The sequence below is a fragment of the Vipera berus genome, assembly GCF_964194415.1.
Source record: "Vipera berus genome assembly, chromosome: 2".
NCBI classification, from domain to species: domain Eukaryota; kingdom Metazoa; phylum Chordata; class Lepidosauria; order Squamata; family Viperidae; genus Vipera; species Vipera berus.
This window is the reverse complement of record NC_138203.1, coordinates 220679878-220824056: the sequence shown is the minus strand read 5'-3', so window position 1 is coordinate 220824056 and position 144179 is coordinate 220679878. Positions and strand designations below refer to the sequence as shown.

The following is a 144179-nucleotide window of genomic DNA, read 5'->3' as shown; positions in this document are numbered from 1 at the left end:
CCCTCTTTGAAAAAAGTTTGGACACCCCTGTTCTAGCAGTTATAGTCCTAACATACCTGAAACCCATCAGGTTAAGCTATTACATAAGCAATCAAGATAATCTAGGGGTGGACGGAGCTGTAATCAGCACAGGTACACATGCTGTGCAGTATGGAAAGCCTCAAACATTGGATTGTAATTCCTAAAACTCTTTGAGCATGCTTCCAAAGGTTGATGGGGATTGGAATGGAGCAACCTGTAAGACCATATATTGCCCGTCCCTAGCTAATGATATGTCTGCTGTCCAAAGCCAATTGTCTTACTTTCTCAATTAATAACATTCAGATTGTCTTGCTATTATCAATTGATCACATTTGCCTTTTATGCAGGAGTTGATATGCCTTTTATTTCTTTTAACCCCAAAGCATTTGTGTAAAAGTAGGTTGAGCTATGAGATGGCAGCATCACTCATCGAGCGCTGCAATGATTTCAAACTGTGCCTCATTGATTAACCTGCCAGCTGTCTAGCCAGCTTTTTTCCTCTGACCTTGAGCCTCCATCATCCAGTTAACAATACTTCTTATAAGCTTTTAATCCAAATATAGTTTGTTTCTCTTCCTCCTAACGGTTCCAATTTAGAGAAGAGAGTAAATGTGTTCTGTACCAGCCTGCTACCTGCCCTGCAGAAAAGGCAGGGACAACCCCTTTACAAGAAGGCAAGAGGCTGGAACTAAGCCTGCCAAATTTATTAACATAAAACAGAGCAAAACAAGACATGAACCATGAAACAGGAGCTATTCAAGCGGTTGCCTTCAGCAAACCAGCCATCCCATTCCCCTTTTATACAGTTCAGGGCGTGGCTTCTCTCTGCCTCCTTCTGAGGTGCCCCATTGCCTTCCTCTGTTTACTCCTGATTGACTGCCTCCTGCGTCGGGCGTCCTTGAACAGGGCCAGCTGTGGGTCATCTTCATCCACGCTGTCAGGCTCACACAGCTGGGTCTCTGTCGTGACCAGGTGGGAGGGGCCTGGCTGAGGACTCTCATCAGCAAGCTCTCCAACCCCCTCAGCAAGCTCTCCAACCCCCTCAGCAAGCTCTTCAACACCCCCCTCCTCCTCTGAGTCATCCGACCCAACTGCCGAACCCACAGGCTGACCCTGAATCACAACAAAATGACACTTTTAGGTATATTTATTTTATTTATTTATTTATTTATGGGATTTATATCCCGCCCTATCTTCCGAAGGACTCAGGGCGGCTAACAACAAAACATATAATAAGTACAGAAATCAAGATAAAAATAAAATTGAAATCATCTGTGCAATGAATTAAAATTCAAGAAATTAAAAATAAATTAAAAATTCTAAATATAAATTAATTAAAGTGCTTGTCAGTCCAGGTCAGCCTGGTGGAACAGGAGTGTTTTGAGGCCGCGGCGAAAGGATTGGAGGTTTTGGGCCATCCGAAGCTCAGGGGGGAGCTGATTCCATAGGGCTGGCGCTCCCACAGAGAAGGCCCTCCCCCTGGGGGTCGCCAGCCGACATTGCCTAGCTGACGGTACCCTGAGGAGGCCTTCTCTGTGTGAGCGTACTGGACGATGGGAATTTGTTCCCGGCAGCAGCTGGTCCTGCAAGTATCCCGGACCTAAGCCATGTAGGGCTTTAAAGGTAAGTACCAGCACCTTAAATCTCACCCGGAGGGCAACTGGTAGCCAATGCAGCTCACGCAGGAGGGGTGTAATATGGGAGTATCGGGGTGCTCCCATCACAACCCGTGCAGCTGCATTCTGCACCAGCTGAAGCCTCCGGGTGGTCTTCAAGGGCAGCCCCATGTGGAGAGCATTACAGTAATCAATACGGGAGGTGACGAGTGCGTGGGTGACTGTACGTAGGGCATCTCGGTCCAAAAAGGGGCGCAATTGGTATATAAGACGAATCTGTGCAAATGCCCCCCTAGCCACGACTCCAATATGATCTTCAAAACTGAGTCGTGAGTCTAGGAGGACGCCCAGATTGCGTGCTCTATCAATGGGAGGTAACATCTCTCCTCCTATAGTCAGAGATGGAACCTCTTGGACTAAACGAGATGACGGTATGTACAGCCACTCAGTCTTGGCTGGGTTGAGTCAAAGCCTGTTTTCTCCCATCCAAATCTGTACCGCTTCCAGGCAACGGGACATCACATCGAGGGCATCACTGGGTTGGTTCGGGGTGGAGATGAATAGCTGGGTATCATCAGCATATTGATGATATTTCACCCCGAAGCCACGGATGATCTCTCCCAGCGGCTTCATATAGATGTTGAACAGGAGGGGCGAGAGCACCGATCCCTGAGGCACTCCACAACTAAGAGGCCTAGGACTTGACCTCTGCCCTCCTGCCAGCACCGTCTGCGAACGGTCCGAGAGGTAGGAGGAGAACCACCGCAGAACGGTGCCTCCCACTCCCAGCCCCTCAAGACGACGCAGTAAGATACCATGGTCGATGGTATCAAAAGCCGCTGATAGATCTAATAGGACCAGGACAGAGGAATAACCTCTATCTCGGGCCCGCCAGAGCGACCAATGCCGTCTCCGTGCTGTGCCCGGGTCTGAAACCCGATTGGTACGGATCTAGATATTCAGCTTCCTCCAGGTTCAAAGGGAGCTGTTGTGCCACCACGCTCTCAACGACCTTCGCAAGGAAGCGAAGGTTGGAGACAGGACGGAAGTTGTTTAAAACAGCTGGGTCCAGTGCCGGTTTCTTGAGGAGGGGCCTTACCACCGCCTCTTTCAAGGCGGCAGGGAAGTACCCCTCACTCAGTGAGGCATTGATGACTGCTAGGAGCCAGCCTCGTGTAACCTCCCGGGATGCATAGACAAGCCAGGAGGGACACGGGTCCAACAAACATGTGGCGGCACTTAGTTTCCCCATGATCTTGTCCACTTCATCCGGAGTCACAGGATCGAACTCTTCCCAAATGTACTCGGCCAACTTCATCGTTTTCCTCTCGTTAGATACTGCCCAGTCAGAGTCCAGACCAGCCCAAATCTGAGCAATTTTGTCCACCAGATATTTACTAAATTCCTCAGCCCGTCCATGTAGGGGGTCCTCTCCCGTCTCTTGACTTAAAAGGGAGCGGACCACTCTAAATAGGGCGGCCGGGCGGTTATCTGCGGACGCAATGAGGGTGGTGAAGTAGGCGCGCTTTGCCACCCTCATTGCCACAAGATAAGATCTAGAAAAGGATCTTAACTGTGTTCGGTCAGACTCAGACCGACTGGTTCTCCAAATGCTCTCTAGGCCCCTTCTCTGGCGTTTCATCTCCCGCAGGTCCTTGGAGAACCAAGGGGCGAGTCGGGACTTGCGCCGGGTCAGAGGCCGCAAAGGGACAACGCGGTCGAGAGCCTCCGAAGCAGCCTGTTGCCAGGCATTAACTAAGGACTCGACCGGGTTGTGGAAGAGGGAGGTGGGAATCGGTCCAAGCGCCATCTGGAATTTATCTGGGTCCATCAGGCGCCTGGGACGGAACCACCTGGCAGGTTCCGCCTCCTGACAGCGGGGGGTGACGTGACGGAGGCCCAACCGCAGGAGGTAATGGTCTGTCCATGAAAGGGGTTGTGATGTTGGAGTAACCCCACCCAGTCCATTTAGCCATTGCCCAGAGACAAAAATAAGATCAGGCATGTTTCCTCCCTCGTGAGTTGGGTCCTGAGTAATTTGAGTCAGGTCCATGGCCGTCATGGAGGCCATGAACTCTCGGGCCACTTCTGATGCACTGCCCAGGGATGGTAGATTAAAGTCTCCCAGTACCATAAGTTTTGGAAATTCGACCGCCAATCCTGAGATGGCGTCAGGTAGCTTGGGTAGAACCGTTGCTGTGCAGCTTGGAGAGAGGTATACCAGAAGTAGGCCCAACTGACCACCAGGACCCCATCTTAAGAGGAGGGATTCACATCCGTCTATCTGAGGGGCAGTGGCCTCCCGCGGATGGAGGGTCTCTCTGATAACGACCGCCACGCCACCTCCCCTACCCTGAGCTCGAGGTTGATGTAGCACACGGAAACCTGGAGGGGATAAATCAGTCAGAGGGACCCCTCCCTCTGGGCCCAACCAGGTTTCCGTGATGCACGCCAGGTCTGCGTCTTCCTCCTCGATCAAGTCCTGGATGAGGGGAGCTTTATTCACAACAGACCTGGCATTAAAATAGATCAGCCTGAGCTCAGGAGTCAGTCCTCCCTCTTCCCCAGGGCAGCAGGCGAGAGCCAGAGGGTCAGAGCGCGCCACAGCTTGAAGATAGCGGGGGCGCGATCTCAGATTACGATATGGCCCTCTGCTCATCCATCTGCTGCCATTCCCAATTACTGTGGGGATCGGTATCCCTATCCCATCCCCCTGGGTCACATATACATGTTCAACCCTTCCAATGTATTTTTTTTAAAAAAACACGAAACCAAGGATACTGCTGTGACCAGTGTTTCCAACCTGGAGGCCCATCGTTTTGCTACCCGGATCTCCTGCTGCTCTTGGGTTAACTTCCTACAATCCAAGCTGCACCGCAATTTGCAGGCTGGATGGGTGCTAGCAAAAGAGGACTGCATTCAGCCTGTCATGAAAGTACATAAGACAGAATAAAGGTAGAACTCTTAGAAGGATAGGGGAATTTTTGACCTTTGTCTTGTCCGATTGGAATGTTTTTGTTTTCTCAAAATTCTGGTGATGAATTTTTCCCAAGGAAATTTAGTCAAGATGATATGGGAGCCATGACTTATATCTTTCAATAACCACAATAGTCAATAAAAGGTTTACTTTGAAATTGGCATTTCATATGTCAGGTCAGTTACTAAAACAAAGAGTGATGCTACTAGGGATGAACTATATGGTCAGGTTAAGGACTTAAGGACTAGGGTGGGCCTTAAATGTCTCCTCCCAAAAAAACAAATCCCTGTACTGGCTAACTGAAGCTTGCAGTTAGCTGAAAGCTGCACACATTTAGGATAGTATGTAACCAGTTGGCTGGTGCAGCATTTCTTAAATCACTGGTGGATGAATAGAGAAAGCAAAGTAGGTGGCAGTAGCCTGCGGGGGGGGGGGGGGTTAAGGGTGTTGAATGGATGCTTACAGAGAGGAAACACAGCAGCAGTAGGGGAAAGAAGGATGACAATTGGAGGAAGAGAGCAAAAGCTGCAAGGGGAACACAGAGGAGGCAGACTGATTCCTGGAAGCCCTTCAAAGTATGCTGCCCAGAGATTCCTCAAACACGGCACTACTTCTATGAAGAAGTAGAAGATATAATGGTTATCCTACCAGATAAATCTATTTTGAAGATCACTAATTAGGCAATTCAGTTATTGGAGATCTGTATTATGACTGAAAGATCAAAGGTGATGAGTTAGTTCAGCCTCAGTGTTTCCTAGAAGGCCATTTTGCCACCTGCTTGCATGGAAATGTCAGGCCTTATTTTTAATTTATAGAGAGCTAAGTCTCAAAGGTGGAGTGGGGGTGTGCGCGCAGGGATTTCTGTCACAGCTTGTTGAAGGTTTTTGTTCTGCAGAAGCAATTTAAAAATTTCAGATTACAGTGGACGCATTTCTTCCAGATGTGCAAAAGGCATCTTAAAATCCTAACTCAATGGTAAATAGGAAGTAGTATCTGAAAACCAGCATATTCCAAAAGTCTTTCTATCAAACCTGAAGATAACAAGCCATATTGTATTTATGCATCCAATCAAAGTTCTGTTGTAATACTGGATTAAAAAAGGAAAAAAAATAATTTGTTCTGAAATGGGGACAGGATTTTAAACTAACAGAGAACAAGCAATGTGATTATCTTGTTATTTCAGTTTCTGGACAAGTTAGGAGCTGCTTTTTAATTAGACAGCCAACCCTGGGGCAATAAGGAATTAAGAGAAATCCAATCCCAGGATTGCCTGCTGGGTTTCCTCAATTAAGAGATGAAGAAGCTAGACAATGGTTTATAATTAATATTAGACATTAGTAATTGCATGTCAAGAAAAAGTGTATACTGTACTGAATGTACGTTTTATATATGATGAACTTTTTGGAGAAGTGAACTGCAAAAGAAAATTGGGGAAATGGTGACTTTGCAATAGGCCAATATGAAATAAATAAGACAAAAAAGCACAGGAAACATTAACTCCCTTTAAGAAAAGCATTGTCCAATGTGGGACCTTCCAGGTGTTTTGGAGGTGTTAGGTTGGGAAGCTCAGTAATTATAACGGAAGAGCAAGAGAAGAATATAAAGTTATTCTAACCTCTACCAAACTTCCTTCCTCCCACATTAGTGTATTGTATACTTCAGTCGACCACTCTCTTCTTCCCCACTAATTGCAAGGGCAGATGTGCCTGTTTATAAAAGTGTCAAGAATTTAGCTGTAAGGTAAGATTAAGGGTATTTGATAATTTCATGATATAAAGACTGTAATATTCTACATTAAGGGCATTTGGGCAGTGTACTATAATAGGGTAAACCTATGACGCTGCAAAAACAACATTGGTTATTTTGGCTCCTGTACTAGAGTATAAAACATGTCATAGGGTAGGGGTGTCAAACTGCCGGCCTGCGGGCCAGAGTGTCACGGAGAAACCAAGCCCATCCCATTGCCGGCAATGGGAAAAAGTTCTGATACGCCGTGCGATGTCACGTGACGTCGCAGGTTTGACATGTCTCTCATAGGGGAAATGCAGGGTCATACAATCCTATATTGCCCCCCCAATCACCACCTCACTTGTTTTGGACCCATATAGTTGGATTGGACACAGTGATGGAAAGCCCCACCATTATTGATGAAGGATCCTCACATGAATTCCACCCTTACCACCAAAAGAGGGAAAGAATTACAGTATCCCAAGTTATTGAAAACCAATAACTTGTGATATAAAATATGGTAATATTCCATATACTATCATGCAACATCCCATGTGTTCTAGAGATTGCCACTTTAGCAAATTGGAGAGCTCAGTAGTTTCAGTAACCCTAACTGATGCAGTGGGAACACGAGCTCCTTGCTAATCACATCAAAAGGAGAACTAAAGCTAAGAGTAATCCACAATAACGAGAGGTGGAGCTCTGTAGAAATGAAGTAAGCCAACCTTCCTAGAGAAAGAACTCCAAACTTAAACCCAGGAAGAGGTAATAACAAATCAGTTCTGTGTTGTTGCCAAGAAAATTACAAGGGTGCAGCTCTAAACATCTCACTGGCTCTGTGACCAATCAAAATAATAATTGTATGGAAGTGACAATGTACTCAACTGCTAAGAAGTGGTGGTGCTAGTATTGAAAGGTCAACTTACAAGGACACATGCAATTGAGACACTGTATATATTAAGAAAAACTTGAAACTGAATACCAATTTAATACTACCTAAAAAATAATGTGGTGGTTTGGTATGGTTTATTTTAACTTAGAGATACTGCATCCAGTACAGATGCAGTGGAAGAAGATAGAGTTTCTAATTAGCAAATGGAAAGATTTGGTATTATACAACATCAAGAAACTAAGATAACCAATTGTAATCCAAAATTGGAAGAACTGGAAGAACTTCGCGTTGCCAGAAGATTTGGACTGAATAGACACGGGTTTTCAGGACATAAGTTAATAATATTTTGCTAAGAGAATGATTTATTTATTACAACACTTGCTTTAAGCAACATAAACACAGACTCCTCCTGGATAAAACATGGATAAAAATATCAGAATCAAAAAGATTGCAGAACAGGAAAAAGAGAAGATGGAGAAAAGCAATCCAGTTGGACAGACTACTTCCAAATTCAGGTCTAGATAGTGGAACATTCCGTGAATTATTAGTATCAGAAACTAGTCAGAAAATTTAATTTAAAAATACGGAATGGGTATAGTTGAGCTGGAAAAAGTATAGTCAGACTACAGATAGTCCTCAACTTATGATAATTATATATTTGAATTTACAGATGCACTGAAAAAAATGACTTACAGCTGGTCCTCGCATTTATCATTGCAGCATCCCTACGTGCTGAAAATTCAGGTGCTCGTCAGCCAGGATGTATTTACAAAGGTTGCAGGGTCCTGGGGTCATTGATCATCATTTGCAACCTTCCCAGCTGGCTTCTGATAAGCAAGGACACTTGGGGCTGTCACTTTAAAGTCACTTAAAAACTGTGTGATGCAAAAAAAAAGGTCATAAAATTGTGTGCAACTCATTTAACAACCGTCTTGTTAGCAGTGGAAATTCTGGTCCGTTTGTGGTTATAAGTCAAAGACTACATGTGTAGGACTGAGGAAGAAATACATTTAGTACACTCAGAAAAAAAAACCCTAATAATCTATGGGAAATGATAAGGAATGGGATAAGAAAACCCAAATGAAGAGAAGCCCCAGCATTTCAAAGAAAATTGAATTCGCAGGTTAGGCATAAACAGAAAATTAGAATAACCAGATAACTGGCAATCTGGATAGAAAGTTTAGTTAAAAAAAAGGAAAATGGATAGAGACATTTTAAGACAGGCAAATGCTAGTAGGCAATGGGTAGAATGTGATTTATTGCAAGGTATGAATATTTGGCAAAAGAGTGGGCTGCGCACAAAAGGGCTGCTTCACTATCCCCAGTTTCACATGAGCAAATACGAAATATATAGGGTAGGCCGTGCATAGCAGATCATGCTGAAGAAGTCACCCATAATTGCAAGTGAAATTTCAGAAAATCTGCTGTCTGGAACCCAGGTCACTAAACCCTAAAGCTGAAACTCCTGAACAGATATCAGCTATGAAAACCTACACATTTGATCTTGAGGCCTGCTTAACTTGGGGACATGACAATCAGAGCTGTTCACTGGTTTGATCATAGAATTAATAAACAAACAGGGTAGGGGCTAGAATACACCTCTGCCATAACCCTCTCCGTAGGGATATCAAATCAAAAAGTAGCAATCAAGGAGCAGGTAGAGTACAGATTAGAGAACAAATAAAGGTGATGTAATCTACAGTGCTATTTATGCTGTTATCTCACAGAATATTTACATCTATAAAATAAAAGCAAATTTGAAGTACAGGAATGCCACATATAAAGGGGATTGTAAATTGTGCACATTCTTCTAAATCTTGTGCAGTAACAAAACAGCTGACATTTTCTAAAGCTGGCTTGTTTATCTCTTCAAATTTCTTCTCATTCCAGTCAGGCCTGAAATGTTATTTAGATGTTTTGCATATTGTTTACTTGTAACTCTGAAAAGACTAATAAGTCTTTACTTAACTGGATCTTCCTTGTTGTTTTTCTTGTAAAAAGGAGCTATTGCTAAAACCTCATTCTTAGCTATTTGCCTTTTTCATCAATAAATGTAAATAGATGCCAGCAAGGAGATCGGCCAGTTGTAATTCAGTTTGATTACTTCAGAAAATATAAGATCCGTACACAAGGCTGTTCCAGACTTAAAATACTCTTATCAATTTGTTCACATCTGCTAAAGTAACTGGAGACCACTTATCTACAGAGCTGAAATCAAAGTACGCATCATCACAATTATAATTGAGGTCAATATGCAAAGCTTTGTTTCTTTTCCTGAGAATTGATTTACATTGTGATTTAGGGCCAAATAGGATTTGATAATAGGCTTTAGATGAGTGAAATGTATAAACAACATAAGCTGCCCTAAATTTACGGCTTAAGCTGCTGACATTAACAGTAATATCACTGCTGATCTTTACTATAATGGACAAAGGGAATACTTCCTCTTCAGTGTGGGAAAGATTGACTTGAATTTTCTTATCAGCTGATTGTACCGTTTTATCCGACATTTCTGCAGTTTGTTTGCCATTCGAGCTGAGCAAATTTCTGAAAGATCTTGAGAGTTTCATCATTCATTTAGAACATTAACCTTTTATTTCCTCCAGATTACAACACAGTGCTAATAACCTCCAAATTCTGGGTATACTTTGCCTCTGTTTTCACTAACTCATTTTGCAGTAGTGTGTTTAATACCAGGGGATGATAGTGACTTTCTAGATGTGGTTCAAAATCAGGAAGCAGCACTGCCAAAGAACCAGCTTTAGCAGTGAAATCAGCAGATCCAATCTCTCTCCCTCCCTCCCTCTGCTTTTTATTCTAAAAACTTCTGCTTTATTGTGATAATTTTGCAAATTTCTGTTGCCAAAACTTCAGCACTTGAATCTGAGTTCTGACACATCTACTGGGAAAGACATAGTCAAATCTCTGCCAATGGACACATCATTAAAGCTCTGAATTCTCTGATTCTTTACAATCTCAATATGGGAGTTGGTGATATTGGTAATACTGGTAAGATCTTCTCTTATAGAAGATTCATTGTTCAGTGGATCAGCGTTTTTTTTGTTTTTTCTTGCTCAGGAATTTTTAATTGCTACTAGTTGTGTCAAAGGTATTCTTTTCAAGTCAAGTTCCTATTCAAACTGTTGTATATTAGAAACTGACTAGCTTGACTGCTGGTTCTGCTGTGGCACAAAGCGCTAATAATGCCTGCCTAGCCTCATCTGCACTTTTAATTACGTCCACCTGCTCATATCTTGGCAGGATTCCAAATGTCTCAAACTTGCTTCTTATTCTTCTAAAGGCATCTTATATGTCTTTATGCTCCAGTGTTTATTTAAGCAGTTTCCTCTCAAGACCTTTAGAAGCTCAAGCCCCTGATGGGGGATTGTCACTGGCATAGCTTGGTTTAAAGAGGCAGCAGCATCCTAGAGCAGGGGTGTCAAACTGCTGGCCCATGGGCCGGATGCGTCACGGCAAAACCGTGCCCATCCCATTGCCGGCAATGGAAAAAAAGCTGTGATAAGTCGCAACATGTCACCTGACGTTGCAAGTTTGACAACCCTGTCCCAGAGAAATAAATCCAGCAAAATACCTACTCTTTCACCATGACACACTTGAACAGGGAAAACTATGAATGAAGGGTTTTATCTAAAATAATACAGTAGGAATGAAATATTACATACTTTATGGCCCATTCTTCTTGGCAGTCATTCAGCTTCGAAAAGATCAGCAAAATACAGTTCACAGCAAAAGAGCTGACTCAAAGAGAGGGTGATGGGCTTTTCTGATCTCCTCAAATGCCTATTATCTAATTATATACTATTAAAACCCTTGTTCCTATAACCTTTAACTAGGTAAAATGCTACATGATAGGGCAACAATTTTTTGAACCAAGGTTCTTCAAATACACTAATTTACAGAATGTGTCCAAAATCTAGGACCCGTGACTCAAATGGAAATTGAAGTTTGGCAAATTTTATAAAATGTGATATAAAAATATTACAAAATAGGTTATTTCACAATGCAAAATGTTTTATTTACTTAGAAAATGTATATAGCCGCCCAACTCACAGTGACTTCAGGTGCCTTACAAATGCCATAAAACATTTCCTGTGCTGATGTTTGACTGCACTATGCAGTTCAACATGGTTTTAGTTTCAAGGCAGATGTATCATCTCTGAATATCTCCCTGAATTTTTAAGAACTTTTCCAGTGAAGGCAGTACATTTGAAGTTCTGCTATGGTTGAAGGCATTAAGGAATCTGATAAGGAAATATCTCTGAATCAATGACCAAACAGGTCATGGATTGTCTATTGTGTTACTAAAACAGCCCTTTGTGTGTAACCTTTAATTGGAGAAAATGGCACAATATAGGGCTATAATTTTTGAACTAACATACTTCAAGTCAGCTAACTTACAGAATGTGTCCAAGCCCATGAGCCATACCCATGAGCCATATGGAATTGAAATTTGGCAAATTTTATAAAACATTTTATGACATAAGTTATAAAACATGACATAATACAAAATGTCAGCAAACATTTCCTGTGATCAACTCCTGATGTTTGACTGACTGTGCGATACAATTTGGACCCAAGCTATTTTCAAGGCAGATGCATCATCTCTGAGTAGCTCCCTGAATTTTTGATTTTTACTTTTCCAGTGAAGACAGCGCATTTGAAGCTCTGCCATTATTGAATGTGTTGAGAATATATGGTAAGAAAATATCTCTGCAACGATGTCCCAACAGGTCATAGTTTTCTGGTATGCTATTAAATGTAACCTGAGGGCAATCTGACTAGTCTGTAGGAATCCAGTCTTCCTGTTCACACCCTCTTGCCTGATGCTGTCTCCTTCAGGGGTCTTATTTCCGATAAACTGTTCAGGAATAGAAATAACTTTGCAGTCAGTAGATGTTGTGAGGATATATTGCTAGTTATCTTTAAATCTACAAGCTCGTGTTCTTTTAAAGAAAGGGCAGCTACAGAACTAACTTGAGAAGCTGCATAGGGAAAACGTTAAAGCACCAGATCCCTTATGGGAGCCACATTCTTCGTAGCATATAGGAAAACCATAAAAATGATTAGCTCTCAATGTCTTCTTACGAATCTCATTCCAAAGGTTTGTATAAGTATAGGAGTTTTACTACTTACAATTGGGCATCTCCTTGTATTATAAATATTCCTGTGTTTGTTTTTTGTTTATTAGTTAGTTCAATTAAAGAATGTTTATACACTGCCTCCTCTTTTCCTTGTCTTTCCTCTCTTCTGTGTTATGAAAACTATTGACTCCTATTAACGCCAGCTTTGGCCAGATGTAGACAGGCCAAAAATTTTAGACTGTGGCTGACAGGTAAAAGAACATTAGGAAGACAAAAATAACAAAACAATAAGCGTTTTAATAAAAATTGTTTAAAAATGGAAGCGTAAAAAGTAAGAGAAAAAAAATATAGTTCAGTGTTAATTTTATTTTTGGCAATAATTTTACTGAATATTACTATTTAAAAGATAAAAGCTAATACCAACTAAAAAGAGAAAAGAAATAGAAAGCGCAGAAAAGAATATTGAATTAGAAAAGAATATTTGAATTAGCGGCGTTTTAACATCTGCCGTCTGCCGATCTGCCGGCCTCACGATGGCGCCGAGCGCAGCTATACTGTGAATCCTGGATGTCTGCCTTGCTTCTTTTCATCTGCTGCTGGCTGAGCTGATTTCATGCTGTTGCTGGCCGAGGCGACTTTGGGATTGGGGGTTTTTCAAAACAGCTGCTGGGCGCTGCTTTTCGTAGCGCTGAGCCCCCCCCCTCCGGAATAGCGGCTTGTTGATTCAATCGAGCGGCGCTGAGAACTGAGAACTGCCTGCCGAACTGCTGAGCTCTATTATGGCGCTGAGCGCTGCTTCGCTGTGAAACTCGGGACGTCTGCCTGTTTTTTTATCTGCTTGCGGATTGAGGCGACTTTAGGGATTGGGGGATCTTTGAAACGGCTCCTGGACGCTACTTTTCATGACGCTGAGCCCCCCCCCCGAGCTAGCGGCCTGTTGATCTGAATGAGCAGCGCTGACAATCTCTGCTGACCTGTTGAGCTCTGTTATGGCGTCAATCACCTCTACAGCGCCGTGCAGCCCGGGACGCCTCACCTGCCTTCTTTCCTCTGCCTGTTCGCCGTGGATACCCTCTGCTTGTCGGAGGGGCAGCGGCGACGACCCCACCGGATGGAGATCCTTCTTACGACCATCTGCTGACCGACACCGTTCTTTGGTGGCGAGGAGCCTCCTTTTCCTCTCGGATGGTGGTTGCAGATTGTGGGCCTGGTCATCGGCCCCGGCGGACATGTTAGTGAATTCCAGGACCCAACATGACTGCTGGGATCACTTCTTTCTGCCGTTGAAGGATGGCTTGGACTGGTGGATGGACATTGGGGAGAGAATGTTTTGTTCTCCCCCCCCCAGACTGGCGGTGCGGGCTGGCGTTGTGAGGATTGACAGAGGCCTGGCCTGCCTGTTTCTTACTTCTTTTGTTGACAGGCAGGCATTACGGCTAGCTCCATACCTGATGGGAACTAAGATCCCCCTATGGATAATCCAGTGTGGACGGGACCGAACCGTGGTGGGAGGACGGTTCTGGACTGGTCAGCGACCTCCTCTCTGGTGTGGGAGACCAGTTGGGGTGGGCCTGGCTTAGGACTCCCCTTTTCTCTCTCTGTTCCAGCTAGACTCCTCAGCCGGAGTGAGAGGACGGCTGAGGTTGTCCCTTGGAACTCCATCTCGGGTGAGAGCCGAGATGGCTTTGCAGATTGAGAGATATGCCCACTGGACCTGTTCTTTTTCCATCTTCGTACCATCAATGAACAATCCTTTGGCCATATTTTCAACATCGGCCCCAAGAGACTAACTGAGTGCTATATGATCCATCGTTATTCCGAAGCGGACTTGTATGCCCTTAGGGCGGTTCCTGCCTCATGGGCGCGACCTGTCGCCTGTTTTCATACTCCCCTTAATGACGGGCCCAAGCCTTGGGACTCCGAGAGGTGGTTGGGCTTGGATAGGGGCCTCGAGTTAAGACGCGCTAAGAGGCCCCTGATCAGATTTTTAGCCGGTTATTTTAGGAGGTTAGGGAGGGGGAGGGAGGGGGGGATGGGGAGGGAACTTGTAACCGGCACTCAGTCTGGTCCTGTTAGAGGTCCTGGTGGGACGGGGTTGGGGGAGGTGGCTGCTGGCGCTGGGAATGTGGGGGTGGGGTATCGAATCCCCACGGCGATAGGGTATGGCAGCAGGTGTTTGCGAGGAGGGTCATATCAACATCTGGGATCGCGCCCCCCGCTATCTTCGAGCGGTGGCGCGCTCCGACCCTCCGGTTAGCACCCTCTTACCCGGGGATGAGGGTGATCAGGCCCCTGAGCTCAGGCTGGTCTATTTTAACGCTAGATCCGTAGTTAATAAAGCTCCCCTCATCCGTGATCGGATTGAGGAGGAATGTGCGGATCTAGCGTGCATCACGGAAACTTGGCTGGGCTCGGAGGGAGGGGTGCCTCTCACCGAGTTATGCCCGCCGGGTTTCCGGGTGCTGCACCAGCCACGGGCTCAGGGCAGGGGTGGTGGGGTGGCAGTGGTTATTCGGGAGACATTGTGTCCCCGGGAGGCCACCATTGTCCAGATGGCCGGGAGTGAGACCCTCCTCTTGAGGTGTGGTCCTCGGGTTCAGTTGGGCTTGTTGCTTACATACCTGGCGCCCAGCTGTGTGGCAACAGCCCTGCCCGAGCTGCTCGACACCCTCTCAGGGTTGGCGGTGGAGTTCCCCAGGCTCGTAGTCCTGGGTGACTTCAACCTGCCATCACTGGGAGGGTCGTCGGAGTTAGCTCGGGAGTTCATGGCTTCCATGACAGCCATGGGCCTGACCCAGGTTATTGAGGGCCCAACTCATGAGGGGGGTCACACTCTTGACCTGGTGTTTCTGTCTGGACAGTGGTTGGATGATCTGGGAGGGGGTTCTCCGTCCATCACCCCTCTGTCATGGTCAGACCATTACCTCCTGAGGCTAGTTTTCCGTCATGCCATCCCCCGCCGCTGGGCGGCGGAGCCGACCAGGTGGTTCCGCCCCAGGCGCCTAATGGACCCAGATCGGTTCCAGAGGGCGCTTGGGCCTATACCTATCACCCTTACCCACAGCCCAGTCGATGCCCTGGTGGAGGCCTGGGAAACGGCAGCCACCAGGGCACTCGACTGCGTTGTACCCATGCGACCTCTGACCCGACGCAGATCCCGTTGGGCCCCATGGTTCTCTGTGGAGCTCCGGGAGATGAAGCGTCGGAGACGAGGTCTAGAGAGCGGTTGGAGATCCAGCCGATCCGAATCCGACCGATTGCAGTTAAGAACCTTCATAAGGTCTTATCTTGCGGCGATAAGGACGGCGAAGTCTAACTACTTTGCCGCCCTTATCGCGTCCGCAGATAATCGCCCGGCCGCCCTGTTTAGGGTGACTCGCTCCCTCCTCAACCAGGAGGTGAGGGAGGATCCCTTGCAGGGACGAGCCGAGGAGTTTAGTCATCATCTGACGGACAAAATCGCTCGGATCCGGACCGGCTTGGACTCTGACTGGGCAGAGTCTGATGTGGAGGAATCAGGCGGTCTTGAGCACGTTATCTGGACTGAGTTCGACCCTGTTTCCCCTGATGATGTGGACAGGATCATGGGGAGACTGAGCTCCACCACCTGTTTGTTGGATCCGTGCCCCTCCTGGCTAGCTTATGCGGCTCGGGAGGGAACACGAGGCTGGTTCCATGCAGTAATAACTGCTTCTTTGAAGGAGGGTGTCTTCCCTGCCGCCTTGAAGGAGGCGGTGGTGAGACCCCTCCTCAAGAAGCCTGCTTTGGACCCGGCTGTTTTAAACAACTATCGTCCAGTCTCCAACCTTCGCTTCCTGGCGAAGGTTGTTGAGAGTGTGGTGGCGCATCAGCTCCCTCTGTTCCTGGAGGAAACTGATTATCTGGACCCGTACCAATCGGGCTTCAGGCCCGGACACAGCACGGAGACGGCATTGGTCGCGCTGGTGAATGATCTCTGGAGGGCTAGGGACAGGGGTTGCTCCTCTGTCCTGGTCCTATTAGATCTCTCAGCGGCCTTCGATACCATCGACCATGGTATCCTGCTGCGGCGTCTCAGGGGGTTGGGAGTGGGAGGCACCGTCCTACGGTGGTTCTCCTCCTACCTCCAGGGCCGCTCGCAGTCGGTGTTGACAGGAGGGCAGAGATCCGCCCCGAGGTCTCTCATTTGTGGAGTCCCTCAGGGGTCGGTTCTCTCGCCCCTCCTGTTCAACATCTACATGAAGCCGCTGGGCGAGATCATTCGTGGTTTTGGGGTGGGGTATCACCAGTACGCTGATGATACCCAACTTTTTCTTTCCACCCCGAACCAACCCAGTGATGCCCTCTCCGTGATGTCCCGGTGCCTGGAGGCGGTTCGGGTCTGGATGGGGAGAAACAGGCTTCGTCTCAATCCCGCCAAGACTGAGTGGCTGTGCATATCGGCGTCTCGGGTTAACCAAGTTATTCCACCTTTAACGATGGGGGGTGAGGTGTTACCCCCCGTTGATAGGGCTCGCAACTTGGGCGTCCTCCTGGATTCACGGCTCAATTTTGAAGATCACATAGGAGCCGTGACCAGGGGGGCTTTTGCACAGGTTCGCCTGGTGCGCCAGTTGCGTCCCTATCTGGACCGAGACGCCCTACGCACAGTCACTCATGCGCTTGTGACCTCCCGTTTGGACTACTGTAACGCTCTCTACATGGGGCTGCCCTTGAAGACCACTCGGAGGCTTCAACTGGTGCAGAATGCGGCCGCGCGAGTTGTAATGGGGGTTTCCCGATACTCCCATGTAACACCTCTACTCCGCGAGCTGCATTGGCTTCCGGTTGCCCTCCGGGTGAAATTCAAGGTGCTGGTTATCACCTATAAAGCCCTACATGGCCTGGGTCCGGGTTATTTGAGGGAATACCTGCTGCCGGCATCAAACGCCCTTCGCCCAGTGCGCTCTCACAGGGAGGGTCTGCTCAGGGTTCCGCCGGTGAGAGATTGCCGGCGGGTGACACCCAGGGATAGGGCCTTCTCAGTGGGAGCGCCTGCCCTCTGGAACCAGCTGCCGGTAGAGTTGAGGACTGCTCCCGACCTCCGATCATTCCGCCGGGGCCTGAAGACCTGGCTCTTTGAGCTCTCGGGCCCAGGCTGAGGAGAAAATTTTAACTGGGGTTTTAATGTACAGGGTGAATTTAATGCTTTTTAATTGGTTTTAACTTTTGTATGTTTTGATTTTTAATTCCCTGTAAACCGCCCTGAGTCCTCAGGGAAAGGGCGGTATACAAATGCAAATATTAAATTAAATTAAATTAATATTGTAAAAAAAAGAATATATAAAGAAATAACTTTCTCCTTCATTATAAGTATAAACAATTTTAGTATCAGATAACCTTTTCTTAAAATATAACACAAAGTATTTTTCCACATCTCACTTCTCATTTATAATCAAAACTTTTAAAGCCTCATCGTTCAGTTCTGGTCAGCAAAAGTCTGTTAGCGTTACCAGAGAGCTATATATATATATTTTTAACCTTGATCAAATAAACCAACCTTATATTCCTTCCTTTACTTTTAACCATCTTGATTTTTAATCCCTTCAAATAATGTCCTCCTTTAATTCTTTTCCTTATAGAAAAGTTATCCAAGTCAATCTTCCAGTTTGTTTTTGTATATTTTAATAATTATTATATATTATTATATTCCATATAGCTCTTCTATCCTGTCCTTTTTAAATACATATCAAAATTAATTTCATTCAGACAATGAGGATCTGCTTATTTTTTTAAAACAAAATTCTATTCCTGTGTCATCTTCAGTTCTAGTATTCAATGGACTTTATAAGATTCCTAGAAAGATGAGCTTAAAGAATAAAACACGTTGCATGAATCAGTGTATGGATCTGGCGAAAGCAAGACTGCCCTAAAGGGCAGACTGGTCTGAAGAGGTATAGCAAATGATCTGATATAAACTAAGCTTGGTTAGATTTCCTTTTGTTTTATCTCTGTTTTGTTTAATACATTTTGCTTTTTCTGCATTTTTATAGTGCAAAGGAATATTGGGATGCATTTATATGTGATGAAATATTGTGATGGGCTTATATGTATATAAGTAGCTTTCAGAATAAGCTATAATCAGGAAAGGATGAAAGGCTTGGACAGCAGGGACATAAAGCAATATCAAGCAAAAAAAACCAGAAAGATATATAATCAAGAAATATAACAATAATAAAAAGAAAAATAGATGCTTTCAAGAAATCACAGAAAATGTACAGGTAAGGTAAGAATATTAGTAGCCACAGAATGAATCTGATACTAAGATTAATAGAAGATAGATTATTGAAACCCTTTACAAACTGGATTATAGAATGGCAAGTATTTGTAGAAAAATTACATAAAGAGTGATTACAGTAGAAAATAAAGAACAAACAATATATCACCTATCAAATAGAAAGGGACCAGGAACAAATAAATTATCCACTGAACTCTTGATCAGTCACTGAAGTCATGGTCCAAATAAAAACTGACTGTTTCACTGGAAAATAACACAAAGAAGCATATACTTTTGGCATCTGGTGTGAATGCATGGTGGACTAGAAAGAAATTATTACACTAGAAGGCTAAAAAGAGAAAGACAATGGAGAAGATGGAGGGCTGGGATTAAAGAACTAGAATGTTCTCAGGAAGCTATAATTTTATAGTAAAAATGGCAAGTATTTGTTCATCCAATTGCCGGGACTTAAATTCAGTGCTATTTTGCTTCATAGCCTAATCACAGAGGTACTCAACATATATCCAGAACATAGAACGGGGGTTGTATACCGTAAAAGAAAATGTGTTTCAGAGGAAGTGTTACTAATAAATAGTAAAAACATCATGTACACTTGAAGAAAATCAGAAGAGATGTGGCACCTTTTAGAGAAGCTTAAAAGTCAGATAACAATCCCATGGCCGTGTATCTTTCAGGAAACAAAACGAAAGAAAATCTGGCCCATGTCATAACCATGTATGCTGTTTATAGACTTTAAATTTCCTCTGAGGTTATATCGTTTCTCAGAAAACAACAGTTGCATGATGAGCTGCTTGTGTATTTCTAAGAAATCTTTCAATTTTACAGATAATTCTGTGTTTTGTGCCTTCACCACTTGGTAGTGGGAATACCTATTAGGTTATCACATTTTTTGCCATTCTTGACCAATGCAATATTTACTGATAGTTGTAAGATTTAGAAATGAAGAGCAGTAACGCCTGGCTTTCCTACACTTTTTCTTACAATATTTACTGTGTTCACAGACGATTTTCCCTATATTCACAGAATCATACAATCGTGGAACTGGAAGGGACTTTGGAGATCTTTTAGTCCATCCCTCTGGCCAAGACAGGAGTCTTTATTCCATCCCAGATAAATGGTTGTCCAATCTTTTCTTGAAAACCTGTAATGGGCACCCACCACTCCTGGAATACAAACTGTTCTATGAGTTAATTGCTCTGTCAGGAAATGCTTCCTTAGTTCCATGCTGGATCTTTCTTTTTTGAGCTTCCATGTCCTTCAGATGCTTTGGAGAATATGTCAACCTCCTCATCTCTGATTGCCCTTCAGGTATTGGAAGACGACTATCATGTCGCCCCTGGTTCCTTTCACCATTCATCGTATGGTTTAGTTCCAGACCTCTAATCATCTTTGTTGCTCTTCTCTGCATTCTTTCTAGGGCTACAGCATCATATTTTGTACATTATACATTATTCCCCATAAGAAATTGGAGAAAACCTCTTTCTGGAGGCCTTGCAGAGGTGTGGTTTATAATTGTGAGATTTATAAAACCTTCCTCTTCCTCAATTTCTCATGCTCGTGTTAATCAAAATGTCAGATTATAAACATGAAATGTAATTTCATTTAGGATTGAATTGGTGCACATCAAGGTTCAATCTGACTCAAATCAAAGAAAAAGGAAAGGGGGGATTGTCTAAAATTATATAGTTATCTTTAATTGGCCAAAACCAGCAATAAAGTTAGCCAGAAATCCAAAAAGGATCAATAATTCCACTTGGAAGCAAGACTGATTCAGCAAACAAATCTATGGGCAACAGCTTTGGAAAGCCACCTAATATAACTAAGTTGCCTGTTTGCAACGTCTTAAAATTGAATATTTTCCCAGGCTCCTGCATCTATCCACCATTTTCAAGAAAAGCCGTTGCTGTTTTAAGCAGCTGCATGCTCCATATGTTTTTGGAGATTGGATCCAAAGCACTGCACAGAAGTCAGATCTTGTCTATCTAGTTCACCAGTGATGAAAGAGTAACAGCTGTTCTCAAAGTTATCTGGCACTAGCCATCTTAGAAATACAGGAAAAGTGAAACATGTCATCTGACAGTGAATTGTGGCACTTTCGTAAATATTGGGTAATTGTGGAGTCTGAATAATCTTAAGAGTAGATAAGGATTTTTTGGTTTTGGTTTTTTTTTTTAAAAAAGCCTTTTGCTTTTTTAAAAGTTATTCTCAAGTAAAGTATTCTCAAGTCATGCTTTACTTCTGGTGGCTACAGAGAGACGTCTATGATGTTTTTTGCCATCATTTCCAAAATGTTTGTCACTGCCTTCTTCTGATAGGCTTTTTTTCGGTTTTCAAACCTACCCCCTCTAGCCCTGGTGATTCAAGTAGTAACCAGATCCAACCATGTTTATTTTTTAAGAGCAGCCAAGGTTGGGCTAAGTGCTGCCATCTAGTGACTACTGCTAACTTATAGTTGCTCTAGATTTATTTAAATTGAATATTAAAATAAGTAACACATGGACAAAAATGATGCCTTCAGATTAAGTTTGCTTCACATTCTTTGAAGGGGAGAAGAGAGAAGAAATCTGTCATCCTAGAACTGAAAGTAAAATATCACAAAGGAAGATTTATTAAAGAGCGAGGTCCATTTAAGAAAAAAAAATGGGTAAAGCACCATTTTATTAATATCTGCAAAATGTTAGCATTTCACAAATGGTCTGAAGTGCTTTTAACATCAATTTAATATAATTGCAAATCAAAGAGAGGCACCTATGTAATTAATAGAAATTTACTTCATTTGCAGATTAATCCTTATAATTCTAGAATAAGGACATAACACAAAGCAGTGTTTTTTGGTTTAACAGCCACAAATTTTCTTCCTCCATCTCCGGTCTCCTGGCTTGTGCAGCAGACTTAGTTTGGAGAATGTAAGGAACAAAACAATTCATCTGCAATTATTTATCATCCTACAAGTACAACTAGGAGAAGACTTCATCTCCCTCTTGAGCTCTCTGACAAACATGGAGGCCATCAAAGGATTTCTCTTTCCTGCAATGAGTGTTAGAAATGAGAAGTAACATAAACAAGCACCTGCTGTTTGTTAGCATCTCAAAAACAGTAGCACAAATGAAAGCTCAAAGAAAGGGATGGATCTGTTCTCACCTTCTTCCTAGAGGGCCAGGGACACTTGCACATGTGGAAAATTGTCAGGAGTATCCCTTTTCAAAGAAAATGTTTGGACAATGAAATGATTTGAATAAAGATAATTGCTATGTAAGGCAGGTTTCACAGGACAAGGTTATTATGAGATATTGTGTGACAATCCACCCTTCTTGGTGCATATATCGCCATACTGAAATATCTAAATTCTCTAAAAAAAAATACCCACAAAAATTGCTTGGGTGACTTCATTTTTTGTTATCCCATCTACCCTAATCTACAGGGTGTTAAGAAATAATGTATATGATATGAAAAAAACAACCGTGGTAACATACATATTCATATATATGTCAAGTTTGCAAATTCCCTCTTTGAATTTAGAAGCACTCAGGGAATGTGCCTATGTTTTAAAAGTTTTTACATGTGGACAGCACGTGAAAAAGTGCTATATCACCCAGTTCACAGAATAGGCAAACTAATACCCTATCTCAGGGAAGCTGCAGTTGTGACCATTTATTTTCTGGTAGTTTCCCAAGATTTCTCATGGAAATTCATCAATAAAAGGAATATAAATAAAATGGGTAAAGTAGGCCCAATTGGTTTAATATGCTTTTAAAAACAACATCTGAAGAAGGGGGAGGGAGGACAATACTTCTGCCTCTGTCCTCTCTGAAGATGCCACCATGTCAACCCCAGATCACTTGAAGCTCTCTACCACTGGAAAAGAATATAAAAAGGGCACCCTTTACCTGTACCGCCTGCCTATCTTGGTTCTTTTAGTAAAAATCATAATGCACCTGGGAATCATTTCCTTCTGAACTGTGTAAAATTTCAACTAAAATCTTTGTGCAAAGTTGTGGATGCTGAGACAATAATATTTTGGTTTATTAATCTTTTGATACTTAAAAGTGAGCAGTTGAAAAAAATCTGTGATAATAATAAATTATGGCCTATATATAAACAAGGAAATGGAACATCTAAATCGTAAAATGTAGCAACTGCATTCATATCTGTTTTGCTACAAAGATCCTACAAGGCAGCCAATGAAAGTTTCCTGCATTAAAAAAAAAAGTGTGCCCGCACCATGTATGACTAATTTACACTGTTTTTAACCTACACTGATCTGAATGTAAGAAAACTGTGTGCATGGAAACAAGCTTGTAATAATCCCTTAAGCCTGAAATTGTAAATATTTCCCAAAGACTAAAAAGCAATGCTTCCTTATACAGATGGACAGTGTATAAAATAAGAGCATTAACCCGATAAGAACATTAAATAAAATTGAAATGCACAATGAAAATCAAACAAATATATGAAAAACTTACATTTTCATAACTTTCTGATTGCTTCTTGTAATGACCTGATCTTTTTACTCCTTTGCTTTATGCATGGTTTAATCTATTTCTTGAATGGATTCAGCCTAATCCAGTCTAAATTAAGCACATTTATTTCCTTATGAATTCATCTGAGAGTTAAGCAGATGGATGCTTTAATTGCTTTATATGAAAAAAAGAGATTTAGAATTTCTTGTTGTGACTGTGCTTTTGTAAGCACTGAACCCACAATAAATATTTATCCAAAGTTCATTGATAGGTTTGTTGCAGCTCCTTAGGTAAAGTATACTAAAATGTAATATAGAATGATTGGGGAAAAAATTCGTAGAAAAAACAACCCAGTGCATTGAAATAAAAAGTTCTTGTCACACGCTTTTGTGTTTCAGTTATGTGAGAGATTATTTCAGTTCAATTAATAATTTCATTTTATTTCTCTCATCTTTATTGGTTGTTGCAGCCAGCTGACGCAGTTGAGGTGCCTCCTTGTTTTTGTTTCTTACGCCGTTTGTTGAGGAGCCGATTGTTGGATATTTTCAAATCTTTAATTTTTACCTGATCATAGTCTACTCTCATGGTTGCCAACGCGCTAGTCATTTCCTCCTAAAATACACAAGAAGTAATAGTGAAATTTAAAGGGAAAAAAAACCCCCATCTTCTGTTATATCTACAGAAGGAAGGATCTCAGCCAAGGGTAACTAACAACTGTAGAGATGCCCCACAAAAGCTATATACCAGATGTAGTAGACTGTAATGAATAAAAAAAATATATGTAGGATTAAATATCACATATTAGTGACCAAAACCCCAAGAACCAAATTAATCTTATAAGGAACATTCAGCAAAGTAATATATTTTTAATGCTGTCCATGTGTATCTGGAATTTAATGTTTTCCTATGTCAAAGCCAACCTGGCATTGGAAAACTTCTAGAAAACACGAGTGATAGAGTGAAGTGGGTACTGAAAGTCCAAAACATCTGAAAGACCAAGCTGCCTATTCTCGTTGGAACTGAGTGAATCACAGTGGATACCTCACAAGTGATATACATGCTTTTGTTGTAACCCCCAGAACTTTTGGACAAACACCAACAGTACAATTTTCCCATTATTTTCCAAAGAACAGAAGATTTTTTTTAATAAAGTGTGTAAATATTTGGACATATCTAGCACATTTATTTTTTTAAAAAAACCCTCCAAACTTTCTACTTGAAAAAGCATACTAAAGAAAAAATAAAGTAAAAATTCTGGCTTTTAGCTGTTGCGGACCTTTTTGCTAAAGTTTATATAAAAAGTAAACACCCACCCTGCCACTAAACCCTGCTTGTCCTTCTGTGCCTAACTAGTAATTCTCTCAACCGGTTATCTGCCTATGTTTTAGCAACCATTGTGCAAAAGATGATGAGTTGCAGGTATGTTCACGCTACTTGGGGTTATAAACAGTTGGAGAGAACATTATTTTTTCAACGATCCATAAAAAGGAGCATCTCCACCCAACTCTACACATACACAAACATTACCTTCACTTCATCCCAGTGGTCTTTGTCTTCTTGCAGGACTCGGGTAGTGTGAAGAGGGGTTGGTGGCACCACCATGGATTGCTAAGAGAAGCAATCAACAGAGAAGATTTCTTGTGACAGACTGTTGACACACTAACCATTAACTGTTCTTAAAAAAAGAAGCCGTGTTTAAAATGTAGAAACTTGTCTCCTAAGCTATGTGAGAAAGAGTGTAGGCGGCTGCATTTTGGGAGACAGTCGTATTTTTCATAATCGCAAAATTGCATAACTTCCAAAAAGAATATGGCAATTAACTTGCTAAAAACTGGAGGAGAAAATCACATTTCAGCTCCTCCTGCTTCCCCCAGCAAACATTTGTCAAAGGAGGATAAGCTTGCAGCAGCAGGAAAAAGTACAACGTATCCCCTTCTGCTTCTCAGCTTCCAGATAGACCTTTTCCCCAAACTAAATCTCACACCTCATCATAAGGCTCAAAACCATATTCTTCATAATATAATTTGGTTTTGCCCTTCTTATCTCAGTGTGAAATTCTGCAGCTCTTAACATCAAGCTCCCATTCTCCTTTTTTAAAATGTTTTCATTTATAGGCCACATAGCTGAATGAGAACTGGAACTGTCAGGAAGATAAGTTTTAAAAACAAAAGCTCTTATCATAGCTACACTTACATTTTACTTTGTAAATTCTGCTTACAATGAGGTTGACCCAACACTTGAATCAAAGGCTAAGCCTACACTTTTTCTTGGATCAACTGACATCTCTCGTGTCCAAATTAACCAGTTCTGCACTGTGACCTATGTCAGTGTTTCCACATGTGGTTTTTGGCTCAGAGGAATGGCAGAGGCTAGAACAGTTTCTTGACATAGAAACGTAGACATAAAAATTCTACGACTCTCCAGAACTGTTTATATTAGAAATTTAAAATTTAAAACTTGATACTTCACTTTCAACTTTGGGGACTGGAAAGAAAGCAGGACTTTCTCCTCTTAAATAGGTTCAACTCATTTGTCTGCTTAACTTTGAGGCCTTCTTATTGAGGCTGAGATTCCTTTTCAGCCTACATTCCCTTTGGGTTGAGAGAAATGACAGCTCTCTACTTCACCATTTGCTCCATATAGCACTCAAATTGCTCTTCTGGACCTCGTCTCTCGTAAGAGAAAGAGTACACAAGGCATTTAATTTCTTTAGACTGAGTTTCCTTAGCAAGGATATAAATACATGTTTATAGCAGCTATCTGAAGTTCATTGATAGATGTGAGAATCCAGTACAGAAAATGTTGGTGTCTTTTGCCTGGCAGAATGCAGATGGAAAACTTCAGCAGCAGCTTGCTCTTTTCCACTCCCAGAGCCTTTTAGTTAGCTGGCATCTCCATCAGAAACAACTCTGGTGTGGTTTTTCTAAGAGAGCTGTGCTTAAGCCTCCCCCTTCCCTATCCTGAGTTTTCCCAGTCCTCTGCCAAAAACTGAGAACGCCCCCAACGCAGGAGGTCTCTATTCATATCAACACTGTGTAGCACGATGGTGCCTTGGAGGTCTAATAATAAGTCCTACGTTGATGAGGTAATGTAGCTTTTTATAAATGAGAGAAAGAGAATGTGTGCACTGCAATGAAAGCTAAATCTGGCTGAGAGCAGTTGGGTTGGGGGTGTAATGTCCTCGAGTGCCACTCACAGAGAGGTTTTTTTTCCCCTCTACCCTCGCAAGTGTTCCCTCATACTGTGATGGAGAAATTATATTCTTTTTTACAGATAGAGCCTTAGTTCAATTAGCAATGTGCTAAATCTTCTCAGCAGGCTGCCTAGAACCCACATGAAGACACAGGCAGACCATCGTGCAGGACTCACATTAATCCAGGGATGATTCATAAATTGAGAAATGGTCATTCTCTCTGTTGGGTCAGTTTTCAGCAATAAACGAATGAGCTGCTTGGCTAGAAAAGAAATACAAATGGAAACGTAACTTAGGCAATAACAGCTTGTAAAATTATACAAGAAAAATATTGTAGAATATCCATGCACTCTAGTCGCTTTTCCTCTTCTGTCAAATTAGAACAAAGGGCACCAATGAATGAATATGTCATATTCATATTCTTATATTTAAGAACTGCTCATCCTTTCCCATTTATATCCTGCCTTTCACCCAGAAGCACAAGACCACGCATAGCAATTTCCTCTCTAAAGTTAGCAGCCACGATAAAGATATATTGTTGTTAGCTGCGAAGTCGTGTCCGACCCATCGCGACCCTATGGACAACATTCCTCCAGGCCTTCCTGTCCTCTACCATATTCTGGAGTCCATTTAAGCTCACGCCTACTGCTTCAATGACTCCATCCAGCCACCTCATTCTCCGTCGTCCCCTTCTTCTCTTGCCCTCCATCTTTCCCAGCATGAGGCTCTTCTCCAGTGAGTCCTTCCTTCTCATTAGGTGGCCAAAGTATTTGAGTTTTAGCTTCAGGATCTGGCCTTCTAAAGAGCAGTCAGGGTTGATCTCCTCTAGGACTGACCGGTTTGATCGCCTTGCAGTCCAAGGGACTCGCAGGAGTCTTCTCCAGCACCACAGTTCAAAGGCCTCAATTCTTTGGCGCTCAGCCTTTCTTATGGTCCAACTTTCACTGCCATACATTGCAACTGGGAAGACCATAGCCTTGACTATACGCACTTTTGTTGACAGGGTGATGTCTCTGCTTTTTAGTGTGCTGTCTAGATTTGCCATGGCTTTCCTCCCCAGGAGCAAGCGTCTTTTAATTTCTTGGCTACAGTCCCCATTTGCAGTGATCTTGGAGCCCAGGAAAACAAAATCTGTCACTACCTCCATTTCTTCCCCATCTATTTGCCAGGAATTGAGAGGGCCAGTTGCCATGATCTTGGTTTTCTTAATGTTAAGTTTCAACCCAAGTTTTGCACTCTCCTTCTTCACCCGCAACAAGAGGCTCTTTAGTTCTTCTTCACTTTCTGCCATTAGAGTGGTATCATCTGCGTATCTTAGGTTGTTGATATTTCTTCCGGCAATCTTAATTCCAACTTTTGATTCATCTAGCCCTGCCTTTCTCATGATGTGCTCTGCATATAAGTTAAATAGGCAGGGCGACAGTATACAGCCTTGCCGGACTCCTTTCCCAATTTTGAACCAATCAGTGGTTCCGTGTCCAGTTCTCACTGTTGCTTCTTGACCCGCATATAGGTTTCTCAAGAGACAAATAAGATGGTCTGGTACTCCCATCTCTTTAAGAACTTGCCACAGTTTGTTATGATCCACACAATCAAAGGCTTTAGCATAGTCAATGAAGCAGAAGTAGATGTTTTTCTGGAACTCTCTAGCTTTCTCCATGATCCAGCGTATGTTGGCAATTTGATCTCTAGTTCCTCTGCCTCTTCGAAATCCTGCCTGTACTTCTGGTAGTTCTCGATCCACATACTGCTGAAGTCTAGCTTGTAGGATTTTAAGCATGACTTTACTAGCATGAGAAATGAGTGCAATGGTGCGATAGTTTGAACATTCTTTGGCACTGCCTTTCTTTGGAATTGGAATGTAAACTGATCTTTTCCAATCCTGTGGCCACTGTTGAGTTTTCCAAATTTGCTGGCAAATTGAGTGTAGCACTTTTACTGCACTGTCTTTTAAGATTTTGAATAGCTCAGCTGGAATACTGTCACCTCCACTAGCTTTGTTGTTGCTCAGCTTTTCTAAGGCCCACTTCACCTCACATTCTAGGATGTCTGGCTCGAGGTCAGTGACCACATCATTGTGATTATCTGGGACGTTAAGCTCATTCTTGTATAGTTCTTCTGTGTAATTTTGCCACCTCTTCTTAATCTCTTCTGCCTCTGTTAGGTCCCTGCCATTTTGGTCCTTTATCATGCCCATTTTTGCATTAAACGTTCCCTTCATCTCTCCAATTTTCTTGAAAAGATCTCTGGTCCTCCCTATTCTATTGTTTTCTTCTATTTCTTTGCACTGTTCATTTAAGAAGGCATTCTTATCTCTTCTAGCTATTCTCTGGAATTCTGCATTCAATTGGGCATATCTATGTTTTTCTCCCTTGCCTTTCGCTTCCCTCCTTTCCTCAGCTATTTGCAAAGCTTCCTCAGACAGCCATTTTGCTTTCTTGCATTTCTTTTTCTTTGGGATGGTTTTGGTTGCTACCTGTTGTACAATGTCGCGAACCTCTGTCCATAGTTCTTCAGGCACTCTGTCTATCAGATCTAATTCCTTAAATCTATTTGTCACCTCTACTGTATATTCAACAGGGATATGATTTAATTCATACCTGACTGGCCTAGTGCTTTTCCCTACTTTCTTCAGTTTAAGCCTAAACTTTGCAAGGAGAAGCTCATGGTCTGAGCCACAGTCAGCTCCTGGTCTTGTTTTTACCGACTGTATAGAGCTTCTCCATCTTTGGCTGCAGAGCATATAGTCAATCTGATTTCTGTGTTGACCGTCTGGTGATGTCCATGTGTAGAGCCGTCTCTTGGGTTGTTGGAAAAGAGTGTTTGCTATGACCATCGTATTCTCTTGACAAAATTCTATCAGCCTGTGCCCTGCTTCATTTTGTACTCCAAGGCCAAACTTGCCTGTTATTCCGGTTATCTTTTGGCTTCCTACTTTAGCATTCCAATCCCCCATGATGATAAGAACATCATTTTTTGGTGTTAGTTCTATAAGGTGCTGTAGAGCTTCATAGAACTGGTCAATTTCATCCTCTTCAGCACTGGTGGTTGGGGCATAGACTTGGACTACTGTGATATTGAATGGTTTGCCTTGGATTCGAACTGAGATCATTCTGTCATTTTGAGGATTGTATCCCAGTATTGCTTTTCCTACTCTTTTATTGACTATGAAGGCTACTCCATTTCTTCTGAGGGATTCTTGCCCGCAGTAGTATACCTGATGGTCATCTGAATTAAATTCACCCATTCCTGTCCATTTTAGTTCGCTGATACCTAAGATGTCGATGTTCAGTCTTGTCATCTCTTGTTTGACCACGTCCAGCTTTCCTTGATTCATGGATCTTACATTCCAGGTTCCTATGGAGAAAAAATCTTTACAGCATCGGACTTTCCTTTCACCACCAGACACATCCACAGCTGAGCGTCCTTTCGGCTTTGGCCCAGTCGCTTCATTCTTTCTGGCGCTACTAGTACTAGCCCTCTGCTCTTCCCCAGTAGCATATTGGACGCCTTCCGACCTGAGGGGCTCATCTTCCAGCGTCATATCGTTTTGCCTTTTGGTACTGTCCATAGGGTTTTCATGGCAAAGATACTGGAGTGGTTTGCCATTTCCTTCTCCAGTGGATCACGTTTTGTCAGAACTCTCTGCTATGACCTGTCCGTCTTGGGTGGCCCTGCACGGCATAGCTCATAGCTTCATTGAATTACGCAAGCCCCTTCGCCACGACAAGGCAGTTATCCATGAAGGGGAAAGATATATTACTGGTACCAAATGAATCTTCATAGCTTATAATAGTTTCTAAATATTTTTATAACAAATTTGTTTTAATAATTATTAATTACTGTTTTTAGCCTTGTGATATAGCCTCCTTGAGCTATTTGTTTGTGAGAAGGCCATATACATTTGACAAAATAAATTTGACAAACAAATACATTTCTCCTCACTTTTAGATCAATACCCTAACTGCTGCAATATTTTAATTCTACAGGGAGGAGAGAAATTTGAAACGGGGGGGGGGGAACATGATGTGGAATTAGAGCTCTATCAACTGAAATCATCAGATCACCCTCCTCTCTGATTTCTTTAAGCTATGATAGGATATCTATGGCTCTCCAAGTGTTGTGGGACTTCAGTTTCAGACAGCATAACCAATATCCGAAAGGCCAAAGTTTCCTTGCTCCTGAATGAACCATTTTCCATTGGTTGAGGAGACATGTCATCCACTGCTGCCAAGCCTGGAACAGTTAAGAAATTTGGCCCTCAAAAGATGACTAGATTTGTTAGCCCAGATGAGGCAAACGTGGCTCCAAGCAGGAAAAATCATTTCAGGATGATGCATTTTTGAGCAATTTACAAATTGTGAACATGTCTGTATAATATTATTTGTTATATGGAATCTCACATCTGGAAGCAGCAACTGTTGTCAATAGTCTAGTACTAAGCTAGAGGTAAGCAAGCTGTGGTATCCCATATGTTACTGAGCTCTTAATTCTTAGCATCCTAAAAAGTGATGGTTGCTAGTAGTGGTCAGACAGCAATTTCTGGAATGCCATATATTGCCTATTCCTGGTCTAGACAAACATACTGAAGCTAATTACAAAGAAAACCAGACATTAAGAGGCATACTGGTGGAACAATAGAATATTTGATTTTTTTGATTTGATTTTATTATATTTGTATACCGCCCTTCTCCCGAAGGACTCAGGGCGGTGAACAGGGCACATATAAAAAATACAGGATACAAAAATTAAAAAGAATTAAATAGTAGCCCAGCTAAAACAATCAATAACAATATAAAAATCCCCATTAAAACCCCAACATATCCCCCATCAGGCCAGGCCGGCTTGTTCAAATAGATGGGTCTTCAGACCGCATCGGAAGGAGCGAAGGTCAGGTGCCATCCGGAGCTCGACCGGCAGCTGATTCCATAAAGCCGGAGCGCCCACAGAGAAGGCCCTCCCCCTGGGGGCCACCAGCCGACATTCTCTGACCGGAGGCACCCTGAGGAGGTGTTTGTTACCTAGAATACATTTTTGCTTATTTTCTACTGGCCCAGTATATCTACATTTCTCTCTAAAATAAGATTGGAAGAAATGGCATTTAATTCAATTTGTCTATTTTTTGTTTGTTTCTGACCATTATTTTTACAACATTTATGAGTTAGGTATGTGCATTCATGAAATTTGCCAAATTTTATTTGTTTCTTTGTTTCCATCTCTCCTTTATTACTTGTACAAATAACTCTTAAGTGGCAAACACATCCAACCCACATTTGTTTCCTATTTTGCCCACAACAACAAACCTGAGAGGTGAGTTGGGCTGAGAGAGAGCGACTGGCCCAAGGCCACCCAGCTGGCTTTCATGGCTAAGGCAGGATTGGAACTCACAGTCTCTGGCTTTCTAAGTCTGATGCTTTAACCACCAGACAGTCTTATATTTTGAAGGTCTCTATGAACACATATGTCACCCAAATAAAAGTTGCAATTTTTTTAAAACTCATCAGTGATGCAGTTTTAATTGGAGACATACACAACACTCATATTTACCTTCGTCAGATACCTCTGCCCATTCAGGATTTGGAAATCCATACTGCCCCATCCGAATTCTTCTTTTCATTCCAGGGGAAATGGCTTGGCCAGTATTGGAATAGAATGGAGGGAACCCACACAAACTGCAAAAGAAGGACAAATGCAGATGAACTTCTGCTAACTAGAAAATTACTATACATTCCTTTCCCTAGTCCCAGGTAGAGTCACAGATGGGCTGCTGAGTCTTTTGACAGAATGAGTAATGATCCAGTGACTAATTTTTCTGATTTACTAGTGACATTAGGGTGTCGAGGAGCTAATGTATGACATATCTGAATTCTGACTTGTTATTTAAATTTTACACTTACAGAATATACATGATGACACCAAGAGACCACATGTCACAGGATTTGTCATATTTCTCTGGACCAAGCACTTCTGGGGCTGAAGAAGAGAACAAAAGAATTGTGAATGTTAGTTTTTCAGATGTTGGTTATGCACTAGCTAATATTTATTCTTTCCTTATTATTAAATAAGCAGTTGCTATATAATTGAACCTAGGTACTTTAATCTAATCAGCAGTAACAAATACTTTACATAATTTACTTATATAAACTAGTGTACATGAGCATATATGGGGAGTGTCAGAAACAGACATCCCAAATTTTATTTCGAGTGCCACCAGCAATGTGAAACTGATTATCCATAGTAAATCTAGAACCGTGAGCTGTTTTGCTTTGCTTCCATGATCTCAGCTTGTACCATCCTCCCAGTACATAACATACATAACAAAAGGAGGAAGCTTTAGAGTTCACAAGGTTAATACTGTATGGAACAAAGCTGTGACTGAATCTGGATGTTCTGCTTCGGATACCACGGAGGCTCCCTGGTATCCAAAGCAGAATATCCAGATTCAGTCACAGCTTTGTTCCATACAGTATTAACCTTGTGAACTCTAAAGCTTCTTCCTTCCGTTATGTATTCAAGATGGACAGTAATTAATATTTATATGTTGCTTATATGTAAGGGTGTAGGTCTATACATATGTTGTATATGGTAGGTTTTAAATGTGTGTTATGTATGTGTACACTTTGAGAGCAAGCAACTAAATTTCATTTTTAATGTGTGCCGTTGTGCCTACAGGAAAAAAAATGATAAAGGTTATCTAAATCTAAATCAGTATAATTTGTCAGTTGTTACAGGGACCTTTTTTTTTTGCCTACAAATCCCATAAAACACCAATTTGTACACTACATTGCTTGCTAAGGTCCAATAGTGACAATGGAAATTAACTCAGCCTGTTGTGACTGTGCACAGGGGCCTTTTTCCTCTAATCCTAGATTGGTGTCTTTGGATCTGATCTCTGACTGTTTTGGTATACTATATATACTATAGTACAGGGGTCCCTGGCACCGGTCCGCAGCATGCCAGAAACCACTCCACACAAACAAGCAAAGCCCCATTTGCTGGATGCAGGCAGCACACAAAACCACGCCCCCTCTGGTCCATGGAAAAACTTCTCTCCACAGAACCTGCTGCCCAAAAGGTTGGGGACCTCTGCTATAGTATACTTTAATATAATTGCATGCATCCATAGGTTAGAACTCAACTGTCTAGTAGCTGATTTTTTACTTCTAACAGCAAGAGTTGAGTGCATTTGATTTCCAGAATGAAAAAAGCCAAACTTACCTACGTAGTAAGGAGTGTAACAAGGAGTCTGCAATGCGTTCTGTATGGTTGTCTCTTTAGCAAACCCAAAATCTGTGAGCTTAAGCACTGATTCTTTCTCTTTGGATGTATAAAGAAGGTTTTCTGGCTGGAATTGTATATATAAAAAAGAATACAAATAAAGATTAACAGGATATTTTTTGGTACTAATGTCTTCTGAATTTTTAATTCTGTTTAATTTAATTTTGGTTTGTAGCTAGAACCAAGTTTACTTTTAAATATCAGTACATTTTAATATTGAGGCCAATTTTAAAATGATTAGGCCTTCTTTACCCCTTATTTAAATGGACTGACTTTTAAAAGATAACTTGGATTCCTGCACCAGAGTGTGACTTAAATGTTTGATTCAAATTGCTCCTCTCGAGTGTCAAAACAGGCCTATGCAATCAACTGTTTACATGTGTAACTACATGTATAAACACATTCAGTTCTCACCTTGACATCTCTATGAGCTATGTTCATTCCATGAAGATGTTGGATAGCTGTTCCAATGTCTCTCATTATTTCGGAGGCTTCTAGAAATGTTATTTTATAGAAAGGTCACATTAGCATTCTTGCAGTATCTTAGAGATATACAGTGTTTCTAACTACAGTACCAACCAGCTTGATTATGTCAGGGGAAAATAATAAAATTAACCCTAAGGCTTGTGTTTTGCTTTGAGAATGACTATCATTAATTAATTTATTTCTGTTTCTCAGTCCTTTGGTTAAAAGGCAACAATACCATTGACATGAAATTTTCCACATTGCATACCTGCAATACACTGAACATTTTTTAAATGACTAAACAAACACCTGTTGTGTAGGTTTATTTTGAAATAAACAGCAGTATTTGGTGAAGCTTCAATCTATAATGTAAAAGCCTCACTTTTTAAATTTGTATGGTTTTTCATTAAAAACAATGCACATGTCCCCAATGAAATTTATATTTCTGTGAGTTTTCAGGCATTTAGAAATAAAAATAATCAGAAGTTCTACAGAAATTTTGAAAAAGTTAACCAATTTTAATTTGATTAGAATTTCTTTAAAATAGTAAGAATGAAGAGTTTATCTAAATTCTAACTTCCAAAAATGTGTTCATAAAAGCTCCTTGATGTTCTACCTTTTTCTGTGAAAGCTTGGTCTCCTCGCTCCTGGATTCGAGTGAAGAGTTCCCCTCCCTCCATGCTGTGAACAAGATACAGATGATTCAAAGTACAAGTACAGAAGAGCGCTTAATTTCAGTTTTTACGGGTAATACTATTTCTCCATTTCACATCTGCTATGCGTTTCTCGAACCAATCTGACATAGCAGCCCAAAGCTGTTGCTCTAGCCTTACAGCACTCATAAAGATCTCGATCATGTTGCAACCCGTTTAAACATTGCTTAAATGTTTCTAAAGGATTTGCTGTGCTTGTGTGCTTTTGCAGCCTCTGGATCACCTGCTTCTGATTGATCCAGTTTTCCTGCTTACAAAGAAGGTCCCTGGCTATCTGGAAAGTATGTCTTCCACTCTAGTCTTTAAAAGGCATGTCAAATTACTAAGAATATTCTCATGATATCATCCAGGAACTACGTTTAGATGTCAAAGCATTTGGGAAAGTTGCAGAGCAGTTGAGGCTGCTCTACAACTTTCTTCCCTTGAAGCATAAAACAAAGGTGGTTCTTCTCAAACTCTGTACATGAAACTATAACTTGTCTGTACCTGCCCATTTTTAAAATATACTGCCAAAGGGGGTAGTACTGCCAATCGCTGGCCTACTGCCATGTCCTTTATATAATTTCCTATCCAACGTACAACAACGCACAAAGGAAGTCTCTTTGCAGTGGGAGGAGATGGAAGAGTATGGCCAAGAAGGTGGGCAGAAAAAAATAGTTTTCATGGCTTTTCACCTTTACAAATGGCTGGAAGACCTTAGTTTGGACTACTGTAATACTATGTTTATTTATCCACTAGTTACATTCTACAATTAACAACTTATGCCCTCTAGTAATGGCTAACCATAATTCCCAGAATGTATTTTCATGGGCTTATGATTCATAGAAGTGCTAGGAAATAAAGTTCAGTGTCTGGAGTCACACAGTTGTCTGCCCTGTATCTCATAAATATTTTTAAATATGTTATTTGTCGTGCATGCAGACTACTTAAATCCTGCTGTCTTTAATGGGATTTTAAACGTTTAGCAGCAAGACCACTGCTGCAATAAATCACCTACTTGTGACTGGAAGACTCTAAATTGCTGCTCATCCCTGTGCCTCCCTGATATATTTGATAACAAAGAAAACAAATGCACACACAATGAGTTTCAAAGCTTGATGTTTAATATACATGCGAGCTTTTCAGAGAAAGCTGAATCACCAGTATTATTACTTGACCATACTGGAAATGAGCACAATAGACAAAACTGCAGGATGGCTAAAATTAATTTCTCTAGTTTTGATGCTATCAAAATTCTGGAAAAAATAAAACAGCAACAGTACATGAAAGATCGGAGAGTGTTTGAAGACAAATATAAAATTAGCCCAATATAGATTCTACAAAGAAAACTCTTAGGGAGGAAAAGCATAATCTGAGCAGATGCATAGAAAGTTCAGAAAAAGATACATAAGTCTTAGAACTGGGATGAAAGAAACTGGACTTGCCTCTTGACCCTGATCCTTCCCTCCATACCAGTTCTTTTCATAGTTAGGATGAATGAGAATAGCTACAAATTCCTTTGAATATACTCCAGTCTTCTGCAACTTTTCCAATTTCTGGACAGTCAGCCAGGACAGCCAGCCAATAGTATCAACTATATTAATTTGTTCACCATCTCTCATAATATCTGTACAAGCCTTTTCAGAAAATACATAGATTTCTCTCTGTAGCAGGGTGTCAAACATCATACAGAGACCAGGCCCACCCCAGCTCCGGCAATGCAAAAAAAGTCGCAATAGGTCACGACATGTGACGAGTTTGACACCCGTGCTCTACAGCATGCAAGAAGTATCAACTGCAGTATATTTTACATTTAAGTCAACGTCATCTATGTTCAAATAGATGAATGTTAGTTTAACAGAAACATACAGTGGTACCTCCGTACTCGACTGCTTTGAAACTCATAGAATTTGTTACTCTGACACATTTTGACAAAAAAAGTCTTCTATTGCCCTCAATCTTTCCCAGCATTAGGCTCTTCTCCAGTGAGTCCTTCCTTCTCATTAGGTGGCCAAAGTATTTTAGCTTCAGGATCTGGCCTTCTAAAGAGCAGTCAGGGTTGATCTCCTCTAGGACTGACCGGTTCAAATAGATGAATGTTAGTTTAACAGAAACATACAGTGGTACCTCAGTACTCGACTGCTTTGAAACTCATAGAATTTGTTACTCTGACACATTTTGACAAAAAAAGTCTTCTTTCAGTACTCATTGTTTGTTTGATATTTGACACGCAAGCTAGAACTTGTTTGTGTGGGCTGCCTTGTGACTCACTACCCTTTCCAGATGAAACAAAGGGTCCCATATTAGTCACATGGTTTGTTTGGTATTTGTTGTTTTTAGTACTCGTCATGTCTCCCAGAACCAATTAACGATGAGTATTGAGATACCATTGTACTATATTCATATTCACTATGCAAGAATAAGAACACAGAATCTGTTCCTAAGAGCATCTGTTCTAATGTATACAGTATCATCTTGAATAAAACATGTATAATGCTTGTGGCTTTTACAGTTTTGTACAGAAATTTCAAACACCTCTTCTTGTGTCTTCACCCAAGCTAAGGAAAATAACCCCTTTCTCAAAAAGCCATACAGCAATCCATTTTTCCTCTGAGCAACATTAGGTGCTTCAATAAATCCCAGCTATGAAGACAACCCTAATTAGCTAGAAACATATTAGTTAAGGGTAATAAATACATTAATTATACTTTAAATAGATCAGATGGCATCACTATCTATAGAGAAGCTTCCCAGAAGATGCCATTATCCTCATCTCTTGTAGAGAGCGTTGTTGTTGTTGTTGTTGTTGTTGTTGTTGTTAGCTGCGAAGTCGTGTCCGACCCATCGTGACTCTATGGACAACATTCCTCCAGGCCTTCCTGTCCTCTACCATCTTCTGGAGTCCATTTAAGCTCACGCCTACTGCTTCAGTAACTCCAGCCAGCCACCTCATTCTCTGTCGTCCCCTTCTTCTATTGCCCTCAATCTTTCCCAGCATTAGGCTCTTCTCCAGTGAGTCCTTCCTTCTCATTAGGTGGCCAAAGTATTTTAGCTTCAGGATCTGGCCTTCTAAAGAGCAGTCAGGGTTGATCTCCTCTAGGACTGACCGGTTTGATCGCCTTGCAGTCCAAGGGACTCGCAGGAGTCTTCTCCAGCACCACAGTTCAAAGGCCTCAATTCTTTGGCACTCAGCCTTTTTTATGGTCCAGCTTTCACTGCCATACACTGCACCTGGGAAGACCATAGCCTTGACTATACGCACTTTTGTTGACAGGGTGATGTCTCTGCTTTTTAGTGTGCTGTCTAGATTTGCCATTGCTTTCCTCCGCAGGAGCAAGCGTCTTTTAATTTCTTGGCTACACTCCCCATGTGCAGTGATCTTGGAGCCCAGGAAAATAAAATCTGTCACTACCTCCATTTCTTCCCCATCTATTTGCTAGGAATTGAGAGGGCCAGATGCCATGATCTTGGTTTTCTTAATGTTGAGAGCTACTCAAATCATAAAATTGGCTACTGAGGAAAATGGGATGATGAACTACTAGATAAACCCTCAAAGCAATTCTGATACCTTTCCATCTCTTACTATGTAAGCATGGCTGAACTATGGAAAAATAAACAGGGAACTCTTCATATAGAGGTTTCTACTGCCACTCCAACTACAGACTAGCTTTGATTAATGACATCATTACTACATAGCACGGGGGAGGGGAGGGGAATTTCATGCAGTACGTTGTTTGGACTGATTTAGATTATTACTTTCCAATGGCTCAGTAGCCATTCACAGAGACAATGGCAAAAGAAAAAAAATCATACAGCTAGTCATCGACTTACGACCACAACTGAGCCAAGAATTTATGTTGCTAAGTCAGAAATTTGTTAAGTGACTTTTGCCCCATTTTATGACTTTTCTTGCCAGATTTATTAAGTGATTCACTGTAGTTGTTAAATTAGTAACACTGCTTCTCCATTGGTTTTGCTTGTTGGTTCGCAAAAGATGAACACATGACCCTGGGACACTTTTGACCGTCATGAATATGAACCAGTTGTCAAAAATCCAAATGTAAATCACATGACCCTGGGGACGCTGCAACCGTCATAAGTGTGAAAAATGGTCATGAGTCTCTTTTTTCAGTGCTGTTGTAACTTTCAACAGTTACTAAATGAAGCGTCGTAGGTTGAGGACTACCTGTACAGTAGGAACCCAGCTCCTTTCTCAAGAAACTTAAGATTTTTTAAACAAATTACCAAGATGGTTTTGAACACTCTTTCTTGGGGATTATGGACAACTCTCCACTGTTTTCTATACTAAAGAGATTGCATGACTGAGATCTAATCATTGTCTTCAAGATTCCAAATATAAAACAAGGGAGGGTGATGCTTACCACTCCATGATGATTAAAAGGCATCTCTTCCCATGGTGTATATTCTCATAAACTTCCAAGATATGGACAATGTGGGGACAGCCTGAAGCTCGCCAGTGATGATCCACTTCCTGTCGTGCTTTTGGACTGTCATACAAGAGCTGTAAAGAGACAGGGAGGAGGAGTAACAATGAAGCTAACTTATTTACCATCTAAATTTGCTACCCTTAAAACTAATGGGAATGAAAACCTTGGAAACAAGAAGTTTTTAAACCACTGCCCTTAGTACAATGAAATGAAATAATCTTAAACTGTTGGCCTTAATCTGCTGCTCTTCCAAAGCAAACTAAATGTATTGCGAGACCATGATCCTTTTCCAATTTGAAGTATGTATTCAAAGGGTTGAGTTGATGGCGAGTATATATTTAACAGATAATTGGGGAGAAAAATATCACGGATCATGCTCGTAATGTTAAAGAGTGGTGGTAGAAATATAGGATTTATTTTCTTTCTCTTCCCTTTACACAAAAATAACCTTTGTAAACTGTATACATTCTAGCCCCAAAATAGGTTTGTAAGTAATAGAAATGAAGAGTGAAGCCGAAGAAAATTAGTCCTTGGACCCCAAAAGGGGGACTTACCACCTGGATTCTAAGTTCCAATGTCTGCCCCCCCTTCCAATCATGTAACTGCATCCTGGGTGCTTATTAACTGGCCCACATTTATGGCTGTTTGCAGTGATCGCAATTTATGCTGCTGCTTTTTTCCAGAAACTAGTGCTTACTTTCAGTTTCCAGCAAAAAACATCCCATAGTGAGCAATGGATTCATTTAACAACCATGGTGTTTTATTATCTGAACGCTGCATTCACATGACTACTGCAAAGAAAGGTTGCAAAATTGGACAATGGACATGGTCACATGATGATCTGCTTTACGACCGTCACAGAAAATGCAAGCTCAAATATGGTCATAACTTATGTTTGAAGCAACTTACAGCTTGCTTCACCTGTCTGTGTTAAAAAAAGGTTTGCTTCTCTTCCTCTTTATCTTACTCAGTACAGTTCTTGGCAGCTGAGAAGTGCATTGTAAATATATGCTGACTGTATGAGTATGTTTCCTAAATGGAAGAAGTTTCTAAAGTGGGCTATCAGTTCATTCTATAGTAACTACATATAAGTTTGCAGCCTTACTCCTGTTAGAAGTACCAGTCTTATGATAAGAGAGGTAGAACAGAGTCAAAGAAATTCATCTTTGATAAAGCAAACAAGGGAAATGAACCTATTCTTAATAAATATGAAGCAGTTGGTATTTATCTTTCAAAAGAGTAGATGAACATAAAAATGTTCTGGTACAGCTCAAAGATTTAAGTTGCTTAATAATTGTTTTTTGTTACGTAATGCCAACAGATACCACGTTACTGCATGGATAAGTGTTCAGTATTTCTGCTTTTATTGGTTCAAAGAAGAAAAGTGCTTCTTATAGCCTTTCCTAGAAGAAAACACAGACATGATTTCATATAGATTTTTTTTAAGTGCTTTACGAAGCACTTTTACGAGTATCAATCAATTCAGTTCCATTTCCATGGAACTGGAAGATCATATAAGTGCTGTAGAATTCTGGCATTTTAAAGCTTGCATTTTCAAAGCCACTGTGAACATAACTGTGATCTAGAACATCTCAATTCTTATCCTTGGCACATATTATAATTAGATAAGCATCCTTTTACAACCAGATGTACCTACAATAATATTCAGGCAACTCTTACAGGCATAAATATATTTCCATTACTGTTAGGCAGAGAGGTGCGGGGCTCAGTGGCTTCAAAGATGCCACTGAGAAGGTCTATGTTCCAGTGGTTCGTGACCTACCACTGCATGATTGGGTCAGCTCCCATCACCTGCCTCAGCTCCTGCTAACGCAGCAGTTCGAAAGCATGTAAATGCAAGTAGATAAATAGGTAACATTTCAGTGGAAAGGTAACAGTGTTCCATGTTTCACCATATGCTTTGTGCTGCAATGTGACGTCATGGTGGCCACATGACCACAGAAATGTCTTCAGACAATGCTGGCTGAATGGCTTAAAGAAGCAGAGATGAACACTACACCTAAGTTGGCTACGACTAGTGGAGTAAAACTCCTAGCAGAGTAAAATCTTTTACCTTTACTGTTAGGTAGAATATTAAATTAGTATTAAGGCTACACAAAACTCAGTCTAGAATTTCATAATGATGCGAGATATGCGAGATTGGGTGGCAGTGCTAACATTTTCAAAGTTAGTCTAAATAAATTTATCTTGAAATAAAATGCAAATATACACTGTGTTGAATAAATAGGTGGAATATGAGAGGCAGCAGCACAAAGCATTTTTACTCTGAAATATATTTTAAAATATTATTAGTGCTGAGAACTGCAACATCCAGGGAACTGCAATTTCCTAAGGCTAATAATTTTCCACTCCACATGGTACTTTGGAATGTGCAAATAAAGGCCATTTTTATTGAGAATTAGCAGCGGATAATTTTTTTAAGCATAAATTTAAAAATTTTAATAATCTGAGGCATTATATTAAATCTCTTCATTAATTATTGAAAAAAATAACTTATTCAAGAAAGTTCCTTTCTTCTGTACTTTAGAAAAGCTGTAGGACTTGGACAATTTGCAGTGAAGGTTATGGATGCTCATGTGGGGGTGAAAGGAGGGCGGAAGTGTTCTTGATCCTTCTCCACTGATTTCTTTTAATAATTCTCTTCATCTCTGGCTTAGTAGCATCAATTAAATGTTCAGAAAAGAAAGATACTTTGAATTATACTTTAATGACCTGGTAGGAATCAGCAGCAGCATCACCGGAAAAAAGAAAAATTATTCTCTTTTTGCTTTTCCCGCATTGTTTTCTGAAAGGCCTGGACTTCTATGGTAATACAAATCATCAGAGTGCCTTATTGAGATGGATGGCCATGTAACTTGAATAGAATCATAGAATCATTTCCTGGGTCATTTATTTGATACTGTGGAATAATTTTTAAAAAGTCAAAGCTATTCAGCTCATTTTTTAATCCAGTCTTTTCTGATAAAAAAAGTCTATAATAAGAAACGCAAAGAGTGAAAGGGCACAACTGAACTTTAGATTGACATATATCCAAGAAATGCATGTTTACTTTGAACCAATTTAGCTCTATTCAGGACCAGATGGATTGCATTCTAGCCTATGGAAGGAACTAAATGATAATCTGTCAAGTCTCTGTTTTCAAAAAATAAAAGGCATGGGGAGGAAAAGCCATGAAGACACAGTCACATAGATGTCTGAGAAGATTCATAAATAGATCATAAAGAGAGTGATTCATAAATATATTGCAAAAGCGCGGCATTTATTATTTTCATATGTTTCCATAATCAAAAGATTGACTCACAGTCTTTTACACAATCAGTGTGGCTTTATCAAATCAAGTCTAGACACTAATCTCATTTTTGACCGAGTAAGTGATTTACTGGATTGTCAGAATAATGGAGACACAGTGCATCTTGATTTCAACATGATTTGATAAAATACCTTCTAATGATCTGATTGGCACTGCACTTAACAGCTGGCTATAAAATATAGTACTTAGCTGGATTCATAGTTGTAAAGTCATACCCTAAGACTACTATCAGTAGCACGATAACCCTCTAACCTAAAAATGGAATTAACGTTCAGAACAATACTGGTAGGTTAGAACACTGTTTCCCAACATGTAATTTCAAGATGCATGGACTTCAGTCCTCAGAATTCTCCAAACAGCATGACAGTTATAGTTACATACTAGCTACAAGGTTGGGGAAAATTAGAGAAATGGGCTGAAAGTAACTGAATAAAACTTAATGAAAACAAATGCAAGATTATTAGCTTTTAAGAAAAGCAAATCAAATGCACAGACATAGGGTGAGGATATTAGCATTTACTAAAAAGATCTCGGATTGGAAACTAGATCAGTCAATAGTGTGATGTAACTATAAAAAAAGCGAATGGCAATTTAGGCTACATCAATAGACCATAACAATTTTCCAATTATTTTGCTAGAAATAATTGCTCCACTTCTTGCTGCTTTGGTCAGATCCCACTGTTAGTTCTGGGTGATGCTTTAATGAGGATCTAGAAGAGCAGCGAGAAGAGAAATTATGACCTATGAAGAAAGATTGAAGGACCTAAGAATGTTTTATTTTGAGAAAAGATTATTTTTTTTGGGGGGGAGAGGGGGTCAGTAATCTAACTGGAAAACACTGGGAACTGAAAATGCTCTTCAAATATCTAAAATATATCTTGCCGAAGGACATCATGGCCTGTTCTCTACCATTTTGGAGTGTAGCAGAAAGACATACAGAGATGGGGGGGAAAGGGGGGGAGATTATTTTTACTGGGGGCAGGGGGAAGAGAAACTATGTTAACTAAAGGAATCCAAATTAAAACATCCCCCAAAATTATCTGAGTACTCTCTTTTTGACCACTTTGATAATTGGTTCAACTGCTGAACTGCTCTTACTGTTTGGAAAAGATCACATAATGTGCGCTTGAATAACTAATTCACGCTTCCCAACATAATCTTCAAATTAGAATGAAATTACCCTTTCATATTATTTTAAATGTCTTAGAAGTTTATGGTAGCTTTATAATTAATGATAGCTTTATCATTAAAGTCTCTCCCTCCCTCTCGCTCTCTCCCTCCCCCCCTCCCCTCAACAAGAGAAGCATCTACTGCAAGTATTGTGCTATGAAACTTTGCTTCTTACAAGAGACTCTGATTTATACAGTCCTTGCAATGACTGTGCAGTGAAATCTCTTGGATTCAGTAATACAACCTTAGAAATAGAGGAAGAGCCAATTGATTTATTCTCTAAGTGCTGCAGTTCCCAACAGAGTATCCTATTTAACATTACTGCTTATTTTGAACATAATAATTTTTCTGACCTTGAATAAAAGATAATCTGTTGGGAAGCTCAGATATCAGATATGTGATATTTCAGTCATTCTACGTATTCTTGGGACACTTTCAAATGTGAGAAGAGGAGAATATCAGAACATAAGCTGTGGGGATTAGACCTCATCTGTCTCCTATTTTCTTCCTGCAGATATGGAAAAGATGTGGAAAAATACTAGGAAGGGAGAAATCAAGATGATTTTGGGAAAAACAAGATAGATGGCCAAAGTCCACTATTGCTGGATATTTTAAGCATGTTTTTTCCTTCTAAAATATCTCCTGATGCTGATTAATTCATTCCCACATAGATGAGTAATCAGTTAAACAATCCAAATGAATTTATGATTAACTGCCCAATTCTAAACACGTTTATTTGCAATGAGTTTGGGAGTGCTTGTTACGCTTAAGAGTGAACCCTAAACATTTTTTGTTGATCACCACTGAAGCAGTAGTGGGCATGTGTTCATATGGACCATCTAAAAGGTGGATAAATTATTTTTGGTGACTGCAAGGTTTCGAATGGAAGGATACTGTCAGTCATGGAATCAGCTACCGCAATAAAGCAAAAGTTGTAATATACATAATGCAACTCCTTATTCAAACCAGGATTATAAAAAAATAATTTTAAGTAGGCTTGCATAAAAGCTGCAAACTTTTGTTCCCAGGTTTTCAATTCATATTTAATAAAGGTTTAGTTGGACCCCAGAATGTTTTTGTTCATATTAGCAGAAAAGGAACTGTGCATTAGTTTTTTTTTTAGTGGAGATGATTTTTTTATATAACTGCACCTTTAATAAGTACTGACTTGAATTTGTAGGAAGAGAGAGATTGAAACTAAATTTATAATGTTTCCTAGTAGGCATAACAATATCAAGATTACATCCTAAAACTGTTCTTTACAACATAGTGACAAAAAAGTCTTATCTTCCGCATTTCATGGACACTTCTGTTCACCTATTTGAATAAGATTATTGATCTCTGTGACAAAAACGTTAATAAAAACATTGGTTATAAACAAAAAAGCAAAACCTGTAGAATGCATTCCCAGTGATGCTGACATATCTAAAATAAGTAACCTAATTCCTGTGTTCTAAACTTTATTTGATGAAGTTTGTATTCTGACATATGTGATAGATCCTAGCAGAAACTTTGCTACCAGTGCTTTTATTTCTAAACAGTAAACATAAAACGGGGGGGGGAGCCCATATCAAGTTATTCTAGCCTTCAGGAATATTAGCTAGAAAAGAAAGAAGGTCTTCTTGATATAAAATGGTATAATACTGTAGCAAAAATAAAATAATGCACAATCTCCATTTCAGTGGTACCCTATGGTCAAATTCATATCAAGTACAGGGACATAAGCAAATAAAAAATCTGCTTTCAACTAAAGCTGATGGAAAGAAGCTACTAGGCGGTGCAAAAGGCCTTCCTATAATTAGGGACAAAAAGGTTGGAAAAAAACCCCATTTGACCAGCTTAAGTTAGCAATTGGATTCTCAAAGACTATATTAATTATTAAATCTACATGCATCATACATACATACATCAATTTAATAATTCAAATATTGATGTAATGTGAAAATAAAATTACAATCCTGTATCCTATTTCTATAAAATGTGAGCCCAGGGGAAGGGTAGGTCAACTCACAATATAATAAAGGCAGTTAGGGCAGTATAAAATTTAGCAAAGAATTCCCCCAAGCACTGTTAGCATGACAGTCTTAATTATTATTGAGATATGAAGTAAGTAAAATAATTGTTATTGAGATATGAAATGAGTAAAACAAATCATCTTGCCATGGAAAACATCCCAAGGACTTTGATTGAACAGCATATCTTCCCTATCTCTGCCCTAATTCTCAAGTTTTGTATAGTTTGTACATGCAAACCTTCTATTTCTGTTGTTGTTGCAAAAGTTCTTGTATTTAAGAATATATATTAAAATTTCTTATGTTTTTATTGTATTGTAAGCTGCCTAGAATCAACTTTGGATAGCAAGATGGGCAGCATATAAATTAAATAAAAGTCCAATAGGAAAATGCCATTCCCTGACCATTTGGCACATGCCAGGGATTTAACTACACGAGGAACAATATATCTCTCATACTGCAAAGAAAACATAAGGAATCGCTGAGAGTTTTGCCCCACAGGACAGAAGAAATACAGAGCAACTAGATAAGATTCAGCATAATTCTTCTAGACATCGGGCAAAAGGTATTACTAGCCTGCTTAGACAAGAAATGGACAGACAACTATTACTTTACAAAATGCATGGTTAAATGCAGTTTGCTATTAAAAGATGCAAGATCGCCCATCAACTGTATTGTTTTAAACAAATGTAGACATGCTTATGGATAAATTTGTAATGCATACTAGTTATGATGACTATCTGCTCCTCCAGGAAAACTCTGAATGCCAGTTACTGGGGAACAGCAGTAGAGATCTACTGCCTTCATGGCTTACTTGTGATCTTTCCAGTGGCAATTTGCTGGGCATTCTGGTAAGAGGATGCTGGACTAAACAGGCAATTGGTTTCGTCCAAAGGTCTTATGAGAAGAAGCTATGTCAGAAACCTGAAAGGGGTGACAACACAAATTGAAGAAAAAATACAAATTCATTAAGAGAATCATTAAGAGATTTCAAAGAGCAGGCAAGCTATCAAAGAGCAAAGTTCAATTTTTTTATACACTTCTGATTCTAAGCTTATTTTTCTATAAGGACATGTACAGAATTGCACAGGATGGCAAGTGGATTCCCTCCTTTTAAAAATTAAGATTTTCCCTCCAAATTAGTTTCTAGCTGATTGATGATACAGACAGCCTGAGCATTTTATTAAAGGACATACAATCTTAGCTTTCTGGAGAAGTATCTCTCATATTTTTTGTGTGTGTTAAGCGCTATTAGGCAAAGCACAGAAAGGGAATAAGAAATAGTAAGACAAAAAAATCCTATAGTGCTGAATTGCAAACCACTCACCAGGTCCAGATGCCACCTCACAGACCACCTTTTGCTCTTTAACTTTCTTATTTTTCTTTTCTTTTGGACCTCGTCAACTTCATCCAACTACAACTTCCTCAGTCTACCCATTCTTATTAGCCCATTCACTACTTTGCAGCTGTATTTTCATTCATTCTCTAGTCTAAACTACTTCAAAATACTGATTTTGTCCTGATCACATTTATTTGCAATCCATTTATTCTGGACCCCTCATTTTATCACATACTTAAGTATCCCATTTGCACTACATATCAACTCTTCGACATAACAAAGGGATTAGAAGCATGCTCTTATATGCAACCATTTTTTTGCTTTTGACAAACATTCATTCCTCACAACATACATAGCTATCAGCATCTGCTTGTCTTGGATTTCCCCTTTCCATTTTCTTTTAGTAAACAGTCAACAAAGATATAAATTCATTTACTTATTTTACACTATTTATGAATACTACCATCATTCACTCTATTTTCCCAATTAAACACAAATACAACTGCAACAAAGCTAATAGAATCTGCCCTCAGCACTATTCTCAGTTGACTGGCACATGAATAAAATTTGCATCTTTATTGCTTGATGAAACAGTACCTCCCAAATGTATCATTTTCTCTGATAGCTGGAAATGCAAATAATTTGGAATAAATTATTATTATTATTATTATTATTATTATTATTATTATTATTATTATTATTATGTGTTTGTTAGCTGCGAAGTCGTGTCCGACTCATCGCGACCCCATGGACAACGTTCCTCCAGGCCTTCCTGTCCTCTACCATCTTCTGGAGTCCATTTAAGCTCACGCCTACTGCTTCAGTGACTCCATCCAGCCACCTAATTCTCTGTCGTCCCCTTCTTCTATTGCCCTCAATCTTTCCCAGCATTAGGCTCTTCTCCAGTGAGTCCTTCCTTCTCATTAGGTGGCCAAAGTATTTGAGTTTCAACTTCAGGATCTGGCCTTCTAAAGAATAGTCAGGGTTGTTGGTTTGATCACCTTGCAGTCCAAGGGACTCGCAGCAGTCTTCTCCAGCACCAGAGTTCAAAGGCCTCAATTCTTTGGCACTCAGCCTTTCTTATGGTCCAACTTTCACTGCCATACATTGCAACTGGGAAGACCATAGCCTTGACTATACACACTTTTGTTGACAGGGTGATGTCTCTGCTTTTTAGTGTGCTGTCTAGATTTGCCATGGCTTTCCTCCCCAGGAGCAAGCGTCTTTTAATTTCTTGGCTACAGTCCCCATCTGCAGTGATCTTGGAGCCCAGGAAAATAAATCTGTCACCACCTCCATTTCTTCCCCATCTATTTGCCAGGAATTGAGAGGGCCAGATGCCATGATCTTGGTTTTCTTAATGTTAAGTTTCAAGCCAACTTTTGCACTCTCCTTCTTCACCCGCAACAAGAGGCTCTTTAGTTCTTCTTCACTTTCTGCTATTAGAGTGGTGTCATCTGCATATCTTAGGTTGTTGATATTTCTTCCGGCAATCTTAATTCCAACTTTTGATTCATCTAGCCCTGCCTTTCTCATGATGTGCTCTGCATATAAATTAAATAGGCAGGGCGACAGTATACAACCTTGCCAAACTCCTTTCCCAATTTTGAACCAATCAGTGGTTCCGTGTCCAGTTCTCACTGTTGCTTCTTGACCCGCATATAGGTTTCTCAAGAGACAAATAAGATGGTCTGGTACTCCCATCTCTTTAAGAACTTGCCACAGTTTGTTGTGATCCACACAATCAAAGGCTTTAGCATAGTCAATGAAGCAGAAGTAGATGTTTTTCTGGAACTCCCTAGCTTTCTCCATGATCCAGCGTATGTTGGCAATTTGATCTCTAGTTCCTCTGCCTCTTCGAAATCCTACCTGTACGTCTGGTAGTTCTCGATCCACATACTGCTGGAGTCTAGCTTTTAGGATTTTAAGCATAACTTTACTAGCATGTGAAATTAGTGCAATGGTGCGATAGTTTGAACATTCTTTGGCACTGCCTTTCTTTGGAATTGGAATGTAAACTGATCTTTTCCAATCCTGTGGGCATTGCTGAGTTTTCCAAATTTGCTGGCAAATTGAGTGTAGCACTTTTACTGCATCGTCTTTTAAGATTTTGAATAGCTCAGCTGGAATACTGTCACCTCCACTAGCTTTGCTGTTGCTCAGTTTTTCTAAGGCCCACTTCACTTCACATTCTAGGATGTCTGGATCAAGGTCAGTGACCACCCCATCGTGGTTATCAGGGACGTTAAGCTCATTCTTATATAGTTATTCTGTGTAATTTTTCCACCTCTTCTTAAATCTCTTCTGCCTCTGTTAGGTCCCTGCCATTTTGGTCCTTTATCATGCCCATTTTTGCATGAAACGTTCCCTTCATCTCTCCAATTTTCTTGAAGAGATCTCTGGTCCTCCCTATTCTATTGTTTTCTTCTATTTCTTTGCACTGTTCATTTAAGAAGGCATTTTTATCTCTTCTAGCTATTCTCTGGAATTCTGCATTCAATTGGGCGTATCTTTCTTTTTCTCCCTTGCCTTTCGCTTCCCTCCTTTCCTCAGCTATTTGCAAAGCTTCCTCAGACAGCCATTTTGCTTTCTTGCACTTCTTTTTCTTTGGGAAGGTTTTAGTTTTTACCTCTTGTATAATGTTGCGAACCTCTGTCCATAGTTCTTCAGGCACTCTGTCTATCAGATCTAATTCCTTAAATCTATTTGTCACCTCTACTGTATATTCAACCGGGATATGATTTAATTCATACCTGAGTGGCCTAGTGCTTTTCCCTACTTTCTTCAGTTTAAGCCTAAACTTTGCAATGAGAAGCTCATGGTCTGAGCCACAGTCAGCTCCTGGTCTTGTTTTTACTGACTGTATAGAGGTTCTCCATCTTTGGCTGCAGAGCACATAGTCAATCTGATTTCTGTGTTGACCGTCTCGTGATGTCTACGTGTAGAGCCGTCTCTTGGTTTGTTGGAAAAGAGTGTTTGCAATGACCATCTTATTCTCTTGACAAAATTCTATCAGCCTGTGCCCTGCTTCATTTTGTAATCCAAGGCCAAACTTGCCTGTTATTCCGGTTATCTTTTGGCTTCCTACTTTAGCATTCCAATCCCCCATGATGATAAGGACATCATTTTTGGTGTTAGTTCTATAAGGTGCTGTAGGGCTTCATAGAACCAGTCAATTTCATCCTCCTCAGCACCGGTGGTTGGGGCATAGACTTGGACTAGTGTGATATTGAATGGTTTGCCTTGGATTCAAACTGAGATCATTCTATCATTTTGGGGATTGTATCCCAGTATTGCTTTTCCTACTCTTTTATTGACTATGAAGGCTACTCCATTTCTTCTGAGGGATTCTTGCCCGCAGTAGTATACCTGATGGTCATCTGAATTAAATTCACCCATTCCTGTCCATTTTAGTTCACTGATTCCTAAGATGTCGATGTTCAGTCTTGTCATCTCTTGTTTGACCACGTCCAGCTTTCCTTGATTCATGGATCTTACATTCCAGGTTCCTATGGAGAAAAAATCTTTACAGCATCGGACTTTCCTTTCACCACCAGATACATCCACAGCTAAGCGTCCTTTTGGCTTTGGCCCAGTCATTTCATTCTTTCTGGCACTACTAGTACCAGCCCTCTGTTCTTCCCCAGTAGCATATTGGATGCCTTCCGACCTGAGGGGCTCATCTTCCAGCGTCATATCGTTTTGCCTTTTGGTACTGTCCATAGGGTTTTCATGGCAAAGATACTGGAGTGGGTTGCCATTTCCTTCTCCAGTGGATCATGTTTTGTCAGAACTCTCTGCTATGACCTGTCCGTCTTGAGTGGCCTTGCACGGTATAGCTCATAGCTTCACTGAATTACGCAAGCCCCTTTGCCACAACAAGGCAGTAATCCATGAAGGGGATTCTTATTCTTATTGTTATTGTTATTATTATTAATTCATTAAACATGAACCTCAGTCAACTGAACATTCAAATTCACTGGTGCTGATGGTTGACACGGGTTGCTGCCAGCATCCTAGGTATCAACCAGGTATCTCTTTAAAATGTAAGATGTTCCAAGTAGCACAGTTTTTTGTAGCATTGCTGGAGTTCATGTAGGAAGCTACAATTTCTTAATGTATTTTGCAAAGTTTGTGGACATAGTTCCCAGTGCCCCGATGACAATGGGTATCACTGTTACACGTTTCATCCAAAATCGCGCAGTTTCAATGGCCAGGTTGTGATATTTTGTAATTTTTTCCAGTTGTTTTTCTTCGACTCTGGCATCTCCTATTATTATTATTAATAAAATAAATAATAAAATCATGGAGCACTGTAAAAAAATGGGACTAAGAATACTATAAAGACCAAGCTAATGACCACAGATATGGCAACTACCCCTAAAATTTGACAGTGAAAATATTAAAGTGGCAGATCATTTTTGACTAATAACAATACTATTTTCTTTTGGTGTCAGGTAGCTATAACAAATTTAACAATATTTTATCAATTCATGTAACATTCTACTCACCACAGAAGTACAGAGATCAGAAATGTATAGGTAATGATTTTCCTCATGATAGTCTATGGAAGTGAAAGTTAGATTTTGAGGAGGCAGAATATAATTAGCATTGATGCTTTCAAATTTTGATGTTAGAGAAGACTCGAGAATGTCACAGTTAGTCAAGAAAACAAAACCAAAAAAAGTCAATCATTGAACAAGTCAACTCAAGAGTTTTCACTTGAGGGGCAAAAGACCAGGCTCAAATTATCCTACTTTGGATTCATAATGCAAAGACCTAGCTCCTTGAAAACTAAAGGAAAAGTGAAAGTGACAATCAGCAGCAAAGGCAATGGATTAAATTACAGCAATTCCACCTTTGGAGAGCCAGACAGGAAATAAAAGATTATGAAAACAGTCTATGTGGTTGTTACCAGTTAACATTAACTTCATAGCCCATAACCAATCAATCAATCAACACTGCCATGTAAAAAAAACCATTGCCAATATAAATAACAAAGAAAATTAAGACTGGCCACTCTGCCTATTGCATGAGTCACCTTTGCTGGATTCCTGATCAGTGCAAATACCACCAGTAGGGAATTCCTTTTCTTCAATGACAAAGAGTGCTGCAACTCAAAAGTGAAAGAAACTTCAGCTCCTCTTGATAATTTAGGAATATCAAAAACCATTTAAAAATAAGAATAAGAAATTCTAAAAAAAACAAACCTCAGTTACTCCAGAGCCAGAAAATTTCCCAATATATTTCATTGTTTAGGCTTCTTGCCTGAATATTGTCAAATATGATGGAAATTGACTTAACATAAAAAAATATTTAGCTGGAAGAAAAGATAAATGTTGAATATCTCCATTTCCCATCTTCCAGAAAGCTATGTCTAGTATTCTTCATAAACAAGAACAGTAGGCATTTAATTTTTATGATGCAGCCATATTCTATTTTTTTCTGAGCATTTTTCCTGTAAAAATTGAGGCCTATAATTTTTGCAGCCTTGCTAAAATATCCACTCTGTCTCCCATTCCATTCTAAAGTTTTTCATTAAGTGGAGGATGAGAGGGTTTTTTCTTCCTTCAGATGAATCCAATTTTCTAAGCATTAGTGACAAAACAATCTGCTTACTTCGCCATGCCTTCTGGATTACGGGAGTGCAGAAGGGCAGTTAATCATATGGGAAGAAAGAAAAGCAAACAAATTGATGCAAGAAGAATGTTCATTCCCCTCTATAAGATAGCACACTAAAACCCATCTCTTCTTTAATATTTATCTATGGTTTAAAAAGTCTGACCATCTCATTTCTGCAATTCTGGGTGGAGAACAATCATTAAGATAATAATGAACAGACTCAAATAGTAAAAACTAAGTATGGCCAGAACAAATGTTGGTAGAAAACAAAGAACAACCCTGGTCAAGCACGAGTAAAACTTAAGACCTGAGCCTACCAGTAGCAATAAGCACACCAAAACATTAACATTTTTGCAATCCTACTGCGGCCTCAGCCCTCTTAAATGTGTCCTTTCCTCTTTGGGTTTTTTATGCAATACTTTTCTTTTTTATGTAGATGACTGTTCTTTTTTTTTAAAAAAAAAAGCCCATGCTGTACTGATTGCCAGTGGGTTTCCAGGTATGGTTCAAGGTTCTGGTTGTCATCTTTAAAGTCCTATATGGTTTAAGACCTCAGTATCTTCAGGACTAACTGCTTCCAGTAATATCTGCACACACTATGGTCAAGAAGAAGAGGATCTTTTAATTTCCCTATTACTACTAGGGCCCCCAAAGTAGACCTCCTCTGTTGCAAACCGCTTCCTATGGCATGCTGTTTCCATCCAGGATTCAAGCAGCTTCTCTGACCTTGCAGACATTTCATTACCCAACAAGTAACATCATCAGTGTACCATTATGCTATTAATAGTCTTGGTTGTTCCAGGAAGCTTTGGAGTAAGGCATATGGCCCTCTGGGGGTTGTGATTATGTATACTGGAGACTCTTTTCTCAGTGCTATAAAATTAATGGTGATTAAGTGCAGGTAGTCCTCGATTTACAACAGTGACTGTTCAAAGTTACAACAGCACTGAAAAAAGAGACTTGTTGACCATTTTTCACATAACCGTTGCAGCATGTCCCAAAGTCACATGACCAAAATTCAGGTGCTTGGCAACTGGCTTATATTTATGTCAGTTGCAGTGTCCCGGGGTAATGTGATCACCTTTTGTGACCTTCTGACAGACAAAGTCAATAAGGAAGCCTGATTCACTTAACAACTAACAGAAATTATGGATTCAGTCGTGGTTGTGAGGACTACCTGTATTGCTGTAGTATATTTAAACCCAATTATGATTGGAGTATAGTCATGTGAAAATGTATACCCCATTGATTTTTCTTTCTTTTTCAGCATATTTTAACATACATCTATCTATTTGATCTTCCTTTCAACAAACATCATGCACTCTGTAATTTAAATAAACATAAATGCAAATTTCACATGTGGGAAAACTAAGCACAACACTACACTTACACTACCTCAAATAGCTAAAATCAGAATCATTTGCACCACACCAGAATCAGGTGTGAATGATAAGAACATAGTTAAAGAGGATCTGGAAGAAACCTGTCTTATTTAAACTTCAGCCATTTAGTTTGATTTGTTATAGACGTACGTGCTATCAGTATGCCTAGATTAAAGGAGAACTCATGCTTTTGGAAGGAAGGTGTATATATGCCTATGAAGGGCATCTATAATGTGAAGGGATTTTAAAAGATTGCCAAATAGTTGGCCATTGCTCATTTCACTGTCTGGAAGATACGTACAAGGGGAGAAAATTTTCAACAATTGCCACTTTACACAGGCCAAGGCAAGCCATCACAGCAAGTTCAGTTCAAAAGCAGGATGCAAGGTGCTGAAAGAAGTCTCACAGAATCCCTGACGTGTGTTACATGACCAATAGTTCTTGCCACTATCAGAGTGCACGAGTCTACCATTAGAAAGAGGTTGCACAAATTAGATCTACACGGGAGGCACACCAGGAGGAAACTTTTACTGTCCTAAAAGAATATCAGGACAAGACTAACATTTGCGCATGAACACAGGACTTCTGGAACAATATGTTGTGGACAAAAGGAGCAAAGAATTATTTACCAACAGTACCAGGAAATACGTTTGGCAAAAAACTATAAAGCAGGGTGGTGGGACTGTTATGTTTGAGGCTGCTTTGCCAGATTAGGGCCTGCTTTGCCAGCACTAGGAATTCTTGATTGTACCAGAAGGTGCCTGAGGACAGTGAGACCATCTGTCAGAAGATTGAAGTTCAAATAAAAAGTGGAGATTGCAACATGACAATGGCACTGAATATTCCAAAACATCTGCCAAAATGGCTAAAAAAAGAGGAAGGGTTCTAGAATGATCTAGTCAAATTCCCAATGAGATGATGTGGGGTCATTTGAAACAAGTTGTCAAAGCAAGAACCCCCTTAAACGTCACACAGAGGAAAAAATTCTGCATGGAGGAGGAGGAAAAATAATTTCCTGATTACTGTAAAAGACCAGTGGACAATTGTAAGAAATGCCAACTTGAGTCTGTTCCTGCCAAAGGACCAATGTACAGTATTATAGCCAAGAGTATTTATTTCTTTTCCACAGAAAGAATTTTTTGCTGAACAAATTGTTTTTCATAGTTTTTATTCAATTATATCCCCATTATCTTTATAAATTGTTTGAATGAACATAAAATGTATTTGTCCACCTATGTTAGAAGAAACTTTATATGGGGTATACTTACTTTTTCACATGGACTGAATACAATACATCTTACTTTTTAAAGTACAATTTGAAATAAAAACTTCTCTAAATGTGAATTAAGGTAGAAACATTATTTAGCATTCTGCTGGCATTGTCAAAGGAACAGCAACCACTTACACAAATAATAACTTTCTGAATGTACAGCCTTGTACTGTAAAAGCCACATTAAGCCATCTGGTGTCATTATCCAGAACATGATGTGCTATGGAACTGGTAAACATGACTCCATCTTAACCTAAACAAAGAGTGTTTGTCTAAGTCATGCAGCTGCAGTTGCCTATCAGATTCAATTAATGTTTCAATAAGATTAATTGAGAACAGAGAACTACAGTAAGAAGCATCTTATTTACATAAAGGCAATAAAATATAGTAGCAATTTTTATTAAAAATTGCACATAACAATCCAACATTTCAACCCCATTTGCTATAACTCACTTAAAATATTAAAATAAATGATTTTGGCAACCATATGGAAAATGTAAGTTTATTTATTTATTTATTATATTTTTATACCGCCCTTCTCCCGAAGGACTCAAGTTATCTATATGATCCAAATATCTCACCTTTGGTTGACACAAAATAAGTCAACAATGACAGTCTGTCCTCAACTCAGCTCTTCCTATTTTATGTAGATGACATCTATGTCATAATAAAAAAGGACCAACTAGAGAAAACACATAAAACTATCAACAACATCTTCAAATGAATAAAATTCTCAAGGGAAGAAGAAAACAATAATACAGGTAGTCTCAACTTACAACCACAATTGAGGCCAAAATGTCTGCTGTTAAGTGAGATAACTGTTAAATGACTTTTGCCCCATTTTACAACCAATAGTAAACAACAGTCTAATCAAGGAATTACCAAGACCACTCTCACCAACACTGACAGGACAAGCCAGTAGTATGTAAAAATAAGAGCAAAGCCCATTCCCTTGCAGCACTGTTGATGTTATCTAGTTTGGTAATGAAATGTTTACAAGAAAACCACCAAACTCAGAGCGCACCAAGTATCCCACAGTTCAACCCTGAGCTACAGATATTCACTTCTAACAGATTTTATGTAGTTTGTGAACATCAGAGCCACTGATACACTACTTTTTAATTCTTTTAAGAAAAAAAATGAAAGAAAATTAAAGCGTTTAAAATAGAGGATTGAGTTATTCTTGTAAATCTGACATAGTAACAAGACATATTAGGGGTTGTGTTTTTTTTGTATTTTACTCATATATGGCTTGAGAAATAGTAGTATGTCCTTTAAACAAATAATTGGATAGTATGATTTTATCTCCATTTCCCATTCTGTGGAGAATGAATGTATAATCCATATTCTGTACAATAGATTTATTCTGATATCTTACAGTTTTCCATGTATTATTTTCATAGAGAAAGATGCGTAGAGTAGTGGCTGGAAAGAACTCTAGTGTATGTAGTCTTTTCTATCGAAAGAGCATATACCGTATATACTTGAGTATAAGCCGAATTTTTCAGCCCACTTTTTGGGCTGAAAAATCCACTTCGGCTTATACTCCAGTGAACAAAAAAAAAGAACTTACCGAGGACTTGCGCGCGGCCGAGCTACTTTGCCTGACGCTGCTGGGGTCGCGTCTCGGCCGGGCCCTTGCAGGATCCGGCCCGGGCGCCTCTGCTCACCCTCAGCAGCACCTGGCCCGGAATCACATGCGAAACAAGCCCGGCAGAGGAGCCGGAGCGGCGAGCAGAGGCGCCCGGCCCAGATCCTGCAAGGCCCGGCCGAAACGCGCCCCCAGCAGCGGAGCTGCTCCGGCTCCTCTGCCGGGCTTGTTTTGCATGTGAGCTACTTTGCCTGACGCTGCTGGGGTCGCGTCTTGGCCGAGGCCTTGCAGGATCCGGCCCGGGCGCCTCTGCTTGCCCTCAGCAGCACCTGGCCCGGAATCACATGCGAAACAAGCCCGGCAGAGGAGCCGGAGCGGCGAGCAAAGACGCCCGCCCGGATCCTGCAAGGCCCCGGCCGAGACGCGCCCCCAGCAACGGAGCCGCTCCGGTTCCTCTGCCGGGCTTGTTTTGCATGTGAGCTACTTTGCCTGACGCTGAGAAGACCCGCTTGGACACTCGGGTTGGTGTCAGTCTCCGCAGGCCCTTCTCGTTTCCAGGAACGTCAAGCGCGCTTGGCTCCCCACCCCCACGGCAGGGCAGGGCAGGGCAGGGCAGGGCAGAGCAGAGACTTGCTCGCCCTTCTGACGGCCCTGAAGAGAAACGAAGGGCTTGCAAACTCCCCGCGAGAAGCTGGGCGAAGTGCGCGGCTGGGCGAGTGTGTGCCTGCGCGCGTATTTACGAAAGAAACGCTCCGAGAGTTCTTCTTTCTCCGCCCCCTTGGGGGGAACTCTAGCTCGGGCTCGCTCGCGCGCAATTCTCTCTCTCTCTCTCTCTCCGCCGTGGCGATGGTGGGGCGCCAAGGTAACCTGAGAACGCGGCAGGGAAGAGCCATATTTAACTGCCCTGTTCCCTGCTTTCCGTGTGGCAGACCTGTATGTGCCAGCTCTCGGGTCTCTGGGGACTGGCGGCTGATTAGGCTGGGCCTTCGGCCGTCCGCAGCTGAGGCGGCGGTGGCGGCGGCGGAATCTGATGCCGAGGCAGCGGGAAAGAGTTTCTCAAAAGCCCCGAGGGCTCCCGAGGAAGGCATTGGGGAGGAGGAGCTTTGCACCTTGGAGACACGATGGAGCCGCTGTGACGGTTACTCCAGAGAGAGTTGCACGAAGCCAAGGCGTCTCTCTTCCTCCTCCTCACCGTTTCCTTTGCTTTTCTTCGTGCTTTTTATTCCTCTGCGGAACTCTGCTGCTGGATTTTTCAGCGACTGCTGTAGCCGCGCTTCTCTTCTCGGCTCCGAAAATAGGGATTTCTACTCTCTTCTTGGCAGAGGAGCCGGACCGGCGAGCTCCTCTGCCGGGCTTCTTTGCATGTGAGCCAAGCACGCTTGACGTTCCTGGAAACGAGAAGGGCCTGCGGAGACTGACACCAACCCGAGTGCCCAAGCGGGTCTTCTCAGCGTCAAGCAAAGTAGCTCACATGCAAAACAAGCCCGGCAGAGGAGCCGGAGCGGCTCCGTTGCTGGGGGCGCGTCTCGGCCGGGGCCTTGCAGGATCCGGGCGGGCGTCTTTGCTCGCCGCTCCGGCTCCTCTGCCGGGCTTGTTTCGCATGTGATTCCGGGCCAGGTGCTGCTGAGGGCGAGCAGAGGCGCCCGGGCCGGATCCTGCAAGGCCCCGGCCGAGACGCGACCCCAGCAGCATCAGGCAAAGTAGCTCACATGCAAAACAAGCCCGGCAGAGGAGCCGGAGCAGCTCCGTTGCTGGGGGCGCGTCTCGGCCGGGCCTTGCAGGATCTGGGCCGGGCGCCTCTGCTCACCGCTCCGGCTCCTCTGCCGGGCTTGTTTCGCATGTGATTCCGGGCCAGGTGCTGCTGAGGGCGAGCAGAGGCCCCCGGGCCGGATCCTGCAAGGCCCCGGCCGAGACGCGACCCCAGCAGCGTCAGGCAAAGTAGCTCACATGCAAAACAAGCCCGGCAGAGGAGCCGGAGCGGCTCCATTGCTGGGGGCGCGTCTCGGCCGGGGCCTTGCAGGATTCGGGCGGGCGTCTTTGCTCGCCGCTCCGGCTCCTCTGCCAGGCTTGTTTCGCGTGCGAGCTACTTTGCCGGCCGCTGCTGAGGGAAGATCTCTGGAGAGGAGCATAAGGTGAGCTGCTGCATTTTCCAGCCTCGGCTTATACTCGAGTCAATAACTTTTCCCATTTTTGGGGGGTAAAAATTAGGGGTCTCGGCTTATATTCGAGTCGGCTTATACTCAAGTATATACGGTACTCATTTAGCAATCTTTTATCAATAAAATACATTAATAAAAATTATAATTGTTCTTCTATATGACAAGATAGTTATACTCCTTTAACAAAGAAAAGTACTTTAATAATAACCATGTGGCTTCAAGTGCACCTGCTAAATTCAAAAAACAGAATGAATGTTTTCCAGCTACTCCAAGTAATTTCCTTGTTCATTCTGTCTCACACTTAGTAGCATAATACTGAATACCTTAGCAACAAGAGAAAAGATAATATAGTACTCAAACATGGAAGGAAATTTCCACTCCATACTGAACCATCATAATTGCAGCAGTTTCTAAATGAATTGACCTACTCATCAGTCCCTTCCTATGTGTCTGTCTTTTTTCAGAGTGCTTTTGGAAACCATGTGAAATGACATCGTGTCATTTTCCAAATTTAGTAAGCCTCCAGTGAAATCCAACCCATTTACTCTTTTCAACAAGCTTACCTGGCACAATAAATTTTGGAAGGACAAAAAGTTATGTTCCATTGTACTGTACCTTTATTTATCATAAACAATTGGAGGGTCTGATGGAATTCACGATGCCTATCTAAAATGTTTAATAATACAGAAATAAATTCAGCTTCAGGAGCCTCAGTATTTTAAGGCAGGGCTTTTCAAGCTTTTCACCCATTGTACCACTTTTAGGATATGGCAACATCCGAGTACCACCAGTCGCAAGGTGTCAAAAACGTGATGACCCCCACCCCAAAAGGAAAAAAGTGATGAATTACAGGTAGTCCTCAACTTACAACAGTTCATTTAGTGACTGTTCGAAGTTACAATGGCACTGAAAAAAGTGCCCCCCGAGCCACAGCCGAGCAAGACACCTGCCTGCCCGCCTGGCGGCGCTCTTCCTCCTCTCAGAGGTTTTCATTGTTGTGAGCATTTCTGTTGAGGATTGGCAGCAGGGCTGGGGTGGGGGGTGTTTGGTTTTTATTCCCCTCGTCTGCTGGGAAGATGCAGCAGGTTTTGGTCACTACACATGACCCTGGGACACTGTGACCATCATAAATATGAATCAGTTGCCAAGCATCTGAATGTAAATCACAAGACCCTGGAGATGCTGCAACATTCCAGCTGATTGGTGCTTTTTCTGGGCTCAGAAGCGCCAGGAACAGCGCCGAGCTCCAGCTGGAGCCTGGCGCTGATCCTGGCGCTTCCGCTGAGCCCTGACAGCCCTGAAGAAGCGCTGATCCTGGCGTTTTCGCTGAGCCCTGACAGTCCTGCAGCTCCAGCCATCTCTTGCTCAGGCTTGTGCGGTGCTGCCATCGGTTTGGCTCATTCCCCTCCCCTGCTACCACTTTTCTAGGATGGTTGCATACCACCTGCCAGGTGCCAATGTACCACAGGTGGTACCCGTACCACTGGTTGAAAAGCCCTGTTTTAAGGGAATTATGTAGCTACAGCTCTTCATATTATTTGATTATGTATAAATTTGAAAATGATTTTTGTATTTGAAATATCACATTAAAATGTCCAAACAATACATGTAGGTCACAATTTCAAACCAGAATTGTTGTGTTAGAAAAATGTAGTGGGAATTATTTGCAAAATAAACTGAACTGAAGAAGCTTCTTGGATGAGAAGTAAAATTTTTCAAAGGAAAAATAATAAGAAAGTCCAATTGTCTTTTCAAAAAAAGCACCTTTGGAACAACCATGACCTCAGTGGTTAAGAATTTCCATAGACATGTTAAAAAAAATAACAAGGAAGTCAATTGATAAAATATCAAGATTCCTAGTTAACAAGAATAATTAGTACTATTCAGTTACTTATTTGATTCAATGATTTATGATATTTCTAGGAAATCTGAATATATGTCCTATTGCTACTAAGTAATGTCTTTGAGAGATTTGTAATTTTGAAAAATAAGCAACAATTACCTTCTTCAAATACGTATAAAACATTTTGATCAAACATAAAAGGCACTAATGGTATTATTGTATAGCTTTTGCTCCTATGTTTTTCTTGGTTTTATGGTAGGATTTGATTTGTTTAATAAATTATATAGCCACCTACAACTCAGGGATGCCTAGATTATAAAAAAACAATAAACAGAGGATAAAAAAGAACACTGAAATGATACAGTACAATAAAACATGCTATCGTGGGCAACTTCAAATCAAACATAACAATTTAAAACAATCGACATGGATATCAACCTCTTAACCCAATACTGGGGGTAGGTGGTTACAGTCTTTAACGTCCTTTGCAAGACAGGCTGGATTGGGACCATCTGGATCTTGGATAGAATACTATTTTCAGGTCATGTGTCATGGTTCCGATTAGTGAGACACATCAAAGAACACTGCATGATTGTTTATTCTAAAAAAAAAGTCTATAATAATGAGAACGGAGCATCGGCACTCATGGATGGATGCCAGAATCTGAATTCTCCTCCCCTTGACACATCATATCCTACAGAATCTCCCTCCCTTAATTACACGTCATGAATCACATTCACCAATTAGTTTAACACACGAAGTTTCACTTCCCTTCCGAAACACGCTATCTCTTATCTTCTCAAAATGTCTGGGTTGAATTCCTCCCACGCTTTAGTGATTCAAAGCCAAAGAGTTAAAGCAAAAGGCTGCCTCTTATATTGTCCATGCAAAAACATGTCAATGTTTGCAGCATTGACAGCAAGCTTTCTGGGTCATGTCAGACAATACTGCTTAACTAATAGGTAGAGTTTACTGGAGACAGATGATTCTGTAAATACCTAGGCCTTTTGCCGTGAAGATCTTTGCAACATGTTTAATGAAACCCTCAAGTCCACCAATAACCAGTGCAGCTCACAAACTAGTGCATCAAGGTGCTCTCATAACTATTTATGCTACTACATTCTGGGCCAGCTGCAGCTTCCACATTGTTTTCAAGGGCAGCCCATGTAGAATGTGTTGCAGTAATCATACAACAACAAAACCAACTAATATCTAAGAAGACCAAGAGTAGGGTTCCCAATAATGGTGGAAAGAGGGACATGTGGCTCAGGATAGACAAGAAGAAGGTAAAATACTGAATTTAATGAATTTGAGTCTCCAGGGCCAGATGAATGACATCCTGAGTAATGAGGGAATTAATGGAGGTGACAGTAGAATCACTGACTATAATCTTAGATACCTTCTGGAAAACTGGTGAGACCCCAGAAGACTAGAGGGGAGTAAATGTTGTCTCTATCTTTAAATTGGGAAAGAAAAGGACTTGGGAAATTATAGATCTGTCACCTTGACACCTATAAATGTCCTCAAAACAATTATTAGAAAATATTATCTGTGAACACTTAAAATTGTAACAATTTTCAAAAGCCAGGATGGGTTAGAAATAAGTCACACTAGACTAGCCTTATCTCCTTTTCTGAGTAACTTAATAAATTGTGTGAATGCTATGGTTATAAAAGCACATTCAAAGTTTTTCAAATGTCATCATGAAAAGAATAATAAAATATGGGTTGGAAGACAGATCTTTTAAATGGATTCATTCATAATTGGCTGGCTAACCACACCCAGAAAGTACTAAATAGTTTTACATTAGACTGTACAATAGTATTAAGCGGAGGGCTGCAGGGCTGCATCCTCTGGGTCCTGTGCTGTTTTTTATTCATGATTTGGATGAAAAGGTTCAGGAGATGACTATCAAAACAAGAAGTGGACAGCATTTGAGGAGACTTAAAAAGATATAAACAGGCTTGAACAGCAGGTCAAAATGAACAGGATTAATTTTAACAAATTAATGTAAATGTAAAGTCATGTATCTGGGAAGGAAAAACAAACGGTAGAAGTATAGGGCAGGGGAAAGCTGACTTGGCAGGAGATAAGGTACGCACACTGATAAGGTGGATGAATTAAGTAACCTCTGAATATCTTATATTCTACGGGTACAAGTTCTCATTGTTTAACTCTTTTGTTGGGATATTTATGCACATCCTTATGACTTGCAAAGGATCCCAACCATTTTATGTTTTCCTTTGGGTGTTTTAGATTTCCACATCAATCATTTAAAAATACATGAAAGCAGAGTGCTCTATAAATTTAAGAAATCCCAAAGGTTTCTTCTTACAAATGTAAATATAAACTTAGCTTGCATATGTGCGCGCATGCGCACACACACACACACACACAAACACACACACACTCTGTATATCCAGGACAAATCATTTAGATATTTTTTATGTATTATGAGTTTATGAGTTTTATTTTAATTGCTCATCAATCACACTTTGGGCAGTGTTCATACATAATAAAAGTAAAATAGAAATAGAATATAGAACAAAAATATGTAATTTTTTGTCAAAATATATGATCTGCAGTAATAACAGTTGTGGTAGATTAGTACATAAGATCTTACTAAATGTTGATATAAATACAAAAGTCTTTGCCTGAAACCAAAAGAACCATAAATGTAGGTACCAAACAAGCTTTTCTGGAGAGGATGATTCAGAAACAGGATGCCATTACTGAAAAGAGCATTTCTTTTGTTGGCGCTCTCCTTACACCAAAGTGTGGGAAAGAACTGGAGAAGAGTTTTTGATGAAAATCTTATTCATCTAGATTTGAAAATATGGGAAGAGATGCTTCCACAGATTACTTGCCCCAAGCCTTTTATGATGACAGAAAAGTATAAACTCTGACACTGAAGGAGTAAATAAAGATTACTTGCCAAATTGGTGTTAATATTTGTGTACTATCAAAACAGCACATCACCTCTAGTAGTAGAATTGCCAGTTAGCAGAATTTGTTTCCACAGTACATTTTGTAATTCTCATAAAAATAATTCTTGCTTGAACTGTGTTTATCATCTTTTATCTAATAGGAATAAATGCTATAGAATTGTTACACATTAATTTTACTATGTGACATGAAGTTTAAGAGTTTGTAAAATGCCTTTGTAAAATTCATCTACATAGCAGTTTGTCTTTACTTTCTGCAAAAAAGTTATAAATGGATCTTTTTATCTACTGTGACATCCTTTAGCTTACTGAAATTGCTTACATGAGCCCTGAGAAAAATGCCATGGGGGAAAAAAAGATCACAGCGTATATAAATCATGTATTTTTAAAAGTTGCACTTCACTCTTTAAAGCATATGTATTGCATTTTAAAAAATGTTTATCAACATGTTTTTACACCAACCTCTATATAATAATATTTTAAATTTTACTCCAATGATACATTTTATGTCATATATTTTAATAAATTATTTTTTTCCTCAATAAATTCCTTTTCCTTTATACGTAGTTCTAGGATTCCTGAGCTCTTGAACCAAATGAAACTTAGCAATTCATGTAATTTAAAATAAATTTACAATTGTACAATTTACATTGTTCATATTTGTTGAAATAATATTGTTGCATTTAATGGAACTATTTGCTGCTGAGGGTGTTCAGGACTGCAGCCTCAAACTTCAGTTTTTATTTTATTGTTTACTTTTGTTTCATTGGATTTATAATGGATAATAAAAGTGTATATTTTGTAATGGTTAACTTCTGTTATATGAGACAATCACCATAAAAGATTAGGCTTTTGTTTGTTTTTTTAATGTACATTTTGCCATCCAGTACTTTCACATTCCGATGCATTTTTATCTATTACATGCATTATAAAGGTAAAGGTAAAGGTTCCCCCACACACGCGTGCTAGTCGTTTCCAACTCTAGGGGCCAGTGCTCATCTCCGTTTCAAAGCCAAAGAGCCAGCGCTTGTCTGAGGACGTCTCCGTGGTCATGTGGCCGGCATGACTAGATGCCAAAGGCGCACGGAACGCTGTTACACTTCCCACCGTAGTGGTCCCTATTTTTCTACTTGCATTTTTACGTGCTTTCGAACTGCTAGGTTGGCAGAAGCTGGGACGAGTAACAGGCGCTCACTCTGTTACGCGGCACTCGGGATTCGACCCGCCAAACTGCCGACCTTCTGATCGACAAGCTCAGCGTCCTAACCCACTGAGCCACCACGTCCCTTTACATGCATTATAAGAATTGTCTATTTTACTGCATTGTCCTTTTGCATGTTTAATCCAGAACTCTATTTTTACACTGTCATTAAGCCTTATAACAGCATTATATCTAAATCTTCCCAACTTGCTGATGTTCAAGTAACCCATGCTGGTTGAAAATGTCTGAATTAGAATCCAAAACATCTAGAGGGTTTCACACATTGATTTAGAGACTGAAGGAGAAGCAATGCACAGACAATATCACTTTTCTCTTTTCTGCCTCTTCAGTGTTATTTTCCTTTATTTTTATCGAAACAATAATACTTATTTAGGAATCCTCCGATTCCCCAAATCTTGCTTTAATAAATTCACTATTTATAACCTCCCATTTTAGCAGCATCATTTCTGCATAGCAGAAAGCAATCTGGATCAGCACTTTGTTATGCTACATAGCTTCCATCTAACTTTTTTATTCTTCCCCTGTTCCTACAATAATTAAGTAACTAAGCTAAGTTAACTATTGCACTTTGCAATTATTCAATATTTTTATTAATGATTTGGATAAGAGTATTGATCGGTTGCTTATCAAATTTGTGGAGGACACAAAATTGGGAGATCTGGCCAGCACACAAGTTGATAAAACAAGATTGGCTAGATTGGGAGGAACAAGATATCCTTCAGCTGTCAGAATCTAAAGTACTATGTTCAGGAAAGAAAACAAAATTAGGATACATAGACAAGATGGTTGATTCGTGGCTTGGAGGCAGTACAGTGAAAGAGGGTTTAGTTGTCATCATTGACAACAAGCTGAACAGGGATATTGAGACAGCTGCTGAAAGGACTAATATAGTTCCGGGCTGCATTAGAAGAAGCATTGTATCAAATATGTGTAAAGTCCTTATTCCTTTTTATGTTGCACTGGCAAGACCACATCTGGAATATTGTGTCATTCTGGGAATCACATTTATCTAAAAAATACTGACAGGTCAGAATATATTCAGAGAACAAAAAAGATGATACAGGAATTAAGTAGTCTGGGGAAACAGACTGAGAAAAAGTGTGGTATCAGTATTCAGATATTTTAAAGGATGCCAGTGAAGATAGCCAGGAACAGTTTTCTGTTGCTACAGAAACTAGGGCTAGAGATAGTAAATATATGTTGCAGCTATCAAGATTTCATAAGGAAAAAAGTTCCTGAAGGTAAGAGATGTACAACATGTTTGCATTTTTATCCACAGGCTGCTGCTTTAGCTGCTGAAATCTGCTTCAACTCTTAACTTGCAGACGGTATACCCATAAAGTAACAGAAGACAGAAAAGGCTTTTGCCTAAAACACTAGAGATTAGTTGCAAAACAGAATAGCATGTACTGCACTGGGGCACATGGATAAATACTGTAGTCTAATTTAGCACAATGCAAGTTTTATTTCCCTAAACTAAGAACTTCTACAGCAGAAATTACAAACCAGTTGAGCTATGAAACTAGGTTCCTTAGCTGACAGTGTATGCTCTTCTGATATGTCAGAAAAGATTTTTTTTACTTATTTTATATATGGAAACAATACTATGAGCAAACGTAGTGTACAGTATTCTGCAGAGTAAATGAAAATAAATGGGAAGGGTAAGAACAGTTGCCACCAAAACTGAGAATTTAGATGCTGAATAGGATTTATTTGTATGGCAGAGGTGAATGTTGCAAGACTGGCCAGCTGCATTTTTTCCATGTTATCAGTCATTCCTGACCTGCATACTCCAGATCAATCTGCATAGTCTCTTACCAGGCCCAGGAAGATTGTTCTATATTTCAGAAAAGCTAAAATATAGACACATTCTAAATTCATGGACAGGTATCTTCTGAACCAGATTCCTGCTTTAGTAATGATACATATCAGCAGGGGAGACAGCTGCATACAATTATATCTAATACCATTTGACCTGCCCAAAAACCTCAGACCTCTTAGCATGCTGAGCTTTACACATAAAGTGCATCCAAGTCAAAAAGGATGTGCTTCCTCCAGATTCCTTCCAAGTAAGATTATAAACTGATTTAAAGCAAATGGAGGGAAATACCCTAAAGACTTACTTGCCACAGTCCATGGGTACCTTGTAATACAGCATGGAGGCAGTGGAGGCTTTTGCTGAAGGTAGAGAAACACACACACACACACACACCCTTCTTTGGTATTAACAGCTCAGTTGCTGTGGCAACCAGATTCTTTTTGGAAAGCCACACTAACTGTCTGAAAGCAACATTTGGGAAACTGGAATTCTGAAAGCCTTTTGAAAAATGGGTCTCAAAAGAAAATTAGGATTAAAATTATGGAAGCATGTGAATCTTAGAATCAAAGCTGGACAGGGCATTTAGGCTGTGAAATCCAGCCCCTTCCTCAGTGCAGGAACCCAACACCTGCAACAATAGGCAGTTCATTTATCCATTAAGTGCTCTGGCTCAGTGGTTCCACTGTCATTTCTGTGAGATTTTTCTGGAATGTGTTCATTTATATTTCAAATTCTAGGCCACCCAACTCTAATGACTCTGGGTAGGTAGCTACACATATAACAAAAGCCAGAGTTTTCCGCTTTCTAACTTTCTTTCATGTATTTGAAGAATATTCCCCTCCAGTCTTCTCAAGACCAGAAAATCCCAGATCTTGTAATAATTATTAATAACTTTCATTTCTAGTCCCTAATCATCCTTAACACCCTTCTCTAAATCTGTTCTAGATTTTCAAGTGGGGTTTGACAGAAGTTAAAAAAAAAGCAGAAAATGACTTCCGGTGTGTTGTGATGCCTCGGCAGCTCAGTCTGAGGAATCAGATGAGGAGTGGCCTGGAGTGACATTAGAGTCAGAGAAAGGCTCTGAGGAGCTCCAAGGCTTACAGTCAGACAAGGAGCCTGGCCCCTCTACTCGCGCTCAGGCTGAGACACAGCTGTGCTAGGAGCCTGAGTTGGACAGTGAGGAAGAACAGTTGGGACAAATCCAGGATGCACCAAAGCGCAGGCAAGAGAAGTGATTAGGACAGAGGAATGCAATTGGGCGGCTCCAAAGGCAAAGGAGAAGGCATTAGGAAGCCATGCCTTGGCTGAACTATAAAAGGGAAGGTGTGGGAGGTGCTGGTTGCCAAAGGCAACCGTTCGTGTTGAGGATAGAGTTTCTGTGGACTGTAACAAACAATGAAATACTGCATAGATGTGATGGAATCAAAGATGGTTTGGCAGGATATAAATTAGAAAGAACTACAAAGAATGATATTAACATAAGATAAAATGAGCAATATTTCCTTTTTGTCCTCCAACTTCTTGTTCATATTTTTATATTACTATATCATATTGCCAAGCTATTTCTTATGCCAGTATTTCATAACACTGTTTAACCTGAAAAGGAATAGCATAATGGAAATATATGTATGTAAATCCATATTTTAGCCCATAAAGATTAAACACATACACATAAAGAGAGAAGGGGGAGTATGATCCTAATATAAAATCCTGTTTAAATTTTGCTTTGATTATTTTAGATTTAAATGCCAAAATGAATCCTATTTCTAGAGGGAAAGTGCATATATCAACCATGATTTAAATGGATGTCAATGAACGTAACTCAAGCATTATGGTATTTGAACCTTTTTTTAAAATCCCATATTTATTGTTTCATGTGTAGTTCAAGGTAATTGAACTAATTCTCCTGATGTTACCTAGTTTGATAATGAATTGTCTGCAAGCTCACAGAGCACCAGGGACCCCACACATAATTCTCCTTCCTCCTTCTATTTTCCCCACAGCAACAAACTTGTGAGGTGGGTTGGGTTGAGAAAGAGTAACCGGTCCAAAGTCACCCAGCTGGCTTTCATGCCTAAGGCAGGACTGGAACTCACAGTCTTCTCATTAAACTCAGAACTTTAACCACTACAACAACCTGGCTCTTGCTGTTGTTTCCTACCGAAAATTTTAGCCTTTATCTAGACCTATAGATATATGGGAAGAATTATTTACAGAGGAAAAATTGAGGCTGTGTTTAAATAGATACTAATCTTTGTTTCTGATACATGTCATAGTATCTGATTGTGTAAATTATTTAGCATGGTTTCTTCGTAAATATGCAAAAATGGAAGCTCACTGAAAGCCAATAGCATACTGGGGGGAACAAATGTTATTCAGAGTACTTTAAGATATTCTATCCACTTAAATCAACCTCTATTAGTTCTGTACAGATATTTACCGCAAGGGGAAAAAAGCCACTGTGAGTCTGTGAGCAGGATTATAATTTTCCAAATCTAATGATTATATTGATACTAATCAATGATTTGAATCAGATTGTATTCATAACTTCTTTGCATACAGGAAACTAAAAAACAAATCCTTTAAGGGAAATCTGCTATTCGACTGTTTCATTCACTGTTGCTCACTGATCCTTAATACATTATTTTCACATAGCTTTGTAAGCATTTTGTAGCATTTTATTAAAAATATACGTCACTTCTCAGTATTATTCAATAAAAATAATTTGCCTGCATATACTGCCACAGAGAATAATAGGCCGTGCCAAGCTCATTTGCATGCTGAACTACAACACTTTGAAAATACAATTTGAAATGCAAGAGAGTTACAGCATAGTTTTACTGTTTAGTATGATGCAAGGCTTTCTCATTTACAAAGGAAATTACAAGGACAACCAAATGCCAGTTATCTAGTTTACAGGAAGGAAAACTGGTAAAAGAGAAAAAGATTTTGCAGTTTTCCAGCTCAATAAAAAAGCTGCATCCTATTCAATCTTCACTGGATACTCTATGCCCATTCTGGATCTACCAAACAATTTGAGGTGTTTCTAGAATCGGGAAGCATTAGTAATAAGGGCTGATCAAAACATTACAATATTAATTTGTATGAAAAACAACACAAGGATATTCCATATAAACATATATATGTATATAAGTCTGATTTGCTACATTTTATAAGCCAAACCGTCCCCTTCATGGATTACTGCCTTGTCGTGGCGAAGGGGCTTGCGTAATTCAATGAAGCTATGAGCTATGCCGTGCAGGGCCACCCAAGACAGACAGGTCATAGCCGAGAGTTCTGACAAAACGTGATCCACTGGAGAAGGAAATGGCAACCCACTCCAGTATCTTTGCCATGAAAACCCTATGGACAGTACCAAAAGGCAAAACGATATGACGCTGGAAGATGAGCCCCTCAGGTCGGAAGGCGTCCAATATGCTACTGGGGAAGAGCAGAGGGCTAGTACTAGTAGCGCCAGAAAGAATGAAGCGACTGGACCAAAGCCAAAAGGACGCTCAGCTGTGGATGTGTCTGGTGGTGAAAGGAAAGTCCGATGCTGTAAAGATTTTTTCTCCATAGGAACCTGGAATGTAAGATCCATGAATCAAGGAAAGCTGGACGTGGTCAAACAAGAGATGACAAGACTAAACATCGACATCTTAGGTATCAGCGAACTAAAATGGACAGGAATGGGTGAATTTAATTCAGATGACCATCAGGTATATTACTGCGGGCAAGAATCCCTCAGAAGAAATGGAGTAGCCTTCATAGTCAATAAAAGAGTAGGAAAAGCAATACTGGGATACAATCCTCAAAATGACAGAATGATCTCAGTTCGAATCCAAGGCAAACCATTCAATATCACAGTAGTCCAAGTCTATGCCCCAACCACCAGTGCTGAAGAGGATGAAATTGACCGGTTCTATGAAGCCCTACAGCACCTTATAGAACTAACACCAAAAAATGATGTCCTTATCATCATGGGGGATTGGAATGCTAAAGTAGGAAGCCAAAAGATAACCGGAATAACAGGCAAGTTTGGCCTTGGAGTACAAAATGAAGCAGGGCACAGGCTGATAGAATTTTGTCAAGAGAATACGATGGTCATAGCAAACACTCTTTTCCAACAACCCAAGAGACGGCTCTACACATGGACATCACCAGACGGTCAACACAGAAATCAGATTGACTATATGCTCTGCAGCCAAAGATGGAGAAGCTCTATACAGTCAGTAAAAACAAGACCAGGAGCTGACTATGGCTCAGACCATGAGCTTCTCCTTGCAAAGTTTAAGCTTAAACTGAAGAAAGTAGGGAAAAGCACTAGGCCACTCAGGTATGAATTAAATCATATCCCTGTTGAATATACAGTAGAGGTGACAAATAGATTTAAGGAATTAGATCTGATAGACAGAGTGCCTGAAGAACTATGGACAGAGGTTCGCGACATTGTACAACAGGTAGCAACCAAAACCATCCCAAAGAAAAAGAAATGCAAGAAAGCAAAATGGCTGTCTGAGGAAGCTTTGCAAATAGCTAAGGAAAGGAGGGAAGCGAAAGGCAAGGGAGAAAAACATAGATATGCCCAATTGAATGCAGAATTCCAGAGAATAGCTAGAAGAGATAAGAATGCCTTCTTAAATGAACAGTGCAAAGAAATAGAAGAAAACAATAGAATAGGGAGGACCAGAGATCTTTTCAAGAAAATTGGAGAGATGAAGGGAACGTTTAATGCAAAAATGGGCATGATAAAGGACCAAAATGGCAGGGACCTAACAGAGGCAGAAGAGATTAAGAAGAGGTGGCAAAATTACACAGATGAACTATACAAGAATGAGCTTAATGTCCCTGATAATCACAATGAGGTGGTCACTGACCTCGAGCCAGACATCCTAGAATGTGAAGTGAAGTGGGCCTTAGAAAAGCTGAGCAACAACAAAGCTAGTGGAGGTGACAGTATTCCAGCTGAGCTATTCAAAATCTTAAAAGACAGTGCAGTAAAAGTGCTACACTCAATTTGCCAGCAAATTTGGAAAACTCAACAGTGGCCACAGGATTGGAAAAGATCAGTTTACATTCCAATTCCAAAGAAAGGCAGTGCCAAAGAATGTTCAAACTATCGCACCATTGCACTCATTTCTCATGCTAGTAAAGTCATGCTTAAAATCCTACAAGCTAGACTTCAGCAGTATGTGGATCGAGAACTACCAGAAGTACAGGCAGGATTTCGAAGAGGCAGAGGAACTAGAGATCAAATTGCCAACATACGCTGGATCATGGAGAAAGCTAGGGAGTTCCAGAAAAACATCTACTTCTGCTTCATTGACTATGCTAAAGCCTTTGATTGTGTGGATCATAACAAACTGTGGCAAGTTCTTAAAGAGATGGGAGTACCAGACCATCTTATTTGTCTCTTGAGAAACTTATATGCGGGTCAAGAAGCAACAGTGAGAACTGGACACGGAACCACTGATTGGTTCAAAATTGGGAAAGGAGTCCGGCAAGGCTGTATACTGTCACCCTGCCTATTTAACTTATATGCAGAGCACATCATGAGAAAGGCAGGGCTAGATGAATCAAAAGTTGGAATTAAGATTGCCGGAAGAAATATCAACAACCTAAGATACGCAGATGATACCACTCTAATGGCAGAAAGTGAAGAAGAACTAAAGAGCCTCTTGTTGTGGGTGAAGAAGGAGAGTGCAAAACTTGGGTTGAAACTTAACATTAAGAAAACCAAGATCATGGCATCTGGCCCTCTCAATTCCTGGCAAATAGATGGGGAAGAAATGGAGGTAGTGACAGATTTTATTTTCCTGGGCTCCAAGATCACTGCAGATGGGGACTGTAGCCAAGAAATTAAAAGACGCTTGCTCCTGGGGAGGAAAGCCATGACAAATCTAGACAGCACACTAAAAAGCAGAGACATCACCCTGTCAACAAAAGTGCGTATAGTCAAGGCTATGGTCTTCCCAGTTGCAATGTATGGCAGTGAAAGTTGGACCATAAGAAAGGCTGAGCGCCAAAGAATTGAGGCCTTTGAACTATGGTGCTGGAGAAGACTCCTGCGAGTCCCTTGGACCGCAAGGCGATCAAACCGGTCAGTCCTAGAGGAGATCAATCCTGACTGCTCTTTAGAAGGCCAGATCCTGAAGCTAAAACTCAAATACTTTGGCCACCTAATGAGAAGGAAGGACTCACTGGAGAAAAGCCTAATGCTGGGAAAGATCGAGGGCAATAGAAGAAGGGGACGACAGAGAATGAGGTGGCTGGATGGAGTCACTGAAGCAGTAGGCGTGAGCTTAAATGGACTCCAGAAGATGGTAGAGGACAGAAAGGCCTGGAGGAATGTTGTCCATAGGGTCGCGATGGGTCGGACATGACTTCGCAGCTAACAACAACAACAAATAAGCCAAACCGTAGGTTGCTCTAACATCACATATTCAACAAATCAGGATCTGAGCTGAAAATCTTTTATATATTGTGACTCACAGATGTGGAAGCATTCTCGGTTGCTTTTTTATAGCATTTAAATAAGCTTGAGGCAAGTTCATATGGCAAAACCAGAAATAGTCTTGAATTCTTCTGGAGAAATCTCCTTTTGGAATGTACACAAAACCTCATGTTACATTGGAAAGGAAGCTTTATATTCTTTAATATCTGCAATATTTTATACTTCTAAGTGTAGCAATAATCTTAGACAAGTTTGTATTTTTCATATATCGTTCTCTATGTGAAAAATAAAAGTAAACTGCAGGTGCCTATATATGTCTTCCCAGGGATAAAATGGCATAATAAGGAAAGAGTCAGCTCAGATTTACTTGTCTAATCAAATTAGCAACCCCACCTGAAATTGCAATTAATACAACAAACAAAACCACCTTCCAAAACCTTGGCGATCATGTAACTTGCTTTACACCCAGGAGAACTTTGTTAAAGTAGTATCTAACAGGGATATCAAGAAATAGGCACCGCCACAATTGTATACAAAGTCAACAAACAAAATGTAATTCAACACTTTTAAAAACTGCCTCCGAGCCATAAAATAGTATTGCAATCTCTATGAGATTTTGTTATGTCATAAATCTAGACAGACTTGTTTCAGATTGTTGGCAGTTTGGAAATAACTCAGGGAACAGCACTAACCCAGCTTGTATTACGAAGATGCATTAAGATTATGCTGTACTTTCCTCCCCCTCTTTTTTAATTCCTGCATTTCCACTCACCAAATTTTGATGAGTTAGCATCCACTTACTTACATGGTTGTTCTTTAACAAGAACTACCATTTTAAAAAGTGAACCAAAGAAAAAGAAACCACCACCATTTAAAAAGATAAGTAAATAAATCTCTCAAGTGACCTCTTGAACAAGCCAGTTTACAAGCACTCAAATAAATAATACCCCAATGCAAAGCAATTTCACTTCACCAAATAATTTCCATATTATTATCAGAAAGTAGCAAAATAAAATCGTATTTGAAGACCAATATTTCCAGCTGTGCATTTTAAGAGGAAAAAATGAAGTTGGAGTGATTTTAGATATGCAGGATAGTGTCCACGAGATGAAATTTTAAAATCTGTCTAGACATTACCCTGCATTGTAAGCCTTACACCATCAGTAAAATATTTAGCAGCCTTGAAAGTCTTTTAAAATAACTGAATTTACTCCATCAGCAGCAAAACTATAAGGTAGTACAGGAGATATAAAAATGGTCATTTTTGAAATATACTATGTACTGTATACTATTTACCTATCATTATAACAGAGACACTCAAAAGCTGCTTTGTATATGATTATGTCTCTACAGCAGATAGGCATAATTACTTTATTAGGCAGAGTGTTTTAATTATGAAGTCTACTTTGCATGAAAACATGTATTTCCCAATTTATTATTGAACAATAAGATATGAACTACCATATGATAAAAGTTTTCAACACATTGAATAGCACACATTTCCAGTCAGTTTCTTAAATACATTGCAATCTTTTCACAAGTTTAACTAGAGGACAATATTTGTGGCTCAAGGTTGAAATAAAGGGTCCTTGGTGCCCTCTGAGCTTGGTTATTTTCATGCAGATTTTTCATTACCCAAACTAGAAAGTGGGATTTGCTCTCAGTTTATATTCTAGTGGCTTGCCTGTCAGTGTTGGTGGAAGTAGTCTTGGTGGCTCTTTGGTTTACAATTAGTTTGTTTGGTAGTTCCTTGACTGGAGTATTGTTTGCATCCTGATTGTTAGTCTAATGTTAATCTTGATGTTAATCTCTGCTCATTTGAGCGTTGACAGCTGGTGAGGCTGACAGCTGATGTTTTGGTCTTTTTATTCCCTTTTTGGCATGTTGATTGTCTCGTTTGAATGGTATTTAGATTTTATGTCTATGTGCCTGTTGATGGCTGATTTGTCAGAGAGCCAGGCTTCCAGGAATTCTTTAGCATTTTTAGACTCAGCTTGGTCTAAGGTGGTTTTAAGTTGACACTATGGTTAAGTCTGTCCATTATGGAGTTTTCATCATGTCTTCTGACTGCTAGTTGGCATTCATGGATGTGCTCTGCTAGCCTTCTGCCTGTTTGTTCCACATAGTGGCTGTTGTAGTCCTTACACTATATGTTGAAGGTGACTCATCTTTTTTCTTCTGGTCTGCTGAGTCTTTTGGTTTACTTAGAATGTTTTGAAGGGCTTTATTTTGTTTGTATGCTGCTGCCAGATGGTTGTAATTGTTGGTTGGTGGTTTCTGAGATGCTTTTGATGCATGGCAACATTATCCTTTTCACAGCTTGATTCGTTGTTCCATATTGGATTGAATGCTCAGGCATTTTTTGATGCGTGGATATCCGTTTTGTTGGAAGATGTTGTACAGATGATCCATTCCCTTTTCTGATGGACAGGGTTGCTGCAGTGTGTTTGTGCTCTTCTAAGTAATATTCTTATTTATTCAAAAGAGTCAATCAACAAGCCAAAAAGGAAAGAAAAAGACACCCATATGAGCAGATATTAACACCAAGATTAACATTAGATTAACAATCAAGAAGCAAACAATACCCCAATCAAAGAATTGCCAAACAGGCTAACAGTAAACAGCTCTCATCAACACTGACAGGGCAAGCCACTAGAATATAAACTGAGTGAAAACCCCACTCCTTACCAGCACTGATGATATTACCTAGTTTGGTTAATGCAACCTCTGCAAGAAAACAACCAAGCTCAGAGAGCATCAAGGATCCCTTATTTAAATTAGATTTTATTCTGTGGGAAGAATCCAGAGAAAGAAATTTTTGGGGAAATATTAAAAAGGCAGAATATATTTCCCCAAAGGAATAATGGAGAAGATCTTAAAAAAAGACAGAAACCAGCCCCCAGAAATCAGCCCCAGCCCTTAGGCAGAGGCCAGCTTTTAGAAATGCAAATTTAATAATCCATTCAGGAAGGTTGGGGCCAGGAAGCTAGAAACTGAGATTAGGAAGGCAAAGACCTCTAAAATCTACATACCCCACCCAAACTCTAAAAGACATGACCCTTGGGGACATAATAGGATTAATCCACAAATACCAGAATGGCACACTCAGACTCAGGTCAAAGTACATGACACAGAAAATACAAAGCCTCAAACAGGAACAGGAAACGACCTTAAAAGCTCCAGAAAATATAAAAACCCACCACTCCCAGCAACATGTGGTCAGTTTTCCCTGAGCTATCTTTCTGTCTGGCTCTCCTCTTCAATAAACTGCAATTTTCTTTCTAAAGCAGTCTCCATTTTGTTTATTCCCAGCTTGGACTGGACCCTGATGAAGATTTTTTTCCCCCCACAATTCCATTCTTTATATATTAAAATTGTGGGAAATTTTAGTATGTACTGTAAAGCAACTGAAAGTTCACTCTTGATTTCAGTGATAACTCAGCAGGGAAGACATGCTCATCAGAATAAAACTAGTCAGAACAAAGTATCTTAAATTACAATAAGTAATTATCTCACAATAAATTAACTTTTTGAAACGGAGCAAGTTTTGATCTCACAAAATTAAAGTAGACTTCAGACATTCAAGAAAATTACCATCATCAGTTCTAAAAAAATTGTTGGTGCTGAGAGAAATTATAGTTTTGAACATGTTTATTTAATCATCAATTAGAAAGATCATAGAAAAATAGTTTTTTTTGAAAAATATAATTTGTAAAAAACCCTCATATTTCTGCAAAATGTTTGTGTTAAAGCATTATTACTGAAAAGGTTTGAAGAAAGAAGAATTTGATTGGGGATTAATCCAATTTAATTATTTTCTGTGGGTGCCAGTTTTTTTAACTTCAAGAATATTTAAAGATTACCGTATATACTTGAGTATAAGCCGACTCGAGTATAAGCCGAGACCCCCAATTTCACCCCCAAAAACTGGAAAAAGTTATTGACTCGAGTATAAGCCGATCCGCCGTTCTGCAAGCCTCTGCCGCCAGCAGAGGCTCGATCCGCCATTTTGCAAGCCTGAATACACAGGAATACCCTGTGTGGCCAAGGCTCGTCGGCAGGTCTCCGTTCCTCCTGCCGACCTTTGGGGAGGTTTGGGCGCCTCCCCAAACCTCCCCAAACGTCGGCAGGTCTCCGTTCCTCCTGCCGACCTTTGGGGAGGTTTGGGCGCCTCCCCAAACCTCCCCAAACCTCGGCAGGTCTCCGTTCCTCCTGCCGACCTTTGGGGAGGTTTGGGCGCCTCCCCAAACCTCCCCAAACCTCGGCAGGTCTCCGTTCCTCCTGCCGACCTTTGGGGAGGTTTGGGCGCCTCCCCAAACCTCCCCAAACCTCGGCAGGTCTCCGTTCCTCCGCGCAGACCTGCCGACCTTTGGGGAGGTTTGGGCGCCTCCCCAAACCTCGGCAGGTCTCCGTTCCTCCTGCCGACCTTTGGGGAGGTTTGGGCGCCTCCCCAAACCTCCCCAAACCTCGGCAGGTCTCCGTTCCTCCTGCCGACCTTTGGGGAGGTTTGGGCGCCTCCCCAAACCTCCCAAACCTCTGCAGGTCTCCGTTCCTCCGCACAGACCTGCCGACCTTTGGGGAGGTTTGGGCGCCTCCCCAAACCTCCCCAAACCTCGGCAGGTCTCCGTTCCTCCTGCCGACCTTTGGGGAGGTTTGGGCGCCTCCCCAAACCTCCCCAAACGTCGGCAGGTCTCCGTTCCTCCTGCCGACCTTTGGGGAGGTTTGGGCGCCTCCCCAAACCTCCCCAAACCTCGGCAGGTCTCCGTTCCTCCTGCCGACCTTTGGGGAGGTTTGGGCGCCTCCCCAAACCTCCCCAAACCTCGGCAGGTCTCCGTTCCTCCTGCCGACCTTTGGGGAGGTTTGGGCGCCTCCCCAAACCTCCCCAAACCTCGGCAGGTCTCCGTTCCTCCGCGCAGACCTGCCGACCTTTGGGGAGGTTTGGGCGCCTCCCCAAACCTCGGCAGGTCTCCGTTCCTCCTGCCGACCTTTGGGGAGGTTTGGGCGCCTCCCCAAACCTCCCCAAACCTCGGCAGGTCTCCGTTCCTCCTGCCGACCTTTGGGGAGGTTTGGGCGCCTCCCCAAACCTCCCAAACCTCTGCAGGTCTCCGTTCCTCCGCACAGACCTGCCGACCTTTGGGGAGGTTTGGGCGCCTCCCCAAACCTCCCCAAACCTCGGCAGGTCTCCGTTCCTCCTGCCGACCTTTGGGGAGGTTTGGGCGCCTCCCCAAACCTCCCCAAACCTCGGCAGGTCTCCGTTCCTCCTGCCGACCTTTGGGGAGGTTTGGGCGCCTCCCCAAACCTCGGCAGGTCTCCGTTCCTCCTGCCGACCTTTGGGGAGGTTTGGGCGCCTCCCCAAACCTCCCCAAACCTCGGCAGGTCTCCGTTCCTCCTGCCGACCTTTGGGGAGGTTTGGGCGCCTCCCCAAACCTCGGCAGGTCTCCGTTCCTCCGCGCAGACCTGCCGACCTTTGGGGAGGTTTGGGCGCCTCCCCAAACCTCTGCAGGTCTCCGTTCCTCCGCGCAGACCTGCCGACCTTTGGGGAGGTTTGGGCGCCTCCCCAAACCTCCCCAGGTCTCCGTTCCTGTTTGGGGAGGTTTGGGCGCCTCCCCAAACCTCCCCAAACCTCGGCAGGTCTCCGTTCCTCCTGCCGACCTTTGGGAAGGTTTGGGCGCCTCCCCAAACCTCCCCAAACCTCGGCAGGTCTCCGTTCCTCCTGCCGACCTTTGGGGAGGTTTGGGCGCCTCCCCAAACCTCGGCAGGTCTCCGTTCCTCCGCGCAGACCTGCCGACCTTTGGGGAGGTTTGGGCGCCTCCCCAAACGTCCCCAAACCTCGGCAGGTCTCCGTTCCTGTTTGGGGAGGTTTGGGCGCCTCCCCAAACCTCCCCAAACCTCGGCAGGTCTCCGTTCCTCCGCGCAGACCTGCCGACGTTTGGGGAGGTTTGGGGAGGCGCCCAAACCTCCCCAAAGGTCGGCAGGAAGAACGGAGACCTGCCGAGGTTTGGGGAGGTTTGGGGAGGCGCCCAAACCTCCCCAAAGGTCGGCAGGTCTGCGCGGAGGAACGGAGACCTGCCGAGGTTTGGGGAGGTTTGGGGAGGCGCCCAAACCTCCCCAAACAGGAACGGAGACCTGCCGAGGTTTGGGGAGGTTTGGGGAGGCGCCCAAACCTCCCCAAACGTCGGCAGGTCTGCGCGGAGGAACGGAGACCTGCCGAGGTTTGGGGAGGTTTGGGGAGGCGCCCAAACCTCCCCAAACAGGAACGGAGACCTGCCGAGGTTTGGGGACGTTTGGGGAGGCGCCCAAACCTCCCCAAAGGTCGGCAGGTCTGCGCGGAGGAACGGAGACCTGCCGAGGTTTGGGGAGGTTTGGGGAGGCGCCCAAACCTCCCCAAACAGGAACGGAGACCTGCCGAGGTTTGGGGAGGTTTGGGGAGGCGCCCAAACCTCCCCAAACGTCGGCAGGTCTGCGCGGAGGAACGGAGACCTGCCGAGGTTTGGGGAGGTTTGGGGAGGCGCCCAAACCTCCCCAAACAGGAACGGAGACCTGCCGAGGTTTGGGGACGTTTGGGGAGGCGCCCAAACCTCCCCAAAGGTCGGCAGGTCTGCGCGGAGGAACGGAGACCTGCCGAGGTTTGGGGAGGTTTGGGGAGGCGCCCAAACCTCCCCAAACAGGAACGGAGACCTGCCGAGGTTTGGGGAGGTTTGGGGAGGCGCCCAAACCTCCCCAAACAGGAACGGAGACCTGCCGAGGTTTGGGGAGGTTTGGGGAGGCGCCCAAACCTCCCCAAACGTCGGCAGGTCTGCGCGGAGGAACGGAGACCTGCCGAGGTTTGGGGAGGTTTGGGGAGGCGCCCAAACCTCCCCAAACAGGAACGGAGACCTGCCGAGGTTTGGGGACGTTTGGGGAGGCGCCCAAACCTCCCCAAAGGTCGGCAGGTCTGCGCGGAGGAACGGAGACCTGCCGAGGTTTGGGGACGTTTGGGGAGGCGCCCAAACCTCCCCAAAGGTCGGCAGGTCTGCGCGGAGGAACGGAGACCTGCCGAGGTTTGGGGAGGTTTGGGGAGGCGCCCAAACCTCCCCAAACAGGAACGGAGACCTGCCGAGGTTTGGGGAGGTTTGGGGAGGCGCCCAAACCTCCCCAAACAGGAACGGAGACCTGCCGAGGTTTGGGGAGGTTTGGGGAGGCGCCCAAACCTCCCCAAAGGTCGGCAGGAAGAACGGAGACCTGCCGAGGTTTGGGGAGGTTTGGGGAGGCGCCCAAACCTCCCCAAACAGGAACGGAGACCTGGGGAGGTTTGGGGAGGCGCCCAAACCTTCCCAAACGTCGGCAGGTCTGTGCGGAGGAACGGAGACCTGCCGAGGTTTGGGGAGGCGCCCAAACCTCCCCAAAGGTCGGCAGGAGGAACGGAGACCTGCCGAGGTTTGGGGAGGTTTGGGGAGGCGCCCAAACCTCCCCAAAGGTCGGCAGGAGGAACGGAGACCTGCCGAGGTTTGGGGAGGTTTGGGGAGGCGCCCAAACCTCCCCAAAGGTCGGCAGGAGGAACGGAGACCTGCCGAGGTTTGGGGAGGTTTGGGGAGGCGCCCAAACCTCCCCAAACGTCGGCAGGTCTGCGCGGAGGAACGGAGACCTGCCAAGGTTTGGGGAGGCGCCCAAACCTCCCCAAACGTCGGCAAGTCTCCGTTCCTCCGCGCCCTGCCTGCCTGCTTCTTTCCGCTGCGGAAAGAAGCAGGCAGGCAAGGCGCGGAGTTTGGGGAGGTGCGCGCGCACCTCCCCAAACCTCCCCAAACTTCGGCAGGTCTCGGACGGCGGTGGCTTGGGAGAGGTGCGGGCGATCCCGGAAGCACCAAAGCCTCGGCCGCGCACAAGTCCTCGGTAAGTTTTTTTGTTGACTGGAGTATAAGCCGAAGTGGAATTTTTCAGCCCAAAAAGTGGGCTGAAAAATTCGGCTTATACTCAAGTATATACGGTAACTTGTTTGATATTAATGGGAAATCCATGATGATTCTAATTTACCCTAACCCCTTACCCCAATCCTTTCGCAAAACTGCTGATAGTTGTGTGATCCTTTAGAACAGAATGGCATAATACAAAGAGTTTTGGTAAGAGAAAAATTGAGTGCTTCATCTTAAGTGAACAAACATGCTTTGTACCAAGGCAAAGTCACCACTTGACATAACACTTTGAGTTGGCTAAAAAGTAATAAACTGAACAGCAAAAATCTCACTTCAGTGCACAGCTTCTCCCTTTCAGTAAATTAAATTCAGTTTATTCAGGATCAATTATCCTACAATATCAGCTGTTCTACTATATTTCTCCAGCAATAAAAATGTATGAGGGGAAGATGGAAATTTCTATGCATAAAAAAGTATTACATACCTCAAGTGCTTTTTTTCTAAAAAAAAAAAAAGGTGCCGGAACTCTCATCTTGGTGGGAGGGGTGGGGGGGTGGCACTGCTGCGGTCACAAGTGTGAGGGGTGTTAGCGGCGGGCTGCCCCGCAGGACCAGAGCTGGCACGTCTGGTGCTGTGGGAGCAGTGGGGCCCGCTCTATATGGCAGAGCTGTGCGGGGTCGGCACCGGAGGCGGTGCGGGCCAGGCAATACTGGGCAGCCACTTAGGCGCGCAGGGCGAGGTGACAGTGGCGCAGGTCCAGCACCAGGTAGGCCACCAGCCTGGTTGACACGGGTGAGCACAAGGAAGGAGTGCACATGGATTCCGCAGAACCCACCTCCCACTCCTTGTCCTCTCTTACTTACCTAGTTGAGACGGTGTAGTTGGGCAGCAGGGAGGGATGCAAAGTTCCTGCCAACTCGCCTTCACTGCAGACAACTTGCCGATGCAATGTTAGCCGGCCAGGTCTTTTGGCACGCTCAGCAGCAATTCCTATTGGCTTTTGAAAGCCAATAGGCTTTTGAAAGCCAATAGAGGGAGTAGCATAGCTTGTGCAAAAGCTTTGTGTGTGTGTGTGTGTGTGTGTGTGTGTGTGTGTGTGTGTGTGTGTGCGTGCAAAAAAGGGTGCCGGAAGGCCATTCTGAGTGTTCTATGAAAAAAAAAGCCCTGCTTTTATGTTTTAATCTTATGATTTTAAAAATATTGTAAGTTGCCCCAAACCTCGCCATGTGGATTGCATACAAATATTATACAATCGGTAAATAAAGGTAGAACATATGTTAAATATACATCAAATGATAATATGCTTCCCTACAAAGTCAATTTTTGCTCAATGACAGACCAAGGAGTTAACTTGGAAAGGCAAGAGGAAAATCTAGAAGAGGTCTGTGCAATTTGTAGAAGGGAAAGGCCCACACTGATAAATTAAAAATCTTTGTGGTCTGCAAAGGAATGCTGGTGGGCTAATCAATGATTTGGTGACTAGAGGAGCATCTACAGTGTTGGAGCTCGTGATCATGGTAAACCATGGAGGCACTAGGCAACATGACTTTCAGGGCAGTGGTGGTGATTTTATTACGTTTTTTTTTAAAAAAAGGTCTGTGCTCTGTCCAAGGGTGCTTGGTAGGCTGCATGTACAGGCCTGGTATAGAATTTATTTTGGAGCATTCAACCATCTAAAGCAGGCATGTCAAACTTATTTTGTTTGAGGCAACTTCTTATAAAAGAATTGCCATTAATTTGTTTTAATAAAATAATTTAAATCAATTTTTCACTTGGGTTTTCTTTTAAAATTTTTTGAAGGGTTAGGGAGGGGGGAGGGTCAGGCCCAGCAGAATGAGGGGAAGATCCTACCGGACCTGTCTCAGCCTAGGTTGGCCAATGGTCGCGGCAATATGAGGGCCGAGGAGAGTCTTATAAACCAGGGGGATGGGACAGGGATACCGATCCCCACAGTAATTGGGAATGGCAGCAGATGGAGGAGCAGAGGGCCATATCGTAATCTGAGATCACGCCCACGCTATCTTCTTGCTGTGGCGCGCTCTGACCCTCTGGCTCTCGCCTGCTGCCCTGGGGAAGAGGGAGGACTGACTCCTGAGCTCAGGCTGATCTATTTTAATGCCAGGTCTGTTGTGAATAAAGCTCCCCTCATCCATGACTTGATCGAGGAGGAAGACGCAGACCTGGCATGCATCACGGAAACCTGGCTGGGCCCAGAGGGAGGGGTCCCTCTGACTGATTTATCCCCTCCAGGTTTCCGTGTGCTACATCAACCTCGAGCTCAGGGTAGGGGAGGTGGCGTGGCGGTCGTTATCAGAGAGACCCTCCATCCGCGGGAGGCCACTGCCCCTCAGATAGACAGATGTGAATCCCTCCTCTTAAGATGGGGTCCTGGTGGTCAGTTGGGCCTACTTCTGGTATACCTCTCTCCAAGCTGCACAGCAACAGTTCTACCCAAGCTACCTGACGCCATCTCAGGATTGGCGGTCGAATTTCCAAAACTTATGGTACTGGGAGACTTTAATCTACCTTCCCTGGGCAGTGCATCAGAAGTGGCCCGAGAGTTCATGGCCTCCATGACGGCCATGGACCTGACTCAAATTACTCAGGACCCAACTCACGAGGGAGGAAACATGCCTGATGTTATTTTTGTCTCTGGGCAGTGGCTAAATGAACTGGGTGGGGTTACTCCAACATCACAACCCCTTTCATGGACAGACCACTACCTCCTGCGGTTGGGCCTCCATCACGTCACCCCCCGCTGTCAGGAGGCGGAACCGACCAGGTGGTTCCGCCCCAGGCGCCTGATGGACCCAGATAAATTCCAGATGGCGCTTGGACCGATTCCCACCTCCCTCTCCCACAACCCGGTCGAGTCCTTAGTTAATGCCTGGCAACAGGCTGCTTCGGAGGCGCTCGACCGTGTTGTCCCTTTGCGGCCTCTGACCCGGCGCAAGTCCCGACTCGCTCCTTGGTTCTCCAAGGACCTGCGGGAGATGAAGCGCCAGAGAAGGGGCCTAGAGAGCATTTGGAGAACCAGTCGGTCTGAGTCTGACCGAACACAGTTAAGATCCTTTTCTAGATCCTAGTGGCAAAGCGCGCCTACTTCACCACCCTCATTGCGTCTGCAGATAATCGCCCGGCCGCCCTATTTAGAGTGGTCCACTCCCTTTTAAGTCAAGAGACGGGAGAGGACCCCCTACATAGACGGGCTGAGGAATTTAGTAAATATCTGGTGGACAAAATTGCTCAGATTCGGGCTGGTCTGGACTCTGACTGGGCAGTATCTAACGAGAGGAAAACGATGAAGTTGGCCGAGTACATTTGGGAAGAGTTCGATCCTGTGACTCCGGATGAAGTGGACAAGATCATGGGGAAACTAAGTGCCGCCACATGTTTGTTGGACCCGTGTCCCTCCTGGCTAGTCTATGCATCTCGGGAGGTTACACGAGGCTGGCTCCTAGCAGTTATCAATGCCTCACTGAGTGAAGGGTACTTCCCTACTGCCTTGAAAGAGGCGGTGGTAAGGCCCCTCCTCAAGAAACCGGCACTGGACCCAGCTGTTTTAAACAACTTCCGTCCTGTCTCCAACCTTCGCTTCCTTGCGAAGGTCGTTGAGAGCGTGGTGGCACGACAGCTCCCTTTGAACCTGGAGGAAGCTGAATATCTAGATCCGTACCAATCGGGTTTCAGACCAGGGCACAGCACGGAGACGGCATTGGTCGCGCTGGTGAATGATCTCTGGCGGGCCCAAGATAGAGGTTATTCCTCTGTCCTGGTCCTATTAGATCTATCAGCGGCTTTTGATACCATCGACCATGGTATCTTACTGCGTCGTCTTGGGGGGCTGGGAGTGGGAGGCACCGTTCTGCGGTGGTTCTCCTCCTACCTCTCGGACCGTTCGCAGACGGTGTTGGCAGGAGGGCAGAGGTCAAGCCCTAGGCCTCTTAATTGTGGAGTGCCTCAGGGTTCGGTGCTCTCGCCCCTCCTGTTCAACATCTATATGAAGCCGCTGGGAGAGATCATCCGTAGCTTCGGGGTGAAATATCATCAATATGCTGATGATACCCAGCTATTCATCTCCACCCCGAACCAACCCAGTGATGCCCTCGATGTGATGTCCCGTTGTCTGGAAGCGGTACAGATTTGGATGGGAGAAAACAGGCTTCGACTCAACCCGGCCAAGACTGAGTGGCTGTACATACCGTCATCTCGTTTAGTCCAAGAGGTTCCATCTCTGACTATAGGAGGAGAGATGTTACCTCCCATTGATAGAGCACGCAATCTGGGCGTCCTCCTAGATTCACGACTCAGTTTTGAAGATCACATTGGAGCCGTGGCTAGGGGGGCATTTGCACAGATTCGTCTTATATACCAATTGCGCCCCTTCTTGGACCGAGATGCCCTACGTACAGTCACCCACGCACTCGTTACCTCCCGTATTGATTACTGTAATGCTCTCTACATGGGGCTGCCCTTGAAGACCACCCGGAGGCTTCAGCTGGTGCAGAATGCAGCTGCACGGGTTGTGATGGGAGCTCCCCGATACTCCCATATTACACCCCTCCTGCGTGAGCTGCATTGGCTACCAGTTGCCCTCCGGGTGAGATTTAAGGTGCTGGTACTTACCTTTAAAGCCCTACATGGCTTAGGTCCGGGATACTTGCAGGACCATCTGCTGCCGGGAACAAATTCCCATCGTCCAGTACGCTCACACAGAGAAGGCCTCCTCAGGGTACCGTCAGCTAGGCAATGTCGGCTGGCGACCCCCAGGGGGAGGGCCTTCTCTGTGGGAGCGCCAACCCTATGGAATCAGCTCCCCCCTGAGCTTCGGATGGCCCAAAACCTCCAATCCTTTCGCCGCGGCCTCAAAACACACCTGTTCCACCAGGCTGACCTAGACTGACAGGCATTTTAATTAATTTATATTTAGTATTTTTAATTCATTTTTTAAATTTTCTAATTTTAATTTATTGCACTGATGTTCTCAATTTCATTTTTATCTTGATTTCTGTACTTATTATATGTTTTGTTGTTAGCCGCCCTGAGTCCTTCGGGAGATAGGGCGGGATATAAATCCCATCAATAAAATAAATAAATAAATAAATAAATGAATTATATTGGTTGGCAATGAGACTTTTTTTAGTACAATTGCCAAATGCAATAAACTGGTTATAGGTATATGTGTGCACTAATTATTTCAACACCAATACATTTTAACAACATATTCAAAATAGTTTTCAAGAGTATGTACAAAAGATACTATTTTTTTCTAGCATCAGCTAAATTAGACATATTACATTGAGAAAAATGTTTCTCATTTCTTTCCTGTTACCTTTATTGATTTCATTGCAGAGATGTTAACATAGGAAATAGATTATTTTGTTACCTAATTTTACCTTCCAAAAGACAGAAGCAGATGAAAAATGTGAGGTTCTTTCCTGTTGGCTTTTTTGAATTAGCTGTTTTAGATTCTAAGTTTAGTTCCTAAAGAAGTAACCCTGTAAATATTTTTAATGTCCTCCTCTAGTGCAGGGTAGGCAACCTTGGCTCTTTTATGACTCAAGGACTTCAACTTCCAGAATTCCTGAGCCAGCATGGCTCAGCTTGGAAACCTCTCCCTTTCCCCTCAGCATAGCTGGCTCAGGATTTCTGGGAGTTGAAGTCCATGAGTCATAAAAAAGGGCCAAGATTGCCTAGCCCTGCAAAAGGCTTTCAGAGCGAGCTATTTTTTCTTTTTTGCAAAAAAAAGGTGCCGGAACACCGTTCTGAGCGTTCTATGAGAAAAAACCCCTGCATACCTCTAATTATATTCTCACAGACAAAAATGAATGATATTAAGAAAAGATTAACAAAATTAAACTAAAAAAAAGAATGATATTGTCACATCAGTTAACATTTTTACTTTTCTGCCCTTTTAAATCTGAGCATTCTCTCCATTGGAAGCATTGCCTCTCATATAATCTGGCTTAAAACCAAATACCCAATTTTAATTTTCTAAACTATGGCAGCAATGCATATGACATTTCAACTGCATGGAAATAAGTTAACACCATTTCTAAGAAGGGCATTGATAAATAGTTTAATTTATTCTGCTTGGCATAGCAAGTTAAACACTTTGGGAAAATAACTAAATAACTATTGAAGCTCCTATACCAGGCATGTCAAACTGCTGGCTCGCGGGCCGACGAAACCGCGCCCTCCCCATTGCCGGCAATGGGGAAAAAGTCGCAATACGTCGCGTGACGTTATGTGATGTCGCAAGTTTGACATGGCTGTCCTACACTGTCTTTGGAGACACACATGTTCACATTTCCAGACAAAAGCGATTAGCCAAAATGTTGTATAGTTCCATTAGTAAGAATTATTGGATATGACAGGGACTTTCCAGTTACTATGCAATTTGAATGAGTAACATATGGCTCTGCAATTAAGTCTTCCCAAACACTTTTTGAAGACTCTTAAAATCACATACTTTCCCTTGAGTAATCTGTCCAGTTCCAGACTGCTCTAATTTTATTCCCACAGTAGACAAAAGATTTTGGTAAAAAGCCATCTATCAAGAACACAAAAATTTGGAGGAGAGAAAAAATGGATGAGGCTAGAAGTTTGTTATGCCTCAGCTTTCTCAAAAAAGGTATCACCCAAGATAACAGGAGCACTTAACAGAATCTCAGCACAGAATATCTCTTATGTGAATAGTCACAAACTTTTACAGGTAACCCTCACTTAGCAATAATAACTGGGACCAGAATATCCATCAGTAAGCAATGCAGTGCAAAACGGTAAATCACATAGCCCTGCCAGTTAACAATGGCTGTTCCAGCAGTCCCCAATTACCATCATTAAGAAAATACTGTGCAGATCATTAAGCGAGGATCTGGTGTAATTGTAACTTCTGATCTCTTGCTGGCTTCCCTACTGACTTTGCTTGCTTGGTGGCAGGGAAGATTGCAAATCATGATCACATGACTGTGTGATGCTGCAAAGGCTGGAAATCTGGGCTGATTTCTAGATCACAATCACATGACCAGGGGAGTGCCGCAATGGCAAAAGCTTTAAGAACTGATCATAAATATCGCTAGTTCAGTGCTATCCCAAGTTTAGTCGCTTAATGAGTGGTTGTTAAAATAGGACCATATTTCCCTCCAAATCCTATATTCACAATGCCCCAAAATAAATTAAAGCAATTGTAATGGGAATCACAGAATGTACAAGATATTTCAGATTTATTACACTGGGCACTAGAGATATGCATCTAAATACTCCCTCTACAACAATACTACACAAATGCTTCTACTTCCACTGTATTAGCTGCTTTTCTCCAAATAAATTCTCTCTGCCCTAGTTTATTCAGAAGGGGGCAAGTGTGGCTTTCTTTCCTTTAGTAGTTCTCTAAATGTGAAACTATGCACTAGAGCAGGAGTAGGGAACCTTGGTTCTTTTATGACTTGTGGACTTCAACTCCTAGGATTCCTGAGCCAGTCCATGAGTCATAAAAGAGCTAAGGTTGCCTACCCCTTCACTAGAGGCTGATTCTTTTCTTCAGAATGAATACCACTTAAAAATTCAAGTCTTTATGATAAATAAATAAATAAATAAATAAATATATACACATACATACATACATACATACATACATACATACATACATAAAAAAGAGGAACAAACAGCCACTACCACATGCTTCTCCCAGAAGAAGGAAGCTGAAGCCACCAGCCTGAGGATGACGGATGGGATTCCGTCGAAACGTTGCTCCTACACCTTCAACTCTACGCGGGAAAAAACCCGAATGACCAAAGATCCACATACAAACACCCGCGAAAACCTCAGAAAACATATATATGTGTGTGTGTGTGTGTGTGTGTGTGTGTGTGTGTGTGTGTGTGTGTGTGAAGGTTAAAGAGCTAGAAGTAAGTTGTAAGGAAGCAAAAGAGAAAGGGGAAAAAGGAGAAGAGATGAATAATTGATTCTGGGAAGACTATTCAATTGCTTCTTTAGCCTAGGATCTCACTTATCACACAAAGAGATTGAGATCAAGAAAAAAATTAAAATAAAGCCACAAGAACAGTAACATCCAACTTAAGTCTAGTTTCATTTATCTTAATGGGTAGTATAAAAACCCCATCTCTGTTGGAGGATTTTAAAGGAATGGCTTTTGGCTAGCCTACAGGGAAAAGAAACTCCTACTCTTCATATCAAAGTTAAGATTAAAGACAAAATGAAGATTATACCTTTCTCTTTAAAAACAAAACTTCCAGACTGAAAGGGGAACTGTCATATCTAGTTGGTTTCTTAGCATTTGATTTTCTTCCGCATCAATTGCCTCTATACATAACCAGGATTAAATACCTAGTCAGTTTTTGCTTGACTCTTTTAGTGCTTGAACCTCTAGGAATGAAATGTCCCCCATTCACTACAACAATTTTACTCTTTTTCATTTCTTGTTTCCTCAATAATTTAAATCATTAATGTTTATGTTCACTTTTTGATGACACAGAACAGCCACCAGAGGAGATTTTCCTGAGTCTACTTTTAAAGTAATGAATGTAAGAAATCAAAGCTGGACATATAACTTACAGATAGTTGGGGTCCAAATAATAGAAATTCTGAACACTGAAGTGTAATCATCAAGGCCCAGGACAGAGACAGTTGTCTAGCAAAAAATGTAACTAAGAAAGTATATTAATTACATCTGTTGTTGACTCATGCAATTAACTGATATTTACTGATAAAGATAAAAGATATAGACAAATATGAAAATTTCTGGTGTAAGAATACTAATAGTCACTATCATAATGTTATTTTTCTCATTACTTTTTGTTGAACAGTAATTAACAAACATTATCATCAAATAACTAAGTAACATAAATCCATGATGCATAGAGGAAAAATGTGCTATAAATATAGACACAAACAAAAACATTTAACATTCACCATATATCCTAAATGTTGCTGTTGATAGATCTGTTACACTTAAGATAAAATATAAAGTCCACTCAAATTTTATGTAATTGTAGTCCTGCCTCTGACCTTTCACCATTTTAACTACATTTGAAATCTAGAAAGTAAAGCCTAGTCAATTTTGTAATGTTTACATAACTTAGAAATCCACTTTCTTCCTTTTACATTATCCACTGTGAAAATTCTAAAAATTGTATGTACTAATGATTTTTCTATGAATTAATAAAAAGAATCTATGTTCTAATTAGAAAAGGATGATTATACAACAGTGGTTTGTACAGCAATGGTCCCAACCTGTCTACTGAAATAAAGATGGCATAAGATAGTGTTGTGTGATTAATATATCCAATTTAGTTCAATAAAATTTATGAACAAATTAACCTAAGTGGAATAGAACCAATAGCTTTTCTGTATTGCAAATATACTGCAAAATGTAATTGTTCACATCACCACCTGGTGCTGTTGTTGATTCTATTCTACAATTCTTCAAGTGAAGTACATCCTATAGACCTGCAATGGTCTACATCTGGAATGCTGCATAAGGTTACTTTCCTTTCAGCAACAGCATGGCAAACAAGATAACCAAACTTGACCAAAATATTTAGTGACTCAATCTGTTCAATTTATTTCTACAGGACCAGAGAAAGCGGCTGCAATTATATTAGGAACTAACAGGAATTTCTCACATTCAGTGTTTTGTCATTCCTTTTCCCTTTTCTATTAGTTTGTATTTTATTGTACAACGTTGAAATTTAGTAAAGATATTATAAAAAAGGAAAATTCCTACATTCTCCTACTCTTGTTATTAAGGTAAAGGTTTCCCATATCCAATCGTGTCCAAATTTAAGGGGTGGTGCTCATCTCCATTTCTTAGCCGAGGGAGCCAGCGCTGTCCAAAGACATTTCCAAGGTCATGTGGCCAGCACGACTGTACGCCAAGGCGCACAGAATGCTGTTACTTTCCCACTGAAATGGTACCTATTTATCGACTTGCATTTGCACGCTTTTGAACTGCTAGGTGGGCAGGAGCTGGGGCAAATAACGGCAGCTCACCCTGTCACATAGTACTCGGGTTTTGAAGTGTTAGCTTTCCAGATGACAAGCTCAATGACTTTAATCATTGAGCCGTCACACCCCTCCCTCCTGCCAACTGATGACAATTAATAGTAGACAGGAATCAGTTTCATATTAGAGTATTAGTGGTCCAACTGCTCTGTATCCTTGTTCAGTTTATCATTCACAAAGTTGCTATTTATGGACAAAATAAAGTGAGATGCTATTGTGATCTCCTGGAAAAAAGCTGTGATATAAATTTAACAAAATCTAGAGAGTAAAATGAGTTGTGCTGGACAAATTATCCTTCCACTGCAATACTCACAGATTAGTTCCAAGATTGCTGAATAATAAGTACCACTGATTCTTCTGCCAGATAACCCTCTGAAGTAGTACTACTTATAAGAATGTTTTACAACTGTCTTCCTGAACTTATCAGGGGAAGCACTAATATATCCAAAAATAGGCTTCACCCCCTCTTAAGTTGTTTACTACTGATAGAGGAATCCTATCTTAACTGGACTGCTACTCTTTTGTTTTACCCCAAGAGTTACTCACTGCATTCAGGCTTTGTATATATTTCCACTGTGTATGCAGCATTAGCTTAAAAAGAGCTGGATATAGCCAACATATTGATGCAACTGAACCATAACATTCTCAGTGTCTTTTCTTTGACACAGCCTTGTATACTTGTCAGAAGATAAGTAATTGTGAAGCATCTCAAACAGATTAAGACAATAAGCTGTAACCTATCATCTGAGTGTGTTCTGTCAAATAAGACTAGAAATGTCATAAATGTTAATTCTAGTCACATTAGTTAAATAATATGATAGGATACCATTCTCAATTGTATCAAATGCTGCTAAGAGATCCAGCAATTAAAAAAAATCAGGACATATAACCCCTGTCCAGTTCTTGGTATAGGTCAGGGGTCAGCAACTTGAAACAGTGAAAGAGCCACTCGGAACCGGTTCCCTCACAAAAGGAAAAACTGGGAGCCGCAAAAAATGTGTGCACATGCGCGCATGCGCAGAACAGGGTTTGACTGAAGAGTGGAGCCAAGGCGAGATATGCACCTACCCTGCATATTTGAATTGATTGGTTGAACTTTTTTAGTCCCACTTTTTTTTTTTTGGACTGCACATGGCAGAGGACTAGGAGCTGCAGGAGACGGCTGAAAGAGCCGCATGCAGCTCTAGAGCCGCGGGTTGCAGACCTGTGGTATAGGTCATATCCAGATAGCTGAAATTGAAGCAGATTAAAATAATCTGTTTTATTCAAGAAAAACCAAAGTACGGTGTCACTGTCATTTTGGAGCTTTCCGAGGGAAAAAAGATGAAAATAGAAATTTTGTTTTCTGGATATTTGAAAACATTAGAGTACCAAGGAAATAAGAAATGGGGGGAAAACATAGGAAAAAGATTTACAAGCTATATAAAACTGAATAAAAATTTCAAATTAATATTTTAGTAATTCAGTTAAAGGTACTCTTACATGAATATAACATTTTTAAAACATTACAATCAAATCAATATTCAATAATTAGGAATTGTAGCCAATATAAGACTCATCAATCAGAAAAAAATATTTATTTACTTAGAAAATTATACAGGTGGGCCTCAGTACACCTAACATTGTATGTGCTGCCAGTTGAAATTTTCAAATTTCAAGGACAGTCCCATATTCAGCATCTTGCAGTAATCTAGATCTGAAGTGATGTAGATACGATTAACCAATGTTTGATCCAGAAACAAAATGCAAGTGATACAAAACATGGATTTGTACTCCCACACTTTGTATCGATTCTACTTGGAGGAGCATCATCCCATTCAAAGATATTGATAGTAGTGCAGAATTATAGCCTGTAATTAAACTTATAAGCTAAGTTTAATTCAGTATGGCTTTTTAAAAAAAATTAGCCAGCCTCATTATTGTAATTCCAGCATCTTTTCAAACATAATTACCTAGTTTGGCAATCAACACTGGTGTAATAATACCAATAACTAGTAATTATACCAATTAAAAAATCTGAATGTAATATCCACCATAAATTTAATATTTATCTTCCCCTGGAATTCCCCACTTTGCATATCAACTGTCTTGTTTAATCCATTTAATGTATACAATGTTTGACTTGTTCAGTTTCTGAACATTTTAGTAACAACTTATAAATAATCTCCAGTGAGCAGCTCTTCTAAGTAATGGTGGACATGAACCAAATGAACATGTAGGTGGCCTCTTTCCACACTTCTATCTTATCTTTACTTTCAAATACATTTATCCATCAAAATTATGGAAAGTGGTACTTCAGTTATCTATTATTAGTTTCACTGTAAGAAAAAAATCTAAATCAGAGCAGATACTAACGACTTTTCTTAGAGTATTTGGCAAACCTAAAATAGTACATTTCAGGACGTTTTCCTCTCTATTCAGCCATCAGTGTGCAAAATTCTTTTTACCAAATAAAAACAATAACATTACAGAATTTGTTTAGTGCCCTCATATGGTAAAGATCTTAAAATGTCTCTGACTGATATTCAGTTGCACTCACTTTGCAAAGGTGAGTTCCTCCATTGTTGCTTCACAATTTATTAAGATGTGTCACCACCCAAAACTTACTGGAAATTTAAGAAAACTCAGCTCAGGATCCCAACCAATCTATCAGAATCACCATTTCCATTTTTTCACAGATCAATCAGGTTTGAAGATTGAGATAAGACTGCCAGCTTTAATGTTCCTCAGAGCACAGAGGAATTCACGATTCATTTATGAATAAATGTAACAATTCCCTGCCATTACAGACATTTCAATCCCAGTGAATCTAAAGTCTATTTGATGGTGATCAGTTGATGATAATATTAAGTACAAGTGGTCCTCATTTAACAGCCACTTGTTTAGCAACTGTTCAAACTTGTAGTGACATTAAAAAAAGTAATTACAACTAGTCCACAAAGTTTTAACTGTCACATAATCACAATCCAGCATTGAGCAACCAATCAAGATTTTGGCCATTCAACCTGATTTGCAACCTTCCCTTCTGGCTTCTCACAAGCAAACTCAATGAGGAAGCTAGCAGGAAGTCAGAAGATCACATGAGGTCATTGATTAACAATGTAACTGGGAATTGACAGAACTGCTATTGCTAAGTCATCTGGTCGTGTCACACAGAACTTTATGACCTTAGCAACAGAAAATCCAGCCTGTACTTTTAAATCTTTCTAAAGATCCCTGTATGTATGCTAAATGGCAACTATAAGTATAGACCAGACATGTCAAACACGAGGCCCGTGGGTCTGATCCAGCCCACGATGGGCCCAGTTCCGGCCCATGGGGCTGCCCCGGAGATGGTGAGGAACCAGCCCCTGCTGCCCTGGCCCATCTGAGCCTGGCTAGGTGCCACGGGCACACATACAGGAGGCAGTGAGCACACGGGGGCCAGCGATGCCTGGCAGCAGCCACAGCCCACCAGCCCCTTAGCCATCACATCCTGGGATCCCACAGCCCGCACAGCGCAGGTGGGTCTGAGTGGTGCAGCCACTGGGCCAGCCCACCAAGCAGTACACAGAGGCAAAGACATAGGGGGGAAGGCAGATGATCTGGCCCACTAGATGCAATGGGCAGCCACTATCTGTTGCCCAGGGTCCCAGGCAGCCCAGTCAGCCATCTGAGGGACCCCTGTGTGGCCCATGAGGGGCAGCGAGGCTCCTCCAGTAGACTAGTCCCCTGTGCCCGCCCCGATCCCACCCACCTTCTGCTGAATCTTCTAGATCTCCACCAGAGCCCTGCCCAGCCCCCCACAGGCACCCCCCAATGCAAGCTAGGTTAAACAGGCCTTCATGACTTGCTTTATCCAATTTTCTCCAAAGCCTTAAACATTAAATAAGGATACTTATAAGGGAACATGTAAATCTGCATTCCCACTCCATCCTGCTTTATATTTCAGTACAACTGTAAATTCTGTTTGTATATACTTAGCAGTTAAGGCCCATTTTATTCACAATTAAGTTTAATAAAAGTGTAATGTACACCACTCTCTGATTTCACTCTCATTATCTTTAACTATCATGAAGGATCTTACCTGAATTATTAACCATGGTCCTATTTTGACTTCAGTGTCAGTTTTCCATGCAGCAGGATATTTAGTCTCTCAATACAAATGTAATGATTCTAACCAAAATACCATAAATTATTTAATCCCTTAACAAATCCCTTATTCCAAACAAATGTTAACAACAAATGTAATAGGCACCAAAATGGTTTCAATCATTTTCTGTTTCTTAACATGGGTTAATATATAGTTTTTCAAAATTCATTCCTCCATAGAAAATTACTGACATTTTAATTATCACATTATTAACTAGTGAAAGAAAAAATATTCTTCAAGCAACATTTGTTTTAGTGTGTACAAACAATACCTTAGGGCTTAGTGCTAAATTTTTAAAAAAGGAATCCTGGAATCTGAATATTTGTTGGTTTGCTATCAATCCACATCCCCAGCTAATATAACCTTTGACTCTGCTGGCTGTGAATTATGGCTGTGCTGGTTGTGAATTCTAACACCTCTGGAGAGCACAAGGCTGGAAAAGGCTACTTGATATGCAATTTAAAATTTCTAATACGAATACTTTATTACCTAAGCCTCAACAACTGCTTTTAGCCTAGAAATCAAATAAGGAAAATTAACAGCCAAATCAGGATGAATCATCTGCTACATACCTTTAAAGCACATTTCCGTCCTGTCACTTTGTGAAAACATTCCAATACTTTTCCATTAATACCAAGGCCCAAAACCCGTTTAGAGATTTTATAGTCATCTGTAACAGCATATTTCTTTATTTCCCCTTTGACAGCAGCAGCCAGGCTAGGCAAAAGTCTTGTGTTGCTTTTGCTGTCATCTTGAATCTCTGATGAGGATCCTTGTTGATTCTCACTTTGTTCCATAGCAGGTAGAAGTTCAAAATTTTAAAAAACTGCTGCCACAATCTTCAGGAAGACTCTTCCATTAGGCTGATGAAGCAAACATTTCAAACAAACACTAGATCCATTTCCTAGGATTTCACAGAACATCCTCCTTTAAAAAAGAAATGTTAACTGTAAAATACAGATTGGACTATTTACCTACACCCCTTCATTCGTGATTTTATGCTATGGCACAAAATTAATAATATGGTAAGGAACATAATTCACTCAATAATCTTGTGATGTGATATACCAGGAGTGCAGCATTACGATTTACAGACATTTATCATATTTTCATGGGAAAAGTTGCCTGTGCCTCCAAAAATCATGTAACATTAAGCGATTTAACATATTAAGCACTGACAAATATTCTGTTTCATGTAAGAAACTGGGATGTTGAGGGCTTTAGGTTTGAAGACAAAAAAGTGCTTAGGAGCCAGGAAGCTGCTTGAACATAACACCTATCTGTTCTCTTTAAAGCAGCTGCATCTTTTCTCAGGATTCAGTGACTATCTTCTGCAGGTATTGTGTGATCCCAAGAAAGCACACATTTGGTTTAATAAGGTGTAAATAGGGACTACATTCATGTCTCCATGGACTCAGAAGCATCTTCTTGCCTTCAAGCCAAAAAGCTTGTTGTATAGTTATAGTAAGAAATGCTATAACAAAGAATTTCTGACACTGTACACTTGCTTGATAGAAAAAAGTAGCAGTCCTGGCTACTAAAAAAAAGCAGCACTTAAAATCATATTTTCATATTTTCTTATGTTTGAAATAAAAACTTTAACATTTGTAAGAAGGTTCATTTAACCAATATTCAGCCACCCAGCTAGGAATAAGTATGTAAGCTTGCACTAAGAACTGGTAAATCATCCCCATAAGCAAAGCTTACACAAATGAAATTGCTTCCAGTGTTTGCAAGAACTAAATTAATGAAATAAATCACTGTATTTAACATCTTGTATAATAGCTATATACTGATAGGCTACTTTTTAGCTGCTCTAAGTAACTAGCATATAAAGACAAGGTGTATATAATACTGATCACTCAGAAGCATATGATTAGCAACTAAACTGGTAATTTTTCATCAAAACAAAATTAAAATTGGTAACAATACAATGAGGGCCCCATTTCAATCAGTGTCATTCTAAGATAAAAATCCTAGCAAATAAAAATTATTTAAGACATTCCCCACTTTGGTGCTAGATGTAGTCCAAAATTACTTCCAATAATATTAAAAAGGCCTCATGGGCATTACAAGCATTATAAAACCACAACAAAGGCAAAGACTTACCATACCACAATTCATGGAAACACCCTCACAATCCTTCTTTGACACATATCTTTTGACAAGTTTTGTCACCTGCACAATTAAATTGCAGGGCTATAGCCTGATAATATAGGTTGTCCTTGACTTACAAATACAATTGGGACTGGAATTTCCACGACTAAACAATGCAATAATTAAGTGACTTGCATCCAATTTTATGTCCTTTTTGCCAGTCATTAAGCAAATCCCCCCCCCCTTGACTTTGCTTTCTGGGAAGCTCACAAATGGTGAACATGTGATCCTGGGACACTGTAACCATTGTAAATACATGTTGGCAAGAGCCCAAATTCTGATCACGTGACAGTCAAAGTGCAGGACCAGTTGTAAGTCACTTTCTTCATTGCAATCATAACTTTGAAGTTATGAAACAAATGATCATAAGTTGAGGACTAACTGTAAGACATTTTGAGACTCCCTTTCAACCATGAGTCTGCCAACTCACATTGGCCGTGATGTGATTTTATGGTCAAAGCAAGCTTCTGAAAAAATAATCGCTACAATTTATATATTAAAGGTACTCATGAAATGTGAAAAAACAAAAACAAAAGCCAACTACCTGGATTGGCAAAACAATGGATAGTGTATTTTTCTTTGAAAAATACTTTAAAAGAAACAAAAAAAAAGCAGTTGCTTCCTCATCCGAGCCAGAATATCTTCCCTTTACGGAAAGAAAGACAATCAACAAGTCAGTCCAACTGCTTTTCTATAGCACCTTTGACCCCCCCCCCATCCCTTCTGGCAAGCAAATAGACAGGTGGCAATTTACAGCTCCATTTGTCTCCCTTGGACCATCGTCTCTCTGATAGTGATGCAGAAATGAGGGTTTTCCTCAAGGCCATTTTCCTATGAAGGGCACTTGATTGAATCCTCCCTTCTGGGCAACTCTTGGTTAAAGCCGCCCTAACTCTGAACTGGCCTTAGAGGGTAAATTATTCCAGAAGCGGGGCTGCCCCGCTTCAAAAGCTGGCTAGAGGCTAATACAACCCTCTTTCAATCCAGAACGACCCATTCCTTCGTGCACGGTCCTCCTGGCAGCAACGTTTGCGGGTGAGGGGAAGAAAAGCCCGCCGACAGAGCCGCGGGAGCTTCGACGAGGGACTGGAGGGAGGTTACCTTCGCTGCGCGCATGCTCCTCACAGGTGGTCGCTCCGCCGCTGCTCCCTCAAACCTGTGGCTTGCCGGGAGGGGAAGGGTGGAGGGTGGAGGGGGGGGGAAATTCACGGCCACGGGAAGCCTCGCCCAGACCAGGCCCAGCCGCAGCTCTTTTTTTCCAACCGAACAGGACAAGCTCAGGCAGCCGCTCATGTGACTCTCCGCCCCGGCCGGCCCAACCCGGTCCCGCCATAGAGAATTGCCAACATGGAGGGCGGGGCATGTAGGCGGCAGAGCACGTGCTCCGGGGCACCTGGCTGCCTGGCGCGGGAGTTGCATGGTACCCGCATTCCGCGGCCGGCAGCCGGCAGGGATGCCTCTGCCTTCCCCGTCCAGCTGGCGAGTCACAAACTCGTATTGTCGTCTGAAACTAAAAAGCACTGGAAGAGAAGGGTGGGGTGGGTTGCTGAAGAGAAGGGCGAACAGTAGCCCTTAAGGCAGGGGTCTTCAAACTTGGCCCTTTTATGACTTGTGGACTTCAACTCCCAGAATTCCTCAGCCAGGCTTGCCTGGCTGAGGAATTCTGGGAGTTGAAGTCCACAAGTCATAAAAGGGCCAAGTTTGAAGACCCCTGCCTTAATGGTTACGGACAACTATAGCGAAAGGCGAAATTTCGCCGATCTGGGAGGGGGTTAGCAGTGGGGTGAAATTAGGTCGTCTTCTCTTTGGCGATGAAGTCCGGTCCGAAATACCTCGTGGTCTCCGAAACGCCATGGCGTTTCTTTTCAACGCTCATGAGTCTCTTTCCCAGACAAGCAAAACTTGTGCTGAGAACAAAGGGAGCTGGGAGGCTGGGAACCGCCGTCTTTTCGCCGCAGCCCCGAAGACTGGAGAACAACGAAGGGTTTTTGATAGACCATTGAAGGCGTTTGACGGTAAAAAGCGGATGGAAAGCTATTACGGGAAACGAATCTGACCGTTGGTGGTTCTGTAGATTCGGATTTCGGATATGCGGTTGTTTGTCAAGTACAATCTTGAGTCTGGTATCAGGGCAACACCTACTGGTGGAAGGAAGGCTGGACCGAGAAGACAGGCGACGGGAGCAATGTTTTCACGGTGACTTAAGGAAGGAAGGAAGGCAGGCAGGCGTTCAAGCTCATGGTGCTGTGCTAGCCTCGTGTACGCCTATGTAATAATTGCAAAGAGTTGATAGAAGATGGGTGAAGAGAAATCGGAAGCGGTTGATTTTTTTAAAGCCCGATGCAGAGACTCAAGTTCACTTGATTGTTTTTTGTAAACTGTATGGTGGATCTGTTCAGGGGTTGAGGAATGTGCGCTTGAGAGTGCTCAGACGCTCTGCTTGTTCTAAAATGTTAAGCATGGCACTGATTGCAGCTTCACTGTCATTCTAAGCCTCGGTTCACCCGAACAGCCTTCCCTGCAGTCATACCTGGTAACGCTGACTGCTATTTAGAAAATACACTTTTCTATCAATAAAAGAATATTTACAGCTCAGGATTATATTGTGGGGTCCTTAGTCTCAGCTTGGTGATTTTCTTGCAGGTGTTTCATTAACAAACTAGGTAACATCATCAGTGCTAGTAAGGAGTGAAGTTTGCTCTCATTTTATATTCTAATGGCTTGCCCTGTCAGTCTTAGTGGGAATGGTCTTGGTAGTTCTTTGGTTGTGCTGTTTTTTTGCTACTTATTTGGCTAACCTCTAATACTTTTCTATAACAGCAATTGGTGGACTTTGGGCATGCTACATTGATAAATGCAAAAGCTGGCCAAGTTTGATGTGATTATACTATACTGTTTTAAACAATGATTGAATTGTTAATCTTAAAAGACCACTAATACATAATCCATCCTTCATTGCATTTCCAGTTTAATACTTCCCACTCATTAGCTTTCTGATTGCCCCTGCCCTAGAACCAAACTATTTCCAAATTCACAAAAAACTAAATACGAACTGAGAGCTTTTTTCTTTGTGAACATATCATTGCCCACCCTTGCTTCTTAAACTATGTGAATACCGTATGCAAAATGCCAACCTTTGGTTTTGAAAGTCAATGAACATTAATGGCTGTGTTGGAAAATAGTTTTCAACATACCCGTTGCTGCTGAACAAATCCATATATGAGAGGAAGATACAAAAAGTGACATAGAAGTAAGAACTACTTTTTTATGAACAAACCCAATTTGTCACATTCTGTATAAGTTCATATGCATAAACATTTGTGGTTATAGAATTAGGACACTTAGCCAGTAGTCCTAATTTCACTCCATTGGGGAGGAAAGAGTATATATAGTATGTTAATGTTGCTTCAAGTGCTAATGGCAGACATTAAGACACTATGCTAATGAGAAGATTATAAAACCCCATTGAGATTCAATTAAATGCCTTTGGAGTCAAACTAGAATCTTAACATCTATAGTTACATGAGGTAGAATAGAATTTACAAACAGTAATAAATCTTTCCTTGCGCTATTGAATATAAAGATGAATGAAAAATGGTCTATCCTATAATGGTACGTGGGAAAAATCTTGGAAGAGAGACAAAGAGAAAAGAGACGCTGCCAAGGGAATACAAGTAGTCCTTGACTTACAACCACAACTGAGCCCAAATTTATGTTGCTAAGCAAGACATTTGTTAAGTGAGTTTTGCCCCATTCCACAACTTTCTTGCCATCATTGTTAAGTGAAACACTGCTCCTGTTTAACACAGGTTAAATGAATCTGGCTTTCCCATTGACTTTGTTCTTCAGAAGGTCGCAAAAGGGGATCACATGACCCTGGGACACTGTAAGCATTATAAATATGAGTTGGTTGCCAAGCATCTGAATTTTGATCCCATGATCATGGGGATGCTGCAATAGTTGTGTGAAAAACGGTCATAAGTACTTTTTCCAGTGCCGTTGTAACTTTGGTCCCTAAGTGAACTCTTGTAAGTCGAGGACTACCTATAGTCAGATAAAAGGGCAGCAAAGCCTGCAACTAGATAGTGGGTGGGGCAAGAGGCTGAGAAGAGACTTTCTCTAGTTTCTCAGGCTGTAAAGGAGATGGTGGGGAGGGATTGTCTTTCAAACTTGCAACATTCAGTCAGTGTAACCTTACAGTAAAGTAGAATTAGCTCATTTGGTTGTGATTCCTGTATGGTTTACCCCGAGAGGCCGCCAAGTCCTGATACTGACGTGATTCCTGATATGAGTAAACTTTGTATGAAAAGAAAGACTACATTGTCTTATCAGTCCAGTAAAGTAAGAACCATCTAGTGGAATTATCTGATTGAGACATGCTGTAGTAAAGGAGTCTTCTCGATTTGTAAACAGAAGAGATGTTTCATAATTTCCTAAGTCAGTAAAGTAATTTTGTAATGTAATAGTATATTTTGTGTAAAATCTTTACAGTTTTCTTCTAAATAATGCTCTGCAAACAAAAGTTCCTTTTTTTAAACACCAATAATTCAGATGAATTATTTGCAAAATTATCTTTAATGCAAAATAAAAACATGCTTTTTATTCAAAGCAGACAGATGCTGTGGGATTAATCATTAAAATGGGTCATGCAGAAGAGGTGTTGCTCTGACTATAAGAAAAGGAATGCCAAGTTAATTAGCCACATACCACATACCTAAAGTAAAAAGGTATATATATAAACACACGCTACCCTGCTAATATAATTATTTATTATCCTTTCCATGACTCATAGTGGTAAAACAAAGTAAGAGGAACAATCAAGAGTTTTTATTCCTAAGCTATATAAATAACTAATTTGATTTTTGGCTTTTGTGCTTGTATATCTGCCTGGACAAGTCCCTGCCGTTTTCTTGGCAAGATTTTGGAAATGATCTGCCCTTGTCTTTCTAGGGCTGAGAGAGAAGGACTGGCCAAAGGTCCCATTTACATTCAGGCCTGAAGCAGGACTAGAATTGATAAGTCTCCCTTTTTATAGCTTGGTGCCCTAACCACTATACTAACCTTCTGATTTTTATAGAATAACTTCAATTTCCATTCTCACTCATACCATATTTCCCTGAAAATAAGACCCACCCAGAAAATAAGCCCTAGCATGATTTTTAGCGTGTGCCTAATATAACCCCTACCCCAGAAATAAGTAGTATTACCCCCTCAGGGGCCGCCAGACCCCAGGTCCTCCTAGCCCCCCTCTCTTCTCTCCTGTCAGCACTTGGCAGCCACGCTGTCAGGGCGTTGGTGGAATGTCCCTTTTAGCAGGAGCTCGTCATCAGCAGAGTTTGCAAGAACAACGATGGCTGCCCCTTAGCTGTGACAGTGTGCGACAGTGTTTATCAGCCTCTGGCAGTCATGGGGACAGTAATTGATGACTTGCAGCAGCTGCTTGGAAAACAAAGAAGTGGGGGGACCCCTTTGGCTCCAGGCAGCAGCAGGAAGCACTAGCGAAGATAGTCAGTGCCCCACGGCCACAGCTCGCCCCACGAGGGCAACTTCCCACAATGTCTTCAGCTTGCACAAGTGATAACCAAAGTTCAGATGGCCACTGGTCTCCAAAGCAGTAACAACCCACGGCTTCTTTTCTTCTGTCGGCAGTTGTCGCCCCAGGCCTCTCTATCCCAGATTCTCCCTCCCCTTTCCCTTCTAGTTAAAACCTAAGTTTAAAACCCCAGCAAACTTTCCCTCTTCTCACTCTCACTCATCCCTTTGCCCGGAATATTCCCTCTGCGGAGGAAAGCAGTAAAACTGCACTCCACTCATGCTCTATCCCTCCATTTCAGAGGAAAGGGAATGCATAAAACCCCAAACTCCCCTTTTGCTTCACCTGGTCTCTCCCCGGCAACAACAAACACCCAACCCCCCTTTTTCCTTCCCCTTTCTTTCCTTCCCTGCAGTCCACGCCTGCCATGCCCAAACTAGCTGCAGCTGCTCGAGCCTTGCCCTTTCCTTCCTGCAGTCAGGCTCCCACAAAGCCTTTCAGCCAGTCCCGCTACATAAGCCCTAGTTAAGAACCCACTCCCTCCATTTCAACGTCTGGTTGCTCGCTGCCGCAACAAGTTGGAGCTAGCACACAGCCACAGGAGAGTTGGCCTCTGCAGTCACAGCAGCACAGTCTTCACAGCACCCCCACTGCCAGCCCTGGTATAACTGTCCCATGGCTGTATGGGCAGAGCCGCAAAGGTGGCCAGTGGCTGAAACCGCCATCCCAGTGACATGCAGATCACCTACCACCAGTCTCCAGAGCTGATACCATTGAAACCATAAAATGTGGCAAACAGGCAGCAGGCAATGTGATGTAACGCTGCAGGACCAAGCATCAGGTGGCAGTGGAGGAGGAGGCAACTACCACCAGGCAGTTGATCTGTGGGGCGGGGCCAGTAGGGGTCGGAAAAAAACCCTCCAGCAGTGGACACGGTTGGTGCGCAGCAGTGGTGGAGGCTTTTGCCGTCACTCCCCCCTTCGAAATGGAGGAGGACTGGGTACGGTGACTGAGCCTCCCCCACCCATTCTCCATAGCATGGCATTCCAGTTAAGGAGGGGAGTGAAAGGAAAGAGGCGGGTGGGCAGCCAGGTCATTGAATGGCAGGGGGAGATCACTGAGTGGGGAGTGGCCTGGCTGCAGGGGCCCTGAGTTAAGCGGGTGTGGGGCGTGTGCAGCAGCTCCACCCCACCTGCCTTGCTTCACTTCGTGGTGGTGGCACTGGTACAACCGCGTGCAACCAGACGGTGGGATGGAGTGGATGGGCAGCTGCAAAGTCAGACATCCCTCAGAAATAAGCCCTAGTGCAGGGGTCAGCAACCTGAAACAGTGAAAGAGCCACTCGGAACCTGTTCCCTCACAAAAGGAAAAACTGGGAGCCGCAAAAAATGTATGCGCATGCGCGTACATGCGCACATGCACAGAACAGGGTTTGACTGAAGAGTGGATCCAAGGCGAGATATGCACCTACCCTGCATATTTGAATTGATTGGTTGAACTTTTTTACTCCCACTTTTTTTGGGGGGGAGACTGCACATGGCAGAGGACTGGGAGCTGGTCATCCCTGCTGCTTGTGCACCTTTTTCTTCCACACTTTTCCCTTCCACATAACTTTCTATTAATGTGCTTTGATACAGCACTTTGGGAACATCCAACTTTTTTTGCAATTACCTTTTGAGGCTTTCCCTCCTTATGGAGGGTGTCAATGATGGTTTTCTGCACAACTATCAGGTCAGCAGTCTTCCCCATGATTGTGATTCCTACTGAACCAGACTGAGAGACCATTTAAAGGCTCAGGAACCCTTTGCAGGTGTTGTGGCTTAAGTAGCTGATTAGAGTGGGACACTTTGAGCCTAGAATATTGCACCTTTTCACAATATTCTAATTTTCTGAGATTGTGGATTTGGGGTTTTCATGAGCTTTAAGCCATAATTATTACAGTTATGACAAATCACGGCTTGAACTATCTTGCTTTGCATGTAATGAGTCTATCTCATATATTAGTTTCCCCTTTTAAGTTGCATTACTGAAATAAATGAACTTTTGCACGATATTCTAATTTTTCGAGTTTCACCTGTATATGAAGATTAGTTTTGTGTATCACTCTATATTTAAGATATTTAAAGTGGGATATAGGGCATATCTTCACTAAACACTGAAGCTGTTCCTTCCCTATGCTCATGCCAGTTCAACTCTAAATGGGTTGAAGAATATCTTTTCTGGACTGAGAAATTTTTGCAACAGCTTACAAGATACTCAGTTCAAACAAACAAAAAACAGGCAACCACATCATCCCATCAGACAGTTCCCTCATTACTATGTCCTCCCAAATTTTTATTCCTGGAAAGGAATTGCTTTCTTTCCTGTGAGGCACTATCAACAGACCAGCCTAAAAAATTGGTGCCATAGAGGTCAGAACCAGTTTGATGTAGTGGTGAAGGTGGTGGCCTAAAAAATCAGAAGACTTGAGTTCTAGTCCTGCTCTAGGCATGAAAGCCTGGTGGGTGACTTTGGGCCAGTTATTGTTATTATTTTTCCGATCTTCCTAGCCAGGTCTTCTAGTTCTGTTTGAGTCCGGTCCACTATTCCACCTGTGTATTTAATGATGGAATTACACAGGTGTTAATTGCTTTGATGGTATTTTCTCCATTGAGTTCGGACCTTTAAGATGATCTTCACTTTCATGATGGAAGAACTTCACTACTAAACCTTCTCCTTGACCTCAATGTGCTTCATGTTATTAGCTTGTAGGAAGCCCAAGTATTTGTAGAGATCTTCATCTTGGTGTTATTTCCTCAGGGCATCTTGATTCTTTCAGTTTTCACTATTTTTCTTCTATTGATATCCAGTCCAAATTCCATTGCAATATTCCGGTTTTATATATGGACAGTGTTAAGCAATGAATCTCTTTCAGATGGCGTTTTTCCATACAGCTTCAGATCATCCATGCAATAGAGATAGGATAGCTTGCAAGATTTTTTTGATGTTTGATAACCACGGCCGCAGGGACGCGGTGGCTCAGTGGGTCAGGACGCTGAGCTTGTCGATCAGAAGGTCGGCAGTTTGGCGGGTCGAATCCCGAGTGCCGCGTAACAGAGTGAGCGCCTGTTACTCGTCCCAGCTTCTGCCAACCTAGCAGTTCGAAAGCACGTAAAAATGCAAGTAGAAAAATAGGGACCACTACGGTGGGAAGGTAACAGCGTTCCGTGCGCCTTTGGCGTCTAGTCATGCCGGCCACATGACCACGGAGACGTCCTCGGACAAGCGCTGGCTCTTCGGCTTTGAAACGGAGATGAGCACCGGCCCCTAGAGTCGGAAACGACTAGCACACATGTGCGGGGGAACCTTTACCTTTACCTAACCACGGCCGGACTTGTTCAGTGGAGTTGATAGAGGAATCAGTAGTATTGGTAATAGTGAGTCTCCTTGGAAGATTTTTCTATTCATATTCATCTCTCCCAGTCTTATCACCATTGACCAGCGACTGTGTCTTCCATTGTGCCATTGATCTTTGCACAAAGCTTTTGATGTTTCTATTTACTCCTGTTATTTCTAGGCATTTGATTGTCCAATCACATGGTAAGGAGTTGTATATCTTTTGTAATCAATCCAAGCTATATTCAAGTTGGTCTTCCTCCTCTTGCAGGTTTCCCAAAATTATCTTGTCAATTAGGAGCTGATCTTTTATTCTGCTATTTGAGAAGTTTCCTTGTTTATGGAAGAGGCATTTATCTCTGGCTCCTCTGATAAGATTTGCCCAGTGTGATTGAACTTCTGGAATAACTCTTATCCTCCTCAGAGCATGCAAGCCCTACAACCAGACCAAGGTAGTGCTTCATTGAGAAATTATTATTATTTAGCTAACAGGTTCTGTTGCCTGAAAAGGCCTGATATTGAGTAGCAGATCAGTTAGAACAAGCCATTGTAAAGGCACCAGGCAGTCACCTGCAATGCATAAAATGGAATGAGTTTTAAATTTGTTCTTGCTTCTGTAAGCGGTAGAAGGGTGGTGTTAGTAAAATAATGCCAATGGAGATAACCCAGAGAATCTGGCTGAACAGGACTGTGGGAGGCAAAGTTGCTACATTGTCTGATTCCCTTTTCCTACTCTAGGAGAACTAAAAATTGAAAAACAAAATAAAAATGTGAGTATTACGTACTATTGTATAAATCTTATTATATACAAAGCTGAGTAATCCCTAAGTGCAAAATCTGGCAGTTAACCTGATGGTTGGCACAAAGTAGAGGGATAACACTTGCTCACACTAAGGAATAGTGTGGGCTACAGTTGCCTGGCTGTTAAACTGATTGGTAGTGGCAGTTAAAGCCTCCAATGACTGAGGGTCTGATAGAGTATCTGCTTCTCCTATTATGAACTGCCTACTTGCGTAGATCACCAAGATAGCTCTTTCAAAAGATGCTGGTCTTGCCAGAAGCTTGACTGTTGGCAATAGAGGAATCTGGTGCAATTCTCAGGAAATGACTTGCAACCCTCAAGGAGCCAGATTGTGTCCTGTTTCCAAGTGTTTAACAAAATAACAAATAATCTCTTTTCCCAAGAGTTGAATTGTTCATTATTTCAATAATAGTGTTAATATTTTTTTAGTTCAATTGCACTGATTTTATCTTTTGAACACATTTTTATTGTTGTAGGTCATCTTGGGTGTTGCTAGATACAGAAAAGCAGGTTACAAATTTATTGAGAAAATAGAATAAAGAAAATTCCAAATCCTTATTAAGACAATGTATCTCAAGAAAAAAAATATCACATTTTGGAGATTTCCAGATTTCTGGGGTCAGGCAAGATATGAAAAATACATGGGCAAGAATGGAAAGACTGAAAAAAATCCTGATTGAAATTGGAACCATAAAAGATAAGATAGATTTTGGATCACTGTTTGCAGTCTTTATCATGATTTATCTATGATCTGTAGCAAATCATCCAGTCTAACTTTGGATCACAACCATGGCAGTTCTTTTGATGACGTGGCTAATAGATTTTTCCCAATAAAAATAAAATTCCCTGAGCCAGTTAAAATTGGTATGATTTCTTGGCCAGCCCAATTACTGTAGATCACAAATTCCTCTACGCTAGCAGTTAACCACTGTCACTTCACAACAGAGCTTAGCTTTTTGGCAAAATAATAATAATAATAATAATAATAATAATAATAATAATAATAATAATAATAATAATAATAAGAAGAAGAAGAAGAAGAAGAAGAAGAAGAAGAAGAAGAAGAAGAAGAAGAAGAAGAAGAAGAAGAAGAAGAAGAAGAAGAAGAAGTAGTTGTTGGAAGGCACCTTGGAGGTCATCTAGTCCAACCCCCTGCTCAGGCAGGAAACCAGTGTTGGAGCACTCACAGCTTCTGGAGGCAGGTTGTTCCACTGGTTAATTGTTCTAACTGTCAGGAAATTTCTCCTTATTTCTAGGTTGCTTCTCTCCTTGATTAGTTTCCATCCGTTGCTTCTTGTCCTGCCTTCGGGCGCTTTGGAGAATAGCTTGACTCCCTCTTCCTTGTGGCAGCCCCTGAGATATTGGAACACTGCTATCATGTCATCCCTTGTCCTTCTCTTCATTAAACTAGACATACCCAATTCCAGCAGCTGTTCCTTATATGTTTTAGCCTCCAGTCCCCTAATCATCTTTGTTGCTCTTTGTACACTTTCTAGTCTCATCTCCTAAGAATATTCCTTATAGATACTTAGTGTCAAATACAAATCTGTTTCTTTAGAAATATATTTATTATCATCTTTTAAATTTCTTTTGTACCTGTAGTGCAGTTCTTGTAAGAGAATGCCATGGGATCTCTTTACTCATTAGAATTAAATTTATTTATATTTCTTTTTTGAAGTTCTGAAGTGCCCAAAATTCAAACATTTCATTTCATTTTTATGAATATGGAAATTAAATATTAAAGTTTAATTAGGTAAAGACCTTGAATGTACTACTTCCAAACCATAAATCTGTTTCCCTCATATTCATATAAGCAGCTTATTACTATACTTTATCAGTAAGTCTTGAGAAACAATTAAAGCAGAAAACCCAATCTATGATAGAGTGTGGCCTTGATGCATGACAAAAGAATCATGATTATTAGTTTTTGCTTTAAGGAATATATTCTTCTGTCAGTTTTAGAAGAGTTAAATTCTCTATTAGGAAAGGCAGAATTTTGCTTAGTGAGAAATATATGCAAAACATTTCATGATTGAAATGAGGAATATAGAAAACTTGTTCTGAGAATAGAACAGTCTATTTCTTTTCCAGACTACCGTACATTGTTTTGGAAGTATTGTGGTTAAGTTAACAGTAGCCTGGAAATATTGTCCCTGTTTTCCAGAATTTAATCCTTTCTGGAAAACTGTCAGGCGCACACACACACACACACACACACACACACACACAGAGAGAGAGAGAGAGAGAGAGAGAGAGAGAGAGAGAGAGAGAGAGAGAGAGAGAGAGAGACGGAGAGACAGAGAGCGCAGCATGAAACAAGGAAGAAGGAAATCTAGGCTTCATGAAAACACTACAGGCCTTGTTAGTCTTCATTCTACTGTGTGTTGTGTGCATGTAAAAGGAAATAAAGTGGAGACTGGGAACCTTGAGTTCAATAATGAAAAATAAAGCCTCACTAGGTAGACCACATCAATTACACAGGAAGGCTAAAATAACTTTATTTTATTTTATTTTGAAAAAGCACCTTTGAGACAATTGTGACCTGAATGACTGAGAATCCCCACAGATACTTTATTAATATTGGTTATAGAAACAGAAACTTGCAGATTTGATTGTGCAGTATTTCCTCCTCCTTATACTCCAGTGTATTAGGAAGGTGTCTGTCTGAATCACCTCTGAGTGTTATCTGTCTATTGTGAACTACAAATACATTTCATCCTTCACTAGATCTTGCATATCTTTATCAGGGTCATCTTCCTAATTGTCTACAAAGCCTCATTTTGACAGCTATTTTGAGTGATTGAACTGGAAGTGCCTATAAAAATGCTCTCAAAATTTCAGATATACCCTTTGGTCCAAGAGTTCCCTTCCCTTCAGGCATGTCAAACTTGCGATGTCACATGACGTCGCATGACGTATCGCGACTTTTTCCCCATTGCCGGCAATGAGGTGGGTGCAGTTTCAGCGTGATGCATCCGGCCCGTGGGCTGGCAGTTTGACATGCCTGCCCTAGTTCAACCTCCAAATGTTGTTGATAATAAATGAACTCACACTCCATGGCCATGTATTGTTGTAGGCTGCGTCTTGGATTGAAAGCATCATCTTTTTAGGGATGGTTGATGAGAAAGTGGTCAGGCAGCAAATCCAAACAACTGTGGATCAGGCAGATTATCTGGACCTCTTCCAATCAGTTTCAAACCTAAGCATGAGACCAAAACAGCATTGATTGCATTTGTAGATGATCTTTGACAGGAATGGGATGTTGCACACATCCTTGCTGTCCTTGATCTCTTAGTTGGTCTTGACGCTGTTGATCATAGTATCTTTTGGAACTTTCAGGGATTCAGAGCCAGCAGCGTTATGTAGGGCTAGTTCTCTTCCCTTTAGCAATTATTCCGGACAGTGTTAATAGCAGGATAAAGGTCTTGCCAGTGGCTGCGGCTTTGCAGAGTGCTGTAGGGTTCAATACTCTCTACTCCAGTGTAACGTCTGCATGAAGTTGCTGGATGAGATAATCCAATAGTATGGAATGAGATTTCAACAATATTTCAATAATGCCCAACTTTATATCTCCACCCCAGGCTGTTCCAGTGATGTGGTAGAGGATCTGTCTCAGTGTCTGGACGTTGTGGAGGGTTGGATGGGGCAGCCCATTAAAGTTGTCATCTGGCAAGACCCAGAAAGAGAGGGTTTTTTCTGTCCTTCTACCTTCCCTATGGAACATTTTCCCCCCAGAAATGAGATGGGTAGCTGGGTTAACCTTTATTTATTTATTCATTTATTTTTATTGAAAAGTTAAAATACATTTTTAATAACATAAACTTGTTGTTTTATGCTAGGTTTTACTTGTTGTTAGCTACCCAGAGTCACTTGTTTGAGATGAGCAGCCTTATAAATGGAATGGATAAATAAATACTCTTTAGCATCTGGACAACTCTTGGCAAGGTTTCCCAAGAATCTCTACTGAATCTATTATACCAGGGGTCTTCAAAGTCAGCCCTTTTATGACTCATGGACTTCAGCTCCCAGAATTCCTCAGCCAGGCACGTATTATACTAATACACTATATTATACTAATGCATCACTACATACATGCAAAACTCTTTTTAAGATTAAAAAGCTGACTCAAGTCCTCTTGGACAAACAATTTCATCTTAATCATTGTTTTTTAAATTCACAATCTATTTTTAGTCTAAGCTGCTGGTAGAGAAATAACATTCCTGCACTTCAGTAGCTCTTTTAATTTTTTCAGATAGAAGTGTGTTTCATGAACACTTTCATTAACCTTTGGTTAATAAATATTAATAGTCTGTTAAATAAAATGCCTAATTCTCTAATAAAGGAAGCAAGAATGTACTTTAAGCTTGTAAGAAACATTTAAATAATGTTGGAACAGCACATTGAAAGTAATCAAATTAACCTCAAGCATCAGTACGTTTTAAAAAATAAGCCTTGCATGAAGTATACATGAAGGCAATTCTGTTTAAATCCAAAATATAAATTTTCTACTCCTGACAGTGGTGATATTGCAAATGAAAATTTATACTGTCTCTGATTTTCTGAGATTTTCAATTTTATCAAAAAAAATTATCTTACCTGTAGGGATGTACCTACAAGAGAATGGTTAATTTTGAATGTAATAGTGAATTTAAGACTTCTCTAGTTGTGAAAATCTACACCAGTCTTCCATGTTTGTATAGCGTGCAGTCTATTGAAATGCTCTAGGTTGGTGCCGTACCAAATTACTGTTATTGAGAAAGTGACTTCTTTTGTAAATTGCACAGGGAGAACTTCTAGACAGAAAAATTATTGCAAAATTGTTGCTCCTACAAAGGAATAGAACTTTGTATCATTAATATCAGCTCCCCTTCTTTGAACTATGTCTTTTGGATGGGATGTAGTTCACAGAAGGGGAGCTGATATTAATGAAATAATAAGGCTGCCTAATTATGGTACCTAGCACTGAACCCAATTTATTTTTTGCCATATTGGTAGCCTGAAGGGAGCTTTTATTATTTATCAAACTTGCCTTCTTCTTTTTTTAAAAAAAACATTTATAGGGCATAACAACAACAACAATAATAATAATTGGAAGGGACCATGGAGGTCATCTAGTCCAACCCCCTGCTCAGGCAGGAAACCCTATACCATTTTGGACAAATGGCTGTCCAGTCTCTTCTTAAAAGCTTCCAGTGTTGGAGCATTCACAACTTCTGGAGGCAGATTGTTCCATTGATTAATTGTTCTGTCAGGAAATTTCTCCTTAGTTCTAGGTTTCTTCTCTCTTTGATTAGTTTCCATCCATTGCTTCCTGTCTTGCCTTCAGGTGCTTCAGCTCCCTCTTCTTTGTGGTAACCCCTGAGATATTGGAACACTGCTATCATGTCCCCCCTCATCCTTCTCTTCATTAAACTAGACCACAGGCCTGCAACCTGCGGCTCCGGAGCCGCATGCGGCTCTTTCAGCCGTCTCCTGCGGCTCCCAGTCCTCTGCCAAAAAAAAAGTGGGACTAAAAAAGTTCAACCAATCAATTCAAATATGCAGGGTAGGTGCATATTAATAATAATAATAATATCTCACCTTGGCTCCACTCTTCAGTCAAACCCTGTTCTGCACATGCGCGCATGTATGCACATGCACACACATTTTTTGCGGCTCCCAGTTTTTCCTTTTGTGAGGGAACCGGTTCCGAGTGGCTCTTTCACTGTTTCAGGTTGCTGACCCCTGAACTAGACATACCCAATTCCAGCAACCATTCCTTATGTTTTAGCCTCCAGGACTCTGATCGTCTTTGTTGCTCTTCTCTGTAATCTTTCTAGAGTCTTAACATCTTTTTAACAGCATGGTGACCAAAACTGGATGCAGTATTCCAAGTGTGGCCTTACCAAGGCATGTAAAGTGGTATTAATACTTCACGTGATCTTGATTCTATTCCTCTGTTAATGCAGCCTAACACTGTGTTGGTTTTTTTGGCAGCTGCAGCATACTGCTGGCTCATATTGAAGTGATTGTCCACTAGGTCTCCGAGATCCCTGTCACAGTTGCTACTATTGAGCAAGGTACCACCTATACTATACCTGTACATTTGGTTTTTCTTGCCTAAATGTAGAACTTTACTTTTTTCACCACTGAATTTCATTTTGTTAGATAGCGCCCAGTGTTCCAGTTTGTTCAGATCCTCCTGTATCTTCAGCCTATCTTCTATTCCTGCCAGCTTGGTGTTGTCTGCAAATTTGATGAGTGCCACGTCTATCCCCTCGTCCAAATTGTTGATGAAGATGTTGAAGAGCACTGGGCCTAGAACAGAGCCCTGGGGCACCCCACTACACACTTCCCTCCATGTAGATGCAGTTCCATTGAGGACCACACGCTGAGTATAGCCGGTCAGCCAGCTACGAATCCATCTGGTGGTGATGCTGTCTAGCCCACATTTTTCTATCTTATCAAATAGTAGGTTGTGATCTACTTTATCAAATGCCTTACTGAAGTCCAAGTAAATTATATCCACAGCATTCCTCTGGTCCACTAATTTTGTCACTTGGTCAGAGAATGCAATAAGATTTGTCTGGCATGATCTGTTTTTGACAAACCCATGTTGGCTTTTAGTAATGACTTTGTTTGCCTCTAGGTGTTCGCTGATTCATTGTTTGATTATCTTTTCCAGAATCTTCCCAGGTATTGAGGTCAGGCTGATAGGTCTGTAGTTTCCTGGATCTATTTTTTCCCTTTTTTGAAGATGGGAACTACATCAGCTCTTTCCCAGTCCTCTGGTAGTTCCCCAGTGCTCCAGGATCTTTGAAAAATATAGTTCAGTGGTTCTGAGATCATGTCTGCCAGTTCCTTGAGAACCTTGGGGTGTAATCCATCTGGTCCTGGTGATTTGAACTCGTCTAGGCTGGATAGGTGCTCACTTACCATTTTCTTGCCTATCTTGTGTTTCTAATTATTTTTTATGGTACTGTTTTTGATGGGTTGGACTGTTTTTTTCCCTTTGTGTAAAGACAGATGCAAAAAGTGAGTTAAATCTGCTTTCTCCCTGTTGCTTGTCACCTTCTTGCCACTTTCTCCCACTAATTGACCAATCATTTCCTTAACTTTTTTCTTGTTTTTTATATGTTGAAAGAAACTTTTTTTGTTATTTTTGACTTTGGTCACAAGCCTTAGTTCATTTTGAGCCTTAGTTTTCTTCACTTAATCTTTGCAGGCTCGGACTATTTGCTGATATTCTGCTTTAGTTATGTGCCTCTCTTTCCACTTTTTATACTTGTCCTTTTTATCTTTCAATTTATCAGAGAGTTCTTTATGCAGCCATGCTGGTTTCTTTTGAGAGCTGTTATTTTTCTTCTTTGTTGGTATTGTGCTAGACTGGGCTTTTATTATCTCATTTTTCAAAATTTCCCAAGTTTCTTGAGTTGTTTTCCCCTTGAGGATTCTCATCCATGGAATCCTTCCCAAGTTTATTGAAATTAGCTTTCTTAAAATCCAAGATTCTAGTTTGATTGTGTTCTATTGCTTGTGCTTCCAGAACATTGAATTCCAATATTGCATGATCACTGCCCCCCAAGGTTCCTGTATCTTCAACAACTTCTATCATTTCATCTCTGTTAGTGAGGATTAGATCCAATATGGCTAATCCCCTAGTTCCCTTCTCTACTTTTTGAGAGACAAAGTTGTCTGCTAGGTTTGTCAGGAATCTGTTTGATCTTCCACTTGGTGCAGAGTTTGTCTCCCATTTGATGTCAGGGTAATTAAAGTCCCCCATTATTATTGTGATGTGCTTCCTACATACCTTAGTTAGCTGACTAGCAAAAGGTTCATCTATTTCCGCTGTTTGGTTGGCTGGCCTGTAGTACCGTATTTTCCGGCATATAAGACGACTTTTTAACCCATGAAAATCTTCTCAAAAGTTGGGGGTCGTCTTATACGCCCAGTCGTCTTATACGCCGGAAAATACTATTCACCTCTCTGATCTTTTCTCTTTTCTGCTGGACATCGGGATCGCTGGGTGAATGGAGGTAGGTGATGGTGACCCGTGGTTAAGCAGCCGACGGCGAACGGGTGATGGAGGGCAAACTCTCGTCAGATCATGGGGCGGCTGCTGCAGCCGCCGCCATTGCTCTCTCTAGGACTGGCCATGCTGGCGCTTCCAATGCTGGCTGTCAGGTCCCCAACGAGAGGAGGGGCAGGCGGTCCCCAGAGGCGCGCCGCTCGACAGTAGGAAGGGAGCACCTTTGCTCCCGCCAAGGCACCGCCTGACCCGCGCCGACCAGAAGAATCGCTTGCCCGGTCACGGAGTGCAGAACTGAGACCAGCAGCGCAACAAGCGAGAGAGCTCAGAGGAAAGAAGGCGAGGCCCCCCCTTTGGCGGGGAAGGAGCAAAGCTGGGCAAATCACAGAGCAGGCAGAGTAGGGGAACGTTACAGGGGAAAAGGGGGCGGGGTTTAAAAGGCGAGGCGGGCAGGATGTGGGCGTGATGTTCCATTAGAAGTAACGAAGGAGCCTCCTGGCACTTTCTGGATCGGATTGTGCGAACTGAGGGTGCTGCTACAGTCCTCGTGTTTCCCAGGGTTGCCCGTCATGCCAGAGGCATTCCCTGTAGCCCCAAATTCTTTAGCTCCCCACTTTCCTTAATTTGGGTGAATTTTGTGCTCCGTGGAGAAACATTAATACGCAAATGCCGTTTGTTTAACCGCGCAAAACTCCGGGGAAACCTTGGTATTTGGGAGCGGAAAGGCTTCAGACTTTTCATTTCTGTTTTATGCACAGGCTGGGAGGGTCACAAAGTTTACCTCTTTTATTTTAGCAACATCGTGGCACTTATTAAAAAAAGGGTACTAACGCTAAACGAGTTGTTAATATGCAGATTGTGTGCCAGGAAGTGAAATATTGAGTTATTAGCCCAAACCCTATAATTTAACAGGAAAAGTAGGGGGTTGTCTTATACGCCCAGTCGTCTTATACGCCGGAAAATACGGTATACACCTATGGCAATGTCATTCCCCCCGCCCCTTTTATATTGACCCAAATGCATTCAAGACAGTTTTCATCATTGTTGTGCTCTATTTCTATAGAGATGTAGTTATTTCTCCACCTCCTCTTTTATTTGGTCTGTTTCTTTTAAATAATTTAAATCCCTCTAGTTGTGTATTCCATTTGTGGGTTTCATCCCACCATGTTTCTGTAATGGCAATAATATCATAGCTGCCCTCATTTACTTGAATTTCTAGCTCACCCTGTTTACTGTTCATATATGGGTGGCATAAAGGTTTTGTGTCTAAGCAGGTATGCTGAGCTGGTATGAAGCAGCAGAGAAAAAATACTTTCACCCCTCCCCCCCTAAAAGAGTGGGGAGGATGAATAACAGGCTGAGGTATGGCCTTGAAATGCAGTTGTGCTGCCCCAAGGGCAAATAAGCTGTCCAGAATATTAACCAGAACTGTTTTGGGACAGTTGAAGGAAGCATTTTGACTGGCCCAACCTAGGATGTAGGTTTGTTGAAGTCTAAATACATCACCTCCTCAATGGCTGAAGGAAGTGCTGATGATTTGAGTTGTAAAAAGAGAGGGAGGGAGGGAGAGGGAGAGGAGGGAGAAAGAGAGAGAGGGAGGGAGAAAGGGAAGGAGGGATGCAAGGATGCCATGTTTGAGCCTGTACTGCTTTGAGGCAGAAAACACCTTGGTTGTGGTAACTAGAAAGAGACATTGTTCTGTGTGTGTTCTGGGCCATTTGAATGAACAGATGCCAGTTTCTGGACCAAGAGGAGGGAGAAGATGCTGGAAGGCTGCTTCCCGGGGTAGAGAAGACAAGACCCAGACAGAGGGATATGTTTCACCCCAAATCCAAGGCAGGAGGGGACTGAGCGGCATGACTCCCTACAGATGGATGATGCACCTTTTGGGGAAGTTGCACACTGGGAAGGTCTGGGCAGAAGACCCATAGAGAGGTATGTCACACAACATACAGAGCAATAGTTGATAAGGTCCAAAAACCATTATTTATTTCTCTTAGTGAAACATGGGGGGTAGGGTGAGGAGGAGGAGAAGGAAAGAGGGGGAACTTGGTACTTATGCTATTTGTGGCTGGTTGTTAGCAAATAGCTTTCTGGAAGAGAGTAGAAAAAATTTCAAAGTGTAAAGTTTGGACACTATTGTTTTTTCAATCATTCCTGTAAATAAACCTGTAATAAAAGAAAGAAAAAAGCTTCCATCACTGCTTAGCAATTGTCCTCCTTAAAGACACACCAGTTATAAAAGAACTCTCAGTAACGCTATGGCAATCTTCAGTGCTGATTTATATCTACATTTTTTTTAACAATTGCAATACTGTCTTTACATTATTGAGATGTTCCTGTATGAAAATATCCAATCATATTAGAATTGCACTTGGTTTATTGTAAGACAATATATGGAAGGACTCATAGAGGTCGACCAAACCTGACAGTATATCCAACCTGCTTCACACTACACAAGCCTGGTTTCTCCTTGTACCTACTTCTTCCTTGCTTCCTGTTGCTGTTTCTCCAATGAAGTGCTCTCTTGGTATATATTTTGCTTTGGCACCATTCAACCTGCCTCCACCCAGACTCTTCCTCACCTCTCTGCCATTGCTTCTCTCCTGATGGGTGCCTGGCTGCCAGCATCTCCACAAGCTGCATCTTGCCTGCTTCACGGGCATTCTTCCCCATCACTGAAGCCGATGGGCTGAGTAAGGGCCTATGGCTGATATGTATTTCTGTACCTCTATGGATAACTACTTGCAATTACATATTGTTTTCACCATGCCAAAATCCTTCACTCTGCATAGAGGCTTGAAAGGAATTCACTTCTCCATTTCTATTCTTCCTTTTGTAGAGTATATAGAAATGTGAGATGAAACTAATCTAACACAGATTTAAGCAAATTTAATTTGTTACTGACAAGATTGAGTTGGGAGAAAATTGATAACATTGTGCTGTTGAAAGGTACAGGTAGTCCTCGACATAACGACCACAAAATTTCTGTTGTTAGGTGAAATATTTATTAAGTTAATTTTGGCCTTGTTTTACGACCTTTCTTGTCACTCTTGTTAAATGAATCACTGCAGGTAAGTTAGTAACATGGTTGTTAAGTGAATCTGGCTTCCCCATTGACTTTGCTTGTAAGAAGGTGATCACATGACCCCAGGACACTGCAACTGTCATAAATATGTGCCAGTTGTCAAGCATCCAAATTTTGATCACGTGACCATGGGGATGCTGCAACAGTCGTAAGTTTGAAAAGCCGTCATAAGTCACTTTTTTCAGTGCTGCTGTAACTTTGGTCACTAAATGAACTGTTGTAAGTCGAGGACTGCCTGTACTGCTGAGGCACAGAGTCCAAAGCAGTAACTTGGGAAGACCTCTAGTTTTACCTCATCCAAATCAGAAGGAGAGAGGGGGGAGGGGCAAGGAGAGAGGTCAGATTTCAGCATATACCTAGGATCAGTTCATGGCTCAGGTGACATGTGGAGGGATTAATTTATAACACAACAGCAGAGGTAACATCAGGATTGAGACACAGGGCTGTAAAAAGCAACAAAATGTAGGATCAAAATAGAAAATTGGATTGGAAAGTAAAATTAATAATTTACAAATGGATGTTAGTAATTTGAATAATTTGCAGGCATGAATATGAAAATGTTTACCAAAATGATGTAACTTAAGAGGATTAAAAAAGGTTCAGAAGAATTTTTAAAAAAACTTGAGTCATGGCTATTTTTTAAAAAAAAATAAAGGATATGAAGGTAGAAAAAATCAATTTGACAAAATCAGCAGGTTTTTTTAAAGCATTTGTTTTATAAAACATTGCTGGAACATACTAGAAACAGACTTAACCCTGATGGAATATTAAAATTTTGGAGTGTTATCTAGGATAACCAATAAAAAAGATCAGCATGGATAATGGAGATTGAAAAATGCATTAGATCAGTAAAATAGATAATGTGGTCATAACATCAAAAATGATTAAAAACCAAACAAAAGATATTAAGTAGAGTGCATCAGGAAATGATGAACTACATGGATTTTGGCTTAAACATCTGATGACTTTCTATGAAATATTGATTATTTGGTTTAATGAAATATTACAGATTGAAAGCATTGAAGAATGAATAACAATTGATGCAACATTTTAATAAGCCAGGGGCAATTAGGGCCATCAAGGTCAAGTTTCTACTTGTAAATTAGCAACAAAAGTTAATTGCCAAATTTGATAAAGAACAAAAGAACAAAACATCGTACAGTAAAAAACCTCCACTTACAGTAACACAGGTTGCAAACCTCTTTGTTTTATGCTTTGACCAGTAGATGGTGACACTGTTTTGAAATCCTGGATTGTTTAAGAATTGTCTTTAGCTCTGCTTTTTTCAAAGTAGCAATGCTACTTTAAGCTTCTCAGAAGATTGGTAATAAATTTTCTTTCTGATGACATTTATTTGAACTATTGACCACAATTGTAATGTATTCAGAATATGAAGGATTTATTCTTTTCTAAGTTTTGATTTCATTAGGCAATGTAGCCCCAAAAGAGCAAATAAAAATAAATAATCCCAAATTAGGCCAGATCTTTTTTCATTTTGAAAAAGAAGACAGCAAATTGGAAAAGGTAGTAAGTAAATAATCAGGTTATGAGACTATACCTGGCAATCTGGGTCATCCTTACGGCACATATTGCATCATATTGTTCTAGGTAAACAAATACGGAATTGAACTAAAATCTATTACAAAATCTGACATAGCCATTTCATTCTGCTTGATGAACACAAAAGCTTACATTCTTTAATTAGCCAACAGACAGTGGGATGTTTCAAAACTGGGAATCTACTCTGAAAATAATAACAACATCAACTCCAAAGTTAAATCCATGTGGAATCCATGCTCAATACAACTGGACCCATAGACAGTTCCACACAAACCCAGAAATATTTGGATCCCAACCTGTGCTGGACACTTAAACATTATCATTGCCATCATCTCCAAGGTTTCAGATTGTAGTCTGTTGTGTGATCCTATGATATGTATGACAGACACATTTGGAAATGACTACTGTCCTGAAATCCATGAAAACTGATGTTAATAGTTAACATTAAAAGGAAAACAGAATTCTACTGTATAGGAACTGTTAATTATATTATTCACACATATTAGAATAAATCTCTAACTCTTCTATATCAGAGAGACAATCCCATAAAAAAACCTAAACATATCACAGTCCTATTCATAGTAGCATTTTGCTTAATGGAACAGAATGTACAACAGCTACTTTTGAAGCACCCATCACATTACTACAGCCATTCTTAAACACTTGGACTCAATCACACCTTTTCCCAGTTTTGAATATTGTCAAAATCCTCCCCCCTCTTCAAAACCCATACAAGAGTCTTGACAGAGATTTAATGGCAACAATCCTTTAGCGTTACCCCCAGGATATGCCCAAAACTACCATAATGGCTTGTTTCCTGAACTGAATGAGAAATTACAATCCCATTCAATTTGTAAAGAATAAAAAAATATTGAACCTCGAAGTGGAGCCGAGAGGAGATACTTGTGGTTTTTAGTATGCTCTGGGTGGGAAGAAGAATATATTGCCTGAAGTCCAGCTGGGAAACTGGATGAATCCTTTTGAGAATCCTGCCGTGTGATGCAAGAAGTAATTGGATTGGAAAGAAATAGGCTAGCATACTTTGACTGACAACCAATTGTCCTCGAATTGCACAATAAAATACATATAGTGGAGGACCATAGAATTGTTGTCCTTTGGTGCACCATATTGAATTTCTGGGATGTCCTGGAGATAAAATAGCCTTAGGATTCTGCTGTGAATGACCTCCTACAACTTACAAGGGCAGGGCTATCATTCCTAATCGTTTTTCTCAGTAGTTCCCAATACATTCCGTTCATTCCGCCGGGGCCTGAAGACCTGGCTCTTCGAGCTCTCTGGCCCAGGCTGAGGATTAATCATATTTTAACTGGGGTTTTATTTATGCAGGGACAAATATAATTTTTTTTAAATTTGTTTTTAATTTTTGTATCTTGGTTTTTTAATCACCCTGTAAACCGCCCTGAGTCCTTCGGGAAAGGGCGGTATATAAATGTAATAAAATAAAATAAAATAAATACCGAATTATTCTAGCACGTTCACTCCTTCCTGGCTTTTCATTGTTTAAAGATAAAAGGATAAATGAAAATAAACTCTGTGTGTATTCCTAAAGAGAAGGGTGTGCAGTTTATGCCTTCGGAAAGGAAAGGGGAGGGGAGGGGGCATTTTTCACCGGCATCTCTTCGCTGCAATGTCTCCATTCCTCCAGTCCAGAAGGTTTGACGTTCATTCGTCAAACCGAGAAGAATGGGTGCCACAAACTCACGCCTGATAAGAAAAGTTTGCCGAGGCGGAGAAAGACTGCTTAGCCTAAAGAAAGCGGCCTTTCTTCTCCTGCCGGTCAAGGCAGGCGATACTCGGCTCCGCTCTTGCGCTCCGATCAGACTTCGCTGTCGGACGGCGGGCGCAGAAGAGCCGCCCGGGAGCTCAGCAACCAGCCCGCCGGCCACATGGCGAGCTGGAGGCTTTCTGCCGATTTCAGCTCCTCCCCCTCCCCGCCCTTTCCTGGGACCCAACCACCGGCCTGCGGGTTTCTGACTAACCTCACTGGGCCTGGATAACTGCAGCGACGCGCGTCATCCGCCCCCGATTGGCGGGGCTTCGGGCGTCAGGACATGCCCTCCTTCGCTCTGATTGGCAGAAGATGGGAAAGCCCGCCCCGCTTTCCTGGAAAGTTCTTGGAAATCTATCAAAGGTATTTCCTTGAACTGAGAGAGCGACCGGAGGGAAGCGCTGAATTAAAATGAAAGCACGCGAGTTTTCAAATCATTCGGTGCAGGTCTCTTGATAACGCTTCTCTTTCCACTCGAGGGATGCGGGTGTTTTTGTTTTTTTTGATGCGGGATTATTTCTGACCTTAGGAGACCGCAAAGCCTGAAATGAAGGTACCTGGAACGGCCCCTTCTATTTATACGTTTCTTTCTTTTTTTGTGCCTGTCGGAATAGTGATGTGAATACAATACAATTCCAGGAATCCACCACTTCCTGGAATAGATTAAAAGGGCGCAAACAAAAGATTACTGAGTAGTGGTTTCCCCCCTTTCGGCTCCCCGCGATCCGCATTTCTTCAAGAGCCGGCGTCGAGGCAAAACGGCTGCCCGGTCCGCTCTCTTCTTCTCCCCGAACTTTTACGCGGGGAGAGGTTATTTATTCAGGCAGGTATTTATTATAATATTTTTTTATTCTAGTTTTTTATTCGAGGCGACTTTTCACGCCACCGAGAAGGAGGAGATTGTTTCTCAAGTAAACCTAATTTTTAATATATATATATATATTATTGGCATATTTGAAAACTCAGCCGGAGTTCACTGAAAAAAGAGCTGCGATCCCAGCCAGGCATTTTTTCCGCCTGACTTTGATGCGGGAAAGACAACTTATTTTGTGTGGGCGATTCTTCAGGGCATTTCAGAAACCTTGTTGGGACACTTCTGGATTTCTGGAAACTTGCGGACGGACTGTGGCAGCCTTCTGTTTAGGAACAAAGAAGAAGCGCGGCTTTCCCCCATTTCTCTGAAGATTTGAGGCTCTTTCCTGGGTCCTTGGAAGTGACATGATCCTCTGCGTTCAAGGGTAAGTTTCTTTACAAACAACAACTTTTTTAAAAAAATACAGGTGGGGTCCTCTAAAAGCTTGCTCTGAAGCCAGCCCAGCTTTCAGTGACAGTTTACTCCAGCTCTCTAGAATTTTACTATTACAACCACAAGAAAAGTATAGCAAATGGATTCTCCTACCCTGGTTTTTTCTTTTTTTCTTTGTAAAATTATGGGCTTCCACTCAAAATCCGTGGCCCCGTTGACGGTCATTTCTAACCTATCGGAAGTCTTCACATTTTCTGTACTTTTTCATTTAAAGCAAAGCTCAGTAGGGATTAATTATGTACTCCACCAAGTTTAGAGGTCTCTGAAAGTGAGCCTTTGTTATATAGTTATAAAGAAATACGTCTTCTAAAGTGAAATGTCTTTAAATCCAACTAAAATGAAAAAAAAGGTGGGGCAACCATCAAGAAACGGAGAAGTCCAGATCTGATCTGGGTTAGAGCACTTCGCTTTGAATAGCAGAGAATGCCTGATTTGAAATGCCAACTCATTATGTTGAGGACAATTAACCAGTGGAACAGCTGGCCTTCCTTCAGAAGTTGTAGGTGCTCCATCTGTGGGGGGTTTTCTGAGAAAAGACTGGACAGCCACCTAAAATGGTCCAAGGTCTCCTGCTTGAGCAGAGGGTTGGACTAGAAGACCTCCAAGATCCCTTCCAGCTCTGTTTTGATTGATTATGTTATTAGTTGCGATAGAATAAACCTACACAGATTATGACAGTGGATAATAAGTGTGTGTGCATATTTGTGTGAGAGGTCAAACATACGAGGCTAAGCAAGGGCAGTTTCAGTGTGACTATTCAGAAGTCAAGGCCATTGAACCAACTTGTAAATAAGCGTGTACAGAAATGCTGCCTTTAGGGTAATACACATTGGACAGTTGGGGTGCCTTCAGTTTAATCTTCAAGTTCTTCTCTTACTATTATACATGTTTCTAGTAACAAATGTTGTGTATTTATATGTTTACCCAACCTAACATTTATTGTTTCTTGGGTCATTTATAATGCAAAATGATTACATTGTTTCTTTGAATCTTATATGGGCAGGCCAACAAATTACTAAGCATGGTGGGGTCTACTGGGGTGGGTGCAGGAGGGTGGGGGGTCATCAGATCCCGGCTGGGGGAAGGCAAGGGGGTCTGGCTAAGGGGGGTGGGAAGGCCAGAATGCCTCTGCGGAGGAAAGTTCCCCCCCCCCGCTGGCCAAGCCCCTCATCCACACTGTGGTCACGTAAGATTGCATAGAAGGGACACCGGGCAGGGGGCTGGGGCAGCAGCTGGCAGTTGGGAGTCAGAGCCGCCATCTCCCTTACGCAGTGCAGCCCCATCGGTGTGGGCGGAGACAGCCCCGGTATGGCTGGAAAGGAGCCCTCACCTGGTGCGGGCCCTGTCTACACGGTGGCTCTGACGGGGGCGGTGGCTGCTCTTCCTCATGCTGCTTCGAGCCCCTTGACCAGCCAACCATACAGGGAAGCAGGAGGCAGGGGTGGTGATCCCTGCATCGCCAAGCCCGGCCGGCAGCAGATCTGGAAGCGAAGTGGAGCCCCATCAACACGGGCAGAGACGGCCCCGGGACGGCCAGAAGGAAGCCCTTGCCCGGCTGGTGCCCATCCACTCGACAGCTCTGATGGGGGCGGCTTCTGCTGCTGCTCCGACCAGTCAACCATGCAGGGAAGCAGAAAGGGCAGCTGGTGCGCGAAATCCGCTGCCTCGTCGGGCTGCCAGTGAGCATCTGAGGTGGCTCCACTCCGCCCACGCCGATGGGGCTGCCATGATGCAGGACAGTCAGCAGGCTGTGGCTGCTGACGGACACCGTCGGCCCCCATGTGCACTTGCTGGCCTCTGTGTGTGAGGGCAGATAGTGTCAGGCAGCAGCTGCTCCAGCCCCTGCCTTGCCTTGTCTTGCCCTGCGGCAATTGGCACACCCACCCTGCTTCGCCTTGCCTCACCCCTCAGGACGAGCCTCTGGCCCACCCACCAAAGACCCCCTGGATCTCCCCCAACCGTGCCCAGTCCCCACAATCGTCCCTCCCCACGAGCATCATCAAGGTGGCCACACCCACCATGCCCACCCTGCACCCAGCAATAAATAAATGGGTTTTGGGTTGCGGTTTGGACACTTGGTCTGTAAAAGATTCGCCATCACTGTCCTATAGGCATTAAGGCGTTGGCCATTTAAAGCTGTTCTAAATAAGTATTAGTATTTTTTATTTCTTAAAAGTTACAAAAATTGGAGTATTAGACATAGTACAATCATATTTGTTTTTTATGTTTAGAATCCATGTTATGCTTTTTATATTATATCTGCTTCTGAATTAATGCTGGATTAAAGTTATAGATTTATGCACACTATCCTGGAAACACTGTGCTGAATTACATCAGGCTTACTTAGGCATGTATTATAAAGTTGCATTTTAATTGTGGTAGTAGTTAGGTTAGTAGAAGGAGATATCTGATTTATCTATCACTTTGGATGCATTGTCCTCACTAGAGCAGGGTTTCTCAACTTTGGCCATTTAAGATGTGTAGATTTCAATTCCCAGAATTCCCCAAACAACATGGCTGAATGTGGAATTCTGGGAATTGAACTCCAGACATCTTAAAAGTTTTCGAGATTGAGAAACACTGTTCTAGAGTAACATACAGTACAGAAGCCCAGTATCTTATCACAATGAAAATGAGAATGGCCTAGTAACCTCCAGTAAACTCCCTGGCTGCACAGGGATTTGAACCTGAAGGTTTTTAAGGCCAACTTTCCCAACTGCAGCAGACTCCTTTTTTCACCCTGATGTACACACTTTTCTGGTTCTGTCAATCTTCAACTTGACAATTCTGTTTGTTATTCAGTAGTTTGTCCTGAAGCTGTTTTGGCTGCTGTGGAGTCTTCCCCTGGAAGGTTGTCTTATTCTGGATGCATAATTCAGTATTGATGGCCACTTTGTCATATAGCAGTACTCACTCTATGATGTTTCGTAACTTACAACTCGGCAGTCTCTTGCAGCATATACAACAAGACCCTAAAAACAAAGAAAACAAACAAAAAAACATCTCCTTTAAGCCTCTCACCCAAAAAATAATTAAAATGAACTTGTAACTAGTTTGGTTTTAGGAGTAATACAGCTTTTAACTCCCTTATTTGAGAGTTACATGAGCAAACAAGAGGCTTTTAGCTCTCACTAGTTACCCAGAAGAGTTCTTGCTCATAGAATCCCCAGCCAAGTATTTATTCACTTAAGAAAATAAGATGGTTTACAATGGCGTGTGCCTTCTTTTGGCAAGGAAGCCCTAAGTTTGCCAGTGCCAACCACACTACTTGTATCATTAATTGTGAGAGTGAGACAGTATAATTACTTCATTTTCCATTTGTTCATGACTATGAACATTCATTTACAGGGCGGCAATAATGATGGAAAGAACAGTGACTTTAAATGGTGTACATGTTGAGGCCATGTTGGGGGAGGCAAATTTTATTTATTTATTTATTTATTTTATTTGTATTTGTATTATTCTCCCGAAGGACTCAGGGCGGTATACAAATAAAATTAATAAATAATAAATAAATAAAATTTGCCTCCCTCAACATGTACACCATTTAAAGTCCTACTGTATATTTGCACTGGAAAACAACTGATTAGAGCAGATTCAGGATTCTTCTGCTCCTGAAATATTAGATGTTATGAAAATGGAGGAAGATTTCATTGACAGATGTGTCTTTGTAACTTGTATAGCTTTAAATATTTATATAGACATATAGAGTGCCAGCAATAAATGGAGATATAATGCGTAAAAAAAGTCAAGAAGTCCGAAATAGACTCAAGTCTTGTAGAGAATTAATAAGATAAAAAGGTTAAATTTTATCTCAGTTACAAATGGGGAAAAAAGGGGTAAGGTTTAAAGCCTCAGGTGAAAACATGATGGCTGCAAAACAACAGCACCAACATAATGTCAAAAACCCCAAATTCCCAAAGATCCCAGGAGTAGCAGCAGTGATCTTCATGAGTTATCCTTAGAAGGACTATTTGAAGATTAGTGATGGTCTTTCTGAAGAAATAGTCTGGAAACCTTTCATCCTACTGTATATTTGCAAAACAAACAAACAAAACCTCTAAAAAGCCACCCTCCCAGTGTTATGTCTTGTTTTCTCACATTTTATCACACCCACTTTAGATAGATAGATAGATAGACAGACAGACAGACAGACAGACAGACAGACAGACAGACAGACAGATAGATAAAAACCTAATTGCTGAAGTAAATGTAGATACTTTTCCTAAAATCAGCAACAGACTCGGCAGAAATTATTTCATTTAAACCAATTAGGATGCTGAATAAAGATACTATTCCTTACATGCAAAGGAATCTATATCAGATTTGTGGAAAAAAGTTGAATTTCAATGTAGCATCTAAATTATTCCAGATTTTATCTAGAGGTTGATTTTTAATCATATTTGTCATTGAATCTCCTTTCTTGCTAGACACCAGGAAGTGTTTTATAGAAGTGATTTTTGAATTCTCATATATATTTCCATTTTAGGGAGATGCAGAATGCTTATTGGTCAGGAAGTGGTAAAATTTACTTTCTTAATAAGAGAGTTTTCAGTTCCTAATGGATGTTTTTACTTTATGTCTGCTTTTAGTTGACTAATAGTTGAACTTGAGTATTAAACTGGAATAATTGCAAAGAAAGAGAAGGCTGAATACAGGGAAGGAAAAGAAAGATAGGAGATAATCCCTGCTTTCATTAGTAACACATTCATATTGCACACAATCAGTACTGGGTTATTGTTTTAACTATTCAAAAGAGAAACTATGTAAGCAAAGCAGAAAGGTATAGTACTGTTACTTGTGGGCCTGTTATTTGTGTAGTAAGTAAGTAAACTGGGTGTGTGTGTGAATGATCAAATTTCTATTAATGAAATATTTCCAGTCTTGTGAGCAGTTGGAAATGTTAATGCATTTATCGGATAGGAGAGAAAGCACCAGTAGCAAAATACAACTGTGTGAAAATCTTTTGAAACTCATAAGTTTCCAAGAATATCCTGTTACAGCTTAGACAAAATTACAGATTGGCACAGTGTAAACAAAATGCTTCTTTAATACACTAAAGCAATTCCACACAATTTGGAATGCTTAAGTGGCTCCTTAAAAGTCACCATGTGGCAGTGTATTTCTCTGAAATCATATTGTCAAGCATTCAGCTGCAAACAGAGTCAAATGCTACTGTCTAATAGTTGCTTCCTAGCAACTCTATAAGGTTGGATGTTACTACTGAAGATTGACAGTGGTCATCTGGATTGGGGGATACAGGAGACCAACTGGTCATGTATTTGGAGCCACCACAGGGCTATCAGGGTACAAAGGAGGCCTATATAAATGGCCTATAAATGGCCATTTCAGATCATCCCATGAGAGAGACTTTCAACATTCATATTTCATCTGCTGTTCATTTATACTTGATTAAATAGTCACATTTATTTTAATATTAAAATTAATATTTTAATTTTTGGAGGGAATCTTTCCAAACACCAGCATGACTATCATAATGTTATATTTCCTTACCAAATTAAATTTGGGGAATTATCTTAAAGTTGCAAAGAAGCTAGCGACATCATTAAAGGTCCAGTGGAAAGTTACATTGAGCTAAGTGGGACATCCTTTGGAGGAAATATGCATAACCTTACACAGAGGGAGACCAGAATAATATAAAACATAGGATGATAATTTAGCATAGAGATATTCTTTTACTTCATGCCTGGCTCACACATGTTCCTATATTTGTTATTGTGAAAAATTAATTTACCAATTTTCTGATTCAGGTAAGACGATCTTTTAAAGATTGGTAACCTTAAAATATAGGAAACAAAGAGTTTTTTTAAAAAAAAATCCCTGGAAAGGTGGAATGTTTTCCAAGAATCTGTGTTATGTTTTTTTTTAATCTGTTTGTGGTACTTGCAAAGCGTGAAGATGAATTTTTAAATTTTATCTAAATTGAAAAAGACGTCTTGTTTTAAAACAAAAGGACTGATAAGTGAAGAACTTATGTAAGGATTAAAACAGCAAAGAATCCTGACCCCAGTTATCTTCTTTGCTTTGGTGACTGCCATTAATACAATTGCCTTATTTGTGGAAATGAACTGTACAGACCAGGGTATGTGTTCTCAAAAGTAGTGATGTTGTGTTCAGCGTCGCATTCATTTCAGCCAGAAAAGGAGTAATCCAAAATGCTCTTCTTTTCAGATCCTATCCTTTGGTATCAGAGGAGAAACTCCGGAGGCTGTCAGTTGAAGGCCTTGCAGTGAATGTGTCAGAACAGATCATGCAGCCTCTATCCGTCACATCTTTCCAAGAGCAATCCGCCCCTCCCTTGGTACTGCCCAGGCTCGAAAGCAACTCACCTCAAACACGAGACCCAGAGGAGGATCTGCTATGCATTGCCAGAACATTTTCATTTCTGCGAGAATCTGGTAAGGATCCAATCGGTACTTTTGATACTTGGAATAAGAACCTATTGTATGATGTTAAAAGTGCCCAGTTCCTTGCTGCTGAGGAAAGCATCTATATCTCCTTTAGGGCAGCCTGGATTTTAAAGAGCAGAATTCCAAAAAGGCAAAATGACTCCCCAGTATGGTTAGCGGCAATTGTCTGGGGCTGCAATTCCATAGCTCTTTGTCCACAGACAAGCCCCACTCAACTCAGGGACACTTCCATTGCTCCTTGAATATATCATCCCAAAGCTGACTTCATAAATGCCTTTTCAAAAATCTGTGATACTTCCCCTTATGATAGTGTCTAAATAGTACTATTTCGGGAGGGAGTGCACAATAAATGCCACTATTTGTTCACAAATATATATGCCAATAAAATAGAAAATGAACCAATAAATGTTTCTTTTCCTGGTTTTTTTTTAAAATGAGTAGTTTGTCCTTCTTATCCATGTCTTTTCTGGGATTCTCTTCCAGGCTGGTATTGGGGTTCTATTACAGCCAATGAAGCTAAGCAGCAGCTCCAGAAGATGCCAGAGGGGACTTTTCTGGTACGGGACAGTGCTCATCCCAGCTACCTGTTCACACTATCTGTAAAGACCAACAGAGGTCCTACCAATGTACGCATTGAATACGCCGATAGCAAGTTCCAGTTAGATTCCAATTGCCTCTCCAAACCTCGGGTTTTGGCCTTCCCAGATGTGGTTAGCCTCATCCAGCATTACGTTCTTTCTTGTACTGTAGAGAGCAAGAGCGATGCTCCCTACCCGCCTCCCATGCCTTTGCCTCCCCCACAAAAGGAGATGATAGCATCGGCAGTACATCTGAAGCTCATCCGGCCGCTCAGCCGCAAGGACGTTGCCCTTAGCCTGCAGCACCTCTGCCGACTACAGATCAATCGATGCACTGGAAAGATAGACCAATTGCCTCTACCAAAGAGAATGAAGGACTATTTGAAGCAGTACCCTTTTCAACTTTAAAGGCAGCCAGTCTGATTGGGACAAGTAACCGAAATAACGCTGGAAAACATCCCATTCTGGCAACAGATTGACTTTGATCCATTGATGAGGTTATGTTCTTAAAAGGGCACAGTATATTAAATTGCCAAAGGAAGAGACTTTTTCCCATCACCCTCTCCCTTATTTTTCTCAGTTACCTAATTTCATTCTTATGCCATGGAGGAGGCAGTATGCACAAGGTACACAAATCCAAGGCTAAAAGCTCAAGGCGATTCTCTTCTTTCTCTGCAGAAAGGAACTACTCTTGGCATGTGCAGACTACTTGAATTGGGCAGTCACAACTGGTGCAAGGAATGTTCAGGCCTCAGAACTGTATTATTTATTCCCATGGTACTCTCTTTTTTGCTATTTCTGAGTACATATAGATTGAATATTCTTTAATTTTGCAAGCAAATTTTTTAAGGATGGGCTCAAACCATAACTATGTGAGACAGTCTTGCAGTAGTTCATTATGGACTTGAATGAAGTCTTCTGGCCATTGGCTACTCTATAATCTGTCTTGATATCTTCATACTCAAATATAAGATAAATATATTGGAAGTGTATAAAAATTTGATTCCAGTTACAGTCAACATCCAGACTTCAGGGTTCCCATTAGGTTGATAAAGAAAAAACTTGCTTATTCAAGTTAATTGAGCTTGGATTAGTAAGCCCGCTTTTCTCCCTTTTTGAAGAGGCTATTCCTAATTTGAATCAATTAAATCCAAATGATGTTTTGTTAAAATTATACAGTGAAGATGCCTATATATCTGTCCTATGAAGCATACATAGTATTGTCCTTGGAGAAATGGTCACATCCTGAACTTTGTATAAAGTTCATTTCTGTAGCATTTTGTTTATATCTTTTGGGAGGGAAAATTCAGGAAATAGGCCATTTTTCTCCTATTACCATATTGGTGTCAACTTGTTAATTGAAATATTAACTCACATTATTGCTGTATTAGCACAAAGGAGCTTCAGGGAGAACACAATACTGATAGATTATTTACCACCATTTTTGTGAGTACTCGCCCACTTTCATTCTGATGCTTGTCCATGGACAGAGAAGATAGCAGGAATTAAGTGTCACTCCAGCTTCCATCTTTTCCAGTTGCTCTGATGCACCTTATATTTGTTAGATAGGAAGCTAAGACACTACATTGTTGGTTGTATAAGGGTAAGAAAGATTTATTGGCATTAATTCTGCCTTCCATTCCTTCCTCTGTCTTACAATAACAGTAGCTGAGGATGGAAAATTTGTGTTGTCAAAAAACTGTCCTTCATTCTATGTCAAATCCTCAGGAGAGCTATACATATTTTCATGGTTTTATAGTTCAACAGTGAATACCTCTGCTACATGTGTGAGCTCCAGGAAGGGATAAAAGTCTAGGGCAGTCTTTTCTAGCCTGGCACTCTTCAAAATTCTGGTTGGTATATTCTCAGCATATCTGAAACTGCCCTAGATACAACTTGAAACAAAAGGAGCAATATACTCCTTCAACAATCCAACGTGGCTTGGTATATTTAGTCAGCGTCCATTTCTTCTCATGTTTTTTTTCAGAATTTGTTGTATGTCTGGTTTTATTTTAGATACTTTAATAACTGACAGAATGTGTGTGTGTGTGTGTGTGTGTGTGATTTGTTGATCACGATGCTCTCCATTTCTGGAACAAGGGCAAATGAATGGGAGAATATCTATTAAAAACAAAAAATACAATAAATGATATTTTTAAATACTAAAAATGTTTAAAGCATTCTTTTCTTCCAGTTGCATGCACAATTAACTTTTAGCCATTACTTGAAGTATAGAAGTGAGTATATCAAATGCATGTATGCTAATCTTGCCATTTTAAATGTTGGCATTGATTTTTTTAAATAGAGTTAAACATTAGCATAAAATTGCCACCCTATTGCAGCAATTAGGATTGTCCCTCATCTCAGCCTTACAATCACAGTGTTTGGGGTGCTTTTTCCTGTTACTTGAGAGAAAAAATTGAAAGCTGCTGCAGTGATCCCCAGAGTGGAGAGTTAGATCAGTGATCCCTCTGCACACATGGACTACCTGCTGTTTCTGTGCATGAAGTAGATAAACCAGATATGAAAAATGCCAAGTCATGCTAGCAGCAGAATGGCAACCTGGTGCATTTCACAGTCTGGACTCAACTTCCTTCAATCCCACACTATCAAATAGTGTGGCTGTGTTGTTGGAAATTGAAATCCAAAAACAATGAGGCTAACTTAGTAATACTAGCTTTTATGATGATGGTCCAATTTCCACAACTGGTCAATTTTTGTGGGGGTGGAGTGGGGTTGGAGGGATTAAGCATGCTGCAAGAATACCGAAATAACTGGTTAACCGATCAAGTCAACCAACTTAATAAAACTACAATTGATTAAGTCAAGAACAAGGTTACACTACACAGCACTACATTGTGCTATGGGGACACTTAAAGTCAGTCATCTTAGACCTGGACAGAGAAATTGCTGAAAAAGTCCCATACACATCTAAAAAGCAATGCTGAACCAATGTTCAAAACCCCCTAATACCTACAATCTGCAAGCCATTCTACTACAGATACGATTCTTGCAGATACACTTCCAACAAAGCAAAAATGGAGTGGGAAATGAAAGAGATACAAAGAGATTCAGACTTGCATATGCTCCCAAATGTCAACAAACAGCCATCAAACAGAGCTGTTGTGCTGGCAAAATTTAAGTAAGGAAGTTATGTAATAAACCAAGGCTAAGCTGCAAGCTACCAACCTAGTCTGGGAACATTCCTCCATCCCATGATGATCACAGAAACTGCACATATGGACATGAATTAGGTAAGACCAGGATACCACGAACTAGCCAAGTGTAGCAGAGCCCAAAGCATTCCTCACCTGCCCACCCACCCCCTTCTAAACACCCACTGGCAAAAAGTCTTGTTAAAGTGGAGCTGGATGGGAAAAGTGGGTGTCCTCTCCCAGGATGACTAGAAACTTTGGACAACTAAAGCAGGAAAAAGGTGGGAAAGTTGAGCCACCAGCTTCGGAGGCCCACTCAGCAAGAACTGCAAGGAAGCCTTCTCTTCATCCTTTGTCATAAAGAAGTTACTTAGAAGAAGGCTGAATTTCCAAAGCAGGTAGAAGCAAAACAAAGTGGTTGCTTGATTGTTAGAAGTGAGGGACATAGATGCAACTCAGGAGGCGCCTTTGGAGAAATGGTGGTCAAAATGGCATCATATCAAACATTCTTTGCCCAGCCCCTTTAAATAAGTACAAGGCTAAGTTGATTTAAGTACATAGTTGTTTTGGATACTGATGTCCCTGTTTGTATTGTAAAAGTTTCAGTATGTTTGGGGAAAAATTCTAGCAATGTACCTACTTAATAAAAGATTATATAGAAATGGCAGAAGCAGAGCCTAAACAGTGCTTAGGTTCCACTTTCTGCTCTCTTCCTCCTGTTGAAGACACAGAGCATTCATAACCAGTGGCGTAGCGTGGGGGGTGCAGGGGGGGCGGGCCGCACCAGGCGCAACATCTGGGGGGGGCGCGCTCGCACTGAGCTGCTCAGGGAGCCCCAAGGGCTGCACAGAGTCGGCTTGGCTCCGCTCTCGAGCTGCTCTTTCTTGCAAAGCGAAACAAGTCCGGCAGGTGAGATGGGCGGCCACATAAACTGAATAAAATAAATAGAAGCGCCCAACTCTCCGCCCAGGCTCAGGCCAACCGCAAGCACCCCGCAGGCGCCCCGGCAGGCTTGGCCGAGTGAAGACGGACCCGCCGGCCGGCTGGCCTAGCTTCGTGCGCATGCGTGGCTTTATTTAGCGGGGCTCACGTGCGAGCTTGAATGCAGCGGCTCTTGCAGGTCGGAGCCCCGCCCAGCCGCCCTCGAGAGGGACCCGGAAGCATCCCGCATGCGCGCGACTCTTCTTGGAAAGTCTACACCGCTGCGGGGCGCGTCTTTTCGGCGGTGCCATGACGTCACCGGGTTAGGGGGCGCAAATTGCCCCGGGTGCTGACAACCCACGCTACGCCACTGTTCATAACACTAAAAGCGTTGGGGGTTCAAGAAAAGAAACTAATATTTAACCAGTGCTATGGAAGATGGGGAAATGCTTAGGAAGTTAGATATCCTTTCAGAGATGGGATTTCTTACTTGGATGCATTTAAGAGACTTCTTGTATAAGCGCCCGTAAGTAGTTAATGACAGAGTATAAACACTATAAAACACACACCCAGAGGTGTGTGCAGAACTGTTGGCATGGAGTCAAAGCCACTTTTAGAAGAGTGTAACAGTTAAGAGAGGACAGAAAGGATTACTTGTAGGCGTACACTGCTTCAGCTCTTGGTACAGGACGTATTCTTCCCCAGCAGATTTGAGGGGGCGGTGAGAAGCCTCCTGGTTAGTTCTTCTGAGTGATAAAGAATCTCATTCTCACAAAGAGGGTTTGCTTTAGAAGATAGGTAATTTCTGATGAAGAGGATGAGAAGGGACAATGATGTAAAGTAGTGGTGGTAGTTCATTTTTCAGATGGCCACAAGAGCCATAAGGAGTACTGCATAAATATTAGGCGTCATGTTTGTGAGACGGGATATAGAACTGGGTTGGGAAGCTTATGCTAAATATTTTCATTCTCTCTTTGTGAAGAGATATTAGGAAATATTGGTAGTTTTGTTCTAGTCCCCTATTTTTTTTATTTGTCAATCTGTATGCTGCCTCAAATCACAAAGTGATTCTGGTGGTTTGCACGTTAGGATTAAAACTTCACTAAAAGTAACTAAAAATAACAATATCCACAAATTTAATACCTGACACCAGAAAGCTGGGATAAATAGCTACTGCCAGTCAGCTGCAAGCAATAAGGAGATACTGTAGATAAGTGCTCTCTGTTGGCAGGGCCCATTTTAAATGGAAAACAAATAGTAAAAAGGAATCACATATAAACTGTGCCCTACGCACAGTCACCCATGCGCTCGTGACCTCCCGGCTAGACTACTGCAACGCTCTCTACATGGGGCTGCCCTTGAGGACCACTCGGAGGCTTCAACTGGTGCAGAATGCAGCTGCACGAGTTGTTATGGGAGTTTCCCGATACTCCCGTGTAACACCTCTTCTCCGTGAGCTGCATTGGCTTCCGGTTGCCCTCCGGGTGAGATTGAAGGTGCTGGTAATGACCTATAAAGCTCTAAATGGCTTGGGTCCGGATTATCTAAGGGAACACCTGCTGCCGGCATCAACTTCCCATCGTCCTGTGCGCTCCCACAGGGAGGGCCTTCTTAGGGTACCGCCGGTCAAGGAATGCCGGCGGGTTATCCCCAGGGGAAGGGCGTTCTCTGTGGGCACGCCGGCCCTTTGGAATCAACTTCCCACGGAGCTTAGGACTGCCCCCGACCTTCGCTCATTTCGCAGGGACTTGAAAACTTGGTTTTTTGAGCTGTCTGGCCCAGACTGAGGGGTTTTAATTATTTATTAATGGGGTTTTAGTTTAAATTCAGGGACTTAATTTAATCTTAGTTTTAATCGATTTTAACTTTGTATGTTATGTATTTTTAATTTTTGCCTGTAAACCGCCCTGAGTCCTACGGGAATAGGGCGGTATACAAGTTTAAATAATAAATAAAATAAATTTTTGGATGTGCTAAAATATTTATTTCGTACTGTACATCAATTTTAGACTACATGGATACTCCTCTGTGCAGCTAACAACACATTAAAATATTTTTTTAAAATAGTGGAATAAAAACAACAACAACAATGGTCACCAAAGATGAACACAAGAAGATAAGAAGAAACCTGGAGTAGTGTTGGCAACAAGATGTGTTAACTTCAACATGCTGATGGGGGAATTCTGAAAGTTGAAGATCACATATTAAAGTTCCAGAGCATAAAATAGCTGTCCATTCCTGCCCACATCCTCTATTTTTTCTAGATATTCTGGGTTTATTCATGTGCTAGCATGATACAGATTTACCAGTAAGAGGACAGGTTGGTCAGTTCTACTCATATGTCGGTATTAAAAGATAATTCCCCATTTTTATATTTTGGGTATATTTTGCAAAGGCAATCTTTTTTGTGGTGGGAGGAGAATCAGGAGTTTCAGTCGAAAGTGAATTTATTTATACAACTGAGTTATAAAAAGACGTGCATGGATACGAAGACAGAACTTTAATTATAACAGCATGTTGTCCTTTGCTGAACTCTAAATTCACATAGTGCAGTGAAATAAACAAATTGGATTGGATCGTCACTTTCTACATCAAAAAGTATTTATAGTACAATGTAGAAATCCACTGGGAACAGTGTACATCTTTGGACAATTCAGAGTTAGTGTGATTGCATGTCCAAGGGAAACAGCTATGCTTGATAATGAATAACATTCACAAGTTCGAATGGAGTTAGCAAAAATCTCATTACATTTCTGTACCTTATCCAACCCACCACTTGACAGACCTGTTCAGACAACAGTTAGGCAGTGATGGACACACCGTAGTATGCATTTGTTGGTGAAAGGTGGGTTCTTTTTGTTAAATCTGAAAAATGTGTTATATATTATATAATTAAAAGATAACATATTTATTGGTTTTGATTCAGAATTAACAAAAGAACTCACCATTCACCAACAGAGGTGTGTGTGTGTGTGTGTGTGTACCTACAGTACATACATGCAATGTAGAATATATTTAAATTATTTTCTATCCTCAGCATCAAAGTAAGAAGAGAAAGAGCAGAAAAAACAGGAGTAATCTAGCTATGAAAAGCATCTCAAATGTAAATTACGATTTATCCACTATCACAACAATTGTTACTATAGCCAAGGCTCACATATTAATCTCCATATTTTTATTTTGGTGTCTTTGAGTCAGGTTTTTTTCTAAATTGTGGTGACTGCCTTGACAAGTCCCTGCAGTTTTCTTGGCAGGGTTTTTCAGAAGTGGTTTGCCCTGGTCTCGTTTCTAGGGGCTGACACAGAGAGAGAGACTAGCTCTCTCTTTAGGCTGACTTTATGCCTGAAGAACTCACAGACTCCTGGTTTCTAGTTTGGTGCCTTAACCACTATAGCAAACTGATTCAATTGTAGGATTTATCCTATCCAAAACATAGTATAAAAACTCCTTTTGTTAAGAAAAACCAGGGCTTTTTTACCTCATAGAACGCTCAGAACGGAGTTCCGGCACCTTTTTTGGATGGAACCTTGTAGGGTAGGCAAGGCGGGTTGTATGACATGTGTGAGTTCCGGCACCTTTTTCTTTTACAAAAAAAGCACTGAGAAAAACCATGTGCTCCCCTGAATTAAACATGATTATACAAGAGATCGAGATAGAAACCATTATATGGACAGACCATAATCCGATAAAGATGACTTGGAGAGGAGCTAAGAAAAAACTAAGATGGTCTCTGACTCAATCTTTACTGAAAGGGAAAGAATTTATACAAATAGCAACAAAGGAAATGGATTTTTTCTTTAAAATAAACAGAAAAGAAGAAACATCACTTCAAAATGTGTGGGATACAGCTAAAGCATACTTTAAAGGTTTGGCTATAACTTACATGGAGAAAAAGAATAAAGGAAAAAAGCAACAACAAATGAAGTTAAAGGAGGAATTTATAAAATTGAAATCAGAACTACAAAGGGATCCACAGAGGAAAGCTCTTAAAAAGCAAATGGAAATAATAAAACCTAAATTAATCTTGGCAGAGGCTGAAAACATGGCCCAACAAATTAAAAGGGCAAAACAATTTTTTTTTCAAAATGCTAATAAAATGGGTAGGTGGTTAGCATATAAATTGAAAAAAGAAAGAGAAAAAACTGATAAATAATTTGCAAGATTCAAAAGGCGATTTACAATTCCAAAATGACATAATTAAAAATATAATTAAAGACTTTTATGAAACACTTTACGACACAGAAGAAACTTCTCAAGAAAAAATAAAGCAATACATTAAAAAAGCTGACTTACCAAAAATTTCAGAGAACATCCAAAACATACTAAATGAAAAAAATATCAATGATGGAGGCAACGGAGGCCATAAAAAGGCAAAAAAAAATGATAAGACCCCGGGTCCAGATGGGCTACCTGCAGAGTTTTATAAATGCCTACAAGATACATTAAACCAATTAATGAAAGAACTATGTAATGAGGTACTTTTAGAGGCTAAAATACCAAATACTTGGATAGAAGCCAACATTACTTTAATACCCAAAAATATTCAGACTTGACACAGATAAAGAATTATAGACCAATATCCCTATTAATCGTGGACTATAAAATTTTTGCTTCAATAATAGCTGAAAGATTAAAGAGATTATTGATTGAATTTATACATACAGACCAAAATGGATTTTTACCTAAGAGACAAATAAAACATAATGTAAGAATGATTTTAGATACTTTAGAAGACTATGAAATGCACCCAGGGAAACAGATGGCGTTAATATTTCTAGATGAACAGAAGGCTTTTAATAACGTAAATTGACAATTGATGATTCAACAACTAAATGAAATGGACTTTGGAGAAAACTTTAGAAATATAATTAAAACAATTTATCATAGAGAAATAGCTAAAGTAATCATAAATGGAGATTTCACAGAAAAAAATAATATTAAAAAAGGCACGACAAGGATGTCCATTATCCCCATTATTATTTATATTAACAATGGAAGTATTGAATAGAAATATTAGGCAAGGCTCAGAAATTAAAGGAATGGAGATAAAAGATGAAAAATATAAACTGCAAGCATTCGTGGATGACTTGGTTTTTATATTAGAAGAGCCACTTGAGACAAGCCTCAAGCTTCTTAAAAGGATAGAAGAATCTGGAGGAGGACTGAAAATAAATAGAGTGATAGCCAAAAACCTTACAGATAAACCAAAAAATCAACTGTCAGGAAAAACAGATCTTCAAATAGGTAAGAAAGTTAAATACTTGGGGATATACTTAACAGCAAGATGTGCAACAATAAAAGAAGACAACTACATTGAAACAAATAAAACTAAACTTGGAAAAATGGATCTACAACTTTCAATGCTAGGGAGAATAGCAACGGTAAAGAGGAATATCTTACCAAAATTACTCTTTTTGTTTCAAACAATACCTATAAAACTGGAAACAAAATTATTTGATGAATTAAATACATTGATCTTGACATTTATTTGGCAAGGGGAAAAAAGCCAGAATTAGATTGAAAATGCTACAAGAAGCAAAAGAAAATGGAGGATTTGGGCTACCAGACTGGGCTTTATATTATCAAGCTTCTGTATTAACATGGTTAAACGAATGGATAACTCTTAGACATAAAGGTTTACTATACCTAGAGGGGCATGACCTACGACTTGGATGGCATGTCTTCCTGTGGTATGGGAAGAACAAAATACATAGATACTTTCAAAACCACTATATAATAAACACACTTCTTCTAGAATGGGAAAAGGTAAAAGCAAAAATTTACATGAAAATACATGGAGGGCTTTCAACAATGGAAGCGTTTGTTTACCCAAACCTAATTAACTATGAGAAAATTGTGACTTATAAAGAAATTTTGAATATTGAAGGGAAACTAAAATCTAGACAAGGACTGGAAGAGCAGGGCATTGATCTATCATGTTGGCCACACCTGCAAATTCAAAAGAGATATGAAAAAGACACTAAAACATTTGGATTTTATAAAGAACAGACAGAATTTGACCATATACTATTGACAGCAGATGAAAAATTGATTAAGAAACTGTATAAGTATATGTTAAGTTAAAAGATGGAAGAGGAACAAGTTAAAGAAACAATGATAATCTGAGCAAAAAACTTTGGGCATAACATAGTTAGAAAACGGGCAAAGCCTTTGGGAAATAAATAAATAAGAAAGGCAGTGGCTTACAAAGAAAACTTATATAAAATGTTTTACAGATGGCACTTAACACCCATGAGGTTAGCAAGGATTTGTGATTATAAAAAATTAATAAAATATTGTTAAAAAAAAAGAAAAACCATGTGCTCCTGAAGCTACTGGAGAACTTGCTGCCATTCAGAGATAGAGTTTTAGAATATTGGGCTGTCAACTGGAAAGACGCTGAAATTAAACAGCAAGGTTCCTTTAAATGAGATGGAATGAGCAAACAATATAATATAAATCAGACATATCTTGATGCTTTGGACTTTGCATCCCATAATGCATTGCATTGAAATGGTTAAAAGGTTGGCCTAAGATGTGAGACACTCAAGTTCAAATCCACACTTAGCCAGGGAAACTCATGCAGTGACCTTGCACCAGCCATGTTTATTTACCATTAAAGAAGGAATGGGAAAAGGGAGTAGTGTATATGTTGCCATGAGTTCCTGGAGGAAAAGCAGGATATAGATCCAACAAATAGGACAATTACCATTATCATCAAATCGGGTTAGGCCAGTGATAGCGAACCTTTTAGAGACCGATTGCTTGAACTGCAACCCAAAACCCACTTATTTATTGCAAAGTGCCAGGGCCGCATCAGCATTGTGGTGCCCTCAGGGGGGTGGGTGGGCATGGCCCACTGGGTGGGCGTGGCTGCAGTGGTCACAGCAGACAGGATGAGTGTGGTTGGGATGGGCATGGCCACCTCGATATTGCTTGGGGGGGATGCCTGTGGGGGCCGGACAGGGTTGGGGAGATCCAGGGGGTCTCTGGTGGGTGGAGTGGTGGGCAGGAGGCTCATCCTGTGGAGTGAGGTAGGGTGCAGGGTGGGGGTGTTATTGTCACGGGGCAAGGCAAGGTGAGGCAGTGGCTGGGGCAGCTGCTGCCTGACATCACCCCACACACAGAGGCCAGTGAGTGCATGAGGGCCAACAGTGTCTGTCAGCAGCCACAGCCTGCCAGCGCACTCTGAGGCTCTGCTGCCAATACTGGGCCAGCCCTCCAGCAGCAGGCACAGAAGGGGAGGGGGGGAGACACATGATGCAGACCGCCGGACGTGCCTACTCTGTCCCATCTGTTTTTGCTTGTGGTTGGAGAGCAGGTTGCTGCTGATCATCTCCTCGGTCCCCTTGCAGATCTTGCCCTTGGCCCACTTGTGGACCCAGTTCCCCTCGTGCACCTGACACACCTTGGCCCTGCCTCAGGCTGCTACTATCAGCAGCTCCCGCAGGACCATTAGGCTGCCACCACCACCAGGAGCACCTGGCTAGCCCAGCACAAAGGAAGTGAAACGGCCGGCTAGCAAGATCAAGTAGAGATGGTATAGAGCACGCCCACACCCAGCAAGCCAAAGGCCACCCCGAGCAGGGAAAGCCAGATCCCCATCGGCCCCAAAGTCCCAGCTAGGATTGCGTGCCTACCCCCCATCTTTGCTGGGCTTGGGTGGCCATGACACCGATGGGTATCCGGCTTTCCACACTCAGGTTGGCTTTTTGCCTGCTGGGCCTGGGCGTGCTCTCCCACCTCTACGCAGGGCTTCCTAGCCGACTGCTTCACCTCCTTCATGCTGGGAGGGCCTGCAGCTCTGGGTGGCAGCCTAATGGACCTGTGCGAGCAGCTGGCAGTCGCGGTAGGTACCGAGGTACGCAAGGGGAATGCGCTCCACCTGCGAGCCAAGAGCAAGACCCTCAAGGGTGCTGAGGAAATGACCAGTGGCGACCAGCTCTCCAACCAAAAAGAGATGGGATGGAGTAGGCATGTCTCGCGGTCCACATCAGGTGCTCCCCTGACTCCATGTGCTGCTGGTGCCACCGCAGCACTGCTGCTAGAGGGCCGGCCTGGTATTCACAGCGGGCTACACAGCTCCTACTGCCAGATGTTGTTGGTCCCTGTGCACTTACCACCTCCTGTGCGCATGCCTTGGGGGCTGCCGGGCAGGGCGGGGCTGGGGCCAGGGCAGCGGGGGGCAGTCCCTTGCCATCTTTGGGGCATCCCTGGGGGGCCAATGCTCACTCACTTCCTCCCCCATCGTTTCCAAACGCCACATGCTCGCTACATTGGCAAACTCTGCTGGGGTGACAGTGCGCCTGCCCACAGAGGCATCTGGCATGCGTGCCATAGGTTCGCCACCACTGGGTTAGGTGAATATGAAGTAAGCTGCAATAGGAATCAGCTCTATGATTCCAAATATAGGCTAAATAGTGCAACATTTTAAAAATTCAGGACTACAGACAATGGAGTTAAAAATAAAGCAAAAGAAGAAATCTGCTACAATCCTTAGAATAAATCTCAGTTTAACCAAATTTCCTATCACTTTGTATGTTGCCATGTTTTTCTCAATTCAACCAAATTGCTTAGAGCAAATGTTCTTGGAACAGAAAGTGTTATCAATCCATCAGTAAAAGAAACAATGCTTTTTCACCAGGAGGTATTTATATTTTGTCCACTCATTTATCACAATATTAGGATAACACATATTCTTTCACGGGTTAGTTTCTATTCGCTACAGAGATTCCCAAGTCTTTTTTACTTAATGGTACTGAAGGAATAAAAGACACAACTTATTTCCAGAGATTTATACTAAAATTATCCTCAAGTGTTAGGGTAAATTACAATTTAATTAATACAGGCTGTTTGTAGTAGAAAGAATAGATACAAAAAAATGCTTTCGCATCAGTTTGTGAATCTGAAATGCATAATATCTCCCATTTCAGGATCACAAAGAATGAAAATGTTTTTAACTTTAAAACATTTTAAATAATGGTGAGCTTGTAACCCACCATTATTTTGGCAGATGTTAAAACACATAGGTTATGGTTTCAGCTATGGATTGTCAGCTTCAGTTGTTTAAAGTACTTACTGCTTGAAGGAAACTGTAGTTTCACAGTGAAATGCAAGTGAATATTAATTAACAGCTCAGCCTGCAGCCCTATAGAGCCATAGAATATCTGTGAGTTCGTCTATTATCAACTTCATTTGTAGACCAAATTAGGGGTAGGAAGAAGCAACCGTTGGGCCAAAGAATGTTGAGAGCAAATTATGGGCAGTTCCAGTTCAATCTCTCAAAATGACTACCAGGTTGAGGCTTTATAGACAGTAAGGAAGAGTACCTTGACAGAGATATGCAAGATCTGATGACAGGACAACTGTGGATGAAACATATTTTGTCAGACCAAAGCTCAAAGATGACACAGCAAAATCCAGTTGAGCACAATCCTTTATTTGCTTACAAAATCTTGCCAAACTAAAGCTATAACCTTCTAATCTAATAGATGTACTCAGAGAAATTCTAGGGTGTGGCTACCCTAAAATCTTTTCCTCTCCACCCAATTTGGGACCGCACAATCTGGACCTCTCTCTGATGAGATTTACTGCTTCCTCCTAGGAAAAGCTCTGTGTTGTCAAATCTCCAGGTGCACATTCTATCACATACAGTCCACAACAGATATTCAGATATGGGTCAGCTGGAGGCCCTCTGCAGATTGAAGTCCACAACTTTGAACAGACTTACTTCAACCCAACAATCTGGAATAATTAGCAACTTGGTGTAGGGATTTGATTCCCATAAACTCCAACCAGAATAACCAGTGACAAGGGATTGTGCAAGTTATAATCCAAAACATCTGGGGGGAAAACACAAACATGCCTATCCCTGTTTGGAATGCCTTGTGTAGCTACTTTGAATGTTGTTGTATGTGGTGGTTACTGAAGAAGTTGCTACCATCTTTTTTACCAGGATAATTTTCAAGATCTTCTGGATCAAGTACATAATTGTGATTTCATTTTTCAGCATTATATTATATAAGCTATGTCATTTATTGCTCAATTTATTGAAGGCATTGCATTGATGATAATATCGCAATTACTGTAACCTATATCAATCTTCCCCAATCTAACATCCTTCCAGTAATGCAGCAGGTTCC

At 41.5% G+C, this 144179-nt stretch overlaps 2 protein-coding genes across 4 annotated transcripts; one reads left to right on the top strand and one right to left on the bottom strand.

Annotated features, from left to right (window-relative positions):
• Window positions 1–23236: 23236 nt before the first annotated feature.
• Window positions 23237–98804, bottom strand: MAPKAPK3 (MAPK activated protein kinase 3). Of its 3 annotated transcripts, none has more exons than XM_081316809.1 (11): window positions 98593–98804; window positions 95907–96261; window positions 39063–39202; window positions 34605–34669; window positions 33938–34017; window positions 33464–33590; window positions 32143–32218; window positions 31793–31917; window positions 26422–26507; window positions 24580–24660; window positions 23237–23664 (listed from the first exon to the last, which is right to left on the bottom strand). In XM_081316809.1, exons 2-11 carry the CDS (start codon window positions 96129–96131, stop codon window positions 23506–23508), a joined length of 1164 nt encoding a protein of 387 aa, XP_081172935.1. In that variant the 5' UTR covers window positions 96132–96261; window positions 98593–98804; the 3' UTR covers window positions 23237–23505. The 3 variants fall into 3 exon arrangements, with proteins under 3 accessions (XP_081172935.1, XP_081172937.1, XP_081172936.1); XM_081316811.1 differs by having other exon boundaries at window positions 33938–34014; XM_081316810.1 differs by lacking the exon at window positions 98593–98804 and adding an exon at window positions 97444–97580.
• A 23155-nt stretch (window positions 98805–121959) lies between these two features.
• Window positions 121960–132073, top strand: CISH (cytokine inducible SH2 containing protein). Its single transcript, XM_081316815.1, has 3 exons — window positions 121960–122884; window positions 129145–129371; window positions 129867–132073. Exons 1-3 carry the CDS (start codon window positions 122865–122867, stop codon window positions 130367–130369), a joined length of 750 nt encoding a protein of 249 aa, XP_081172941.1. The 5' UTR covers window positions 121960–122864; the 3' UTR covers window positions 130370–132073.
• The last annotated feature ends 12106 nt before the right edge of the window (window positions 132074–144179 follow it).

Excerpts from the sequence above, each read along its gene's own strand:
- MAPKAPK3 (XM_081316809.1), bottom strand. The coding sequence starts at position 96,131 with ATGGAACAAAGTGAGAATCAACAAGGATCCTCATCAGAGATTCAAGAT. Across the intron at positions 32,219-33,463 it reads TTACACTCCTTACTACGTAG|CCCCAGAAGTGCTTGGTCCA; the intron begins GTAAGTTTGGCT and ends TCTCTTCTTCAG. Across the intron at positions 26,508-31,792 it reads GGCAGAGGTATCTGACGAAG|CCAAGCAGCTCATTCGTTTA; the intron begins GTAAATATGAGT and ends TTTCTTTTCTAG.
- CISH (XM_081316815.1), top strand. The coding sequence starts at position 122,865 with ATGATCCTCTGCGTTCAAGG. Across the intron at positions 122,885-129,144 it reads ATGATCCTCTGCGTTCAAGG|ATCCTATCCTTTGGTATCAG; the intron begins GTAAGTTTCTTT and ends TCTTCTTTTCAG. Across the intron at positions 129,372-129,866 it reads TTCATTTCTGCGAGAATCTG|GCTGGTATTGGGGTTCTATT; the intron begins GTAAGGATCCAA and ends ATTCTCTTCCAG.